At 38.4% G+C, this 144179-nt stretch overlaps 1 protein-coding gene and 1 long non-coding RNA gene across 3 annotated transcripts; one reads left to right on the top strand and one right to left on the bottom strand.

Annotated features, from left to right (window-relative positions):
* Positions 1-30591: 30591 nt before the first annotated feature.
* On the bottom strand, positions 30592-124740 carry IBTK (inhibitor of Bruton tyrosine kinase). Of its 2 annotated transcripts, none has more exons than XM_002714548.6 (29): positions 124577-124740; positions 117241-117925; positions 113211-113307; positions 111086-111210; positions 106338-106448; positions 104896-105066; positions 102717-102834; positions 102450-102630; positions 99701-99824; positions 95651-95828; positions 92764-92941; positions 91333-91932; positions 90044-90130; positions 88101-88183; positions 87982-88019; positions 87075-87171; positions 77191-77292; positions 74631-74748; positions 70767-70827; positions 69868-69989; positions 68544-68656; positions 66217-66365; positions 64052-64215; positions 60644-60736; positions 60055-60198; positions 52990-53139; positions 33059-33130; positions 32534-32666; positions 30592-31744 (listed from the first exon to the last, which is right to left on the bottom strand). In XM_002714548.6, exons 2-29 carry the CDS (start codon positions 117559-117561, stop codon positions 31613-31615), a joined length of 4062 nt encoding a protein of 1353 aa, XP_002714594.1. In that variant the 5' UTR covers positions 117562-117925; positions 124577-124740; the 3' UTR covers positions 30592-31612. The 2 variants fall into 2 exon arrangements, with proteins under 2 accessions (XP_002714594.1, XP_008261369.1); XM_008263147.5 differs by having other exon boundaries at positions 92764-92938.
* A 142-nt stretch (positions 124741-124882) lies between these two features.
* LOC138849643 (uncharacterized) lies at positions 124883-136213 on the top strand. The gene is made up of 2 exons (XR_011388636.2): positions 124883-124985; positions 135958-136213. It is a non-coding gene; the product is annotated as an uncharacterized LOC138849643 (long non-coding RNA).
* Positions 136214-144179: the final 7966 nt, after the last annotated feature.

Raw genomic sequence — 144179 nt, 5'->3', positions numbered from 1 at the left:
AATAACTCCTTGACTCTGGGCTATGTCTGAACCAATTACAAAGCTGACGAAAGGCTTCAAAATCCCAGCGCTAGAGCACAGCATTCTCCTACTGGGAAAAAGAGGGCTGGAGAGAAAAGGCACACGTTCAAGGTTAATGACTAGGACTCTAGTTTTGTTTTGTTTTGTTTTGTTTTTCTTTCTTTCTCATGCCTTTCTCTCCTTTACCTCTGCTTACTAGACAGAGGACATAGGTAAATTGTCCCAAGTAAAAAGTGAAAAATAGGCATATTAATTACTGACTGGCTACTTACCAATGCTAAATGTCACTCTCTTGATTGCAACCTGAAAGCACATTGAACATTTTAGTAATAATTCCCTCAAATAACTCCATCCCAACAAACCAAAACAAAGTATTTCTAGAGAAAGAATTACTTGGTAAGTTTCACTTAAGCAACACCTGTACACTTATTATTGGGAGCTACTGACTCACTGCGTGTAGTAAGAGAACCACTTGCAAAGTCAGCTTCCAAAATCTGAGCTCAGTAATTCAGACTCTATTTCACCTCCAAAAAAAACGAACCTCTGAATTAAAAGTTACATATGGGGGTGGATATGTCGTGTGGCCGAGCATTTAAGCCACTGCTTGGGATGCCTGCGTCCCATTTCAGAGCACATGGTTTTAGACCAGGCTGCTCCACTTCCAACCAGCTTCCTGCTAATGTACATCCTGGGAGGCAGCAGGTTGGCTTGGGCACTTAAATCCCTGCCACACATTTGGATACCTGAATGAAGTGCCTGGTTCCTGACTTCTGCCTGGCACAGCCCAGGCGGTTGCAGGCATCTGGGGAGTGAATCAGCAGATCTCTCTCTCTCTCTTTCTCTATCACTCTCTTTCAAACAGCATGGAAATATAAATAAACAAAAGTTACATATACACTACACATTCATATATGTATGTACATGTATATATATAAGAGTTCTTTAAAAAGTTTATGAAAATGAAATTAAAATATATATTTGTTTTGGTACAAAAATTTTGAAATTCATGTATAGCATTTCTTTTTTTTTATTTTTTATTTGACAGATAGAATTATAGACAGTGAGAGAGAGAGACAAAGAGAAAGGTCTTCCTTCCATTGGTTCACTCCCCAAATGGCCACCACAGCCGGTGCTGTGCCAATCCGAAGCCAGGAGCCAGGTGCTTCTTCCTGGTCTCCCATGGGGTGCAGGGCCCAAGCACTTGGGCCATCCTTCACTGCCCTCCTGGGCCACAGCAGAGAGCTGGTCTGGAAGAGGAGCAACCAGGACTAGAACCCGGAGCCCATGTGGGATGCTGGCACCGCAGGCAGAGGATTAACCAAGTGAGTCACGGCGCTGGCTCCCAGCATTTCTTATTATATGAATTTTTCATGAATTTTTGAAAACCCTATAAATGCGCAATTTTAAATGCAAATAGCTATATATTGATGGCTAGAGGGGTCGTGATTGAAATCTTCTATTAAAGCAAAACAGCTTTCAGGGAGTTTTAAGGGATGCCCTTTCAAAAAACCAGGAACTGGCCCTGTGACTGTGGTTTCATTCTCTTCTGGAGAATATGTTGTAAGCAACATAGTTAATAAACCTTGTATTTTCATCCTTTCCCAAAGCTTCTTTTGTTTTTGGATAATGGGACTGACCTGAATGTGGCTTCGCTTGAATGAAACTAGTCCTTGTTCTCAGCAATCAGGATTTGAAACCAATTTTGCAGGTAGGGATGGACACGCTGGCTTTTCAGAAATGGACAGCTAGAGAGATTGCCTACAAAAGAAATTTATTTCAAGTCCCTTCAATGGCTTTATGCAAATCAAGCTATTTTGCGCTGTATAAAATAAACACAGACCCATTAGAGTGTTCACAAAACAATAAACAACACTCTTTCCTCCTCCAGATAGCCTTGATAACAGTCTAATTAAATTATTTTGTTAGCCAAAACCTATAACTGAGATGTAATGAGAACCACCCATTAACTTATAACTAGAAATCATAGCTAATCATCTTGAGACATTGTGCAGTTTCTCAACTTGAAGCTTATTATAAAACTGTCCAGAGAAATTGAATATGATATTTTTTTCTAAGTTATTATATCTATAGTATCTATAATATATACAATTAATTATATACTAATAACTATTAGTATATGATATATAATATATATTTAGTTATAGCATTGAATAATTGTTATAAATTATTTTTCCAACTGTTAACAAAGTTCTTCTGACTAAATAATTGGAGGAAATTTAAAGAAAGAAGAAAAGGCTGAGGCTGGGTCAATGAAGATCATGGTGTACCTGACTCCCTGCTCCCCCCCGATCACAGAGAAACTCCTGAAACTTGTATCCCTTCACTTCCTAACCTCCTTCACCTCAGCCTTCCCTTGCCAGTCTTTCTTCCTATCCTCAACAAGCTCCCTGTTGCATTTCCAAGGGTTACTTTCTGTTTTCTTGATAGCCAAACCGCTAACAACTTACAACAAGGTAACCACTCCTTCCTTCTAGAAGCATTTTCTTCTGCAGGAGTCCATAACTCCATTTTTTTCCTCATTCTTCTACAAAAGCACTTAAAAAGATTCATGGAGAAATGGAACTAAAAGATAAGTCAATTTTGGTAGAAAAGTATTTTGAAGTCCATTCATAGTTTTTTCATAATATGCATTTTCTACTAACTATTTGAAGATCTTAAAAATTTTGGCACCAAAATAAAACTTTTCTTCTAATTCCATTTTACACAAGCTTTTTGAAGTTCTCTCATATGTACCTGCTTATTTCATGTCTCTGTGCCCCACTTCTTCAGCCTAGTCTCTTGGGTTAGACTGCCTCAGGAATCAGCCTTCCTTCTTGGGTTATCTCATGCTGTCCTGTGATGTAACATGCTATTTATATGCCAATGACTTAAGAAAGATCAATTAGGACTCTCACATTGCAAAATAATTAAAAATAATCTTTGTCAAATAATAAAGGGGTATTGGCTCACATAACTGAAAATTCCAGAAGCAAATTCTTTGAGGGTCAATGATCACCAAGAGATCAGTTTCTGGTGCTGACGCTGTGCTGTGGAACATCAAGCCTCTGCCCACAGTGCTGGCATCCTATATTGACATGGATTCAAGACTCGGCTGCTCCACATCTAATCCAGCTCCCTGCTATTGCACCTGGGAAAGTAGCAGAAGATGGCTCAAGTACTTGGGCCCCTGCACCCATGTGTGAGACCCAGAAGAACCTCTGGCTCTTCATGTAAGCCTGGCATAGCCTCAGCCATTGCGACATTTGGGGCGTGAACCGGCAGATGAAAGATATTCTCTCTCTCTCTCTTTCTTCTCCCCTTCTTTCTCTGTGTCTCTGACTTTCACATAAATAAATAAATCTTCAAATAAGAGAGAGAGAGAGAGAGGTCAGTTTCTTTTCAACCCTCCGTCTTGCCCTTTGTGCTGACAAAGTGACTGAGGCAGTTTCAGACTTCACATCCACCAGCTATGCCATCCAAAATGAGAGCGAAGGTTGATTTATAGTAGCTTTCTCAGTGCTCTCAAAGGTATAGAATCAATATTTCCTTATCATGAAATGGTACCACTATCAACCAATTTGCTAAAGACAGGAATTTAAAGATTACCTTTGAGTTTTTGCTTTTCTTTACCCCATAATCTAATCCATCAGTCAGTTGTATTGGTTCTGTCTCCTAACTGTATGTAAAGGAATTTATTTCTCTGTCTGCCTTCACTGTCATCTCCTCGATTTTTATGTCATATAGACTTTTCTCTCCTTTGTGTCTTTTTTTTTTTTCCTTTGGACAGGTAGAGTTAGACAGTGAGAGAGAGAGAGACAGAGAGAAAGGTCCTTTGTGTCTTAAAAGCAATTTCAGGCTATTTTACAACTATAATCACTATAATCAGAATCTTTTTGCACTTAAACATTAACAAGGCATGAAAATATGATTGCCTACGAGGGGATGAATAAACTTTTCATGTAATTTTTCTCAAAAAACTACACATCAAAAATCATATAGTTATTAAATTCAGCTCCAAGTAAATAAGGAAAAGGCATGCCTAAATTATGTCAAACTCAGGGAGAATGCAAATATGCATAATTACAGGAATGACTAAAGAATAAATGTCAAATTTGGGCTGTTTTGTGGAAAAGTTAATTTTCAAAATCTGCATCAATTATTATTTTATTTTACACTTCACATTTCTTTAAGGAATTATTTGAAATATTTTGGACTCCTAAGAAATGGGGTCATTTTATACTCACGTTACTTAAAACTTCTTGATTGGTAATCTACTTGGTGAAAAGTTAATAGCATGGCCATTTACCATTTTGACTTTCTTCACCCGAAGGAGAGTCTCCTTAAAGAGAGTGCAGACCTAACAGAGTTAAAATTAAGATTAAATAGATACAATTTTTGTAGTGCTTATGAATAGAGCTTTGCAAATTACAGATATTATGAAATAAATGAAGTTTTAACAAAATTTTATCCCAGCTCAGTACACAAAAAGGAATAAGAAAAAAAAAGTAGTTCTGACTCTTCAACTTGTCTGTCTTGAATTCTCCCAAGATAGAGAGTTATCCAAACTTCTTTTTCATGTAATTATCCCCAGATGGAGATGGAATAGGACTTGTGCTCTGAGATTTCCTTTTGGAGAGTGGAAGAGGGATTCACGGGAAGAATTTGGGATGAAGAGAGATGGGGAAGGAGAGAGAAGGGAACTCCTCTAAAACTTATAAATATTAAGACACCACCCCATAAACCTCATGACAACAAATGGGAATAAAAACTATATTCTATTTAATGTCATACAATATCCTCTCATGTCTTCTGTCTCCCCTGTCAAGGAGAGATCATGTATACTTAATACTGTTGACTGGTGACTATGTAGAAGGGTGTGGGGTTAGAAAAGAAGAGGATAGTAAATATCACCATGTGTCCTAAAGCCTCATAGATCCATACTCTGTTGGTAGATTTTTGTTTGTTTTCAAACTAGAAGAAAAAACTAAGACTATGAGATTAAAACACTGATTGGTTTATCCTACTGTTCAGAGTAGACAAGTAGTGGCAGTGGAGATAAGGAGAAGAAATACCTTTGTGATACAATTTAGAAGTAGATCCACATATCTTGTGGTTGGGGTAACAGTAAATAAGAAAAGAACCAATCAACTACCCTGAGAATATTTTTTTCAGTGGCTTAGTTGATGGTGCATGCTGCTGATGGAGAAAGAGAAAAATATCAAGAAACAGATTTCAATAAAGAATGAAAATTAAGGGGTCGGCAATGTGACAAAGTGGATTAAGACACCACCTGAGACACTAGCATCCCATATGTCCACTGGCTCATGGTCCAGCTGCTCCACACATGATCCAGCTCCCTACTAATGGTCTAGGAAATCAGCAAAAGACACCCCAAGTGTTTGGGCCCCTGCTACCCACATGAGAAACCCACATAAAGATCCTGGCTCCTGGCTTCAGCCTGGCTCAGTGTAGACCATTGCAGCCATCTGGGAAACCAGTATATGGAAAAATCTCTCTCTCCCTCTGTCTCTCTCACTTTCTCTGTAACTCTAACTTTCAAAATAAATAAATAAATGTTAAAGGAAAAAAAAGATGAAAAAATTAAGAGTTCTGATTTGTCCATGTTGACTTTATAAGGTCTAGTAGTTTTAGTGAGTGCAGACCTCACCTCATAGGCTCCAGTTCTGCATATAGGCTGCTGTATTCCTAATCTCAGAGGAATGTAACTACCCCCTGCTCTTTTCTCCAGAATGGAAAGCTTGAATGTCATCCAAGACCATGTCTTCCCCCACCTGCCACTCGCCTCTAATCAGTTCAAATTCTCTACATTTTGCCACCCAGTTATTATATCTGAATTCTCATACTCTTCAATGTAATTCCCACTATTAAGTAATCCTTCCAATCATTAGCACCACAAGAGTATGGTTGCCTAACTGCTACTGTGTGGTACTCATAATAGAACAAGACACAACCCGACATATGATGAATATTGTTATCTGGAGTTTAATAGAATTTTGTAATTTCAAGACTTTCTTTTTGCATCCTTTCTATGCATCCTAGTTCCAGTTTATTGCCTGCATGCTCCAATAATTATTAGGTGACATCTACTGCATTGCTCATTGGTTTACTTGACCAGGGAAATGGAGGATGATGGTAGATAGTATTGCTGAGAGCCCAGCAGAAGTCTGATTAACCAGAGCTTCAGTTAAGACATCAAAATTAGTTTCAAAGTTTGAAAAATCTCAGCATTATCCAGCTCAGTACAGTTATTCCAGCCCAGGTTTTCCTAGGCCAGCTCCACCTTCGCCTAGTATTTCCCTTATCATTCTTTATCACTTTCATACTATGAGGTGGTAGAATGAGGAGGGGTAGAGAGGAAGAAAGAGAAGAAATGTTATGTGTATGCCACCTTCTTTCTACTCTCTCAAACATTATTATCATTTTGCCACAGTGTGGTCTCCAGAGCAGTTTCCTGTTCCAAGGACTATCAAAATGGATCTCCCAAGAACACCAATGGTTTGCCTTATATATGTGAGGACTTTAAAAAAAATTCATGGAAAATGGAATTAAAAGATGCATTTATTTTGGTGCAAACATTTTGGAAAGTCATGCATAACTGTTTCATGATAGACATTTTCCATGAACTTTTTGAAGATCCTTTGTCTAATGAATGTCATTTACAGAACAAAAAGAGAAGAGGCGAGCATAAGGGATTAGAAATGGTTCAGATTTCTTTGGAACATGTTCTTGGAAACGAACATTGGATTGACATGCGAAACAGAGACACAGGACAAGGCAGAAAGGAAAATAGAAATTAGAACAGTTCTTGAGATGAAACCAGTCAGATTAGAAGCATGAGAAGGGGTACATTAAGAGATAGGGGCACTAAAATAAAGGCTGGTGTGGGTATTCAATGAAAGTCATTAGAACCCATGAGCAGAAATTTCAATTTCATGCCTAAGATAGTTGGAAAATCCTCAGAACAAATTTCTCCCATTACAACTAACCCTATTGGACCAGCCAGGGTCAGAGATACACTCCCACTCTGTTTTCCAGATTTCATCTCCATCAGAAGTGACTCTGCATTGCACAACCCCAGTGTTCTGGTTTAGACAGAAATATTTCGTTTTTTTAGAAATTAGCAAAAATATTTATAGTTTGACTAAGCTAATTTAAAACACACAGCAAAACATGCCATGCCTTAGGTTCTCTGGACTGCAGCTGTGGGAGTGGCTGCCCATCTCGAAGCCAGGGATGGCTGGGTCTGGAACACTGTTAAAAGCAACGCTCGCCATTCATCAGAACTGCTGCAGCGGCTACAGAGGACCTCTTTTATCCATGAGGTAACTGTCTAGCATGGAAATCCAATTGTTTCCAGCCACGTTTTCTTCAGAACCTAAACTTTCGAGGTATTTGGGACTTGGACAAGGGCCTGAGCTCATCTCACGATGAGGTCTTTTTGTGTCCTGACCCAACAAAATATTTTACGATCCATATCCTAATCCAGGAAAAGCTGAGTCTTACCCTTGTATAAACCTAAAATTTGCCCTGAAAAACAAATGCGATTAAATAAAACAATTGGAAAAAGATTTCCTTTGTTCTGCTGAGAATATTCAACATTCGCCCCAGGGTCACAGGCAGCTTGGCCATCAAGGATCACGGCCAAGGTATGAAAGCCGCGAAGCTTGCCCTGAACGCCCGAAACAGACGGCACACATGCCTACGCGTCTTCTCCTGACCCTTCCACAGAATCAGTGGCTGTTAGTAGCTTCTTTAATATCCTGAGACACCAGAAGATCCTCAAATCCCCACAGAATATGAAGTGTATCACTTACAGGTTAAGGGACAAAGTCTTTTTTTTTTTTTTTCTGATTTAACAGGCAATACTTCTAAAAGAACTATTTCATCATAAATGAGAAATAAAGAATTTTTTTTTTTTGCTCCAAAATGTACATGGAGAAACTGGAGAAATAGAAATGGAAGAAGGGAGGAGAAGGGAGGTTATTAGGAAAGGGGAACGACCACCAGCCATAATGGTTCTGGAAACTTCCTTAAGCAGATGTTGACTTCGCGTTCTGCATTTGATGCACATATGTCCCTTGATAAAAGCAAAGGGAACAAAATTACAAAGTCCAATATTGTCATCACCCTAAAGCAATATGCAAATGAAGGTCTTAAAATAAGTTTCTGACAGGCCTGGGTAGTTTCACCCACACCAAGGCAATTCCTTTGTCATCTTCTTATTGTTTAATTACACTAATCTGCAGTGAAGCAAGCATGGGGCTGCTACAAAGTGCAATGTTGTGATCCATGACATTTAACAGATGAGGAAAGGCCCTCTCCAGAAACGAGCCACTGGGCTGAGGCTGGGCAGAAAATAGCCTGAAATGAGTCACACAACGTAAGACGGCACAAAAGATGATTCACTAGGTCCCAAGGAAAATAAATACGGTGGAATAAATAGGCCTGTGTACCCAGGGAAACTCAGTCCCAGTGGGCAGAGTTTATTGGTCTGCATCACACTGAGCCCCGTCTGAGCTGATGGCATGAGGCGATGGTGCAAGATGCGGCGGATGGGGGCGAGGGAGCGGCTCTCTTTGGGGAGGGAGCAGTGCAGTGGCTGCTTGTTTGCACTTGCAGAGCTTAGCGGCAGAGGCGTACGTCTGTGTGACATGTTCTGAAGGGTCTGTGTGAAATGATTTATCCAGAAGGCTGCACAGCTGGCATCAGATAAACCATGTGGAGTCGTTTGCATTGTATGTTACCTAGAGGCAGCATTCCCTACCCGATGCTAAATTTAAACCATTCTTGTCATTTCAGACTCTCTAATGAAGTCTGTTTCTCATAGGATGTCTCTGTCCTGGAAATAGCATGTGATACCCCTCCCTTCAAAATAGAAGGGGATTTGAAGTAGAAAAACCACCTGTTCTCCCTACACGCGTGCAGGTACACACACACACATAGACACACATGAACACACACACCTCTTTTAAGAAAAAAATTTCCAAACAGACGAAGCAACACATGAAAGTGATAAAGCTGCATTTCCCAGGATAAGGAAAGGGGAGGAGGGGGGACTGGTGCCTGCCAAAAGCTCACAAGCAGCCACGCTGACTGCTGCCTGACTCATGCAAAAACCCCAGAGGGAACGCTTTCCTCAGTCGCCCTTTAGGGGAAGAGGGACAGAAAATGTGATATTATAAATGTTCCCACAGAGCAACAGCTCTCTGCCAGATGCAGGGCAGCCACAGGCTTAGCCCGCCGCTCCCCACGCAGGAGTGTAAATATGCTGATATGCCCCACATAGCTGAAAACCTAGCAGAAAACATTCAAAGCACACACGCACAAGAGTCCAGATCCAGTGGGAAGAGGGACACAGTCAGCTGTATCTATCCTGTTGTATGCTTAACTAGTAAAATAAGCTTTAAACCTTTCAAATGTGGAGAAACTTTTAAGTTAGGGAAAATTGAATTAAAAGACAATTTTATGTTGGTGCAACACAATTTTGAAATTCATGCACAGTTTTTAATAATATGAATTTTCTATTATCTCTCAGAAGATCCCTTGTATGCATGAGTTTTGAAAGTTTTTGTGCCAAAATAAACACATCTCAACTCCATTTTCCATGAACTTTTTGAAGTATCTTGGTATTTCTTGATGCAACTTAAAAGCAAAATAAATATTATGATATTAACATCCTTATCTCAACTATAGATCCCAAAACTATTTCAGGAAATCAAAAACCAAATTTATGCAGAACCCAGAAGGAGTTCCAATTTGAAGTCCAAGCACAGATTATCTTTGCTATTGGTAAATAAGGGCTTGTTCACATTGATTATAACCCATAGTCACAAGAACACCACATCTGTAATTGTTCTCATATGGATTGGTTTAGTATGGTGGCAATGCTACTGCTTACCAGAGTTCTCCACCTCGCCTGGAACTAGTTAGCCAAAGAATTGGATGCTATTTCAAGCATGCCAGGAAAGATGCTTAAGATTCTGCCTAATTAGGAACAGTGCTTATAAATGCCCCCAAGTGCATGAAAGAGTTAGCGAGCCATGTTTTGTCCGGGTGACTCTCCCTCCTCATGGTGTGGCTCAGAAAGAGCAGTTTCCCTGCCCCTCTTTCTAGGTGAGCAGGCAGGCAGGACACCAGCAGCCCTTCTCAATGATGATTCAGTAGAGGTGGAAAAGTCACTGGTTATTAAATGCCCAAAGCAGTGGACTCCTTTGAGAGTGCAAACCATTTGAGATGCTTGGGTTCTTGCATTTCCAGGGTTTTCTACCAAGGTTTTAACCAAACCTGTTGTAACCACCATGCAAGGTGAGATTACAGTGCTCAAATAGTTAATGTGGCTATAAGCTTCCACTTGACATTTTGTGGGAAGTGGTATAAAAACACTGGGGAAGAAACTGGTTGTTCCTAGGAAGTCCTACATCATAAATCACATCAAGTGTCAGAATGGCCTCTTCCTAAGCCACATCATCAATGCTTCTGGCCTTAATTAACGTGGAAAAACACCTGCAGTCCTGACAGCCAAAACTAACAGCCATAGTCTTCCTGAAGTTCTACCATGTTTTTCATCCATATCAAATATGGCTGTAAAACCTAATACCTCACACATTTCTGAATGTAGGATTTGCCACGCTTATGAAAAGCCAGGCAGCTATTGATAACACAGTGTTTGTCAGTATAGACAAGTGGAAGTAAATTACTGTTTCATAGTATTTTTAAATTTCTTATAAAGAATTTGAATTGATAACTGTGGTTAGTCTAGCCCATGTGCTAAAAGCATAGGCTCCTGCTGAAGTATCGCATCATGCTTTCATGCAACATACTTTCCATGGTTTGGATTTATCCTCCAGAAGTTCATGTGTTGGAACCTTGGTCCCCAGTGCAGCTGTGTTGAGAGGTCTGACCTTTGGGAAATGATTGGCAGAGCCCTCATGACTCAACAGATTAAACTATTCAAGAATGAATTGATGGGGGCTGGCACTGTGCTGTAGCGGTTAAAGCCACTGGCTGCAGTGCCAGTTGGAGTCCCAGTTGCTCCTCTTCCAATCCAGCTCCTTGCTGATGCACTTGGGAAAGCAGTGGAGGATGGCCCAAGTCCTTGGGCCTCTGCACCCACTTGGGAGACCCAGAGGAGGCTCCTGGCTCCTGACTTCCGGTCGGCCCAGCTCTGGACATTGCGGCCATTTGGAGAGTTTATCAGTGGATGGAGGACCTCTCTCCCTCTCTCTGTGACTCTTTCAAATAAATAAAATATACCATTTAAAAAAGAGAATTAATTGATATATTAGTGAGTTATTGTGGGAGTTGACTTTGTCATAAAGCTGAACTCTCCCTGGTTTACTTGCTCTGCTTGCCATGTCCTGCCCTTTGCTATGCTTTGATGTAACAAGATATTTTCTTCAGATGTCAGCTCCATGCTCTTGGATTTTCCAGCCCCCAACCCATGAGGGCGTCTTCAAAAATAATAGAAGCTGTATATTATGCAAAAAAATTATGCATGGATTTAAAAACTTTTTATACCAAAATAAATTTATATTTATTTCCATTTTCCATGCATTTTTGAGTACTCTCATGAATCTCTATAAATTACCTGGTCTCAAATATTTTTTGCTATATAACAATAGAAAACAGACTAAGACAACATCTTTTAAATAAGTGGAACTAAATTCAGTATCATCTCCCTGTTAAATTAGTGTTTAAATCTTTTGCAAATGGAAATCCTAGCTCTTATAGTCACATTGTTGAAGTACAGCTATGTGATGTTTGGCACTACAGAATTTCATTCTAATGGAAATACCTATATGAAATAAATGCCAAATTTGAAAGTTGCAAGTTCAATTGAGCAAATGCATTTCTCACTAAAAAGTATTATTTATAATTGCTTTAGGTTTTATTCTTCCAGATGTTCAACTCACTGGTATATTGGACCAATCCAAGATTTCAAAGCATTTTTTTATTCAGTAGCTAATGACACTCATCTGTTCATTTTTCTCATATGTGTGGAAAAATTAACTGTCAAGTTGATTTTTATCTCTAGAATTAAAATTAGTTACTAAAAAACATTTGGCTGATTTGAATATGTTTACATGTTATTCTGATAGATACTTTTGTGTGCAGAACTTTCCAGTAACAGAAATAACACAATTCCATTTTCTGTATGTGTTTTGGAAAAACTTGGTATAGGAGAAGTGGCTGCCAAGGACAGAAGGTAGCATGAGGTCACAGAAAAAGCACGAATCCAAGATTATACAGAGTGTAACTCATGAGGGCCTTACAAACAGAAGCTTGGTCATGGGCAGCCGCAAGGCAACGGCACTCCATGCAAGGCAGAAGGAATGCAGTTTTACAGGCGAAGGTCACTAATGGCTAACTTGAATGCACCTGTGCTTTCCCAGGAGCTATTAACACTCTGCATATTAGTTAAGAGACATTCCAAGCATCAGATGAGAATAGCAGGTTATCTTCATGTGTGTATTTACCCATAGAACTTGGAAGGATCTCCAGTGTCACTTGGTGGGTAAGGTGGTGATTATGAACGAGACAATGACAGTCAAGTTAAGCTGCCTCCTGTGATCTATGAATACATACAGTACATTTACTTTCCAAGCAAGGGTAAGAAACAGCCTGAGAAGTAGAGGATTACATCAGGTGGTGTGGGAGCAGACCAAGTTGTCTCAGCCATCTCATGGCACTGGTGGCTGCAACAGAGCAAGAACACATTCATTCTCCTCCATGTCCTGTTCACATATTCTTTCTGCCCTACTCTCCTCTCCATAGAATATAGTAAGGTGGAGAAGCTTGGAAAGTTTCTGGACACATTCCCTTCTGCGTTTATGCTTACTGACACTTGTCCAGTGCAAAAAATGCATGCCTAGTACTTAACGTTACTATTATTTAGGCAGGAATAGGGGTTTATGTCTCAGCTGTATGGGCATAAAGATCACAGTGTTGGGCAACTGTAGATCCATGGAGATTTTTTAAGAGTTATTTATTTATTTATTTAAATAAATTTATTTGAAAGGCAGAGTGACACAGAGGAAGATATATATAGAAAGATATCTTCCATCCACTGGCTCACTCCCCAAATGTCTTCAATGGCTGGGGCAGAACAAGGTAGAAGCCAGGAGCCTGGAACTCCATCCAAGTCTCTCACATGGGTGGCAAGGGCCCAAATACTTGGGTCATCTTCCACTGCTCTCCCAGGAACATTAGCAGGGAGCTGGGTCAGAGGCCACGCAGCCAGGACACAAACCTGAGCTCCAGTATGGGCAGCCAGCATTGCAAGCAGAGTCCTAATCCAGTGTGCCACAGTGCTGGCCCCATGGAGTTTGTTCTATACAGCATTTCTTCTCAACAAAGGAATGAAACAGAAAAGACTGTGACAATCAACATTTATTCACATGAACATTCACAGTTTAGCATAACCACTCACAATTACTGGAAACACTAATTCAACCTATCTGGTGGTCTACTCCCAGTATCCTGGGATATAGAGCCTGAAAATACAAGTAATTCACCTTTTTATTATTTTTGGAAGTGAACAAAAAAGAGGTTTGAAAAATTTTAAGTCCAAACACTTAAATGTAACAAAATAGTTCACATTGAGATGTGATCCTTTAACATCCTTTAACATGTGCTTCTTTTCTTGTTAGTTTAAAGAAAAAGGGACGGTGACCATAAAGCAACTCTCTTGTAGTAAATCCTCCTCCCCTAAAGAAATAGAATGACCTCATCATCATGTATGTTTGATTCCATCTAAACATGATCTTAACATTTCTTAGTTAAGCAGTATTTGAATTCTGTAAAAAGAAGGATGGTACTTTGCAGTCATTTCTTAATCAAAAATGTGTAAGAGATGCAATGGTAAAGAAAAGGAGGTAAAATAGGTTTCCTTGGGAAAAAGAAAGTGTCTATTTTCTCCCTTTGCATCAACTCTTGCTTGACTTTCATTGTCTGCATTCAAGAGCCCATTACCACATCTTCTGGGAGCCCCAGCCTGTCCCAGTTCCAGAGCTCTTTCTAGAGTCTGTGCATTTTGTATACTTCTGAAGCTCACATTGTAGGACTTGGTAATAAGTCACACAGACCAACACAGTATCTACTAGCTCATATTCCCCCTACTGAGTTAACTTGCTGCCAAAACTCAAGTCTAGATAACCCTTGAGTTTCCTGTTTCTTTATATAATTTGACCTTGTTCTCAAGACTGGGTCTCTTCCTAGATTCCCCTCTAAATTTCACCAGATAAGGGCTCCATCAGTAGATTCTTCACCTTCAAAGACAGGTGCTGATGGAATTAACGGAAATGGGACCCTAATGGTTCTTGCCAACCAATATCTAGAGCTGGCTTGTGTCCCCTACACACACTGAACAAAATAAGGACACATCATCAGAGATTATTCTTGTTTCTCAGCTTCAGATCACAAGTTCTTGGTCTCTGTACCATGACTGACTTACCCTGGAGGACTGAGAAACTTGTCTCCAAGATGGTGGAATAATACTTCCCATCTCATGCAACTTTAGAAAACACTTTTATTTTGTAATAATTATAGACTCACAGGAAGGTGCAAAATAGTTGTCCTAGGTGGCCTTCAACAAACTTCCATCAGTATGTGTGTGTATATGTATGTATGTGGATCTGTATCTCCCAGGAAGTTAGTATCAGTATATTACTGGTAAATAGAACACAAACCTTAACACTTTCAATTTTAATCCATATTTCACCTGTATATATGTGCATATTGGTCTATGAAATTTTATACCAAGTATATTTTCATATAAAAACCACCACAATTAAGATACAGAACTGTCCCATTATCACCAAAGAATTCCATTGTATTTGTATTCCCTTCTCCCTCCACTGGCTAAAATTAATTTACTAAAAATTTTAAAATAAAGCGTGTTGTCAAACTCCATTCATGAGAGTCTATATATTGAAGTTTATAAGAAGTCCTACAAAGAGAAAGCTTTGTTTAACCCAGCATTTCCAAAATTAACCAGAGTTGTTAAGAAAAATAAAACAGAGTAATCCCTAATTAACATTTTGGGGAATAGGGATTCCTGCACTGAACGTATATACATTCTGTGTATTTTAAAATACTTTGGTATTTCTGTAAATTATCTGATTCTGATGTGGTACCAAAGTGTTATAGTTTAAAAAAACACTATAAATAGTTTAATTTATGGCATTATAACACATTATTAATTTCAATAATATTTCCTGTTACAAATTTAGTGGGATGTAAAAGATTTATATATAAATGTAATATTTATATATATGTAATCTTATGGATTATTAAAATAACACTAGAATTGTAGTAGCAAGTTTACAACACAGACTGAAGTCAAATGATCTTAAAGAGTACAAAAATCTCCCTAATTAGCCTGATTTTCATTCTGAATGTGTACTTCTGAAAAGTTTAAAATCACAAGGTCATTTTAAGGCCTCTATGTAAATAATAATGCAAAATGAAAAATAAGCTTGTTTTCTTTCAATCTCAGTCACTGGCTTTAATTCTAGTACTTACTGCCTGTATATCAACGTGGCTTTTAGAGCACTACGTTGTATTATTTCCTGCCTAAATATAACTCCCTACATAGTCCCCACACTTTCTATTCCCTGTCCTTAAATTCTATCCTCCACAGAATGGCCATTTAAACAAATGCTTTATAATGAGTGTGATGATGATGGTGGTGGTTATAGTTACAATGTGCTGCACATACATCCAACATGGAATCATACCAAATGCCTTTTTTTTTCCTAAAAGCTTTCCATTTCTAGTATGATTGTAAAGTGAGTCGAATACACTATTCTATTTTATAGTAACAGCATTAGTAGAAGGAGCAAAGCTGGGCTGGTCACTGCTATGTTACTCTTAAAAGGAAAAGGAAAATTCAGCTTTTCTTTCCAGCTCACTGGTATTTCCATTTTGCTAGGTGGAAATAAAATGGACATGAAAGTTCTAAAACTTGAATGCTTTTCTCCTGGTATTGATAAGTGCAGTTGGTTGATTTGTTTTAAAGATATTTTTAAAACCCTCAAATTATTTAGTTGGAACAAAAAAAACCATTTATAGAAACAGAAATAGCTACAAAATATTCATTTTTCTAAAAATTAACTGAAGACACGTTTTATCCTCTACATGCAATAAAAGCTAAATTGAGTTAAAATCACTAAAACAATACTTTGGTATTTTTAATAGAATTATTTGTAATTTCTACCTATACAACACTTTATGAAGGTCTAAACTAATGTACTTAATAATGTTAAGCATAGATTGTTATAAGTTGAACTTAAGACCCTTTTATTTTCTATTTCATTATTAAATATTTTTTCTACTAATAATCATTACTTTCTCTTTGTCTTAAACTACTTAAATTACATTAATACACTTTTTAAAGTGTTTCTTTTCTTTTTTTTTTTTTAACTTATTTGACAGGTAGAATTAGACAGTGAGAGATAGAGAGACAGAAAGAAAGGTCTTCCTTCCATTGGTTCACCCCCCAAATGGCCGCTACAGCCAGCGCTGTGCCGATCCGAAGCCAGGAGCCAGGTGCTTCTTCTGGTCTCCCATGCAAGTGCAGGGTCAAAGCACTTGGGCCATCTTCCACTGCCTTCCCGGGCCACAGCAGAGAGCTGGACTGGAAGAAGAGCAGCTGGGACTAGAACCCAGCGCCCATATGGGATGCCAGCACTGCAGGCAGAGGATTAGCCAAGAGAGCCATGGTGCAGACCCCTAAAGTGTTTATTTTCATCTACTTGAAATACAGAGCAAAGAGAGAGATGTTTCATTTACTGGTACACTCCCCAAATGCCCAGAACAGCAAAGTCTGGGCCAAGCCAAAATCAGAAGCCTGGAATTCTATTTGGCTCTCCCTCTTGGATGGTGGGAGCATTGGCACTTGAGCCAGCATCTTCTGCCTCTCAAGATGCATTAGCAGGAAGCTGGATTGGATACAGAGTAGCTGGGACTTGAACAGCACTCTGATAGGGGATGTAGGTGTCCCAGGTTACAGCATAACTTGCTACATCACAACACCTGCCCCCATAAAACACACTTCTACAATATTCCAGGACTTACTATTTCCGAGAACTCTAAGATTGGGTCATAAGATTAAGCCACATGCTAGAGTGGAACAAAAATCTACTTCAATTTGAAATTCATGATTTGGCTTAAAGATATAAAAATTCATTTTGACCTGTAATATTTTAAATTTGTAAGGCTTATTTGGATCACAATAGCATTAAAACAAAGAAAAAAATTGAAAAATGTACTTTATATAATTGTTTAAACACGCATCCAGGAAATTGAGACATTTTCATATAGAATACAAACATGTTGTTACCTTTCCAATTCTCAAGCTAACAATTGTAATACAATTCACAAGTTAGAAATCTAAATTCACATGCCTCTGTTGCTATGAGGCTAAGTGAAAGATATTGTCTTATTTGAAAATTCGTATTAAAGCATGCAAATTTGATCTATTGAACACCCAGCAATCTGTAAAAAGAGCTCTGATTTCAAAGATGAGAATACCTTTAGAATTCATATGTTCCAATGACTCCAAAGAGTTTGAGTCTCAAATGAAGCACAAAATTAAAACCAATTTTAAAAATGTTCAAAAGAAATCAACACAAACATTCATAAATCTTACCTGATTTGGATTAACTTTCTTTACTGATTCGTAGATCATATAAGGAGACTCAGCAACTAATGTTTATTAGAAATGGGTTTATTCAAATCTGCTATAACTATATGACATATCTGGGTCATTATTCAGATCATACAATCTGTTTTTACAAATTTCTAATACATGGTACTAGGATTCAAGACCTTACCTTTGCCAGGGCTATGAAATAAGATATATCCAACCTCAATACTTTACATTTTACCACAGATTTTGGGTCAAAATATCTGATAGTTACAAGATACAAGACAGGTGTATTTTCTAAAACTGAGACTTACTTTATGAAGGAAATTTGGCTTAATAAATGCGGCTTTCCTGTTAACCAAATTCAGGTATGTAATAGCCATAAACTCATTTCATATTAAAGATTGTATTGATTTATTTGAAAGGTAGAGTGACTTGTGGGTGGGAGTAGTGGGAATCTTTCATCCCTTAGTTCATTTCCCAAATACCCAATGGCCAGGTCTTCTACCTGGGTGGTAAGGATTCAGATACTTGGGCTACCATCCACTGCCTTCTCAGGCACAATAGTAGGAAGCTAGATTGGAAGTGAAGTAGCGAGGACTCAATCTCAGGCACTCCACTATGGGATATGGGTATCCCAAGTGGAGGCTTAACCCACTGCACCACAGTGCCCACCCCCAGACTCAAATTTTAAGATTAAAACAATAATTTAAATCAATATTTATATTCAGAATTATATAGAGTTCCCTTGTCAATAACGACATCTATTTCTTCATTATTTTATTTCTTCATTTCTTCCTCCAGTAGCCCTTCAAGAAAGGATATATGGTAGGTTTACTAGAGATCTTCTTTATTTGAAAATATCTTTATTTCACCTTTATACCTAAAGAAAAGCTCAGCAAAATGCAAAATTAAAATTGGAGAAATTAGTATTTTTCCTCCAAATCAAGGTGGAAATTCCATAATGCCCAGTACTGTTGTTAAAATGTCCAAATCTGAATCCTCACATTTTTTTTCTAGTGCTTTCACTCACCTCTTGCTCTAAGTTCTAAAAACAAACCTTAAAAAAAAAAAAGAACAAATCTTTTTATTCCTGGTATTCTAAAAATTCGCAGTATTGGTCTTGACGTCAGTCTTTTTTATTATGCGATTCCCCTCAGCAAGCTCTCCCAATCTGAAGAATCACACCCTTCAGTTCTTGAAATATTTTCTGTTTTCCCTGATAATTTATTCTCTGTTGCTTTCTCTGTTCTCTTTCTGAAGAGAGTAGGATGCTATACCTCTTAGGTTGATAATCTAATTTTCTTACAATTTGCTCATATTAATACATCTTGTCTGGTTTTTTTCCTACTGAGAGGATATTAATTTAAATTTTTTAGCTTTTTATTTATTTAAAAAAATCAGTTACCAAAATTTATTCATTCCCCAAGAATTCATTCTTGTTTCAGAAAAATGCAACGTATTAGAACCAGTTGCTAAGGACAGAAGGCACCAAAGAAGGAGACCATAAGAAGGAGGCAATTATTGAGACCAAAGAAGGAGGCATTAAAGTTCAGGAGTCCAGAGTGTAATATATTAGGAACTTATTAACAGAAGTGTGTCTTGGGCAGCGGCAAGACTAAGGGATCCTTCTGTTTATTTCATAGGGTTCGGGATGACTGCCAGAGTCACCTGGAGGTAAGATGGTAATTACCACAAAGAGGGCTACAAGTATGTCAACCAGCAGTACTATATTTCATCTGTCATAACTGGCTCTTATAGTCTCATGTGCCTCCCTTCTTCTGCAATGTGCTCTGAGCCTGTGAGGGTTTCTTCAACATTATCTTGGGTGTACCCTGAGGCCATTTGTCCAACTTATAAGCAAAGTCCACAGCAGTAAGAGAGGCACATGCATGAAAAGAGACAAAAGATGATTATTCCCACAACAGATACAGTCAACATTTCCTATTAGGAGTATCAGGAACCCAATCAACAATTTAGCATATCTTCTAAAGAAGGTATAGAGTGAGAAAGAACATTGATTTAGGTCTTCATGTGTCACATGAGCATTGTAACATTAGTGTTGTCATCAGGTATGTACACACAACTGTCTTAGTACAGGTTCCTCCTTGGGATATGGTTATAATATCAAGGCTATGCGATTTTGTGGCACCACTTTTCTCGTTTGAGTTACCAGATCATTGATCATAAGCACTGCCTATCCACAATCACTGAGAGTGTGCTCTAGAAAAGTAGTTAGGGCCTCAATATATACAATGACATCTTTAAGTTCCAACATGCAATAACCACTTTGTGCATAAAGGCAAGAATATTGAAGGAAAATATTGGCTTTTAAAAGCAGATAACAGCAAAAAGAACAGTGATAACAGCATCTGGTCACAGCTATGGATGAAAAAACAAATGTTTAGTGAGACTTGTGATGACAAATCAGCACAGTACAGCAAAACAATACTATAAGCATCATCTGTGCTTGACAATACAGCGGCAGCAATGTGCAGTGGGGTGTAGTACAAATATGTTGGCCAACAAGATGGATTCATCAGTGATTCCTAAAATTAACACCCAAAGGATATGCCAGACCAAGTGGCTTGAGGTATTTCCTTTAGCCCACTAAGGGGATAAAACATAACCATAGGTACCGAGATCAAGAGAATCAGTGAAGACCAATTTAGGCGGGACAGACACTCTTCACACCCTGGCAAGAAATAACTGATCCACCCTAGGGGAAAAAGCCAGTTGAATCTCACTTTAATTATGCTCTCCCTTGGGCTTAGCATATGTAGTGTTCAAACAGCATTGCTTGAGGCAGGTGTTACGGCACAATGGATTAAGCCAATGTTTGGGACACTCACATCCCATATCAGAGTACCAGTTCTAGTCCCAGCTCCTTCAATTGCAATCCAGCTTCTTTCTCATGCATCCTGGGAAGCAGAAGAAGATGGCTCCTGCCACCATGTGAGAAACCCTATAGTTCTGTGCTTCTGGCTTTGGACTATCCCAGCCTTGGCTGTTGCAGGCATATGGGGAGCAAACCAGCCAATGGATTCTCTCTCTCAGTGCACATATCAAGTAGATGAAAATAAATAAGCATTTAAAAAGCACCAGCAAACAGCAATGTTCTCGGTCCATTTAACAACTTGGACTGCATGGCATCTGGATGTTCAGCTTAGACACATAGTGTTCAAGGCTGGAGCTGGAGCCTCCCAGGGGCTCATAAGGGGTAAGCAGGCCAGCCATGAATATTTAAATTCACTAATCTTCTCCAAGGAATACACTCCTCCAAGCATTTGGGTTTACCTAACAAGTCCTGTGTTGAGGTGGATTCATTCTGAGAGGAGGAGTATGGTGGGGGCAAGAGGTGCGGAATCACCACACAGACCCTGGGAGGCAGGTGAAAGCAGGCCAGAGGCAAGCAGCCCGCAGACTCATTTATTTCAGTTGGTACCGCAGCTTATATAGCCAAGGCAGCCAATCCAGTCAAGGGGTGGTCTATGCCCTAACCAATCACAGCCTGTTGCCAGGCAGGCTCCATTGTCATGTGGTTTCCAAAGCCATCCAATCACAGCCTGTTGCCAGGCAGGCTCCATTGTCAGCGGCCATCTTGGCATGGCCTTCTCATTCCACCACAGTCCTGTATTTGTTGCTTTACCAAGCCTTTATTTCTCTCTACCAACGCTGCTGCTGCCTGGGGGTAATAAAGCAGATGCAAGTGCCATGATATAACATGAGTTTGAGCCCGATCTTAGACAGTAAGTCATGTAAAATGGATGTTTTTGTTACTATTGTACTGCAAGGGTATCTTTACATCACACTTAACATTGGGACATCTAATGATGGCAGTTTAGTTAGCTCTCTTGCCAGGCTAGGCTTGTATAAGGCCAGTAGCTGATTCCACCCAGGTCAAAGTGAACAAAGGCATGTCAAAAAGTTCCTGGGAGCATGGAATTAAATGAAGTTTATTTTGGTGCAAAACAACTCTGAAATCCATGCAGTTTTTAAAAAATATTTTATTTATTTATTTCATAAGTAGAGTTACAGTGAGAGGGAGAGTCAGAGAGAAAGGTCTTCCTTCCATTGGTTCACTCCCCCAGATGGCTGCAACGGCTGGAGCTGCGCTGATCTGAAGCCAGGAGCCAAGTGCTTCTTCCTGGTCTCCCACGCAGGTGCAGGGGCCCAAGGACTTGGGACATCTTCCATTACTTTCCCAGGCCATAGCAGAGGGCTGGATCAGAAGAGGGGCAGCCAGGACTAGAACTGGCGACCATATGGGATGCCAGTGCTGCAAGCAGAGTATTAACCTACTGCACCACAGAGCCAGCCCCAACAGTTTTTTTGGCAATACACATTTTTCATAGAATTTTGAAGTCCCCTGGTATTTGTGTCCCTTACAAAGAAGCAAGGTAATCAATGTTCCAGTCCTGCACAGGTTGGATGGCTTGGTGTATCTGTAACTGCATGTGAGCCAAGCAACAGAGCCAGAGGCAGGAACTTGCTGACACTGGGTCACAGATGGCACCAAGTCACTGTATCTTAGGGGTAATCCTGCCCCCTTCACTCTGCTCTACTCTGCTTTAACACTGCTACATCAATTCTTGTTATGCAACCACAGGAACCATCAGCTGCTTGGGTCAGGATCAGGGCCAGCACTTTAGTCAAGGTGTCTATCTTCATGTTCCCAAGGTCAGAGATTTTTCTCTTGAATAGATAGACGCTTCCCAGGTTTGTGTAGCTGTTCCTGTAAAGGTCTCAATGGAGACCTTTCCATGAATAGACCATTATCCTACTTGTCCCTGTGCTATCCACAATGGGAGGCCTTGATTACAAACAGCGACTATGGCTCATTAGTTACTATCAGTCATACTGCCCACTGGCTATTCTGATCTCCCCGCCCAGCCTCATTTCAAACCAGATAGTATCAGCGAAGGTTGTATGAGCAGTGGGAGTCTCCCTGTTGGACCAACCTGTTTACCAATTTGGAATGTGTGGGCCACTTCTCCTTGAATTTGTGAAAGAATAGGCACTGGGTAGCCAGCCAGGATGGTGAAGTGGTTTCATAAGGAATTGGGCCCAAAAGCAGCCACAGCTTAAGAGTCAATAAGCTGTTGGATAGGACACTTACTGTTGTAAATATTTATGCTACTTATTTAAGGAAGGGGTTTGTACTATAATGGACTAAGGCTGATGAGACAGGCCATCTACCCATGCCTTTTTTTTTTTTTTTAACAGGCAGAGTGGACAGTGAGAGAAAGAGACAGAGAGAAAGGTCTTCCTTTTGCCGTTGGTTCATCCTCCAATGGCCGCCACGGCTGGCGCGCTGTGGCTGGCGCATCGCGCTGATCTGAAGCCAGGACCAGGTGCTTCTCCTGGCCTCCCATGGGGTGCAGGGCCCAAGCACTTGGGCCATTCTCCACTGCACTCCCGGACCACAGCAGAGAGCTGGCCTGGAAGAGGGGCAACCGGGACAGAATCCGGTGCCCCGACCTGGACTAGAACCCGGTGTGCCGGCGACGCAAGGCGGAGGATTAGCCTAGTGAGCCGCGGCGCCGGCCATACCCATGCCTTTATAGGTAGGCCAGTGTGCTCTGTGCCTGTAATATGGCATTGAACACCAGTAGGAACTGTCACTCTAAAGGGAAGATTCAGTTCCCTTCCAGAGCTGAGACCAAGAACTCAGAGGTAACTTTTTCCTTTTTTGCTCTTCACAGAGGGTCCAACTCATCTACCTGTTACACTGGTAATATCTAATGGCATTGGCACATCTGGTAGAGAGGTATCCAAGTGTGTGCCTGTACTATTTTTTCCTTTTGAATATTAGCTGTTGGGAGACATCCCAGTCCCATGTGCTCCCCTTGCTAATGCTGATATAGTGAGGGTGGACATTGTGCTAAAAGAGAATGAATGCCCACCAGTGACCCAAGAGCCCTCCAAATGCCTGTACATCCTTTACTGTATGGGGTATAGGGAAAGTCTGCACTTGAAAATCATTGCAGGTACTGACAATGGGTCTCACCAGACCAGAGCATCCTCCCAAAAAACTGTGAAGTCTGGGTCTTCACACCTTTTGGGGCTTGATAGCCCACCCTCTCACCTGGACATGGGTGTAAAGGCCATCTACTATGACCTGTAAAAAAGCATAATTTTCTCTCTTTTTTTCATATTTATTTGAAAGTCAGCGTTCACACAAAGAGAGAGAGAGAAGGAGAGAATATCTTCCATCTGCTAGTTCACTCCCTAAATGGCCGCAATGGCTGGGGCTGGGCCAGGCGGAAGCCAAGAGTCAGGAGCTTCCTCTAGATCCCCCAGGTGGGGGAAGGGGCCCAAGCACTTGGGTCATCATTTGCTACTATCCCAAGCACATTAGCAGGGAGTTGGATAGGAAATGGAACAGCTGGGTCTCGAATTGGCAGCCATAAGTGATGTCTACATCACAGGTGGCAGCTTTACTCGCTGTGCTGGCCCTGAGCATAATTTTCATTCATTAGCATGATTTCAACAATATAAGGATACCATTCAGTGCTGATAGAAAATCAGACCAGGGCAAGGTCTTGGGCCACCACTTTAGGGCAGCACCTAACATCCACTATCTACCTTCTCATGTGAAGGCCACTAGTCTTGTGCATCTGCTTGTAACATGTTACCAGACATTAGCTAAATCTAAAACAGTGTGAACAGAACCTAGAGAGGAGGTCGGTATTTACCCAGGTACTATGGGCAACTGCAGTATGTATGCGAAGCACAGCCTTGTTAAATTCCTGATAATACAGTCATTCTCCAAGTCCCATCAGACTTTTAAGTGGCCAGACAGGACTATTAAAAGCACTGTGGGTAAGGGAAAAAGCCACTGTGAGGAGCGGGCATTTGGTGCAGCAGTTATGTTGCCACTTAGGATGCCTGCATCCCAAATTGGAATGCCTGGTTAGAGTCCTTGCAAACCTGCTTCAGTACAGCTTCCTCTAATGCACACCGTCACACCCTGCAAGACAGATGATGCTTAAAGTACTTGTCCCTGCCCTGCACACCAAAAACCCCAAGCAAGTTCTGACCTCCTCTCTTTGGCCTGACTGAGCCCTGGGAAGTGAATAAGCAGATGGAAGCTCTCTCTCTCTTTCTCCTTTTCAATTGAAATGAAAACATAAAAAAGCACCATGAAGGGGGGGTCATAGGATTTCAGTCTTCTGGTTCTATGCCAATGACTCTGCTGGATAGTTTGTACTGCCTTGGATCGCACTACCTTTAGGGCAGGGAGACTGACAAGCTCACACTTCGCCTCTTCCCCAGTGCAGCCTTTGTCATCTTACAGTAAGCAGAAATTCCCCCTAGAGATGTTTGCAATGTCTTTCCTGACAATGTATCCATTCTTAGGACTGAAGAAATATGCACTAGCTATGGTACAGGGGCTGCTCTCACCTATTACCTAAATGTAATCAATATTTGCATTACCCTAATATTCTTGCTCACATATGCATCTATGACTATAAATGCACATAAAATGTTCCAGGTTGTCATAGTTCAAAGTACATTCAGTACCCATGTCTACTGAGCGACTATTTTTATGCTATGAGGAACAGGAGATGGTTCTCTATGAGGCCTTTGGTTGCTCCCAGTTGTGCTCAACTTAGGGTGACCTTGACTCCACCTTCATTTCAGGGAGTAGGAGGAATCCATGCCGTATAAACTACAATACCTATCTGTGGAGCCCAATCATCTACCTATCTCCATGGTGGGGAGCAGATGGGAGGGGTCAGAACTATTGTTCAGGCTTTAGGTCTTTCCATAGAGCAAACAAAATGGCATTTGGTTATTGATCTATGTGCTCTCAAGAAATATCAGAGCCATGGATATTGTATCCCATTTGTTATCAGTTACCTGGATTGAACTTATTCCTAATTTTTGCAGAATAATTTGTGCTTCTATGCTCCTCCAAGGGGTTGTCTCCTTTGGCAAATCCCCCTCATCTGGCCATCTCTAATTTCATTCCCATTATTATGCAGCCCAAAAGGGAATGATCTCCTTGTACCGGTAGGTATTAAACAAACAATGCCTAACCAGTGGGTGGTTATTAGTCTTTTTTTTTTTTTTTCCCAGCTTCATTTCCTGCCAAATAAATATAGCCCTCTCTTTTACTCTAGTCACATTATCCAAGTGGTCAGACTCTCACAGGGCAGGTGTTTGGAAGTTTATGTTGTGCGCAGCAATTCTACCAAAGTATATTCTCAGATCATTGAGGTTTCCTGTACAAGGGTGCTCCATCTCCAGCCAGCTGCTGCATTTGCTGGGCCTATGCCTTCTGCTGCAGAAGTGGCAAGATGGGAAAGCATGGCTCATAGACTTAACTCTTTTGCTTCGATGACCTCAGCATCCTCCTCCCCCTCTAGCTCCGCTACCTATGACTCTGCAGCCAGTTGTGCATTGGTAGCCAGCAGAATGACCCACCATCCTTCATTACCACTGTGGGTCATGCCACATTCACAAAACTCAGTGATGTTATCACTATGTTCAGATAGCAGATCACAAGTGTCCAACATATGGGCACCATACTTACATACAGAAGTAGACGGTCAATCTGCAAGTTTGTCCATGGAGACTTCATTCCTCTTGTCCATTTTTTCCAGTCTCTTGGTTAGTTCACCAATTGCTTTGGGGAAAAAAAAAATATGGGGCTGGTGTTGTGGCACAGTGGGGTTAAGCCACTGCCTGAGATGCTGGCATCCCATTTGGGCGCAGGTTCATGTACTGGCTGCTCCACTTCAGATACAGTTCTCTGCTAATGCGCCCAAGAAAGATGGAAGATGGCCCAAGTGCCTGGGCTCCTGCCACCCACACAGGATGTGGAAAAGTTCTTGGCTCCTGGCTTCAGCTCTGGCCAATGCAGCCATTTGGGGAGTGAACCAGCAGATGGAAGATCTCTCTTTGTCTCTCCCTCTACCTCTCTGTAATTCTTTTAAATAAATAAATAAATCTTTAAAAAAGATAGTACATGAGAACAAGCTGCCAAGGATAGAAAGCATCAAGATACTGAAGATAGCAGTAGACAAATACAGGATTTCAGAGTGTACATTATTAAGGACTTATGAATAGAAGCATGTTTGGGGCAACAACAAGATTATAGGAACTCCCATACTCTGAGACAGGTGAAAAAGGCTTTATATGCTAAGCTAGCAAAAGGTGGTCTGTGGCCAACCAGAATGAACCTAAATTTTTTCAAAACAGATTAATATTTATAAGTGATATTCCAGTTGTTAGAAAGAAAAGAGATTATTTTAACTGTTTACCCCATAGGATTTGGGGTGAGTGACAGGATCCTAACAGCAAAATGACTATACTCACATCAAGTTTGAGCTTTACAAGTCTGGTTCCATATGGTTCATTTTGTATAACCTCATTTTTTTCACTGTACAGATGTAATTTCTAATACTTAAAGATATTACCTTTTTTTAAGAGTTTTCTTCTTAGAGTTGATCTTTGTCAAGTGAGTTCACTTTTTCTTTTTGAAGACGGGACTCTTTCACATTGATGCTTTCCCTAAACATTTAGTAATCCATTTAACAGACTCCAAAAAGCTGAAGTTCTAGATGGGGCCAGGAGCACCTCTCATTAGTGTAGTTCAGTATGAAGTGAAACTACTAGGTTTTCATTAAGGGTTTGAAAATGTCAGAATCTCTTTGTCTGAAGTATTCAGTTTCATTATAGAAGGGTATTGCAATGTCATATCAGAACTGGCCATGGGGCCGGCACCCTGGCCTGAAGTGTCACCATCCCATATGGCCGCCAGTTCTAGTCTCGGCTGCTCCTCTTCTGATCCGGCTCTCTGCTATGGCCTGGGAAAGCAGTGGAAGACGGCCCAACTCCTTGGGCCCCTGCACCTGCATGGGGGACCTGGAGGAGGCTCCTGGCTCCTGGCTTCAGGTCAGCTCAGCTCTGGCTATTGCGGTCATTTGGGGGAGTGAACCAGGGGGATGGAAGACTTTCTCTCTAGCTCTACTTCTCTCTGTAACTCCTCTGTCTTTCAAAATAAATAAAATAATTCTTTAAAATAAAAAAATTTTTTTAAAAAGTGGCCACTTTCAGAAGCTGCATGGGGTAGGGAGGCTGTGGTTGCATAGGTTAGTTATTCAACAACAATTGCTTACGTCTCTGGTGAACTAGTCTCTGAAATTCAGTTTCATCAGAGACTAAACCTCTTATCTCTGTTGCCAGTAGGAAAAAATATAATAACCTAGACCTGCAACAACTACATATGTAAACTATCAAGTACAGGTCTGCCTTTATCCACTGCCTTGTCTGACACCTGCTAGCTCTGATTCGTGAATCTGTAGAAGTTTCTGTGAAACAAGATCTGCTCACTCAGTACCTTCCTCAAGTTCTGCAGGTGATTGATTTGATCCTCCTTTACCAAAAATTTCCTTTCAGCCAGACACATTCTGTCTTCTTAACACTGTGGTTTAGCCATACAGACATCTATGGTGGCCAATGATAATTCTTGTTTTTCTAATGGTTTGGGGATAAGTTTCAAGAAGAGGTTGAACATGTCTTTTCTCTGCAGGGAAGAGATAAGATATTTTGAAAGTATTGGTTTCAAAGTCAGGACTTATAATGGATTGAACCACGGAAGAGAAGGAAATAATAGCAGTTAAGTGACTAATACACTGATTCTCAATGTTTCACGTGTTAGTAAATTCAAAATTGTTTTTGTAATAATGCTATCAGCCTTTTTAATCTCAGCAATAGAAGATGGCCCAAGTCCTCGAGCCCCTGCACCCACGTGGGAGGCCCGGAAGAGGCTCCTGGCTCCTGGCTTTGGATGGGCAGAGCTCCAGCTGTTGTGGCCAATTGGGGAGTGAACCAGTGGACGGAAGACCTCTGTCTGCCTCTCCTCTCTGTGTGTAACTCTGACTTTCAAATAAATAAATAAATCTTAAAAAAAAAAAAAAGACACAAGGAAACTACAAAAGATGAAAAAGCTTGGGGTGGCAAGAATGAGTTTCATCATAGATGATAAAGCTGACTAGGTGATGAAACAGAAATATCTAAGAAAATGAAATACCTGTATATAAAAGCTGACATACAGTTTTATTGTCATTTGTATATAAATGGCCAAGTTGTTTTGGTATCTTATATAACTTGAGCATTACCTCAAACAAAAAATGGATACATAGGCATTACCCATGGAAATCTTTGATTACTTGTCCCTAATTCCTTGGTTGAAGGTTGTTGACTTTTTTTCTAAAAGCATCTCTTCTATTGCCAACTCTGGAAGTTTCTGGATAACATTTATTTTTACTAAGTGGTTTTTATATCATATTTAAATATATATTTATATACTATTAATATAAATATATTAATATATTTATATTTTATATTTCAATAGTTTGGGCTAACTTGCTGTAGACAATTAGTAATGTCAAAGAGGCAGTCTGGTGTAGCTGTTGGGCAACCATAATAAAGACAGGAGACTTCATTCTCATTAGTCATTTCTCTAGAGTTCACTTTCTTCAATTTATAAATTGAAAAGACTATGCATAAAGTTAACAGATAAGACTTCTTCAGATCTAAAATTTTATGGAATCCATATCAACCACTTAACATGAACAAATATACATATTTGTCTCCAAAACAGTTACAACCAATTAAGATATTAAATAGCAATACCTTTTCAACTGACTGCATCTGCACCTAGTATTTGCCAACAAATTTGATATCATCTGATTGCTAATCTTCTTGATTTTGTAAATTTTAGGAATAACTGTTTATGATATTCCCTCATCCAATGTTCCACCAATCATCAACTTTAAAAAAAAAGATTTATTTATTTGAAAGGCAGAGTTACAGAGAGACAGGAAGAACAGAGAGATCTTCCATCTGCTGGTTCACTCCCTAAATGGCTGCAACGGTCTGAGCTGGGCTGGTCTGAAGCCAGGAACTTCTTCCTGGTCTCCCACATGGATACAGGACCCAAGCACTTGGGCTATCCTCTGCTGCCTCCCAGGCACATTAGCAGGGAGCTGAACTGGAAGTGGAACAGTCGGGACTTGAACTGACATCCACGTGGGATGCTGGTGCTACAGATGGCGCCTTCACCCACTACATCACAGCATCGGCCTCCTATCATTAACTTTCTAGTCTCCCAAGCTCTACAGTTGTTTTAGTCAACCCTAAAGACCTCTTCCATCTCCCTGATCAGTTAAACTGGCCATTTCTAGATTTTCTTCAATCCTATTAGGTCTTCCTAGAGGTTATGGGATTAGCTATGAATGAATTCCTACAGAGAGAGTAATGGTAGTATTGTAGGGTAAAACCCATCTCTTTCCTGGGCTTTTTGTTGGCAATGTATCATGTCATTATCTTCATGGAATCATTTAGGAATAAATAGTTTACAGTAGAGCTGATCTTTTACTTTACTAGCAAAAAAAAATTCCTTTTATCCAAATGAAATTTTATATAATGGAACATTACATAAAACAGATCATAAAATTCAATTGCTCTGGTTATAATTCATAAAGGACTAATGCCTCACAGACTGAATCAGCCCTTGCCTTTCCTTCACATCCCCATCCAACAAAGACCCCTGAGGGTGCTTCCCAAGCAGCACGGAGTACACAAGAAAATCACCATTTCATAGCATCTTTAAATATTAAAGATGCCAGTATGCATAGAAGAATCAAAACTCCAAATGAAATAATTCAATTATTTCGAAGGCCTCTTTACTCCAACATCAATAAACATTATAAAATCCATTTTTTTCTTAATTTACTCAATATAAAATATAAAACTTTAAATAGTTCCTATTTGTAAAACTGCCCTTTTTAAAACAATGTAGGAATGTACACAGCATCAATTTACACACAATTAGTAATTTTTCCCATAAGATGTTGATATAGTATAAGATATCAAACACACATTGGTGAAATGAATCAAGATTATTTTTTATTGCACATTTGCTTACATGCCTGCTGCATTTTCAGTAGGGCTAGAGCTGGAAATTCTGAGTTAGTTTCAGCCATTTTTCCATCAAATGAATTATTGCAGTGAATTACTGTATGTTGCCTTGGGTTTATCTTCCAGAAACTAGAACATTAAGCTTTCCAATTTATGTTGGTACTGGAACACAGATTTAACATTTGTTTTTAAAAAGTTAAACACTCAAAAACAAACCAAACAGTAGACCGTGAAGAAAGAAAAGTAAATTTTATGTCTCTAAATATTATCCAGGCTCAGAGAACTTCTGATTATACACTAAGGTAACATAATTATATACTAACTCTTTTCCAAACTGTTCAACTCCCATATGAATTTAATTAGGAATTTATTTTAGAAAATTTTAATATTTGGAGAAATTATTTCACAATTAAGTTTTATAAAGTCCTCCCTCCCCACAAAGAAATCAATCCATACAATGACTCCAAATCTTATAAAGAAACTATTGTTCTAAAATATCCTGAACAGCTCAGAGTTCCTTTTTCCTTCCCACTGTAATCCTTTGCTTAATGCAAAATGGAGAAGAAATGAGTCCCAAGTGAAATATAACTGGTGCTCCTACTTTAAGTTCATCAATGCCATTTTTTAAAAAGCACAGTGACAACAGGTATTTGGCAAAATCTTCTAAATTATTGATCTCAAATTCTCAGAAGTTATTTTTAACATACAACTGTTAAAATTTTACACTCCACTCATATTTTCCTTTGTAAGATCATTAAGAAACAATTCTATTTAATCTTAACCTAATAAGTTTTCCTTTCACACATTTTTACCTAAAAAGTTACTAAAATCACAATTCTGATTAATTTCAATCATACAAACATCATATGCTTCTTATTCTATTTAGAATGATCTGTTACCAAATCTGTAAGAACTTTTTCCACAGATTTTCTTTATACTATTATAACAATCACAATTATGAAAACTGCATCTCAACCCCACAGTGAACTAGCATCCATGCTTATTCCACATAGGTACTGCCAGTGGTCCCTGCGGTGTCCTTTCAACAATGACAAACTCATCAGGGTTGCCAAATGCCTCATAGAAAACCAACAAATCTTGTATTGCACGCTCTTCAATCTGAAAGGAGGGAGGGAGAAAAAAAGAAGTCTTGTTTTATTCTTTTAAGTACTAACTAAGCATTATATGTTTTCCACTTTCCTTTTGAGGAACTACCACTTTCCATGAGTACAAAAACAATGGAATTACATCAGGTACCCTGCTACTCCCTGGACCAGGAGAAGCTTGCAGCTTGAGCTACAATATATCAGATACCCACCCTTCCTTGAATTTGAATTCTGAGCAAAAGGAAAAAGAAAGTGAAACTATTTATTGGGATGCATGCATTCCTGTAGCTGGATGCTGTGAGACACTTTCTCTTATTGTACAAGTCTTCTAAATCTTGCATGTGAGCTCTCCAGCACAACTATGGGTCCCAAATATTTCTGTACCTGGCTCTGTGACCCATTAGCTAAGTTGGTGGAATCCTACCACTCCTCAAATAAATTCCCTTTTTCTTAAGTTAGCCTGAGTTGGTGTTTGTTGCTTACAACCTAAAAATTCTTAATTAAACAGAAGTATACCACTAAATACTGCTAATTCTTTTATCGGTTACTTTTAAAACCTCAAACAGTCCAAGAGATTACCAAAGCTAGTTCTAAATTAATCATCCTGAGCACCTTCAGTGTATACTTAAATCGCTGAATGTCTCGGTCTAGTTTTACATGGCATCTAAATTTAAACTTGGTAAATATATGAGTTTGTACCTGTCCAAAGCAAACAAACATAATTTTCTTAAGATCTTAGTATGAAATGTAAGTGGTGGTGTGGTTATTTCCTAAGTGAAACCCTAATAGGTATGTGACTTACCTGAATAAGAGCCAAGGGTTTTTCTCGACTTCTGATAAGAGCTGCTTCTTGTTGTAGCTCTTCTTCTACAATAGATGCGAAAGTGACTGGAGCTACTACTGAAGGAGCAGTCAATGAAGAAGATAGCCAGGGACTGAAAAAACAATAACAATGAGGTTCACTCATCTTCCCTACAAAATACTTGTTGGCAATACTATCTTTTTTTTGTTTGTTTGTTTTCCCAGTGACCTATGACATATGAGGACCTAGAAGCTTCTGCAAAGATTACAAAATGATGAGGTGAGCAATACAAAAAAGGAACACAAATGTTTTATTTGAATGAGGGTTACAGAGAAAATCTTGAAAAAAATGTCACAAAGTGGAGATGGAGCAGAAGCGATATAAATAAGCAGCCTATGCAAAAGAGAGCATTCAAATAACACATTAAACTCAGCAAAACACTATTTCTAGTTTTGTAGCATTCTTTTTTTAATGCTAAGCAGCAGCTTAGCTTTGGAGATCCCACAACTAATAAATTAATCTTACTTGGGACTGTCTAGAAGAGGTAAATCTGAAATATGGTTGCATTCTGGTCCTGGAGTACCATGGGGAGAGCCTCTGCAAAACAAATCCCAAAAATGTAAATTAAAATTTCTAGTAATGTCAGTAAAACAGCTTATTAATAGATACAGATTAGGAACGTCAAGTTCCTGACAAAAAAGACAAATTAACATGTTCCATCAAGCTTACCTTTAAAATTACAATAAAATAAACTATAGATATTTGTTTACAAAACATATAGAAAAACAGTACAAGAAATGAACAATTTTCCAACAATACAATAGAGGAAAAACAGAACTCTGAAGAATGTTTTCATATTAATATTGCTTTTAAATAAAAAAAAATCAGAGGACCACATTCCAAAACACAAAGAAACCAGAACATTAACCATTTTGGTGGATAAATAATATAGTGAGATAAGCTAGTTATTATAGACAGAACAGGAATATAAGATATCCTCTCTATCTTCTAAATAGGAGTGAGGAACCATTTTTGTGCCAAGGGCTATTCGGTATTTATAATATCATACATGGGCCATATGAAATTATCAACTTAAAATTAGCCTGCTAAAGATTTACTAAATTTTGAGTGCTGTCTGCAGTTGCCTTGGCAGGGCCAGGCCAAATGATTTGTGGGCCTTATATGACCAACAGGCCAGAAGTTCTCACTCATGTTTTGAGAGTTCACAAGTTGATGGGGAAATAGTATATAAAATGGCACATAACACGAGAAAGAATTTTAGACAGAATATAAATGCTATTGACTATACATAAGGACTATAAAAATCAAAATGCCTTAGTCATGTGAGAGAGACTCATGGAGAAAAAATAAATAGAGAAGACAGTTATAAAGGGGTGTGCGATGAGGGGGCAGAAAGCATTCCAAGAAGAGGAAAAATTAAAAATGGAACTGCAGATGATGGCCTAATTGTGGAAGCTTAGAGCTACAAATGTCCCTAGAGATTATCTTGACTGCCCCTCTTTCAGCAATGGGGGAAATGAGGCTTAGACAGGCAAAGAGTAAACAAACAGAGCTGAAAATATTAACTTCCTAGCTATTTTCACATATTTACAGGTCAGATCTTAGGACTGTGGTAGGTGCTGAAAATCGAGGCTGATTAAAACTCAATCCTGGAAGATCCAATATGGCTGAATAGGGTACAGGCACACTAACTTAAGCTGTTATGGGATATGAAAAGAATGAAGGAAGGACAATGTTTCCAGAGGTCTGACTGACAAAAATTTTCAGCGCAGAAGCAAAAATAACAAAGACTCCATGGGACAAAAGAGAAGACAGAGCCACCACCACAGCCAGCCCATGGAGCAGAGCTGCTGGCTGTGAGCATGCTCTTACATCAGGTAGGAAGAAACTGCTGTGTGCCCTGCCACGTGCAGTTGTAACTGAGAGGGAATTCCAAGTCAACAACTGACTTTATTTTTTTTTTCTAAGATTTTATTTATTTACTTGAGAAGTAGAGTTGCAGAGAGAGAGAGAGAGCGAGAGACAGAGAGAAAGGTCTTCCATCCACTGGTTCACTCTCCAAATGGCTACAATGGCTGCAGCTGAGCTGATCTGAAGCCAGGAGCTTCTTCCAGGTCTCCCACATGAGTGCAGGGGCCCAAGCACTCAAGCCATCTCCTACTGCTTTCCCAGGCTATAGCAGAGAGCTGGACTGGAAGAGGAGCAGCTCGGACACAAACCAGAGACAACCACTGACTTACTTAAGCTTGGAGAGCTGACTGGAGTCTGAGCAACTGCCAGCCTTGCAGCAGGGAAGCTGCGATGCTCTCCTTTCCTCCTCTCCCTTACTCACACAGCACACCATACTCAAGCAGCAAAAAGCCATCGGCACATCTCTGTTCTGTTCCTATCAGCATCACAGTCAGCCAGGCAATGTGTGAGGCAAAGGACAGATCCCCTCCCTGCATTAGCCCAGAGCTACGCTCAAGCATCTACATGAGCCAGGGGGATTTGCCTAAGTTGCTGGGGGCTAACACAAAAAGCAGCCCATAAAAAAGCCCTGCTCCCACCCTGGGAGATCTGGGAAATGACCCTGTAACACCAGGACTATAAATTCATTCTAAATTTCTCAGTGCCACAGGAATCTACCCAGTAGGCATAGGGAAGAACCTACCTGCATTCCACCTCTCTGGAGTCATATCCTTCACTGTAAAATCTCCTGATACCTTAGAGTCACCTTGTAGGACTGGAACAGGGTTCACTTCACATCCTTGAGTCCTAGGACTAGGACTGTTGGTATTATAAGCCACAGCACCAGTTGAACTCTCCTAGCAGGATCTCAGAAAGGGTACATCTGTATCACACAGTCCTATGGCCAGAGAAGTTGAACTCACAAGCCCTGGTTGAGGATTCATTCAGGATTGCCACTAGGATGAGGGGGCAGTCACTCTTGTCTCCCTCAGCACCCAGAACAAGGCCCTAGCTATCACATTCGCCAAGGAGACAGATAACAAATTCTCTGTGGGTCAAAGATACACACCCAAGGAAACCCTTATTTATCTGAAAGCCATACCCACCCTACAAACTGTAGCAGACTAGATCACTGTGTCATTTCCAGATGCATCTGACACTGATTAAGACAAAGACAACAGAAATCACTGCGACTACATCACTGGGCTCACTTAGAACCAAAGCCAAAGCAACCAGCCAGTGACACCTTGCATTCCAGCTAAACCATAAACTCTTTTCCACTAACACCTACACCATAAAGAAGGAATGGGCAGACATCGATGTAGACACACAGGAGACATGAAGAAGCAAAGTAACATGACGCCTCCAAAAGAACACAGTGACCCTCCAGAATTAGATCCTGAACTGAAAGATATCTATGAAATGACAGAATTAGCCTTCAACATAATGATTGTAAGGAAACTCAATGAGGTGCAAGATAATACAGATACACAGGCTAAAGAAATGAGGAAATCAATGAGTGACATGAATGAAAATATTACTAAGGATATAGAATTCAATAAGAAGAACCAAATAGAAATTTTGGAGGTTAAATCTTCAACCAATGAAATAAAAAATACAATTGAGAGCTTTAAAGCGGAATAGACCGAGTGGAAGAAAAAAATTTTTGACCTCAAGGACAAAACTTTTGAAATATTTCAAACAAAAATAAAGAGAAAAGAATTTAAAAGAATGAAGAAAGTTGACATGAAATAGGGGATACCATTAAGTGACCAAACACTGGTATTATAGGTATTCCTAAAGGAGAAAAGAAATGGTCATTGAGAATCTGCTAAATGAAATAACAGTTGAAAATTACCCAGATCTTGAAAGACATGAACATCTAAAAATAAGCTCAAAGAACCCCAAGCAGACAACCAAAAAAGGTCTTCTCCAAGGCACATTGTTGTCAAACTGTGGAAAGCTAAAGAAAAGGAAAGAATCCTAATGACAGTAAGAGAAAATCTTCAAGTTACATATAAAGGAAAACCGTTAGATTAACATCAGACATCTCAGGGAGAACCCTACAGGCCAGAAGACAGTAGGATGATATAATCAAGGTCTTAAAAAGAAAAAAAAAAAAAAAGAAAGAAAGAAAGAAAAAAAAAAACAAACCTTCCAACCAAGAATAGTATATTCTATTATCTAGAATAGTATATTCTAGAGAAGCTATCCTTTAAAAGTGAAAAAGTGAAGGAGAAATAAAGTATTTCCCAGATAAAAAAAACTAAGAGAATTCACCATAACCAGACCAGCTTTTACACGAAATTCTGAACCGTGTCCTGTATTAAGTAAACATGAAACACATAACACCACAAAATTCATTAATAGAGCAGGTAGAATCATTAATCAATCAACAAAATGACAGGTCTTAGTACTTATCTATCAATACTAACCCAGAATGTAAATGAATTAAATTCACCAACCAAAGACTGAAGTGGGTTGCATGGATAAAAAACTATAACCCCACTATATGCTGCCTATAAGAGACTCACTTCACAAAGATACACGCAGACTGAAACTGAAAGGTTGGAAAAGATATACCAGGCAAATGAAAACCATAAGCGAGCAGGCATAGATATCCTGTTACCTGATAAAACAGACTTTAAATCAAAAAGCGTAAAAAGAAATAAAGGAAGGCACTATATTTTGACAAAAGGTTCTATTTGGCAAGAAGACAACAAACATAAACATATATGTTTACCAACAAAAGACCACCCAGATATATACTATTACTACATACTAAAAGAGCTAACGGGAGAGAGTGACTCCAATACAATAATACTAGCTGACTTCAACACTCCACTCGCATCAGTCAACAGGTCTTCCAGAGAGAAAATCAATAAAGATGCATTGGAATTGAAAATACTGTCAAGCAAATGGACCTAACAGACACTTATAGGACATTTTATCCAACAGCAACAGAACATGCATTCTTCTCATCTGATGGAACAAAGACATAAGCCTCAGCCATTCTTGCTCACTGCCCAAAAGATGGATAAACACTGGAATTTATTCCTTGCCCTTGAATTTCTTTTCTTTTTTTTTTTTTAACTTTTATTTAATAAATATAAAGTTCAAAAGTACAGCTTTTGGATTACTGTGGCTTTTTTCCACCCTATAACTTTCCTCCCACCCGCAACGCTCCCATCTCCTGCTCCCTCTCCCATCCCATTCACATCAAGATTTATTTTCAATTATCTTTATATACAGAAGATCAATTTAGTACATATTAAGTAAAGATTTCAACAGTTGCACTCACACAGAAACATAAAGTGTAAAGTACTGTTTGAGTACTAGTTATAGCATCAATTCACATTGTACAACACATTAAGGACAAAGATCCTACATGGGGACTAAGTGCACAATGACTCCTGTTGTTGATTTAACAACTGACACTCTTATTTATGGCGTCAGTAATCACCCTAGCTCTTGTCATGAGTTGCCAAGACTATGGAAGCCTTTTGAGTTTGCCAACTCCAATCTTATTTAGACAAGGTCATAGTCAAAGTGGAAGTTCTCTCCTCCCTTCAGAGAAAGGTATCTCCTTCTTTGACGGCCTGTTCTTTACACTGGGATCTCACTCGCAGAGATCTTTCATTTAGTTTAGTTTAGTCTGTTGTTGTTTTGTGGTGTGTTTTGTTTTGTTTTGTTTTTTTTTTTTTTTTGCCACAGTGTCTTGGCTTTCCATACCTGAACTACTCTCATGGGCTTTTTAGCCAGATCCAAATGACTTAAGGGCTGATTCTGAGGCCAGAGTGCTATTTAGGACATCTGCCATTCTATGGGTCTGCTGTGTATCCCACTTCCCATGTTGGATTGTTCTCTCCTTTTTAATTCTAACAGTTAGTATTAGCAGACTAGTCTTGTTTATGTGATCCCTTTGACTCTTAATCCTACCATTATGATAAATTATGAACTGAAATTGATCACTTGGACTAGTGAGATGACATTGGTACATGCCACCTTGATGGGATTGATTGGGAGTCCCCAGGCAAGTATCTAACTCTACCATTTGGGGCAAGTCTGATTGAGCATGTCCCAAATTGTACATCGCCTCTCTCTCTTATTCCCACTCTTATTTTTAACAGGGATCACTTTTCAGGTAAATTTAAACACCTAAGAATAATTGTGTGTTAATTACAGAGTTCAACCAATAGTATTAAGTAGAACAAAAAAAATACTAAACAGGATAAAGTATTAAGTTGTTCATCAACAGTCAGGACAAGGGCTTCATAGTGTCCATTTCACTTCATCAGGTTTCCTTTTTGGTGCTCGGTTAGTTGTCACCAATCAGGGAGAATATATGATATTTGTCCCTTTGGGACTGGCTTATTTCACTCAGCACGATGTTTTCAAGATTCCTCCATTTTGTTGCAAATGACCGGATTTCACTGTTTTTTACTGCTGTATAGTATTCTATAGAGTACATGTCCCATAATTTCTTTATCCAGTCTACTGTTGATGGGCATTTAGGTTGATTCCTTATTAATTAGCTATTGTTATTATTAATAGCTATTATTAGCTATTATTATCTTAGCTATTGTGAATTGAGCTGCAATAAACATTAAGATGCAGACAGCTCTTTTATTTGCCAATTTAATTTCCTTTGGGTAAATTCCAAGGAGTGGGATGGCTGGGTTGTATGGTAGGGTTATATTCAGGTTTCTGAGGAATCTCCAAACTGACTTCCATAGTCTCACCCTTGAATTTCAAGTGGGTCTCACATCCTATTGGCTTTATATGACACCCAATATGGCCATCTGAAAGATCAGTTCTAGGAATTCACCTCCATCTGCTGGCCCTTACCCCCAACCCCATCCCTAGCCTTCCAAAAATATAAAAAGATCTGGCCCCTGAAGGTCAGAGCCTTCTGCCATGCATTCCATCATATGCACGCTAGTAGCTGGTCACCTACCTCTGCAAATTTATTTTCTCTGAATAAATTCGATCTGGTTGTAAATTCATTCAATGCCTCCTCTCTATTCTGCACCTCTTTTCCTAACGTTTACGGTGCCCTGTGAGGAGGCACCAATCTGCAACTCTTTTTCCTAACAGCATCAGCACATGGAACATTTTCTAGGATAAACCACATATTAGGCCACAAATCAAGTCTCAGCAAATGAAAAAAGGTTGAAATCATACCAGGTATTTTCTCAGACTATAAAGGAATAAAACTTGAAATCAACAACAAGAACAATAGAATACACATAAATACTTGGAAATTAAATAATATGCTTCTGAATGATTAACAGGTCATTGAAGAAATTAAAAAGGAAATCAGAAAGTTTCTTGAAGTAAATGAAAATGAAAACAACATATCAAAACCTGTGGGTTCCAGCAAAAGCAATATTAAGAGGGAAATTTATAGTATTAGGTGCTTACATTAATAAAGAGAAATGTCTCAAATTAAGGATCTAATGATACATCCTGAAGACAGAAAAACAGGAACAAACCAAGCCCAATATCAGAAGGAGGCAAGAAATAATAAGGATCAGAGAAGAAATAAATAAAACTAAAAAAATAAATAAATAAAAGATCAACAAAACAAAATGTTGGTTTTTCAAGAAGATAAACAAAATATATAAACTACTAGCTGGACTAACAAAGAAAAAAAAGAGGAAATGATTAAATAACTAAAATAACATATTATTGAAATAACAAAGGATCATAAGAAACTACTACAAAGAATTATATGCTAATAAAGTGGAAAACCTTGAAGAAATGGATAAATTCCTGGATTCATATAATCTAACAAGATTAACTCAAGAAGATATGGACAATCCATACAGACCCTTCACAAGCAATGAGATTGAAGCTGTAATCAAAAGTCTTCCATCAGGAAAAAGTCCACGACCTAATGACTTTACTACTGAATTCTATACAACATTTAAAGAGGAAGTAACACCAATATTCTTCAAACTATTCAAAAATATTGAACAGGATGGAACTATGCCAAACTCTTTTCTTGATGCCAACATTACTTTCATACCAAAATCTAGCAAAGGCACAACACAAAAACTATAGACCTATATCTTTAATGAACATAGATAAAAAGATTCTCAACAAAATACTAGCAAATTGAAACTGAAACCACATCAAAAAGATCATCCATCACAATCAAATGCGATTTAACCCAGAAATGCAAGGCTGGTTCAACATTTGCAAATCAATGTCATAAATCATATCAATAGAATGAAAAATAAAAACCATGATCATCTCAACAGATTCAGAGAAAGCATCTAATAAAATTCAACACAATTTCATGATAAAAACTCTACAAATTAGGTATAGAAGGAAGTTTCCTCAAAATTATTAAGGTTTTATATGACAAACCAACAGCCAATACCCTCCTGAATGGGGGAAAGCTGAAAACATTTCCCCTCAGAACTGGAACAAGACAAGCATGTTCACTTCACCACTCTTATTCAATAAAGTACTGGAAGTTTTAGCAAGATCAATTAAGCAAGAGAAAAAGAAAGGGCATCAAAATTGAAAAAGAGGAAGTCAAACTACCCATGTTTGCAGATGACATGACGTTGCACATGGAAAACCTTAAACATTCCACCAAAACGCTATTAGAATTGATAAACCAATTCAGTAAAGTTGTAGGTTACAAAATAAACATACAAAAAGCAGTAACATTTTGTATGCCAATGGTGAACTCATACAAAGAGAAAGCAAGAAAGAAATCCCAGTCAAAACAGAAACAAAAAAAATCAAATATTTAGGAATAAGTTTAGCCAAAGTGAAAGATCTCTGCAGTGATGGTTATCAAACATTGATGAAAGAAACCTTCAAAGACACCAAAAATGGAAACATATTCCTTGCTCATGGATCAGAAGAATCAATATCATTAAAATGTCTATCCTACTTAAACCAATCTATAGATTCAATGAAATCCCTATCAAAATATCAATCACATTCTTTAGAAAACTAGAAAAAGCAACGCTATGATTCTTATGGCATCATAAAAGATCCAGAATAGCCAAAGTGATACTGAACAAGAAAAATCAATCTAGAGGCATCAAAATACCTGATTTCAAAGCATACTACAAAGCTTATAGTAATTAAAATAGCATGGTTGGGGCTGGCACTGTGGCCATTGTAGTGGGTGAAGCTCTCTGCTGTGGCCTGAGAAAGCAGTAGAAGATGGTCAACGTGTTTAGACCCCTGCACCCAAGTGGGAGAACCAGAAGAAGCTCTTGGCTCCTGGTTCCAGATCAGCCGAGCTCAGACCATAGCAGCCATTTGGGGAGTGAAGCAGCAGATGGAAGATTTCTCTCTCGCTCTCTGCCTCTGCCTCTCTGTAATTCTGCCTTTCAAATAAATAAATCTTAAAAAGAAAAAAAAAAAACAGCATGGCAGTGCCTAAAAACTGATACACAGAACCATGGAACAGAAAACAGAGCCCAGAAATTAATCCACATACATACAGCCAACTGATTTTTGATAAACAGACCATACAGTGGAGTAAGGACAATCTCTTTAACAAACAATTCTCGCAAAACTGGATTTATATATGCAGAAGAATGAAATTAGATCCATACCTCTCTATATATACAAAAATCAACTCAAGATGGAACAAAGACCAAAATGTTAAGGCCTGAGACTATGAAGCTGCTGGAAGAAAAAGTAGGGGAAATACTCCAAGACATTGGTGTAGGGAACAACTTCTTGGAAAAGACACCCAAAGCACAGGCAACAAAAGAATAACTAAGCAAATGGGACCATATCAAACTCAAAAGCTTTTGTACAACAAAGGAAATGATCAAAAGAGTGAAGAGACATTCAACAGAATGAGAAAAAAAAATTGCAAACCACCTATCTGGCAAAGGATTGTTATACAGAATATATCAGTAACTTAGAAAACTCTACAACAAAAAAATAACCAATCCAGTTGAGAAATGGACAAAGGACTTCAATAGACAGCTCTCAAAAGAAGAAATACAAATGGCCAACAAATATATGAAAGAATGCTCAACATCACTAGCCATCAGGGAAATGTAAATCAAAACCACAATGAGATATCACCTCACTCCTTGTCAGAATGTCTCAAATCCAAAATACAAAGAGTAACAAATGCTGGGGAGAATGTGGACAAAGGAGAACACTTATACACTGTTGGTGGGAATGTAAAGTAGTGCAGCCACTGTGGAACACACTGTGGAGATCTGTTAAAAAACTAGGCATAGACTTGCCCGTATGATCCAGCAATCCCACTACTGGGTATATACCCAAAAGACTTGATCACAGTGAATCAAGGAGATACCAAACCACCATGCTCATAGCAGTACTGCTCACGGTAGCCAAAACTCAGAATCAACCACATGTTCATCATCAGATGAATGGATAAAAAGATGTGGCATATATACATAACAGAGTATTATTCAGCTATAAAAAACATGACATTCTACAATTTGCAGTACAATGGATGCAACTGAAGAGCACTGTGGTAAGTGAAATTAGCCTGACCCACAAAGACAAATACCATATTTCTGCCTTAAATGTGGGAGGTAAAATTTAAAAAAAAAAAAAAAGAAAAGAAAGAAAAAAGAAAGAAATGTCTGTGTATATCAGTATTGCTTCAAATACAGCTTTGTAAAACTTTGTTTTATATCTTTGTAAAATCAATAGTTAAGAATGTCATGCGGCCGGCGCCGTGGCTCACTAGGCTAATCTAATCCTCCGCCTTGCGGCGCCGGCACACTGGGTTCTAGTCCCGGTCGGGGAGCCGGATTCTGTCCCGGTTGCCCCTCTTCCAGGCCAGCTCTCTGCTGTGACCAGGGAGTGCAGTGGAGGATGGCCCAAGTGTTCGGGCCCTGCACCCTATGGGAGACCAGGAGAAGCACCTGGCTCCTGCCATCGAATCAGCGCGGTGCGCCAGCCGCAGCGGCCATTGGAGGGTGAACCAATGGCAAGGGAAGACCTTTCTCTCTGTCTCTCTCTCTCACTGTCCACTCTGCCTGTCAAAAAAATTAAAAAAAAAAAAAAAGAATGTCATGCTACTATAGTTTTAATGATCTATGATTACTTTAAGTGTTACTGTACATGGGTGAAATGGTCATTTTTCTATTCAATTATTGTTTATAGCCATTATCTATATTCTCACTAACCTAGGGTCTTTTAGCTTTTTATGTGTTAAACTTCTTATTCAGCAAAATATTAAGCCTTTTTACTGTAATGTAAATTTAAAATATGCTATCCTAAAACTAAAAACAAGACAGAAAAAGAGGATCAAGGAAGGTGGGGGAGAGGAAGGGAGGGAGAGAAGGGAATATCATTACATTCTCTGAACTGTGTCTACAAAACACACTGTATCTGTTAAAAACTAATTCAAAATTTTAAAAAACTAGAACCATATATTTAAAAAAAAAACCTTGATCCCCTCCTTCAAAAAATTCTGATTGAGGAAATTTTTTAATTTTTAAAACAACACTATGCTTGTACAATGATAAAGCAGTGTAACTGATACCAACACTAACATGTACAAAGTACTATGGATTCATGGACAAGTAAACATAACTGTATACACTGATGGTTTCAATGAGGAAATGACATTGAGTCTAAGGAAAGTAGCAATAAAATAGTATTTCGATTGCATAAATACAGAGAACTGTAAATGGTTTTGGTTGCTTACTTATGTGCCATTCTCTTCAATAAATAAAAAATGATTAGATTGAGGTTAAGGAGGATATTTAAAGAGAAATAAAATAAAAAAGAAAAGAAACAGTAGGGCCAGAGTATAAAAATGAATTCAGTAAAAGATAAAATGTTTAGACCTGATGTGTGCGCAAACAAATTTACTGAGTCTAAGTACTTCCATGTAGATTATTTCATTTAATCCTTGCAGTTCTCTATACTGCATTACACATATCAGGAAACTAGGACTCAGAATATTATACAATTTGTCTGGTTCACAGATTGGATAAATTGCAGAGAGAGAATTCAAATCCAGGTCTTTTTTACTTGAAATATGTTTCCCATTATGACACAGATGTCTTTATTTCTTTATTCCTCTTCATCTGGAATGCATTCCATTTCAAATGTCTCCTTGTTCCTTAAATATTGGCTCAAATATCACCCTCTCTTTCCTCCTACAAAACTTCAGTCACTATTAAAAAGCTTCACATACTGTTATTATTGTTTACACATCTGTCTTAGCTACTAGACAGTCTCTCAGGATATAGAACTGTGTTTCATTCTGTGTTTCATTCATTTTTGTATCTCAATGTCCAGCAGAATATCTGGCACATAGTTGTTTGTAAAAAAGTTATTACAGAATAAAAGATTGAAACACAAAGTTAAGAAGTTTTTTTTTCTATATACAGGGTAAAATAGAAACAGAGTTTGTTGTGGTTTTTGTTGCTATTGTTATTTTAAAGCTCCAATTCCTTTAAATTACTGATAACTTTTTCTTCCATATATAGATACTTAAATAAAAATGAAGTGAGAATGGGTCTAGTTATAATTCTTAGTTTTAATGCTGTTCTGTGACTTAAAACCTGCTAGATCTTAACTGACCTGTGACACCCAAATAACAGAAATCCCAGGGCAAAGCAGATGAGAACACTGGACAAGGAGAAAAATGAAGTACAGAAGAAATGAGCTAGAAAGCTATTGGGACAAATTTGTTATGAGATGATAAGACTATAGACTAGGATGACTATAAAATAAACAGGAAAAATTCTACATTCAGATAGAACTATGTTAGAGACTAAATACAAATTGTCTTGATCGGTAAGTCCCTTGGAATGTCTTAAAATCATTCTAAGGCTAGAAATTAAAGGCTAAGACATTAAAGCATAACATAGAACAAAACACAGATAACGATTTAAGTGCTCAGAAATCACCCTGGTGTTCTAAGGATCAAATAAAATGTTTTGAAACTGTCCAAGAAACGTGAAAACATTATAGAATCAATTATTATTTAACTCCTAAGTAACAAGCAGCAGATAGACTGTCCTTGAAAATGATAAACCAAAGAGAAGCAACCAGAATTTAAGCATAAATATTTATGCAATGTTTTATGACTGTTAAAGTACTTTCACTGTTAAAAGCCTCAGTGTAAATCTGTGCAATTGGTATTATTATTATTATTCTCATTTCATTTATGATGAAACTGAAGCTCAGAAAGGTTCAAAAAGGACAACAGTGTTAGAGTGAATCTCAAGTATGCTTCTTAAGACTACAGCCCCAGAACTCTTTCCAGTAATGATTTTTTCAGTGGATAATCACATTAACTTGGAGCTTATCAAAAGTTCATCTTAAAATAAAGCAAAGTTGTGGGGCCAGAGCTGTGGTTTAGTAGACTAAGCCTCGGCCTGTGGCACCAGCATCCCATATGGGTGCTAGTCTGTGTTTCAGCTGCTCCTCTTCCAATCCAGCTCTCTGCTACAGTGCCCGGGCCCCTGTACCCATGTGGGAGCACCAGAGGAGGCTCCTGGCTTCAGATTGGCCCAGAACTGGCCAATGCAGCCATTTGGGGAATGAACCAGTGGATAGAAGATCTTTCTGTCTAAAACTCTACCTCTCAAATAAATAAATAAAATCTTTAAAAAAAAAAAAATTGAACTATGATTGAACACACATCTAAAACATCCTAAATTTTCAAACAAAAAACATAGCATTAGATTTTATATATTAGTAACAAAGACAAACACTAAAATAGAAAATGTGTATAAAATTTAGCCTTCTGGTAAAGTTTTACTAAAATTTTTGTAATATTTTTGTTCAAACTGAAGAATGTTAATATTGATAAATTTATAAATTCAGAAAACAGTTAACTTATTTTTTGCTCATACAGTTGGCATTTTTTAAAAATAGAATTTTGTACTAGCTAATGTAATACTTTATCCATTTTAGTATTTTTTTTTTTGTTCTAGTACTATTGGTTGAACTCTGTAATTAACACACAATTCTTCTTAGGTGTTTAAATTTTAACTGAAAAGTGATCCCTGTTAAATATAAGAGTGGGAATAAGAGAGAGAGGCGATGTACAATTTGGGACATGCTCAATCGGACTTGCCCCAAATGGTGGAGTTAGAAATGTGCCAGGGGATTCCAATTCAATCCCATCAAGGTGGCATGTACAGTACCATCTCACTAGTCCAAGTGATCAACTTCAGTTCACAGTTGATCACACTGATAGGTCTAAGAGTCAAAGGGATCATACAAACAAGACTAGTGTCTGCTAATACTAACTGATAGAATCAAAAAGGGAAAGAATGATCCAACATGGGAAGCGGGATATACAGCAGACTCATAGAATGGCAGATGTCCTAAATAGCACTCTAGCCTCAGAATCAGCCCTTAAGTCATTTGGATCTGGCTGAAGAGCCCATGAGAGTATTTTAGGCATGGAAAGCCAAGATACTCTGGGGAAAAAAAAAAAAAAAAAAAAAAGGACCTAAATGAAAGATCTCTGTGAGTGAGATCCCAGTGGAAAGAACGGGGACATCAAAGAAGGAGGTACCTTTCTCTGAAGGGAGGAGAGAACTTCCACTTTGACTATGACCCTGTCGGAATAAGATCGAAGTCGGCAAACCCAAAAGGCTTCCATAGCCTTGGCAACTCATGACTAGAGCCTAGGGAGATTACTGACGCCATAAACAAGAGTGTCAGTTTGTGAAGTCAACAACAGCAGTCACTGTGTACTTACTTCTCATGTGGGATCTGTCCTTAATATGTTGTCCAATGTGAAGTAATGCTATAACTAGTACTGAAACAGTATTTTTACACTTTGTGTTTCTGTGTGGGTGCAAACTGATGAAATCTTTACTTAATATATACTGAATCGATCTTCTGTATAAAAAGAGAATTGAAAATGAATCTTGATGTGAATGGAATGGAAGAGGGAGCGGGAGATGGGAGGGGTGCGAGTGGGAGGGAAATTATGGGGGGGGGAGGGAACCAATGTAATCCATAAACTGTACTTTGGAAATTTATATTTACTAAATAAAAAAAGAAAAAAAAGAATTTTGTACTAGCTTAATTACAAAGATTTTATATAAGACTAGAGTTGCTAGTGATTACTTTTGTTTGTCTCACAAAGAGTTTTCTTACTACTAAGTTCATTGTCTGTCCAGAATTACATAACAGGGTATTTAAGTGAAATGAAATAAGAAACACATGAAATGAAGACATAAATAAAAGTTGCCCAAATCCCTCTCTTCTACATTTTAATACTCCCAAATGACATTCCCATTCCTGCCTGAGCCTGAAAAAAAATCACATTTTCTACAATTAAAACAGGAATGTATAATCTGTGGAATTTCCCAAGATGAGCCCCTTCCCCTGCCACCCTCACTCCCAAAGGATCTACAAGCATTCCTGTCTTCTGGCTTTAACTCCCACTACTTCCTATGTTTATATTGCCTGTCTTTCAAAAACCCCATCCTATGTTCAAAAGCTTGAGACAATGAAAGGGATCAGTAATGAATTGATCTAGGTTTCCTATTCTTAGCCACATGATCTTAAATACAATGAACAGATATTTGGAGTTGAATACAAAGTGTTTATGAACTGAAACAGCTCTAACCCTTCTTCCTCAATGAAGTCTTTCCAAGTAACTCTAGCCCATGGTCATTTTTTCTTTACTCATTTGGCACTTAATTATATTTTTCTTTGTGATCTCTTTAGTACTATTATATTGTAACTGTAATTGCATTCTTGCTCTGTCATGTAACAACCATATGTGTTTATAAGCATTCAGATTTACCAACCAGATTTCAAACACACTAAAGCTGGGCCTGTGTATTATTATACTCCTATATGAGGGAAATTTATGGAAAGTGGAGTTAAAAGACGAGTTAATTTTGGAACAAAAATAATTTAAATCCATACTTTTTTTTTTTTTTTTTTGACAGGCAGAGTGGACAGTGAGAGAGAGAGACAGAGAGAAAGGTCTTCCTTCTATTGGTTCACCCCCAAAATGGCCACTACGGCCGGTGCGCCACGCTGATCCGAAGCCAGGAGCCAGGTGCTTCCTCCTGGTCTCCCATATGGGTGCAGGGCCCAAGCACTTGGGCCATCCTCCACTGCCCTCCCGGGCCACAGCACAGAGCTGGACTGGAAGAGGGGCAACCGGGACAGAATCCGGCGCCCCAACCGGGACTACAACCCAGGGTGCTGGCGCCGCAGGCAGAGGATTGACCTAGTGAGCCGCAGCGTCGGCTCATACATATTTTTTCATAAAATGCCTTTCCATTACCTTTCTGAAAGCCCCTTGTGTGTATCCAACAGAGATCAGTAGAATATTATGTATATTTCAGGTGTTTCATTAAATATTTTACAATGTAATATTTGATATTTCCTTTTAAAACAAGCTCAGTTGTCATTTATATTTTTTCCATGATAAAGTAAGTGAAACCCAAGCTGTGCATTTTCTTTCTGAGGCTCATTATAGTGATAGCCACAGCTATTTAAAACATTAACTCTCATATCAACAACTACGCTATGAACATTTGATACTGTCATACACCCATTCAATTCAAACTTCAAAGCAGGGCAAGGCATGCCTTCCGAATTAAAAACACTGATGTTACAGCACCATCTAGTGACCAACTATGAAAATACAGGTCCTTAATGTATTAAGAATTATGACAACTCTTTATCTGAAAACTGAAAAATTTTCAAAATATATTAATATGTAAAATACAAAAGCATTGCATAAATGAATTTAATTTTCATATGTATCAAAGGAATACAACATAACTCATTATACTAGAAACAAACCTTACTTGAAACAGAACTACAATTTAAATTCATTTAGTCGGCTGGTGCCGTGGCTCAACAGGCTAATCCTCCGCCTAGCGGCGCCGGCACACCGGGTTCTAGTCCCGGTCGGGGCGCCGGATTCTGTCCCGGTTGCCCCTCTTCCAGGCCAGCTCTCTGCTATGGCGTGGGAGTGCAGTGGAGGATGACCCAAGTGCTTGGGCCCTGCACCCCATGGGAGACCAGGAGAAGCACCTGGCTCCTGCCTTTGGATCAGCGCGGTGCGCCAGCCACGGCAGCCATTGGAGGGTGAACCAACGGCAAAGGAAGACCTTTCTCTCTGTCTCTCTCTCTCACTGTCCACTCTACCTGTCAAAAAAGAAAAAGAAGGGAAGTTTTAAATTCATTTAGTCATTCACAAAATAATCATTGACTGCCTACCACAAGGCTCAACATACTGAAGGAAAATAAAAGAAGCAGGAAATGGCAAGACCAGTGTAGAAAAATATAAAATATGAAAAGAAATGAGATGATCTATAATTGAACTTATCAAGTATTATAAGTCACATAAAAAGTTCATGTTGTGCCAGCGCCGCGGCTCACTAGGCTAATCCCCCGCCTTGCAGCGCCGGCACACAGGGTTCTAGTCCCGGTCGGGGCGCCGGATTCTGTCCCAGTTGCCCCTCTTCCAGGCCAGCTCTCTGCTATGGCCAGGGAGTGCATTGGAGGATGGCCCAAGTGCTTGGGCCCTGCACCCCATGGGAGACCAGGAGAAGTACCTGGCTCCTGCCATTGGATCAGCGTGGTGCGCCGGCCACAGTGCGCCAGCTGTGGCGGCCATTGGAGAGTGAACCAACGGCAAAAGGAAGACCTTTCTCTCTGTCTCTCTCTCTCACTGTCCACTCTGCCTGTCAAAAAAGAAAAAAAAAAGTTCATGTTGTTGGCAATATGAAGGTCATTGCTGAACTTAGCTTAAAGTGTTTTGAGTTCAGTAATATGGCTAAAAGGCAAAATGAATCAAAGAGTGGGAATTGACAGCTTCCTTGAGAAATGTGGCTGTGAAGGGGGGGAGTACAATTATTCAAATCAAGTATGGAGGGATTGATTTTCCCATCCAGACCACATAAGACAGACCCAAAACCAGATGGGAAGAAACTAGTAAAAGAAAAGATTGAATCTATTCAAGAACAGAATGGGATAATTAATAGCTTAAGTCCTCTGAAGTGGGAAAGCGTAAGATAAAAGCAGACGTATAGGTACGGCTATACATGGCAGGGATAATTTTTCTATTACAAAACTAGAAAGGAGGATTAAGATGATGAATACAAACAGAGGCAGATTTGTGTGACTCTCATTAGGAAAATAAAGAAGCTATATGTCTTGCTATTTAAAAATATGGTCTACATGGGGCTGGTGTTGTAGAACAGTGAATTAAACCATGGGCTGCAAAGCCAGCATCTCACATTAGAGTGACAATTTGAGACCTCGCTGCTCTGCTTCTGATCCACCTTTCTGCTAACGGGCCTAGGAAGGCCAGCAGAAGATGGCTCACAAGACACTCTGGCAAAAGATCTCTGCGAGTGAGATCCCAGTGGAAAGAACAGGTCATCAAAGAAGGAGGTACCTTTCTCTGAAGGGAGGAGAGAACCTCCACTTTGACTATGACCTTGTCTAAACAAGATAAGAGTCGGAGAACTCAGAGGGCTTCCATAGCCTTGGAAACTCATGACTGGAGCATAGGGAGATTACTGATGCCATAGACAGGAGTGTCAATTGGTAAAGTCAACAACAGGAGTCACTGTGCACTTACTCCTCATGTAGGATCTCTATCCTTAATGTGCTGTACATTGAGATTTAATGCTATAACGAGTACTCAAACAATATATTTCACTTTGTGTTTCTATGGGGGTGCAAACTGTTGAAATCCTTACTTAATGCATACTAAACTGATCCTCTGTAAAAAAAAAAAAAAAAAAAAAAAAAAAAAGAAATTATCAATTCCCAACTTGACTCTCACTGGGATTAAACATGACAATAGGTCTGCTCTGATTTCATCATCATTTAAAAAAATCATCTATTATTTTTCACTTTATGTTTCTGTGTGGGAGCAAACTGTTGAAATCCATACTTAATGTATACTAAGCTGATCTTCTGTATATTAAGATAATCGAAAATGAATCTTGATGTGAATGGAAGGGAGAGGGAGTGGGAAAGGGGAGGGTTGTGGGTGGGAGGGACGGTATGGGGGGGAAGCCATTTGTAATCCATAAGTCGTACTTTGGAAATTTATATGCATTAAATAAAAGTTTAAAAAAAAAAAAAAAAAAGAAGATGGCTCAAATGCTTGGACTCCTGCCACCCTGCAGGAGACCAGGATGGAGTTCCTGGCTTTTGTCTCATCCTGACCCAAACCTGGCTGTTGTAGCCAATTGGGAAGTAAACCCCTGGATGAAAAATCTGTCGCTTCCTCTCTGTTGCTCTACCTTTCAAATAAATAAATAAATCTAAAATAAGGAGGCTAACAGTGATATTAAAAATTAAAAAAAAGTCTAAACATTTCATCTAAACCACCAGTTTCCAAGCAATGTTGTTAGAAGACTTTGACAGTTCCTCAGGAGCTGGGGACAGAATGGGTAAGGTGAGGTTCAACTGGTATGGTTCCTAGTCCCTCTTCTTGTCTGAGTCATAAGTTCACCTTATCTGCATAGTATACTGGAATTGGACATGGATTTCATTTTATAAAGGGGGCTTAAGATGAAAAATTGTGTGACATAGAAATAAGAGATTTACCATTACATAAAACAAAACATTAATCTGGTAACTAACATTTTAAATTACATTTCGTTTTGTCTAAAACATTTTAGTGATTAATATCTTTGGGAGATGTCATATTAGCGGAAACCAGGAAGAAAAGATCATTATTTAGTCAAGTGATTTAAAATATCTTCTTCCAACACTGGACTACCTAAAGTCTCAAGAACATTCCCTTAGGAACAATGACTAAGAAGAAACTTTATATGTCATGTTGGAGAAGCTATTTTTATTAAAATAATGCTTTTAAATTATGGATAGACTTTTATGTTTCATGTAACTATTTAAAATATGAAACATCTTTTTAGAATATATTGGACAGTTAAAATCACTTACAAAAATGGCTAGAGAAAATACTGAAAATAACCAAAGGTCCATCAGTAGACACAGAATAGAGATGATGGTATATCCATACAATGAAAACTACCAATTAAATGCAATCAGCTATTGATACATTTAACAACATGCATAAACCTCAAAAAATTATACTGAGTAAAGGAACACATTTTTCAAAAGAGTACCACTGAATGATTCCACTGAAATAAAACTCTTAAGAGATAGAAGCTATTTTATATTGTCAGATGCATTTTAGTAGTTGTTTGCAGATTACAGGCAGGAGGAAACATCTGATGATGATGATGTTCACTATCTTGAATGCTGTGATGATCTCCCAAGCGTTATATATACATACTCCAAACTTCCTATTCCATACCTTAAATATATGTAGTTTGTTGTAAGACAAATTCCTCAATAAAATTGCTTCCATAAAAAAAGTGGTAATATACATGCTTATTTTAATTTTGAATGTAAAAGAATATACTAAAAAAAACTGCCTCATAAATTTTTTATGATTATTTCAGAAAATAAAACCACCACAGAATATCTTAAGACAGAAAATATACTGGGTTTAAGTTCATTACCTTACAATTTTTGATGCCTGAGAATATTCAACTCCTTTAATAGAAACTTTCTTGACATAATCTCCTAAACTATGTCCAGTAACAGATTTCTTTTCTTCTGGTAAGAAATCCCGGAATGATTTGGATGAAACTGTATGCAGAGAAGTAGTCCTGCAAAAGAAAGTGATATCATATTTAAAAAAAATCTAAGAGAACCACCTTCCAAGGGCATGACCTCAGTGAGCTAAAGACCTCCCATTTAGCCCAGTTGCCAATTTAGACAAATGATTCAGGCTTCCACCCTTAATCCAGCAACCATTAATTGATTAATTACCATTATTCAATTAATCATGAACAGAAGAATCTAGTAAAACAAACCAGCCCCATAAATTTTAACACTAGATGGTCAAAATCATAAACAATAATAACATCAACAATTTTCTGGTCTAATTTTGATTTTTCTCCATGTTTAATTACATAGAAAACAAAATGGCCATGTTCGGAAACAAACACAAATGTTAATCAATTAATCAAATAATATTGAAAAGAGTTAAATTTATATTTTGAAGCCATAAAGTCATATCAGATTAAGTTCATAAACTATTTTAGATCCCCTATAAAAAAGAAAGGCCTTCTAAAATCTTACATTTTATTTGAATAGCTAATTCATATCTGTTTCTGACCAAACCATCAACTATACGTACAAAACACTTTCACACACATTATCTAATTTATCTTCATAACTGTAATCCAGAAAGATAAATATTTCCATCACATCTAGTATGAAGAATAAAGCCAAAGTTCAGGCTCTTAATGACCATAGGATCATCAGAGATATGGCACAACTGGTATCTATACTAATTTTTATGACTTCAGATCTCATCATAAAAAAAAAAAAAAAGACTTCTTTTATTTACTTGAAAGACAGAGTGACAGAGAAGACACACAGAGAGAAATAAATCTTCCATCTTCTAGTTCACTCCCCAAATGGCCACAATGGCCAGGGCTAAGCCAGGCTGAAGCCAGGAGCCTGAAACTGCATTTGAGGTCTCCCACATGGATGGTAGGAGCCTAAGTATTTGGGCCATCATCCATTGCTTTCCCAGGAGCATTAGCAGGCATCTTGATCTGAAGCTGAGCAGCCAGGAATCAAATTGGCACTATAACAGAAATACTGGTGTTGTAGGTTGAGGCTTAACCTGCTGCACCAGCACCAGAACTCATCCTTTGCCATCCATCTACCATTACCTTCAATAAGAAGTCAAGGCAACAACATACTTCTTATAAAGAGCCAAATATAAAATAGATAAGAGGAAATGATGACTAACACTTTATTTCATTAGCATATGAACTAAGCATTTAGTCTTAAAAAATATAAAAGAGGTAAGAAGAAAATGATGACTAATACTTTATTTCATTAGTATATGAACTAAGTATCTATTCATAAAAACATTAGTTGAAAATCTTGACCACCTTTTCATTTACTCAGTAAATACTAAACAACATAAACTGCCTTACAGATTTTTCTAAACGAAAACAAAAATCACTAAAAAGATATAATAAGGAGTTAATTATGTGAACATATCATAAATTGAGTTATAATTTATTCAAGTAAATAATGGTTAACATTTATTTATTTGATTACACAGTATAGAAAGTGCTGTGCTAAAAATGTTCCATGTACTAACTTGGCTTAATCTTTACAGTCCTGGTGAGTAGTGGTATTAAACTCATTTTATGGGCAAGGATACTGAGACAGAGAAAGATTAAATAGTTGATTTAGATATTTAGATTCACACTGCTGTCAAGCAACAGAATCAAAATTTAGACTCAGGCAAAGCTCACTCCAGAACCCGGATTTAATCACTACATTACTTCATCCACATTCAAAAGTCATTTACCCTAGTCAATCTTATTTAATATGACTGAAATGGTCTTAATTTTTATTTATTGTCTTCATTTTATTTGAAAGGTAGAGACAGAGAAGGGGAGAGAGAGAGAGAGAATCAGAAAGAGATCTTCCACCTGCTGGTTCACTCCCCAAATGTCCACAACAACTGGGGCTGCAACAGGCCAAAGCCAAGAACCCAGAGAGCTCAATCTGAGTCTTCTACATGGGAGGCAGGGACTCAATACCTGAACCATTACCTACTACCTCCCAGGATGCACATTAGCAGGAAGCTGGATTAGAAGCAGCAGCAAGATTCAAACTCAACCACTTTGATATGGGAATGTAGGCATCCCATGTGCTATGTCAAACACTTGTCCCCAAGATTAGTCTTCTTTATAGATTTTTTTCAAAAACATGATTTACTAAGCTATTCATGCTAAAAACATTTCTTTAAAAGGAACAAATTTGATGAACTTTTGTCACAAAAAAATCCCCAAAACCAATACATACACAGAACATAAAAATCAAATATACATACAATAAACCCCTCCCCATTTCCTTCCCAACTCCCATCCTCAAAAGCACACTTAGCTGAAAGTTTCTACTAAAAAAACAAAGTAGTCAGGGTATAACTACAGACTACCTTTAATCAACTGAGAACACTCCAGGTAAATATTTTTGTCAGAAAACTCCCTGAACATTCCCCATAAAACTAATTTCTTTAAATACAGAAGCATCATAACCATTGTTAGTAAAAGCATAAGCTGTCAGATCAATTCTAGTGGTTAATTTAGGGATTTCCTGATTTAAAAAGATTTATAGTCCAAAATGGTATCTTTTAAAGTTACTGAGGACAAAATCTCCTCAATTCCCAACTTGACTCTCACTGGGATTAAACGTGACAATAGGTCTGATCTGATTTCATCATCATGTAAAAAATCATCTATTATTTTTCACTTTATGTTTCTGTGTGGGAGCAAACTGTTGAAATCTTTACTTAATGTATGCTAAACTGATCTTCTGTATATAAAGAGAATCGAAAATGAATCCTCATGTGAATGGAAGAGGAGAGGGAGTGGGAAAGGGGAGGGTTGCGGGTGGGAGGGACGTTATGGGGGGGAAGCCATTGTAATCCATAAGCCGTACTTTGGAAATTTATATTCATTAAATGAAAGTTAAAAAAAAAAAGAATAAACATAGGGTAAGTATACAAATCACGTCTTCATTCTTTGAACTAAAATAACAGAGAAAAGCCACTTATGAAGGGAATTTGCTTTGGCTCACAGTTTGGAGGTTCAGGCCAAAATTGAGTGGCCCCTCAGCCTGGCATCTGGTAGAGACTGGCAATGGTAAAGCATGTGCAGAGGATCACATGGTGAGCCAGGACACAGAGCAGGCATGGCTATACTCTGCTTATATAACCAACTCTCTCAAGAAAACCACCTTCCAAGGGCATGGCCTCAGTTACCTAAAAACCTCCTACTAGGCCTCCCTCCCAGTCACCACAAGTGAATCAAGCCTCTATCCTTCAGCCAGCCACTGTTAATATTAATCTCTTAATGATTAACATAAGACTTCAAGATTTCAACGTCTGCATGAGTGGGGAGTCAGATCTTGTCCAAATCAGAGCACTAAGATATTTACAAAATATCTTAAACTCATATATATTCGCTAACCCATAGCTATAAAATGTCTTATATAAAAGTCTTTAAATAGGTTCTATTATTCTTTCCTCTGATTATGCCATAATTTGATACTGTGTTTGAATGTCCACAATTTTACTTTCCCAACTGAGAAGTTCTGGCTATTTTCTATCTTAGCAACCATAGGACTTTACAAAGTATTCTGTAGACATTTGTGTCCACACAAAACTTAACCAGGATTTTGTTCCTCATCTAAAGCAGTTCTGAAACTTTTGCTTTCAAGAGTAAAATCAGTTTACAATATATGTTAGCTCTAGATGGAAACTGGAAGAATTTACATTCATATATGAAGCCAGGTCACAAAGAATGTGCATTCTTCCACTCAAGATGATTGGTAAGAAATATTGTATTGTTTCTCCAAGTAAAATATTTGATAACGCAAAGTAGCCAAATCCCATATATCCTTGGTGTTTCCACATTAGACCTAAAATTCTACTAGTTAGAACTTCAATGCAAATAAAACAGGTATCTTAAATACTTTTCCATTGCCATACCTAATAGCAAGCACAAGGAATATAATTATATACTGGGAATTGTATAAACAGGTGAATAAATGGTAACCAGATTAGGGAAAAATCCTACCACAACCATAAGCAGACTTAAGGACTAATTTGTAATTTGCAGACATTAAATTTATATATAAATTTATATATAAATTTGCAGATATTAAAATAAATATAGTATAACAACATCTTCTAAAAGAATAAAAGGGCATCAGATAATTCTTTAGGTGAAGAATATATATCTTCATGAAATATTTAAAAGTCTATAGGTAAATCACTATAGTCATGAATCATTCTATAAATAAAATCTGTAAATTGGACTAAAATGCTTTTCCTACTTCTATTTTTCTCAGGAAGCCACTACTATCAGGAAAAGTCCCTGGCAAAGTGTTCGACCTTAATGGGAGAGAGTCTTACTATATTCCACGAAGTTGCTTTAAGAAACCTGTCGGCTGCCTGGGCAACACAGCACAAACCACTGGCCAGGCTCGAGAGCACAGTTCTGTGGATTCCCTAGCTTCAGTGGTCATAGACAACTGACTGACCCTAGAACACCTACTTGATGAGGCTACATATGCACAATGACTAATGAAATCTGTCATCCGTACATTATTTATGGAGACAGATATCAAAAGGATTTAAAATTAAGTAATTGGTTTTATGATTTTGGTATGGGAAGCCTGTTAGCTTCTGCCATCTGGGGAGCAATAAAAAATGATCTCCCTTCTTTGACATGGTTCCTTCCCTTATTCCTTCTATGCCCATTTGTATTCTTCCAATAAAATCTGTCTCTTCCCGAATTCAATAGTTCCATACCAAAACAATTGTCATGTAGGGAATCCAACCATTGCCAACGGCTGGTGGCAGATCTCGAGCTCCTCAAACAACATCTCTAGATCAGCCAGCCAGGGATCTGCTCTCCCTGGGTAGGCCGATATGACAGCCCGACACAGCATAAAGAAGTGACAGATGCGGGGCTGGCACTGTGGTGCAGTAGGTTAATCCTCCACCTGCAGTGCCAGCATCCCATAGGGACGCAGGGGTCTAGTCCCGGCTGCTCCACTTCTGATCCAGCTCTCTCCTGTGGCTTGGGAAAGCAATACAAGATGTCCCAAGCACTTGGGCCCCTTTGCCCACGTGGGAGACCCAGAGGAAGCTCCTGATCAGCTCAGCTCCGGCTGTTGCAGCCAACTGGGGAGTGAACCAGCAGATGGAAGGCATTTCTCTCTCTCTCCTTCTCACTATTTGTTAACTCTACCTCTCAAATAAATAAATAAATATAAGTGACAGATGGACCTTCCTCCCTTGACCTCCCATTAAGATTAAAGTAAAAAAATCTCCAAAGGGGGAAATGATGTGGGCAGGTAAGTCAGCTAACGGGACTTGAGGCTTGACAGCTGCAATTAGCCACACAAAAATGCAGCCTGCATTGGCCGGCGCCGCGGCTCACTAGGCTAATCCTCCACCTTGCGGCGCCGGCACACTGGGTTCTAGTTCCAGTCGGGGCACCGGATTCTGTCCCGGTTGCCTTTCTTCAAGGCCAGCTCTCTGCTGTGGCCAGAGAGTGCAGTGGAGGATGGCCCAAGTGCTTGGGCCCTGCACCCCATGGGAGACCAGGAGTAGCACCTGGCTCCTGCCATCGGATCAGCGCGGTGCGCCGGCTGCAGTGGCTATTGGAGGGTGAACCAACGGCAAAGGAAGACCTTTCTCTCCGTCTCTCTCTCTCACTATCCACTCTGCCTGTCAAAAAAAAAAAAAATGCAGCCTGCAGTACTGACAGCAATGTAGCTGACCTGCCTTGTGAAAGCCCCAGCCAACCTGTGTGGCAACAAGGCCCATAGCATGACAACAGCTACTGCTGGCATACTGCATGACAGCTCCAGCATGGCTCATGCAGAAGCCCTTGCCAGTAGACCCAACAGCCATGGTTGGCCCCTGCCTGACAGCCCAGCCCAGCCTGAGTGACAGTTGGTCTGCACTATCTAAACATCCTTTCTGTCACCATCCAAATCTCCCTTTCTGCATACCTCCCAATACATGCAACAGCATCCCACCACCTTCCATGTAGCAGAACTCACAAGTTCTGTAATGTTGCAAACTTAGAACCCACAATACACTCCCATTATGCACCTGATACCATGGTACATCTGAGATTTCCAAGAAGGCATGGAAATGGGTGGTACTCAAATCCACGTCTAAACTCAACCCCTTTTATATATTCAATTAAGCTACACCCAGATACCACCCCCATGTATAGGGGACAGGGAAATCTAACCAGTACTTAACCACTAGAACAAATGCCCACCTGCTTATGGTATATATCTATTAAGAAAATAAGAAACTAAAATTATTTTAAATAACAGATAAACTAATTGAATATCAAGAAAACATTATTCCATATATGAAAAAAATAGACATTATGATTTTCAAATGTGGATGTGAAAACATCCAAAATTAAAACAAAAACAAAGGAAAAAATGAAGTCTTTGCTTCCCAAATTCCAATTTTTTTGTTTTGTTTTGTTTTGTTTTGACAGGCAGAGTGGACAGTGAGAGACAGAGAGACAGAAAGAAAGGTCTTCCTTTTTCCATTGGTTCAACCCCCAGTGGCCACTGCAGCCGGCGCACTGCGCTGATCCGAAGCCAGGAGCCGGGTGCTTCCTCCTGGTCTCCCATGTGGGTGCAGGGCCCAAGCACTTGGGCCATCCTCCACTGCACTCCCGGGCCACAGCAGAGAGCTGGACAGGAAGAGGAGCAACCGGGACAGAATCTGGCGCACCAACCAGGACTAGAACCCGGTGTGCCGGTGCCTCAGGCGGAGGATTAGCCTATTGAGCCATGGCGCCGGCCTCAAATTCCAATTTTTAACTTAAAAGCAAAAGAGGGAATACAATATTTGAAAAGATTTTAGAAACATGGTGGGATACAGAGTAAGGTTCAAAAGTGAAGAAATATCTTATAAGCTATCTTTAATAACAAAAAGAACATACCATGCATTCACTGGTTTGGGGGCTTTTGAAGGAGGAGTTAAAACTGTCTCCATGCTGTTCACTCCTGCATTGTTTTCTTTGGTAGTCAGTGCAATCATTTTTCGCTGCTTCTGAGAAAGCTTAACTCCATGAGAAATCACTTTGCTAGAAATTAAATCAATTAGCATTAATTTCTGCTTAATGAAGGCTATAAATAATAATGTTTATTTATTTGAGATAATTGAATTGAATTAAAATAGTCACAAGTTTCAACAGTGACAATATCAGTGTACACTATCAATGCTCAAGTAATAGCTAGGTATGAATTCTCTTACATATCCTACTTTCAAGAGGAACTTGCACAAGGCTTCCATCTTCAGCTATTCTCTTTTAGAGGTTAAGTACTACATTCCACAAGAGCTGGTCTATCACCTTGACTTAATCATTAGCAAATACTTCAGAAATAAAGGCTAAATTATCCAGAAAAAGACTCATAGTTAACTATAACATAAAGCACAGAAAAATAGTAGCAGAGATACAGGTAGGTCTGTACATTTCTTTGGAGCAAAAAATACAACACAATCTTCTTTTGAATGAGTTTATAACCTACCCCAAATTTGATTTTGGTGTAGCTCCACATTTTTGTCTACTTTCTTCTATTTCCATGATGGTTCTGAGATCCACGACAGGAGGGCTGACAGGACTAAAAGACATAAGAAAGTTACTTTATAAAGTATTCATTTACCTAGAAAGCTCAACTCCCAAACTACATTGAAACTAAATTTAAAGATTTATTTATTTATTTGAAAGGCAGAGTTACAAAGAGGCAAAGAGAGAGAGAAACAGAGAGGTCTTCCATCTGCTGGATCACTCCCCAAATGGCTGCAGTGGCCAGAGCTGAGCTGATCTGAACCAAGGAGCCAGGAGCTTCTTCTAGGTCTCCCTGGACCCAAGGGGTCCAGGAGCCCAAGGACTTGGGCCATCTTCTACTGCTTTCCCAGGCCATACCAGAGAGCGGGAAGTGGAGTAGCCAGGACTTGAACCAGGACTTTACCTACTACACCACAGTGCTAGCCCCCCAAAAAGTTCTTATTACTGCTAATATTAAAAAACAAACACTTAACAGAAAATCTGGTGGAGGCTCAATAATATTAGAGATTCTTATAAGGAGCTGTACCTTAATCACCCACCCAAAAATTGTATCATTTTTAGAAATAAATGATAATAAATCATTTTTAGATTATAAATTTATGATATAAATAAAGCCTATGACATGGTTAAAAATAAGTCTTATTATTACATCATAAAGAGTAAACTGATTCTTTTATTCTCTTATGAAAAAAGAAATTATACTTATTATTCCTGCTAGACAACACTTTAGAGAGAATGTAGAAGTACTTCTATATGTATTAATATTGTAAATGCTTAGGACACAGTGCTAATTGTCAGTAGGCATTCTGCTGCAGGAAAAGGAAACCTACACTGCTGACTTTATACCAAGTTCTTATTAAAACATATTTTAAAAGTATTCCCATGGAAAGCACTTGGAACAGCAGTTTTTTGTTGTTGTTGTTGTTGTATGTATGTATGTACAAATGCCTTGCTTTCTTTGTTTTTTTGTTTCTTTTTCAAATTTTTTTTTTTTTTTTTTTTTTTTTTTTTTTACAGGCAGACAGGCAGAGTGGACAGTGAGAGAGAGAGACAGAGAGAAAGGTCTTCCTTTGCCGTTGGTTCACCCTCCAATGGCCGCCGCGGCCGGCGCACTGCGGCCGGCGCACCGCGCTGATCTGATGGCAGGAGCCAGGAGCCAGGTGCTTTTCCTGGTCTCCCATTGGGTGCAGAGCCCAAGCACCTGGGCCATCCTCCACTGCACTCCCTGGCCACAGCAGAGAGCTGGCCTGGAAGAGGGGCAACCGGGACAGAATCCGGCGCCCCAACCGGGACTAGAACCCGGTGTGCCGGCACCGCTAGGCGGAGGATTAGCCTAGTGAGCAGCGGCGCCGGCCTCTTTTTCAAATTTTTTAAAATTTTATTTAAGGTACACAAACTTCAGGCATTTCACATATATAAATTTAGGAACATAGTGATTCTTCCCACCCTAACTTCCTTCCCACCCGCACTCCCCCTCTTCTTCCTCTTGACTCTCCTATTCCCATTCTTATTTTACACAAAGATCTATTTTCAGTTAATTTTATACTCATAATATTAGCCCACACTGTGGCATGTTAAAGCAAGGCCAACAACTGTGATGCTGGCATTCCATGTGGGTGCCGGTTCGTGTCCTGCCTACTCCACTTCCAATCCAGCTCCCTGCTGGTGGCCTCGGAAAAGCAGCAGAAGATGATCCAAATACTTGAGACCTTGCCACCCATGTGGGAGACCTTGATGAAGCTCTTGGCTTTGGCCAACGCTGGACATTGTAGCCATTTGGGGAGTGAACCAGCAGATGGAGTATCTCTCTCTCTCTCTCTCTCTCTCTCCATAACTCTTTCAATAAATATTTTTAAAAATATATTTATTTATTTACTTGAAAGGCAGAGTCAGTGAGGGGCAGAGGCAGAGACAGAGAGAGAAGCCTTCCATCTGCTGGTTTATTCCACAAATGTCAGCAATGGCAGGAGATGAGATGAGCCGATATGATGCCGGGAGTCAGGAGTTTCTTCTGGGTTTCCCACACAGATGCAGGGGCCCAAGGTCTTGGGCCATCTTCCACTGCTTTCCCAGGCCATAGCAGAGAGCTGAATTGGAGGTGGAATAGCTGGGACCTGAACCAGCACCCATATGGGATGTCAGCACTGCAGGCAGTGGCTTTACCCACTACACCATGGTGCCAACCCCAATAAATAAATCTTAAAAAAAAAAAAAAAAAAAAAAAAGATGTCATTTGGGATGCCTGCATCCCATATCCAGGTCCCTGAGTTTATCTGTGATCTACTTCTAATCCAGTTTTCTACTAATGGATGCCCAGGCTGAAGTACTCAGGTCCCTATCACACATGCTGGAGACCTGGACTAGGTTCTAGGCTCCTGGTTTTGGCCTCGCCCAACCTACAGGCATTTGAGGAGTGAACCAGCAGATGGAAAATCCCTCTGTGTTTATGTGTATATGTGTGCATGTGTGCCTTTCAATTAATTAAATACAGAAAAAAATTTTTAAAAAATATCTCCAATATTAGTAATTCAAAGGTGCCAGATTTGCCCACAAATTATGTTCCAATTTGTTCACTCAGGCAAAAATTTGAGATTTATTTATGAATACCTATCCAATGAAGCAATACAAACTGGAGTATAATATCATAAGCTTTGTTTCAACTGAGTAAAATACAGTATATTTCATGAGGATCATACAAAGTGCTCTGATAACAGTATCAGAAGTCCAATAACAGTCTTCATCCTGTTACAAGCCACAGCTGGCACACAAAGATGAAGCACAAGCTCATGAGGCACTACGAAAGAACACACACCGCATCCTAACTACTTGTCTTCCTTCATCTGGATTTTCCAAATGAGAGAAAAAATGTGTAAAATACAGGCAAGTGAAAAAGGGCAGTACAACATTAACTAAATAGCCTATGAAAATTAACAGAATAACAATACCATCTGTGAGATTTTAAAAATCCCTGAAAGTACTACAAAAGATACATTAATTCTACAAATGAGAAAATGCTCTTCTTGAGTAGAGGTTTCAAATATATTACCTAAAAAATGACTAATGTAAACATACATATGTATATATCATTTGTTTATATTCCCACATATTTTTATACATATATTAGTTATATATATAAATACAGCATTTGCTACTATTCACTGATGATAATACAAAGGCAACTAAATTTTTTCCAGAGGGAAAAAAGCCTACTATAGGTGGTAAGCAATTCATATGCATCTAGGGAATTTTTTTGTGTATCAGAAATCTATGAGTACATTAATATTTTTCCGATGTTCATCATTGTTTCATTTAACTAAAAATAAATATTTTTCAGACTAACAGACACAGAACAAAATGAAAACCATACCTGAAAGAGCCAGTAACCCAACTGGAAGAGCTTGCATTATCAATTCTGTAACTGGGAATGGGCTGTGGGGCAGATATTTTAAGTCCTGGTGATTTTTCCCCTGGTTTAAAATTTTCCCTAAAATGAGTAGCAGGTGTACCATTAACATATGGTTTAACTTTCCCCTGGAGGAAGGAAAAAAAAAAATTGAAAGAAGTTAATAACAGCAGGCACCTAGTTTACTAGCTAACATATAGTTGGTACATAAAAATTACTAGTTGTATTATAGTAAGGAATAAAATCTTCTCACTTTAAATCATCTAGTATTCTCAATTCATGTTCTTCTATAGCTTAATGCCTTAATTCTCAAACCACACCATTTACTGTAACCTGATCATTGTGAGCTTTGAGAATAATTTTTAGGGAAACAAGTTTACATGTTAGGTTGCTGTTTACACAAATAATAAATAGAAATGTTAATAAATACAAGTTGTCCAAATAAGATATTAAGCAGTAATTTAAAACTGGTTTCCAATACTTCAGTATAAAACAAAATGAAAGTCTGGTATAAAAGTCATTTACATCACTCTGAATACAATTAAAGTATTCTTTTTTTTTTTTTTTTAATTTGACAGATAGAGTTAGACAGTGAGAGAGACAGAGAAAAAGGTCTTCCTTCCATTGGTTCACCCCCAAAATGGTCGCCACAGCCGGAGCTATGCCTATCCGAAGCCAGGAGCCAGGTGCTTCTTCCTGGTCTCCCATGCGGATGCAGAGGCCCAAGCACTTAGGCCATCCTCCACTGCTTTCCCAGGCCACAGCAGAGAGCTGGACTGGAAGAGAAGCCACTGGGACTAGAACCCGGTGCCCATATGGGATGCCGGCGCCACAGGAGGAGGATTAACCAAGTAAGCCATGGCGCTGGCCCCCAAAATTAAAGTATTCTGAACAAAATTAAATAATATTGACACTTCAAAAGGAACCTTAAAACTACTGCTTTTCTAACAGGTCAAGGAAACTATTAAAATGGTATTTCCAACTTCATAACAGATTACTTTATTTATGGAAAGCATTCACAATAAGCCTTCAATCTTCCTTTAAATCTCAATTGTCTTTTAGATCAACCTTATTTGAGTAATTATTCCTAAAATTCTACTCTACATTAAACAAAATTTAAACAAAATATCCTGAGACTTAAAAGGTAAATCCCCATTGTTTCTAATGGTTCCAATATGTTCTGTACATGTGCAAACAAGAGAAAAATATTTTTCTCTAATAAGTTGGATTTTTTTAGCCTTACAGATGAACAACTATGGAACAAAAAGTTAAGAAAAGTCAAAAAAACACCTTCCTCAGAGCTGACCACATTAGGAATCCTGCAGGTTAATGTCAATTGTGCCTAACTAGAAGAACTCAATCATTCTAGCTTGTTTTACTCCAGTTAAAAAACACCATGGAGAAAGACAGTACATAGAATTTTGTTTTCAAAATCATTTTTCTTTACTAACTTTTATCTAGTGTTTGCTGACATTTCAGAAACCATATATCAATAATTTATCTATAAATATATTTTAATATGTTTACGCAGTGTTACTATATTTTACATCGATATTATACTTAGAGAAAGAAGATTAGAAATATAAAAGCTAAAAACTACTATTAAAATTTCCAAAACCAGGGGCCAGCGCTGTGGCACAGCGGGTTAAAGCCCTGGCCTGAAGTGCCAGCATCCCATCTGAGCACCGGTTCAAGTCCCGGCTGCTCCACTTCCCATCCGGCTCTCTGCTGTGGCCTGGAAAAGCAGTGGAAGATGGCCCAAGTCCTTGAGTCCCTGCACCCACATGGGAGACCCAGAAGAAGCTCCTGGCTCATGGATTCGGATCGGTGCAGCTCCGGGCATTGCGGCCAATTGGGGAGTGAATCAGTGGATGGGAGACCTCTCCCTCTCTCCGCCTCTCCTCTCTCTGTGTAACTTTGACTTTCAAATAAATAAATAAAAAATCTTTAAAAAAAATTTCAAAACCAGAAAGGTTATGTGAATTTTAGAAAACTAACACAACAAATATTACATAATTAGTTATATTTCCTCCTAAACCAACCAGGAGAGTGTTTTAAAGTTAGACCAAAGTTAATAAAAAACAAGATGAACTGTCAGCATGTCTGGAAACTGCTTTTAAGAAACAAACCTCAATTTTATCCAAATGAAATCCGGTTGTAAAATCAGGGGACTGTAAATCTCTAGGACTACCCAGTCCTACATAGCTTCCTTCAGAGTCTGACGTCAATAGTTCTGGAAGGGAGTCCACAGAACTGGTCTTACCAGCCTTTAACAATCCTAAAACATGGAATTAAAAAACAAAAAAATTAAATAGATATATATGAAATATATATGCATTATATTCAATTAAACAGAAAGCTAAAGCTTCCATTTATCCAGATTTAGTAATACTTTAATTATTTTTATTGCATCAAAATCTTAATAATGTAAGCTAGCTGAAAAAATCAGTTTAAGTGAAAAAATAAAATGAAGGAGATTATAAAACAATAGCTTTATTCATTATAATTACATGCTAATTATTCCATAAACCTGAGGAAGATAGTTCTTTGAGAATACTTTTTTTCTCATAAAAGATAATGACAAAGAAATTAATAAACTTCAGACACAGCTCTCTTTTCTCTTTCTCCTTTCATAGGGTGGCTGGCCATATTCTGTGTGGGAGGAAGCATACTGCCGATTTTTCACTTAGCCTGCAGACTAGCACAGTAGCAGAGGTTTCTACAGAAGCCAATTTTGGCTTCTTTCAGGTTTTATTTTTTTCTATAAAATAACCTCTGCAAATTGAGAGCTATTTTAAATTAGCTTATCACATGAAACAACAGAGTTGTTATGAAATTGATAAATGCATGCCTCCGTGTCCCAAGTGGATCAATTTTTTTTAAAGATTTATTTGTTTATTTATTTGAAAGTCGAAGTTACACAGAGAGGAGAGGCAGAGAGAGAGAGAGATCTTCCATCTGATGGTTCACTCCCCAATTGGCCGCAAACGGCCGGAGCTGCGCTGATTCAAATCCAGGAGCTAGGAGCTTCTTCAGGGTCTCCCATGTGGGTGCAGGGGCCCAAGGACTTGGGCCATCTTCTGCTGCTTTTCCAGGCCATAGCTGAGAGCTGGATCAGAAGAGGAGCAGCCGGGACTAGAACCAGCGCCCATATGGGATGCCGGCACTGCAGGCCAGGGTGTTAGCCTGCTGCGCCACAGCACTGGCCCCAAGTGGATCAATTGTTTAAAAATTGTGTGTGTGTATGCAAATGTGTGCAGAATGTTTAGGGTCAGGGAGACAGCAAGAAACACACTGTCAACAAGAAAAAGCAATGTAGTTAAGAGATTAACAATCAATGTAAATAAAGAGCATATAAGGGGCCAGACTGTGGCACAGCAGGTTAAATCCCCGGCCTGCAGTGTTGGCATACCATATAGGTTTCAGTTTGAGTCCTGGCTGCTGCACTTCCAATCCAGTTCTCTGCTGTACCCTAAGAAAGCAGAAGATGGCCCAAGTCCTTGGGCCCCTAGACCTATGTGGGAGACCTGGAAGAAGCTCCTAGCTCTTAGCTTTGGTCATTTGAGGAGTGAACCAGTGGATGGAAGACCTTTCTCTCTCTCTCTCTGTAACTCTTTCTTTCAAATAAATCTTAAAAAAAAAAAAAAAAAAGATTAGCTATGTGCTAGCTCAGAGTATTATTTCAAAAAATAAATAAATAAAAAAGACTCACATATGGTCTAGATATAAAATATGTTATATTCTACTATTAGATTATAACCTTCTTACAGACACAAATAGTACCTTGCTTAGAGCACTGACATATTTGAATTGAATCTACATAATGGGATTTTTCTCATGACTTGACCACCTCCAATCTTCTATGCTCTATCCCACTGTACAGAGTGGTCTCTATAAAACATAAATCTAATCCAGTTGTACCTTGTTTCAAAATCTCATCAAGAGCCACCCATAGCCTGTCAAATAAAATCCAAATTCTTTATTTGGAAAATAAAATCCTCTAAAATGTGACCCAATCTATTTCTTACCTGCATACATCCATGTGGCTTAGCCTTGCTGAACTATATGCACACAAAATATGCAGCTCATTCTATTGTCTCCATGCTTGGGAACATATTGCCCCCTTTGCATAGTATATCCATCTGCTACTTTGTTAATTTAACTTCATACTTCAAGATCCAGTTTAGACATCACTTTCCCCTAGGAGGCCTTCCCTGACCTCAGCCTAGTTGGGAGGGCTCTTTTGTGCTCCCAGGGCAAGAAAGTCTTCTAATTGGAATATTCACATTAATACACCATCATTTCCTGAAGCCTCTATACAGACTATATCTATTTCAGTGGTCCCTGCTTATGGCACATCAAAATATTTAATACACATTAAATGAATTAGATAATGAATAGCGATATCAAGGAAGGATTAGAACTGGAAATATTTGCTAAAATACTTTCCACTAACCTGTAGCAGGTGGACTCTGAATAATATCTGAAAGGTTATAACCTCCAGAACTATCTGAACGCTTACGTGGCTTCTTTTTAGCTTTTGTTTTTGCCTTCTTGAACATAGTTTCCCTAGGAAAAAAACAAACATAAAGTGACTTATTTGGAAAATGAATTAAGTTAGAAATGAAATGGTAGAACTTTGGAAATCGACAGAACATAGCATTTTGGTCAAATAGAAACCAAATAAGGATATGTACACTCTAGTCACACTTATGTATGTGGCCCTAAAACAAATTAAATTCACTGGACCTCAGTTAGACATTATTACTTATTCTAACAAAAGTCATGAACAAGAAGGTACAGAGGAAAATATATCAAAAAGTAAAGTCTAATCTTGCTGGAACAAAGAAGGAGCAATCACTTGGTTGAATGGAGTTGTGGACAAGATCAAGAGCTAATGCTCAGGGCCTGCGCTGTGGCACAGCAGGTTAAAGCCCCAGCCTGTGACGTTAGCATCCCATATGGACACTGGTTCAAATCCCGGCTGCTCCACTTCTGATTCAGCTCTCTGCTATGCCTGGGAAAGCAGGAGAGGATGGCCCAACTCCTTGGGCCCCGGCACCTGTGTCAGACACCTGAAAGAAGCTCCTGGCTCCTGGCTTCAGATGAGCTCAGCTCTGGCTGTTGCAGTCATTTGGGGAATGAACCAGCAGAATGGAAGACCTCTCCCTCTCCCTCTCTCTCTGTAACTCTGTCTTTCAAATAAATAAAATAATAAATAATATTAAAAAAAACCCTAATTTTCCATTGTGAAAAAAAAAAAAGCTAATGCTCCTTCAATCCAAGCACTGACCCTAGCCTTAATAAACCCAATATCCCTAATTCTCAAGCAGTTCCGGAACTGTTTTATCTTTGCTCTTCTAAGTCAATAGCACTGGGCAATCACTTTCCCAATGTCCAAAGCTGTTATCATTTCTTGACTGCTGTTTGCGCCTTTCTTGTTCTCTCTGCTCTAATGTAATATGCCTCCCTAAATTTCTTTAAAATAATCTCTACAAATCTGGGGGAGGCAACAATGCAAATACACTTATTTAACCCAACATGTTTAACCTGAAGACTACATTCTTTTTATATTTACATTTTAAATTTGATAGATTGCAAAATATTAACTATATACTTAATATGTATTATACCAAACTTAATGAATAGAACACTTCTGTCAAAATTTCATTTTTTCTTTCACTATCAAAACAAAGGCGTCAAGTATCCAAATTAAAGTGAGGCAAAGAGAAAGAAGGAATGAAAGCAGGAAAACAAAAAACAAACAAAACAGAGCTTACGAATAATTTTGTTCCACATTTATTTCTTCTTTCAAAAAAATATCTCCATCTTCTACTTCCAAACAGCTAATATCTGGGCCATCTTGATATGGTGTAATGATTCTTCTATCCATTGCTGGAATCTATAGAATTAAAGATGTCATTTTTAAAGAATAAAATTTGTAAACATTTTTAAATAGATAAAATATACCATTTGTTTTAGTATGTGGTTATATGAAGTAGAAAAAGTCTAGAATGCATAATGAATTCAATCAAATGTTTAAATCATTACGTTTTTTTCTACAAAACAGTAAAAAAAAAACTTAAAATTGTCACTTTGTTTTTATACTGTCCTAATGTAGTAAATAATGAAAGACTTTCTCAGTAAATGTCAGTAAACAAATTTAAATAGATATTAATTTTATCATTAAATACCTTCAACATGTATTATCATGTTTATGAGACCTAAACGAAATCCTAAGTCCTCACATAGCAGGTTAAGCCATCACCTGCAGTGCTGGCATCCCATATGGGCACTCATTAGAATCCCAGCTGCTCCACTTCCAACCCAGTTCCCTGCTAATGCGCCTGGGAAAGCAGCAGAAAATGGTCCAAGTCCTTGGGTCCCTGCACTGATGTGGGAGAGCAGGAAGAAGCTCTTGGCTCCTGGCTTCAGTTCTGGCCATTGCAACCATTTGGGAAGTGAACCAGTGGACAGAAGATCTCTCTCCTCTCTCCTCTCTCTCTCTCTCTGCCCCTGCCTCTTTGTAACTATGCCTTTCAAATAAAGAAATAATTTTTTAAAAAAATTCTATATATATATTTAGAATTTATTAGGAAACTATTCCATTCAGAAGTCATATCTAAATATGTTGCTTTAGATGGTAATATTATGTCCACTGTAAAAACCAAAAACGTACCATTTTTCGGTAGAACGCAGAAAGATCCTTTAAGACATCCTCACTTAAAACATCAAGAGACCTAAAAAAATAAGATATAACATTCTCTTTTTATGTTTCAAGTAAATAGCAAACATATCAGAAAAATATCTTGAATAAAACTCGGCAACTCATAAATAAGAGTACAAAGGATCTTTTCCATCATAATGAAATAAAAGGTACAAATTTTCCAACCTTCATTTTCCAGAAATTACCATCTTTAACTACAGAAGCAGTACTATACTCACAGAACAATGGCACAAATATCCAGATACTTGATTCTACATAAAATTATCATTGCTACAAATTACATGTATATCACTGAACACATTACTTCTCTAGGCCTTAGCAGCTTAATGTGTACAATAAGACTTAAGACTAGAGCAGCTGAACTCAGGATAGACTTTAAGGATCTCTCAAGTTTCCAAAGAGATACTTCAAGATTTCAGTGAAAACTCAAATCGAAGTATACATCCTAATACATATATCTTAAACTATTTCTACAATTAATTCAAAACAACTTACACATTCAAATGTGTACCATACCAGTTTTAAACACTGGGAGACAATTAATACATTAACTTGTGATGCTAAGTAAATTTTAGTGCAGGCATCTTTTCCTAACATCTCTACACATGTTATTTATACCTCTAGCAAACACATAACTGATTAAAAGTGGTTAAGTTTGTGAAACATTTGCTTTAATTCAAGTTATACATATCTATTCATGCAAAACGGTACAAGTAAAAACACTACAATGGCAGCTGCTACCCTTAAATGACTCAATTGACAAACTAACCAAAATATAATGACTAGCTAAACAACAGTATTGTGATGCATCATTTTCCAATATCTTATTGTAGAGTTGATGTGTTTTTTAATATTTGATTGATTCTTATCTGAATAAGTGAATGAGTTTAACTTGGCAATGCAGAGTAATAAAACTGGTATGAACAGAACTACTAAAGCAATCTCAACAATGAAATTTAGTTTAGCAGATTCTGACACTAAGATATCTCAGGCACTTTAAAATGACATTGTATAATTCTCATAGTACTGATTTACATTTAAAAGCATTTTTTCATAAAATAATGAAGTCTTAAACTGCAAAAGCATTTTCTCTAAATGAACCCTGACAACCATTAAGTTGTTAGTAATTTATCTCCAAAATACAATAAGACTATTTTATGTGCTTTGAAATTAGTTTAATTCAAGATCAACCTAAATTTGAAAGTGAGCCATTGAAAAACTATTACTATATAGATGAAGATTTTCTTAGTTCTTTGACAAACAAAAAGAAGTTTTCTATCTACAAGAAATTAGTAGAATCTACTTTACAAAGTTTTAATAAAGGGTATTAGTAGAATCTACTTTACAAAGTTTTCATAAAAATAAACTGCATTAATCTTTATACCATTTTTAGAACATTAACACATAGTAAACCACAAAGCACTATTATTACTACTATTAAAACACAGTACAGAAATAAACTGGATAATCAAAACTTAAATTACAAATTCACACCAAGAACTCTAATCCCAAATTCCTTTGTTCACCAAACTAGTCTCATTTTTCTCACCATTATTTTATAATGATTGAAGTAATATCTTGACCTTATATTAAAAAATAAATGTATACTTCTACATGTGGAGATCCAGTTTTTCCAGCATCATTTGTTAAAGAGACTGCCTCTGCTCCACAGATTGATTTTAGCTCCTTTATCAAATATAAGTTGGCTGTAGATGCATGGGTTGATTTCTGGAGTTTCTATTCTATTCCATTGGTCTATAAGTCTGTTTTTGTGCCAGTACCAGGCTGTTTTGATTGTTAACTGCCCTGTAGTATGTCTTGAAATCAGGTATTGTGATGCCTCCAGCTTTATTTTTGTTATATAAGATTGCTTTAGCTATTTAGGGTCTCTTGTGTTTCCATATGAATTTTGGCATTGTTTTCTCTAGATGTGCAAAGAATGTCATTAGATACTGACCTTACATCCTACACAAAAATCCACTCAAAATGGATCAAGAACCTAAATCTAAACCCAATGCTATCAAATTATTAGAGAACATGGAGGAAACTCAACAAGGCATTGGCATAGGCAGTGACTTCTTGGCAAAGACCCCTAGACACAGGCAATGCCAAAATTGACAAATGGGGGATTACATCAAGCTGAGAAGCTTCTGCACCACAAAAGAAACACTCAGCAAAATGAAGAGGCAGCTGTCAGAATGGGATAATATATTTGCAAACTGTGCAACTGATAAAGGGTTAACATTCAGAATATATAAAGAGCTCAAGAAATTCAACAACAACAAAATAAACAACCCAATAAAAAAAAATGGGCAAAAGACTTAAACAGGCATTTCTCAAGAGAGGAAATTCAATTGGCCAACAGACACTTGCAAAAAATGCTCAGGTTCACAGCCTTCAAGGAAATGCAAATCAAAACCACAAGGAGGTTCCACCTCACTCCAGTTAGAATGGCTAGCATACTGAAATCAACAAACAACAAATGAGAGGATGTGGGGAAAAAGGTACTCTTCTCCACTGCTGGTAGGAATGTGAACTGGTACAACTACCGTGGAAGACAGTATGGAGATAACTCAGAAAACTGAATATAGATCTACCATACGATCTAGTCATCCAACTCCTGGGAACTTACCCAAACCAAAAAAGAACAGTACATGAAAGAGACATCTGGGGGCTGGAGCTGCGGCACAGCGGGTTAACACCCTGGCCTGAAGCACTGGCATCCCATGTGGGTGCTGGTTCAAGACCCGGCTGCTCCACTTCCAACCCAGCTCTCTGCTTATGGCCTGGGAAAGCAATAGAGGATGGCCCAAGTCCTTGGGGTCCCTGCACCTTCTTGAGAGACCTGGAAGAAGCTCTTGGCTCATGGCTTCAGATCGGCTCAGCTCTGGCCACTGCAGTCAATTGGGGAGTGAACCAGTGGATGGAAAACCTCTCTCTCTGCCTCTCCTCTCTCTGTGTAACTCTGACTTTCAAATAAATAAATAAATCGTAAAAAAAAAAAAAAGAGAGACAGAAAGAGATACCTGTACTCCCATGTTCACTGCAGCACAATTCACAATAACTAAGATATGGAATCAACCAGATGTTCATCAACTACTGACTGGATAAAAAATTATGGTATATATACTATGAAGTACTACTAAGCTGTAAAAAAAAAAAAAATCCCGTCTTTTGCAAGAAGATTGTCGCAACTGGAAGCCATTATACTTAGTGAAATAAGCTAGTCCCAAAAAGACAAATATCATATTTTCCCGGATCTGACAGAACTAATAGCATACCTGAAATGTAATGTATTTGAGTGAAATAGTCAGTTGGAGAATCAATGATTGTTTATAGCCCCTGTGTCTTCCACTGAGGAATAAACTTTAGTTTTATTTTGTTTTGTTTTCTTTCTCTTTATACTATTTGCTTAACCCCTCCACTTAGAGTAGGGCTAACTATAAGATCACTAAGTAAACTGATAATAGATCATTGTAAAAATTAAGAATGGAAATCCAAAAGGGGTGGGATTGGAATGTGGACAGAAGGGAGGGGAAGCCCACTTTGTTCCTAAATCTGTATATATGAAATAGATGAAACTTATATACCTTAAATAAAAAAGAAAATAATTAAATGTATACTTTTTTCGTTAAAAAAAGCACTGCTACATTGAAAAGTGTCTAGGATCCCTCAAATCCTAAACATCTATAACTCATAAATCTTATTATCAAATTCTTTCCATCTAGGTAAACCTTATAATTCACTTTTAAATTACTAACATATCTGCTACTAAACATTTTTGCAAAAGTCATGTAATACAGGCATACTACCTACCTTGCTTCAAGTAAAGCTGCCATATTCAATCCTATAAACTGTAAACAAGATAGCTTCAATTGTTCAGCATTATACATTGCTGCAAATTCCAGTAGCATAGCAGCATTTTTAAGGGTAACTATAAAGGAAAAAAAAAGATTTGCAAAATTAGATGAAGACACAGTAGTAGAGTAAATGAATATAGTTATTTCTAAAATTGCAAGATTAAACATTTGGAACAAGAAAAATTAAGTATTTTCTTGACAAAACTAATTTACTGGGATATAGAATTCATTTTCCATCCCAACTCAACAAATTAAGTTCAAAAGAGTGTTTAAACAAAGTAAGCTTACATATACAGAAATTTTAGGCACAACAAAAAGTGTATTAATATCACCTAAAATCACACATATAAAACTGATAATCTTCTACCAAACAATTTTTGAATATTTTTACTTCAATTCATGAATAACTTGCCTTTTCACTTATATAGCACATAGCAAAACTAAAAACAATGTTTCTTAAAACTAAAAGAAACTGGTAAAACTGGTTAAATAACCTATCAGAATTTATTTGGACACACACATGCACAAATAAATACACTTGGAAAATTAAGTACATTTAACTCATAGCATATAATTCATGATAATACAGAAACTGATATACTGTGCAAGAGTCTGAATTTAGTTGCAATCCCAGTAACTTTATATATGAAACGTTCTGCTCAGAATATCTTGTACACAGAGCATGTAACTATAGTTTCCCAAACCCCTTTACTTTTGTTCTTACTTTCTACTGTGAGTTCCAGCCAATAGAGGAACATGAATCTTTTCTACTCTTGGCTTATTCCATTTCTTTTTTCTTTCTCTCCTGTAACTTTGTCAAAAGCTGCAACTATAGTCAATAATGGTCTGTCTCACTTCTAACATAAAATTTCACATAATGATGAAGGCATCTCACATTTTGCAGAAATAAAATTGGATCATACAAAATCTTCCATTGGGCAAGGATCTACACACTGTCCAATAATTAAAGAATAGATTTTTGTGGAATCATTTAATTGCTAGCTTCTAGAAAGATTTAGGAGTTCATAAATACAGAAAATTGTGCAGCAAAGATCCAAAATACCCAAAGTACGTCAGCAATGCCAATTGAACAAGTGAAAAATATCACCATGCATTGTATATTAGATGCTGTGTCCTTTAATATATTTTTGAATATTTTTTCTTTCCTTACCTAAAAGGAAATCAGGGCTATTATTTCTCTTTGGCTAACTAAGAAGAAGATATCCTTAATGCTCAAGAGTGTGTAAGTAAGATGCCAGAGCTAAAAAAAAATCCTAGCAAATACAAATTAGAAAATTTTGATAGGCACTCCCTTGACACTTCCTGAGTTAGCAATGAAGTAGAACAAATATAAAATTAGAAAATGAAAAAACTCTTGTCAGATTAAGGAAAATGAAAAAAACTCATGTCAGCTTAAGGAAATTTAACCTTTATTCTAGAGTAGGCAATTAAAAAATATCTAAACTAGAAAAAGGCATAACTACTTCCTATAGAAAGTAGAAACATCATTTAAAAATTACTGTGATACCACACAGACAGAATGGCAAACAGTGGTCAGAACTAATACAGTCAAAATGAGAATCCAAAGGTAAGGGAAATTTGACCAACAAAGTTAAAATGAATCAGTTTCAACACCCAAAAAATATTGGGTATAAGCAGCATGTAACAAAAAATAACTTTGGATTTCAAAGTTAAATGTTCAGGAAAAGAGTCATGCAATTAAGTGAAATAATGAACAGAGAAAAGTCTGAGAAAAAAATGTGGTTTGCTGAGATATTAATGAAAGAATTACATAAAAACTGAAGCAAACCATAAGAAATGGATAGCTGGAAAGTTACATGAAAGATCATGGCAAAGGTAAAAAAAACTCACAAATTCTTGCACTTAAAAATACCATAAATTTGACACCATTCAAATAATTCAAGATTTCATGACATTTCAGTATAAATTAACATTATATGTCAAGTCTAAGATACACGCATTTTCACATATTTACAAGATAAAGTATATCCTTACAAACGATGGCATGTCACAATTTAAAAGTTTTGACACTTTATGTGATACAAAAAAATAATGGTGTAGTTTACCATAATGACATCATAAAGTCCATAAAGCACATTAATCCTGAATCAACCTGAAAAAACACTAACACTCTAATTTAAAAATACTCATGGGGCCAGCATTCTGGCATAGTGGGTAAAGCTGCCACCTACAGTGCCAGCATCCCATATGGGTGCTGGTTCGAGTCCCGGCTGCTCCACTTCCAATCCAGCTCTCTGCTATGGCCTGGGAAAGCAGTGATAGATGGTTCAAATACTTGGGCCCTTGCACCTGCGTGGGAGACCCAGAAGAAGCTCCTGGCTCCTGGCTTTGGATCTGCGCAGTTCTGGACGTTTCAGCCAATTACAGTGAACCAGCAGATGGAAGACCTCTCTCTCTTTCTCTCTCTCTCTCTCTCTGCCTCTCCTCTGTATAACTCTTTCAAATTAATTAATTAATTAATTTAAAAAACTCACGTTTCTCAGTTAATGCCACTTCACAAATTTCTTTCAATCGAGTTATGAGAAGCTGATCAGCTACCACAAGAACACGACAAATAAAATCCACATTTTGAGATTCTAAAAAAAAAGATAAAAAAATAATAGCATCAAGGCATTACTTTGTAAAATTATACCCAGGAAGAAAGTTTAAAGTAATAAACACATTAGAAACACAGAATTATGATGACTTTTTAAATGTTGGAATAGTAACTATGATAAACAGTAAATATGTCAAAATATTTCTCTTTTACATAAAAATCTGAAAAAAAAAAAAATGCTTTGGCTCACACTGAAACCACCAAATGCCCAACATAAGGTGACCATTTCAGTCTTGAAGGCTTCTTTCTAGAATGCCTGATTTGTTTATAATCTATTTTGAAATGTTTCTCAAATAAGGAAAGGGGAAGTCAAATTTCAGTATCTACACAAATATACATATTTCTGAAACTAGTAATTACAGGGAACAGTCAAATCTCAGTATCTATACACACACACACACACACACAGACACACAATACGTAGATTCACAGGTAAGCTCTCAGGCTTTCTTATTTAAAACAAAATACATTATTTATAAATACTTTAAAAAAATTTTTTAGAAGTTCCTGAAGTTAAAATTCAACTTCCTGGCTCTCAGAGTTACTAATGGTCTCAAAGGAAGCCCCTTAGCTGCTGCTAAAATAACAACAAAAATAGAAATGAAAACAAACCAAAAACAAAATGACAACATGGAAGACAGGTAGGGAAGAGTTTAAGAAAAAAGAAAACAAAAAGAGATTCCAAGATGGATGAATATGCTAGGGATAAATAATAAAAGTAAAAAGGAAGTACATATATAGGAATACATTCTCAGGGGAGAATAAACAGAAAACCACAGTGGAAATTCTACGGAAGGAGGAGGAACGCCACGGACCTGTGTGGAAGGTGCAGACATGTAACATGAACACAGACCACCATACAACTCCAGCAGCCGAGAGCCGGAGAAAGCACCAGCTTTGGAGACTGAGTTGAGATCATACTGCAGCACCCGTGCCACTGGTGATATAGCTGAAGGGAGAGTGCGGTATGAGTCTGACCGAAAGTCCCAAGGCAAAGGAAAAGAGGGTACCTGTGGACCCAGTTAAAAAAGGGGGGGCACGTTTCTCTCACTCCATCCTCCCCAAAACAGCCCACAGCAACTGACTGAGAGGACAGGTGCCATTTTGCATATACGCAGCAGCCACGGAAGCCCTTATGCATGTGCACAGCAACTGGCTGAGACAAGATGCCATCTTCTCCGTACTGACAGCAGCAGCTCTGCTGCAAGTGGTGAGGAGAAGGCAACATTTGGCCAACGGATCTTGTATGCGTGTGATCCAGAGACTAGCAGAGAGAAATCTGTGTTCCTCATTGACTTTGGGTCTGGCTGTAAGGACTGACAGGAGGCTGGGCACCCTCGTAAGATTGTGAGGGAACTCAAGGCTCCCAACATACCACAGGCTCACAAGCCACCTAGGCAGAGCACCCACAGGCAGCTAGCTCTGAGACAGTCTGTCTCTCTGTGGACTGGACAGGCTGGCAGGGCAGAGCAGATCCTCTGCTCCCTGTGACTGTGGAAGCCTTCTGTGCTGAGACTGTGGTGACTCTGTGGCTTCATGAGAGGGCACAGGGTGGAGCTGGGTCTCTGGACAATCTCTGTGAGAGGCTCCAAATGCTTGGAGCTCCCTGGTTGCCTACAGTGGGTCACTGCAGTAGGATCATGCTCACAGTGCAGACTCTGCAGATCCTTTGTGTGGTACATATAGCAGCATGTATGAGTACTGCACTCACTGGGGGCTATCACGTGGGATCTGATCACATTGGAGGAGAGAAGGCGAGGGTGTGATCACAACAACAGAGTTCACCATACCCCCACCCCTTCTGTTAACAAGAGGAGAGCTCCCACGTCCAACTTGGGTGTCAACAAGGATGCTCGCCCCACTCTACAGAGCACTGACCACAGCTCCTTGGCCAAACGCACCATATACCTCTGACTATTCCCTGAAAGCGCACACATTCCACTAAGCCACAGAGGCATAGTTCAAAGATAAAAGCCATCAGAGGAAAAAACAAACAAGTATCTCTACAAATGCCTAAAAATAAATGCAGAAATTCAAGAAACAAGAATAAGGAAAATAACATGACCACGCAAAAGAAACACAACAATATTCCAATATTAGAACATGAAGATGAAGACATTGATAAAATGCCTAAAAAGAATTCAAAAGACTAATCATAGGATTATTTAGAAACAATGAGAAGCAAATCCACGAATTAAAGAAATAAATACATGACATGAATAAAATTCTTCCTATGATTAAGATTTTAAAGAGAAATCAAAATGAAATATTAGAAATGAAGACTGAAATAGATCAAATAAATAATACAGTGGAAAACCTTAACAACAGCCTTGATGAGGCAGAAGAAAGAATATCTGAGTTAGAAGACAAATTGAAAATTTTACAGTCAGACTAAAAAAAAAAGTATTAGAAAAGTTAGAAAAATTAAAAACAGTGTTGAAGATTTCTGGGATACTATTAAATGACCCAAAATACAGGTCTTAGGAGTTCCTGAAGGTGTGGAAAGACAAAAGGAACTAGAAGGCCTTTGTGGTAAAATAATTAAAGAAAAATTCCCTAATTTGGAGAAAGAATGGGACATTCAAGTATAAGTAGCACAAAGAACCCCTAATAGACATGAGCAGAAAGATCTACAATATGACACACTGCAGTCAAACTTTCCAAGTAGAACATAAAGAAAAGATTCTAAAATGAGCACAAGAGTAACGCCAGATTACTTTTAGAGGATCTCCATTTAGATTCATAGCTGACTTTTTAGCAGAAACTCTACAGGCTAGGAGAAAATAGCAAGACATGGCTCAAGTCTTAAGAGAAAAAAAACTGTCAACCCCAAAATACCATACCCTGAAAAGCTCTCATTTATGAAAGAAGGTGAAAAAAATATCTTCCATAACAAACATAAATTGAAAGAATTTGTTACCACTCATCCAGCCTTACAAAAGATACTTAGGGATTTGCTACACATGAAAACACAGAAAGATAGTCATCATCATGAAAGAATATGAAGGCAGAAAATATCCCAGTAAAAGTACAAAGGAAACCCATACTAGTCAATAGGAATATTTATGGAAAAATGGCAGGGCCAAGTTGTTACTTATCAATAGTAAATCTGAATGTCAATGGCCTAAACTCTCCACTTGAAAGATACAGATTGGCTGAAAGGATTAAAAAACAAGACCCATCTATTCACTATATATGAAACACAACTCACCAACAAAGATACCAGCAGACTGAAAGTGAAAGGACGGAAAAAGATATTCCATGCTAACAGAAAGCAAAAGAGGACAGGTTTAGCCATCCTAAAATCAGCCAAATAGACTTTAACACAAAAACTGTTAAAAGAGATAAAGAATGGCACTATGTAATGATTAAGAGATCAATTCAGATCTCTTCAGGTGTCTGGCTGGTGAGGACTCTGCTGTGGAACTCCCAAGGCCCGGGCTGAGTCTTTGCCAGGAGGTACTGCTTAAGTGATCTGTGCCAACGTCATCCGAGCGAAGCTCCTGGAGTACCTGCCCCAGGAGGTGCCCTACAATGTGCAGCAGGTGCAGGCAGAGGGAAGGGATCTGTGGGCCTCTGTGCCAGGCATACACCCAGAGCAGTACAGCTTGGTACCAGAGAGGCAAGGGGATGGGCTGATTGTCATGATGTCTCCCTGTGCAGAAGACAGTGGTGTGGGAGGAAGGACCAAGTGGGGAACTGGTGATTCTACAGAAACTTCTGGTGCCTAAAGAGTCTCATGTGGCAGCCGGCGCCGTGGCTCAATAGGCTAATCCTCCACCTTGCGGCGCCGGCACACCGGGTTCTAGTCCCGGTTGGGGCGCCGGATTCTGTCCCGGTTGCCCCTCTTCCAGGCCAGCTCTCTGCTATGGCCAGGGAGTGCAGTGGAGGATGGCCCAGGTGCTTGGGCCCTGCACCCCATGGGAGACCAGGAAAAGCACCTGGCTCCTGGCTCCTGCCAGGATCAGCGCGGTGCGCCGGCTGCAGCGGCGGCCATTGGAGGGTGAACCAACGGCAAAGGAAGACCTTTCTCTCTCTGTCTCTCTCTCTCACTGTCCACTCTGCCTGTCAAAAAAAAAAAAAAAAAAAGAGTCTCATGTGGTAAGTGCAGCCAGGCTTAGGGGAAGGACCAAGACTGTGTTAGGGAGGGGGTTCCTCCCCACCCTCAACATGGAACCCTGCCAACATGACTGTGTCCCTCTCTTTGACCTGCCTGCAGAGGATCCTGATTGGTCAGAAGGGCCAGGTAATCTCCCAGATTGCACAGGAGGTGGGCCGTGACCTCATGAACATCTTCCTCTGTGACGTTCAGATATGCCTGTCTGTGAAGCTCCTCACATGAGGAGCTCCCTGCTGCCTCTCCCAGGGCATCCCAGCTCAAGCTGCTAACAGAGGTCATTGACCAGCACTGTCCCTGCCTCAGGGCCCACAAAAACTGATGAGGGGTATGGGCACTGCACAGCCCCTGCCCAGCCATGTCTCCTGGAGGAAGGAACCTGCCTTAGCTCACATCCCAAGTCGCTCCTCTGCCTGGGGCCACAGCTACTTTGGTCTGAGAAGTTGGCCCCTTCATGGGAGCGTGCCACCCTGCCCATAGTTTCTCCCAGATCGCTCTTCCCCACTCCGTATTTCCACCAGGAAGCCATGGAAGGTGAAACAGCACCTCCCACCTGCTCCCCAAGTCCCTCCTACCCCTTCCACTCCCCAGTCTCAGATGCTAATTAAAATAAAATAAGAAAAAAAAAAAAAGAGATCAATTCAACAAGATGTGACTGTGAAAAATGTTTATGCGGCCGGCGCCATGGCTCAACAGGCTAATCCTCAGCCTTGTGGTACCGGCACACCGGGTTCTAATCCCAATCAGGGCGCCGGATTCTGTCCCAGTTGCCCCTCTTCCAGGCCAGCTCTCTGCTATGGATGGCCCAAGTGCTTGGGCCCTGCACCCACATGGGAGACCAGGAGAAGCACCTGGCTCCTGCCATCGGATCAGCGCGGGGTGCCAGCCGCAGCGCACCGGCCGCGGCGGCCATTGGAGGGTGAACCAACGGCAAAGGAAGACCTTTCTCTCTGTCTCTCTCTCTCACACTATCCACTCTGCCTGTCAAAAAAAAAAAAAAAAGTTTATGCACCCAATTACAGGGCACCTGGCTATTTAAAAGAAATGTTAATGGACCTAAAGGGAGACACAGACTCCAATACAATAGTAATGGGGGACTTCAACATCTAACTTCATCAGTGGACAGATCAACTAGATAGAAAATCAACAAAGAAACAACAGAGTTAATTGACACCATGGACCAAATGGACCTAACTGATATATACAGAACTTTTCGTCCCACACCTGAAGAACACACATTCCTCTCATCAGTGCATGGAACTTTCTCTAGGATAAACCACATGTTGGCTACAAATCAAGTCTCAGACATTCAAAAAAATTAGAGATCATACCATGTATCTCCTCCGATCACAATGAAATAAAGCTGGAAATCAACAATTCAAAAATCTCTAGATCATAGGCAAACACATAAGACTGAATAACATGCTTCTAAATGAACAATGGGTCATACAAGAAATCAAAAGAGAAATCAAAGATTTCTAGAAGCAAATGAGGATGACAATGCATCAAATCAAAACTTAGAGGATACACAAAAGCAGTGTTAAGAGGAAAGTTTATAGCTATCAGTGTCTACATGATGAAATTGTAAAGTACAAAATAAATGAGCTATCAATACATCTCAAGGCCCTAGAAAAACAACAAACCAAACCCAAAATTAGTAGGAGGAAGGAAATAACTAAAATTAGAGAATAAATAAACAAAATTAAAGCAAAAATAATTAGTGAAATGAAGAGCTGGTTTTTTGAAAAATAAATAAACAAAATTGATAAAGAACCAATTCAATAAAATCAGAGATGAAAAAGAAAAGAAATGTAACAGATATCACAGAAATAAGAGGAATCATGAGGAATTACTACAAAGAGCTGAATGCCCACAAACTGGAAAACCTAGAAGAAATAGAGAGATTCCTGGACACATACAATCTACCAAAATTAAGCCATGAAGACACTTAAACTCTAAACAGAACAATAAACAAGATGTAGACTGAATCAGTAATAAAGACCCTCCCAACAAAGAAAAGCCCAGGACCTGATGGTTTCACTGCTTAATTCTATCAGACATTTAAAGAAGAACTAATTCCAATTCTTCTCAAGCTATCCAAAACAACTGAAAAGAAAAAAATCCTCTCAAACTACTTCTATAAAGTCAGAACCACCTTAATTCCTAAACCAGAAAAAGATACAACAGAGAAAGAGAACTACAACCAATATCTCTGAGGAATATGGATGCAAAATCCTCAACAAAATACTAGCTAATCGAATCTAACCGAACATCAGAAAGATCATTTACCTGAACCAAGTAGAATTTATCCCTGTATGCAAGGATGGTTCAACATTTGCAAATCAATCAATGTGGTACATTACATTAACAAATTGAAGAACAAAAATCATATTATTATCTCAACTGAAGCAGAGAAAGCATCTGATAAAATACAACATCCTTGCATGATGAAAACCTTAAGTAAATAGAGTGTAGAAGGAACATACCTCAAGACAATCAAAGCTATTTATGACAAACCCACAGCCTGCAACTTATTGAATGCAAAAAAGCTGGAAGCATTCCCATTAAGAACTGGAACCAGTCAAGGATGCCCACTCTCACCACTGCTATTCAATATAGTCCTGGAAGTTCTAGCCAGAGCCATTAGGCAAGAAAAAGAAATCAAAGGTATACAAATTGGAAAGGAGGAAATCAAACTATCCTTATTTACAGATGGCACGATTCAATATATAGGGGATCCAAAAGACTCCACTGAGAGGCTATTGAAACTCATAAAAAAGTCTGGTAAACTGGCAGGATATAAAATTAACATAAAAAATCAAGAGCCTTTGTATACACAGGCAATGCCATGTTTGAGAAATAACGTCTAAGATCAATCCCATGCACTATAGCTACGAAAAAAATTAAATACCTTGGAATAAACTTAACCAAGGATGTCAAAGGTCTCTACAATGAAAATTATAAAATATTGAAGAAACATAAGACACAAAAAAATGGAAAAATCTTTCATGTTCATGGATTTGAAGAATCAATATCACCAAAATGTCCATACTATTCAAAGCAGTTTACACATTCAATGTGATATAATTAAAATACCAACAACATTCTTCTAAGATCTAGAAAAAATGATGCTAAAATTCATATTGTATTACAGAGAGCTCAAATAGCTAAAGCAATCTTATACAACAAAAACAAAGCCAGAGGTATCACAATACTACAGTGCAATTATAATCAAAAAAGCCTGGTAATGACACAAAAACAGACATGTAGACCAATGGAACAGAATAGAAACTTCACAAATAAATCCACACATCTACAAACAATTTATCTTTGACAAAGGAGCTGAAATCAATCCCTGGAGTAAGGACAGTCTCTTCAACAAATAGCACTGGGAAAACTGGATCTCCACATGCGAAGTAGGAAATAAAACTCCTATCTTACAAAGTATACAAAGATCAATTCAAAATGGATCAAAGACTTAAATCTTTGACCCAATAGCATCAAATTTCTATAGAACTTTGAGGAAACTCTGCAGGAATTGGCATAGACAAAGACTTCTTGAAAGAGACCCCAGAAGCAGTGCCAGCACTATGGCACAGCAGGTTAAGCCATCATCCGCAATGGTGGCATCCCACATGGGCACCAGTTTGAGTCCAGCTGCTCCACTTCTGACCCAGCTCCCGGCTATTGTGCCTGAGAAAGCAGTGGAAGATGGCCTAAGGCTTTGGATGCCTACATTCAAGTGGGAGTCCTAGAGGAAGCTCCTGGCTCCTGGCTTTGGATCAGCCCAGCTTCAGCAATTGCATCAATTTGAGGAGCGAACCAGGGGATGAAAGATCTCTCACCATCCCTCTTTCTCTCTCTCTCTCTCTCTCTCTCACTCTCTGTAATTCTGCCTTTCAAATAAATAAATAAATCTTAAAAAATTAAAAACAGCAATTATTTGCAAACTCTTCAAAAAATAGAAGATGAAGCTGGCGCCGCGGCTCAATAGGCTAATCTTCCACCTAGCGGCGCCGGCACACAGGTTCCAGTCCCGGTCGGGGTGCCGGATTCTTTCCCGGTTGCCCCTCTTCCAGGCCAGCTATCTGCTGTGGCCAGGGAAGGCAGTGGAGGATGGCCCAAGTGCTTGGGTCCTGCACCCCATGGTAGACCAGAAGTACCTGGCTCTTGCCTTCAGATCAGCGTGGTGCGCTGGCCGCAGCGCGCCAGCCATGGTGGCCATTGGAGAGTGAACCAACGGCAAAAAGGAAGACCTTTCTCTCTGTCTCTCTCTCTCACTATCCACTCTGCCTGTCAAAAAAAAAAAAAGAAGAAGATGAGTAACACTTTCCTACTCATTCAATAAAGCCAGTATTATCCTGCTAATAAACCAGACAAAGACATAAAGGAAAGCTAAGACAATATCCCTTATATTTAGAGATGCAAAAATCCTCAACAATATGCTAACAAAGTGAGTTCAGTCACATGAAAAGGAATTACATATAACCAAGTGAAATAGTCCTGGAATTAAAGGATGAGTCAACATAGGAAAATCAGCAAATGTAATATACAAAAATAGAATGAGACAAAAAAAGTCATGATCATCACAAAATATACAGAAAAGTATTTAACAATATCCCATCCTTCTTCATGATAAAAACATTCAAAATTAGGAATAAAAAGGCTCTTCTTCAACCTGATACACAATAGTGTATGTATCTATCTTTTACAGGATTATGCTGATTTATGCTTGTTTACTTATGTTTGTTTTCTCCACTAGATTGTAGGTTTCCTGAAAATAAAGTCTTCATTTTTTTGTCCCCAACATACAGCAGAGGTTTAAAAAACCAAAGGTTAAACGAATATCACAGAACAGGCCGGCGCCACGGCTCACTAGGCTAATCCTCTGCCTGCGGCGCCGGCACTCCAGGTTCTAGTCCCAGTTGGGGTGCCAGTTCGGTCCCAGTTGCTGCTCTTCCAGTCCAGCTCTTTGCTGTGGCCTGGGGAGGCAGTGGAGGATGGCCCAAGTGCTTGGGCCCTACACCCACATGGGAGACCAGGAGGAAGCACCTGGCTCCTGGCTTCGGATCGGCGCAGCGCCGGCCCGTAGCAGCCATTTGGGGGTGAACCAACGGAAGGAAGATCTTTCTCTCTGTCTCTCTCTCTCACTGTCTAACTCCGCATGTAAAAGAAAAAATGAATACCACAGAACAGCCAATAGCACACACCAATGACTAAAGAAAGACACCTACTAACTGAAACATGGTATCTTGCTTGACAAAGTTTACAAATGCACTCTTTATAAATTTTGGTTCAATTCTTAGTCTATCTCTTTTGCTTCTGATAGGTTATCACAAGGCAGGGAAATAAAGGTAAGAAAGAACTTGTGAAGAATATTTTCTAAAACTTCTTTTTTGATCATTCATGTCAACTGAAAAAGTAGTAGGAAATGGAACTGCTGAATCAGCTATTAAATATAATTCTTAAAGGGTTTGTTTTCATGAGTGATGAAAATTTCTTTCTCTGCTCCCTCACTGTCAGCAATCATTTATTCTAACTTAAGCCTCTGTTGACAGCTTACGCAGAGTAGAAACTAAGATTCATATTAATTTTATCCTTCTCTCATTATACATGATACAGCTAAAATGTCCTGTTATTAATACCTTTAACCACCACTGCTTCATCAGTATAGAGGTAGTCCAAAATAACTTTCAGTATGTCAGAATGTATTGGCATTTCCAGAGCTGCACAACTGGAGGCCTAAGTAAGATAAAAAAAGTAAATAATTAAATAAAATATTATCATATTCTAATTTAGGTTATTGGTATGAAAAATATCAAATAAGAAATCACATTAAATATAGAAGAACTTAAAATTTGTTTTAAAAAGCTAAAATGAAATATATATACATATATATATATATACACACTTTCAAAACACAACATGAAAGACAAAGAAAAATTCAGAAAGCAAGAAACACACTGGAATTCCCAGAACATTTCTAAATAATGAGAAAATTTTGCAGCTTTTTAGCAACAATTTTAAATTCTAAATAATGCTATTTCCAGCAGCCTTTACCATAAAGTTCAATACAAATGAAAAAGTAAACTAAAATATTAAGTTCTAATTTCAAAAGTACAAAGTGTAGTCACCAGTCTAAGTGTTTTCTATTAACATCTTACCTCCTACACCCTGACACCATCCTAGGCTCTAGCCCTCACCGCCATTGCTAGAAGCCAGGCGGCCAAGGGGCCCAGCCACTGGTGTAAAGCTCCGCCCCCAACCTAATGGGATTCGCTGCTCCTACTTCCCTGCCTGCCCTCTGGCAAAGTTTTAAAAGGACCTATTCCTGAACACGTGGCTCTCTGTCACTCCTCTTCTCTCTCTCAGCTGTCTGCTCCTCTCCTCTCTCTCACTTCTCTCTCCCTCCGTCTCCTAGATCTCTCGGTCTATCTCTCTCTGTCTCTCTCTTACGCTCTCCTTCTGCCTCTTTTTCCTTCCTCGCCCCTTCCCTCCGGCCTGCTGGGTTTTCTCCAATAAACCCTTTCCCTTAACAAAAAAAAATCTTACCTCAATCCATGAGCTACTCAGCATGCTATGAAAATATTCTGAAAGAAAAAGATGAAGTATAGTAAGAATAGTAAAACAATAATAAAGCAAATAAATCAACTAACAAATTGGGTACCTACCAAGTCTAGCACAAAGAACACACTTATGACAAGGAAATTCCTTTCCATCCACTGATTTCATGGTCACATCACACAGAAATGAACTGCAAGAAAAAATTTTAACTGAAGCAAGAGCAATTTCTTCAGATATTTAGCAAATAAGTACATTTGTTATAGTATCTGGCTTAACTAGATTTTCTTAGTTTCTCTATTTTCTTAAAGTTGTACCTACAAAAAGAGTATTTTATCCACTTCCACCTCAGGGAAGATAATAACCGTCTTACAACCAAAATAGTATCTGAAAAGTCAACTGAATAAAGAAAAATACTCAAAAAAGTCCCATCTTCTAATTATCCTTTTTTATCCCAGGTAAGATGCTACTAATATAACAGTAAGTAGCATCATACTTGAAGCACTTTAGTTCACTTATTTATACAATTATTCTGTGTCAAGCATAGTATAGGTGCTTCCACAATTTCTCTCTCCCCGTAACTATTACCTAAAAAGTACAAATGCCTATACACGAAACTATTAATAACAAAGATATTTAAAACAGCGTGTTTATTATTAAAGATTTACACTTGTTCTGTGGCATAGCGGGTAAAGCCACTGCCTGCAGTGCCGACATCCCATATGGGCACCAGTTCAAGTCCCGGCTGCTCCACTTCCCATCCAGCTTTCTGCTATGGCCTGGGAAAGCAGCAGCAGATGGCCCAAGTCCTTGGGACTTCCTCCACATAGGAGACCTGGAGGAAGCTCCTGGCTCCTGGATTCAGATCAGTGCAGCTCTGGCCATTGAGGCCAATTGGGGAATGAACCAGAGGATGGAAGACCTCTCTCTCTGCCTCTGCTTCTCCATAACTCTGCCTTTCAAATAAATAAATAAATCTTTAAAGAAAGAAAAAGATTTACACTAAAGGGAATAATTGGGGCTGGAACTGTGGTTGAGGGGGTTAAAGCCCTGGCCTGCAGCGCCGGCATGCCATATGGGCGCCAGTTCTAGTCCCGGCTGCTCCACTTCCAATCCAGCTTTCTGCTATGGCCTGGGAAAGCAGCAGCAGATGCAAGTCCTTGGGACTTCCTCCACATAGGAGACCTGGAGGAAGCTCCTGGCTCCTGGATTCAGATCAGTGCAGCTCTGGCCATTGAGGCCAATTGGGGAATGAACCAGAGGATGGAAGACCTCTCTCTCTGCCTCTGCTTCTCCATAACTCTGCCTTTCAAATAAATAAATAAATCTTTAAAGAAAGAAAAAGATTTACACTAAAGGGAATAATTGGGGCTGGAACTGTGGTTGAGGGGGTTAAAGCCCTGGCCTGCAGCGCCGGCATGCCATATGGGCGCCAGTTCTAGTCCCGGCTGCTCCACTTCCAATCCAGCTCCCTGCTATTGTGCCTGGGAAAACAGTACAAGATGGTCCAAGTTCTTGAACCCCAGCACCCATGTGGGAGACCTGGATGAAGCTCCTGGCTCCTGGCTCCTGGCTTCGGCCTGGCCTAGACCTGGCTGTTGTAGCAGTTTGGGGAATGAACCAGCAGATGGAGGATCTCTCTGTCTGTCTCTTGGTCTCCCTCTGTAATTCTGACTCTCAAATAAATAAATCAATGAATATTCAAAAATTTTAAAAAAATTTAAAGGAAATAATCATCATAATGATGACAATGGTTTGGGGGCTAAAATTTCCCACTAAGAACATGACACAAAATTCAAGCAAGAAAAAATAAAAATCAAAAATTTCTTTCTTCACTAGAAATTAATTAGAAAGAATGAATACCATTTAACGTTTCATCAGTTAACATTTTACCCATTAATTCAACAGCTTAGCTCCCCAGAAATGAAAACTAGAAAAGACAACAGGATAGCAACCTACACATTTTGCTTCACATGGGAAAAAAGAACTCCATTTCTGCACTTACAAGATCAAAATCTAGACATGAAAAATGTATCTTCATTTCCTAACTTACCATTTTTTCTGACTTAACTTCAGTTTGTTACCAGTTTTCTTGGCAATCACATTAATTTTCTCATTTTCAAATCTGACTCCCTCTAACCTATCAAAGAATAGATAAAAATTAACAAAATAAACAAATATAACATTCAACAATAAGCATATATATGAGCATAATTATAATTATATTATCTCTTAGAAAAGTATATCAACTAACCCCCACTCCAGGATAAAAAAATCATATTTTTTTCGTCAATTTTAATTATAATTCAAAATAAATATTCTTGACTCCTCCAAAAAACTAATCAAAGTCATAGCACTAAGTTCTTTCATATTTTATATAGAAACACAATATACACTACTTCCCTGCTCCTACCCCACAACAAAGGTTATACTGCCACAAGCAACATACATGCCTTTAAAAATGAGAGAGAATTCTAGGAGCCAGCATTGTGATCAGCAGATTAAGCTGCTACTTGCACCACCAGCATCTCATATCAGAGTGCTTGTTCAAGTCCTGGCTTCTCCACTTTTGACCCAGTTTCCTGCTAAAGTGCTTGGAAAGGCAGCAGCAGATGGCCCAATTACTTGGGCCCCAGTTACCCAAGTGGGAGACCAGGATGGAGTTCCTGGCTCCTGGCCTATGCCTGGCTCAGACCTAGCTGTAGCAGCCATTTGGGGAATGAATCAGCAGATGGAAGATCTCTCTCTCTCTCTCCCTATCTCTGTTGACCTGTCTTTCAAATAAATAAATATATCTTTTAAAAAGAGAGAGAGAGAGAACTCCAAAGAACCAGACTTACAATGTGACAAACACTGCTGGGCACTTTACACACGCTATATGACAAAGCTTTACCAACAATACAAAGTGAATATTATCTCTACCATTTTATAAAATAAGAAATTGAAGGTCAAGCAAAACTTTCCCCCAGCCAGTAACAGAATTAAGAGACAAATACTGCATAAATCTTCTAACTCCAAAGAACTTCCCAGCATACTACATTCCTTGCCACTCCAAATCCCTGTTACACACTCACACCCTAAAAAGTTGAAACCCACTTGTGTCCTAATTCAAGGAGTCCAACAGAGAGATAAATCTACCAGAAAATAGAGGAGGAATGAATTTGTGTACCTCTGCCCCCCAAAAAGGAGGAGGAGAGGTGGGAGAGTGAGAAATAGTGGGAGGGGGTAGAAAGGAAGAGGAGGAACTGATATGGAAGGAAAAGAAAGACAAGCAAACAGGGAAGAATATTTAAAAGGAGGATTAAATGAGGTAGGTACAATAAGATAGCAAAGAATTCATACCTACTACTCAAATTACTGAAGCCAAACTTCTTTGCAACATTTTGCAACATTCTTACAGGATCATCTTCCCCAGCACCTTTTCCTTTCCTAGAAGATTTTTGTTTGCTTTTCTGTCTTTCACCAACTGTATGAGCTTGATTTTCAAACATTTCTAATGTTGAGTTCTGATTATCATCTTCATGACAATTCATTTTATTCATATGAGAATTCAGAGTACTCTGATACTCTTCTGGTTTTCTGTTTAAGTGTATTCTTGGTTTGAAGCCATGAGTTAAAAAGTCACAAGTATCTGTGTATACAAACTGTAAAAGGTATTCAAACAAATCAGGATGAACCTTCTCTACCACAAAAAGATGGCATCCTGCTGAATCTTCATCTTTTCGGTAAATATCTGTAAATTCTAATGTAGTACCATCTGAAAGAAACAATTTCTGGAAAAAGTCAGAACGGACTGCCAGAATATATTTATGTGCAGGGAAGATTCTATTGCCAACTTGAAATGTCACATCATGGATATTGTCCATTTCATCTGTTTCCCTCAACAGTTTGCCAAACTCTTCAAAAAAGGATGATGAGGACACAGCTGGAATTTCATAAAGGCTAGAAATGAAATAAAAATAAGTTTTACTTTAAAGGAAATAGGTAAAAATATCCCTAGCCAATTCTCCTTTTCAAATGTAGCAATTATTAAAATTAGAAAATCTAAAATATGACAGTTCTGGGACCGGTGCTGTGGCATAGTGGACTAAGTCTCTCCCTGTGGCACCAGCATCCCATATGGGCACCAGTTCTGTAATCCTGGTTCTTTCAGTACTTACCAGAGAAACACAATAGGTAGAGGGGTCACCTCTCCTGATCTGCCTTGGCCTGAGAAGTCTCCCAGGAGATGAGACTTTTAGTGTTACAACTAGGGCATATATGGACAAACCAAAATGGGTGATCACTCTACTTCCAAGACTTCCTCCCCCTTAACCTCTAATCTCTCTAGTGATGTGACAGGACATTTGCACTAAGATTCTGCCAGCCAAGTGGCTCTATACTACCTCTTCTTTTGTCAATTCTCACCATATTCAAGGGTCAGAAAATTTTACAAACTGCCCAAGGAATATTTATAATACATTTCTCAAAATCAGAATCTAAGGTACACCATGAAGTACTAGAGACAAATAAGTTTTCCATGTGCATGTACACATACCTTCAATATTTTCAATAAACATAAGGTTGCTATAAACTAAAGAGAATGCTAATCATATCCAGTATAACAAATTCCACCTTTGAGTTATCCTGGTAACATAGTTATTTTTCTAAGATCTCTACAAGACTTGGCAAAAGCTCTTCAATTAAATTTGCACTAGGAGCTACTGAAAACACAGACAAAAAACCCCAAATGATTATTCTACCCAAAAATGAAATTTAACATATACAATATACCTTGTTTTAGGATCTGACTGCAGGATTGCAAAATTACATCCACTTGGATCTGTGCTGACACTAACAGCTCTATGGGCAAAAGTGAGTTTCTCAAGTCGAATTCTTTCATACACACTATTTATATCAGAGACACAAGACACATCTGATGAGGAATTATGAAGGTTTGATAAAATCTCTGCTAAAAAGAAAAAACAAACTATCATTAATTAAATCCTTACTACAACTATAAAAAGGATTTAGGAGTAAATGGAACAAGAAAACAACTGGGAGAGCATGGAAATATCTTTCGTGTACAGGAAGCACTTCAGAAAAACTACATCCTCTCTCTCTTCATCACATTTTACAACCTATATATACTAGTTCTTTTTTTTTTTTTTTTTTTGGACAGGCAGAGTTTAGACAGTGAGAGAGAGAGAGACAGAGAGAAAGGTATTCCTTTCCGTTGGTTCACCCCCAAAATGGCCACTACGGCCGATGTGCTGCGCCGATCCAAAGCCAGGAGCCAGGTGCTTTCTCCTGGTCTTCCATGCGGGTGCAGGGCACAAGCACTTGGGCCAACCTCCACTGCCTTCCCGGGCCACAGCAGAGAGCTGGCATGGAAGAGGGGGCAACCGGGACAGAATCCGGTGCCCCAACTGGGACTAGAACCCGGGGTGTCGGCACCGCAGGCGGAGGATCAGCCAAGTGAGCCGCGGCGCCGGCCTATACTGGTTCTTATATGGAGAATTTTTGGTGGGTCAATCTCAATTATGCATGATTTTGTCTTTTAACAACCACATCTTCAATACTGCTACCAAACTTACCTTTCTAAAAAACAAATTTATTGTATTTTAAATTCCTCAACTTGCATTAAAAACATGTAAGCTTAATGTCTTCAAAATCTATGTATTTGCTCCCTCATTTTCTCTTCTCCCTTTCTTGCATGTATTCAGCAAATATCTGAGGGACCATACTATGCTACTATGATGGAGTTTTGGTGAAATAGTGACCATCAGTAGTGAACAAGATAGTCATGTCCCTACACTCATAGAGCACACAGTCTAGGCAAGGACAACAGACATTTAAGAAATGATTATAACATGACAAGTCAAATCAAGCCTATGACAACAAAGTATATGGTGCTTCCACACAGACATGAAATTTGTATGTAAAGAAATGATTCTTTTACAATGTGAATAGTTTGTAAAGAAAGGGTAGATATAAAGAAGTCATTTAGTATATCATTTTAAGTCCAAAAAAAGGATAGAAAAAGATACAGATTAAGACTGTCATAATCAATCTGGAGAAAAGTACAAGGATTTCAGAAACATTTAAGACAGAAGTAACAAAAGTTGGTGATTGACTGGATGGGTATGGGAAGGAATATGGGTACCAAAGATAACAATTTGCCAGTAAAACACTGAGAAGCAGATGCCAGAGCATGAGATCATGAATTCCATTTCAGATAACAAGATGTGACTAAGACACAATTCTAAGGACAACATAGCAAACCTAGGTTCTGGTGACTCATACATTCACTCTATATAAGTCTTAGCAGGCTTTAGTACTCCGCTCTCCACACTCAGTTATTCCAATTTCTATACTCTCAAGAAACTTATTGTGTACATATTAATACCTACATCTGTGAACTACAATTATATGCATGTCTATTGCCCTTATGTGCTTATAAGTACCTGAATACAGAAGCCCAACTTATATTTTTGTATCATTAAACCTCACCCTAGGGGCGCTGCGGTGCAGTGGGTTGATGCCCTGGCCCAAAGTGCCGGCATCCCATATGGGCGCCAGCTCGAAACTACTTCCAATCCAGTTCTCTGCTGTGGCCTGGGAGAGCAGTGGAAGATGGCCCAAGTCCTTGGGCCCCTGCACCCATGTGGGAGACCCAGAAGAAGCTCCAGCTCCCGGCTTCGGATCGGCGCAGCTCCGGCCACTGCAGCCAATTGGGGAGTGAATCATCGGATGGAGGACCTCTCTCTCTCTCTCTCTCTCTCTCTCTCTCTCTGCCTCTCCTCTCTCTGTGTAACTCTGACTTTCGAATAAATACATAAATCTTAAAAAAATAAAAAACCCTCACCCTGGGGCCTGCACTGCGGCATAGTGGGTAAAAGCCACCACCTGCAGTGCCGGCCTCCCATATGGGCCGGCAAGTCCCAGCTGTTATACTTCCAATCCCGCTCTCTGCTATGGCCTGGGAAAGCAGTAGAAAATGGCCCAAGTCCTTGGGCCCCTGCACCTGCATGGGAGACCTGGAAGAAGCCCCTGGCTCCTGGCTTTGGATCTGCACAGCTCCAGCCATTGCAGCCAACTGAGGAGTGAACCAGCAGATGCAAGACCTTTCTCGCTCCCTCCCTCCCTCCCTCTGCTTCTCTCTCTCTCTTTCCCTCTCTGTGTAACTTTGACTTTCAAGTAAATAAGTAAATCTTTAAAAAAAAAAAAAAAGACCTCACCCTGTCAAGTATATTGAAAAACTATTCTAAATGTTTACAAACTTGAATAATTTATGAAGAAATAAAAGAAATACAACTAATCAGTAAATTAATAAAAACTCATTTCTTTGTGGCTTTATGATGTTCAAGAAAATGTCTAATTTTGAGTAATTAGAAACACTTTTAATATCCAATAAATAATTTATTCAATCAATAGATGACTTAATGAGGGATGACAATGTGCCAGCAAATATGCCAAAACTAAGGATACAGAATATGCATGGTCTTTGTCATCATTGAACTTACAGCCCAATAGGATCTAGGCATTAAACTAATCACAAAATAAACACATGAATGCATAAGGATAAAAATTTAATTATACTTGTAAACCCGAATAATACTTGTGAAATTAAAGGTTAACTGAAAGGCATTTTATGTGCTGTCTACATATATGAACTGACCTTTCTTTTCAGCACTCTTTCTTTTTTCTTCAAACCATTTCCCTTTAAATCCTTCCCCTTCCTGTGTGACAAACAGAATTTCATTTCTATTTAAAGCAATATCAGAAATGAAGACTTGGCGTGGATAGGCCCATCGACACTGCTTCAGAGAACTGCTAACTGATCTCCAGCAGAACACCTATAATAAAATCAAATTACATTGGAATATAAAGCAATATAGCAACCAAATCACACCAGAACATAAAACAACCTGAAAAACCAAAATCTGAAACTGTGATAATACTGTCAAAATAAAAGCTCTAATTAATATGCTTCAATAAACATTCTTCCACACAAAAAGACAGATAGTATGAAAGGATGACTTTAACGAACTGTGTCTTTCAGAAAAGTATGTAAAGCAAATATGAAGCATTAAAAATTATTCCTACACTAATCTTGAGGCCAGCACTGTACCAGAATCTGCAACATCAGCATCCTGTATCAGAGTAAGAGTTTGAGACCCAGCTGTTCCACACTTCCATCCAGCTTCCTGGGAAGGCCCGGAAGGTAGCCCCAGACCCATGTGGAAGACTAGGTAGGATGGAATTGCTAGCTCCTGACTCTGGTTTAGCCCACCCTTGGCTGTTGTGGCCAGCTGGGGAGTGAACCAGTGGATGGAAAATCTTTTTGTCCTTTGTCTCTCCCTCTCTGTTCTCTTTCAAATAAATAAATCTTAATAATAATAATAAGGAAAGAAAAAAACTTCTTTCAGGGAGAAGTAATTTTCAGTATTAAAGCTAAAACTCAGATTTGTTATAGCCATTTATTTCCAGGAAAACTGAAAAACCACACTAAATATCTAAACTTCACTCTCTCAAGAAAAAAAGACACATGCTTACATAACTCAATTATACAAGATAACTAAAAATCTTAAAGAAAAACCATCAGAGTTCAAAGGTTCTAAATGGTTCTGAAAACCTTAGCAGTCCTACAAAGTGGATCAGGAATTACTGATAAGAGAGGGAGAGGGTAATAAAGCTAAGAGTATTAGGCTTCCCAATTCAGCTTAAATAGAGCAGCAACTCATTTTACATTTCATATATTGGCAACCCAAGTATACTTTCACTTGAAAAACTAATCAACTAATCTTTTTCTGCAAAAAGATTTATTCATTAATTTTATTTATGTATAATTAATAATGTATGATTTATAATACAATAATAATTATTCATTAATTTGAAAGGTAGAGTGACAAAGATAGAGAGAGAAAAATCTTCCATTTAGTGGTTCACTTCCCAGGTAGCTGCAACAGCCAGGTCTGGGCAAAGCAGAAGTCAAGATCCAAGAATTCTACCCTGGTCTCCAGGTGGGTGTCAGGAGCCCAAGCACTCAGACCATCATCTGCTGCCTTTCCAAGGAACTGGACGGGAAGTGGAGTAGTCAGGACTCAAACCAGCACTCTGCTATACCATAACTCCTAAAACTGCTGATGTTTTAAAAGTATAATTTCCTAGGGCCATGGCGCAGAGGGTTAACGCCCTGGACTGAAGCGCCAGCATCCCACGCAGGTGCCGTTAAAGACCCGGCTGCTCCACTTCCAATCCAGCTCTCTGTTATGGCCCGAGAAAGCAGTAGAAGTTGCAGCCAATTGGGGAGTGAATCATCGAATGGAAGACCTCTCTCTCTTTCTCTCTCTCTCTCTCTCTCTCGCTTTCTCTCTGCCTCTCCTCTCTCTGTGTAACTCTGACTTTCAAATAAATAAATAATATAAGAGTGGGAATAAGAGAGGGAAGAGATGTGCAATTCGGGACATGCTCAAGCTGACTTGCCTCAACCGGTAGAGTTAGAAACATACCAGGGGATTCCAATTCAATCCCATCGAGGTGGCATGTACCAATGCCATCTCACTAGTCCCAGTGATCAATTTCTGTTCACAATTGATCATAATGATAGGACTAAGAACCAAAGGAATCACATAAACAAGAATAGTGTCTGCAAATACTAGCTGATAGAATCAAAAAGGGAGAGAATGATCCAACATGGGAAGTGAGATACACAGCAGACCCAAAGAATGGCAGATGTCCTAAACAGCACTCTGGCCTCAGAATCAGCCCTTAAGGCATGCGGATCCAGCTGAAAAGCACATGAGAGTATTTCAGGCATGGAAAGCCAAGACACTCTGGGGGAAAAAAAAAAAAAAAACTAAATGAAAGATCTCCGCGAGTGAGATCCCAGTGGAAAGAATGGGTCATCAAAGAAGGAGGTACCTTTCTCTGAAGGGAGGAGAGAACTTCCACTTTGACCATGGCCTTGTCTAAATATGATCAGAGTCAGTGAACTCAAAAGGCTTCCATAGCCTTGGCAGCTCATGACAAGAGCCTAGGGTGATTACTGAGGCCATAAACAAGAGTGTCAATTTGTTAAGTCAACAACAGGAGTCACTGTGCACTTACTCCTCATGTAGGATCTTTGTCCTTAGTGTGCTGTACATTGAGATTTAATGCTATAACTAGTACTCAAACAGTATTTTTCACTTTATGTTTCTGTGTGGGAGCAAACTGTTGAAATCTTTACTTAATGTATGCTAAGCTGATCTTCTGTATATAAAGAGAATCAAAAATGAATCTTGATGTGAATGGAAAGGGAGAGGGAGTGGATAGGGGAGGGTTGCGGGTTGGAGGGACGTTATGGGGGGGAAGCCATTGTAATCCATATTCTGTACTTCAGAAATTTATATTTATTAAATAAAAGTTAAAAAAATAAACAAAAGCAAAATAAATAAATAAATCTTTAAAAAAATTAAAAAATAGAAAGTATAATTCTCTCATAATTAAGTTAGGAAAATTAATACACAGGATATTATCTACCAAGGTCACTCAAAGGGTATTTACAAAAAAGACTATATTCATTGAGGTTGATTCCTTCACAGCTTGTTTTCATAGTGAGACTCCATTTTGAAGGAAGTAAATATTCAGAAATACAAGCTATATCTACATTAATATATATGAAAATATATTCCAAAGTTAAATATAAGTTTATTTCAACTCTTTTATGTAATCTTTCTTTCCATTAGTAAAAATGTTCTAATTATTAAATGTAGTTCCATCTGTTAAAATTATCAGTGATACAAATTTAAGCCTATAATGAATCTGTAGCTGCAGCTTTATAATTGCATTCAATTTCTAAAATGTCAAATTTTACAGTACTTTTTAAGCCTCAGAAAACATTCTTAATATATTTTTATTTTATAAGCAGATGATAGAAATCCATTTTTACTTTTCTAGTCATAGTGTGTAATTTTCCAGTGTTACTAATGTATAACATGTGTTTTAAATACATTTAAATTTTATAAATTATTTGTTTTAAGTTATTTTGTATGTAAAATACAATTATTTATATATTAAGTGGTATTTAAATATATATAATTTTAAAACATTTTAAATTTTTAGTAGAGAAATTTATTGATTTGTTTGCGCAAGTAACTACAACTTGAATTCTATTTATTTAAAAGATAAAAGATTCTTCATGTACTATATTTTATATATAATATTAATAATTATAATCTCTACTTGTATACAAGGAAGCTTCAAAAAGTTCATGGAAAATAACATTTTCTTTTCATATATTCTTTCAGGAACTTTCTGAAGCATCCTGATACATACACTATATGTATATTTATATGAAACTGAATCTGGTGAGAAAATTTCCAATTATGCACTAAATCCATAATATTGCCTGCTTAGTCTTTACTCTTTTTAAAGTAGTTATATATCTCATATCTACATAATTCAACATCATTTGTCAGTATTCAGTTTATCTACCAAATAACTCATCAAAATCCCTTATTTATTTTAAGCAAAATAAATGAAATTTTAAGTTACAATTTAACAAAGCAATAGTGCACAACACTGAACATCATAATTTCTCTAAAATAAGAGTTCCTCACTACTTAATGTTGGATCTCAAAATAAGTATGGAAACAAACAGAAATCATCACTCACACAGTCAGGTCTCTAAGAACCATCAACTGAACCTAGACTACTACACTTTTTACACAAATCTATTACTTACCCTTCCAGCTCCATCCATTGCAAGAATGCAAATTTTCTGACCCCCATTTTCTTTCAAATGTTCAGGATCAACCTTGTATTCCATACGACCCCCGGATACAAGAATCTTTTTCAAGTTCAGTTGTCTGGGTGAAAAAAATAAAAAAGATTCTAGATGAATATTTTTTCTAGAATACCTGTGCTAAATTTTAGAGAAATTACCAAACAATAACTATAGGCAATTACAGGGAAAAGTGAAGTAAAATGATTTGGTTATTGGTATTCCTCATCTTTCTTTTCTAAAAGTATTCCCTACAAGGTGGCCATTACTTTCTGAAGGAAATCCTTCCCACTCAAATGCCTCTATCCACATAACCATTAAATACCTAAACCCACTTGTTACTCCACATATTCACCAAGGGCTTTAAATAACTAGTAAGGCTATAACCTCTTACAAATAACTGCATTTCAACAGAAAAGAAAATGTTAACAGATAAGAAAATTTTCAAACCTCAAAATGAAACAGAAACACTAAATTTGAAATGTGGCCAATCCTAAATAGATATCCTACCACGAAAGTCATCACAATTGCTAATTAGTAACTCATCCATTAGCCACACATTATATCTGTTTATCTGATACGCAGAGCATTGTGTGAAACCTGCCTGATGCTATTCCAATCACACTCCTAACTTTCAGACAGTTTGCCAACATCACAGAAATTAAAATTACCATGTCATAACTTATTTTGTAACAAAGGAATTTTCTTTTAAAAACTTGAATATAACTTACATTTATAGAATGCACTGTTTCAAGAGCAAGTCTTACAAATGTTAAGCAAAAATACAACCTACTATACCACAAATCACCCCATGCTCAAGAAAAAAAAATTTTTTTAATCAGTTCTAAGAAAACATGTATTTTCACAATTTCATGTTTCTATACAGAAATATGAATTATAATTATGTTAAAAGTAACATTCTGGCCGGCTCCATGGCTCACTTGGCTAATCCTCTGCCTGCGGCATCGGCACCCAGGTTCTAGTCCCAGTTGGGGCACCAGATTCTGTCCCGGTTGCCCCTCTTCCAGTCCAGCTCTTTGCTGTGGCCCTGGAAGGTAGTGGAGGATGGCCCAAGTGCTTGGGCCCTGCACCCGCATGGGAGACAGGGAGGAAATACCCAGCTCCTGGCTTTGGATCAGTGTAGCGCTGGCCGTAGTGGCCATTAGGGGAGTGAACCAACGGAAGGAAGACCTTTCTCTCTGTCTCTCTGTCTCTCTCTCACTGCCTATAACTCTCTCTCTGTCTCTCTCACTGTCTAACTCTCTAATTGATGGACACAGAAGATAGCTTGTGACAAACTGATGTCTGACATTTTCTGAACAGGAGCTAACTTCATAGAGGGTACCTGTTTAAGAAGCTACCAACTCTTAATTAGCAAAAGCACATTTTGTTGCATTTAAATTTAAATTCCTAATTGCTTTCAAAGTTAGACAGTTATTCTCTAGAATTCATGTTCATAGGGCCAGTGCTGTGGCATAGCAAGTAAAGCCATCACCTACAGTGCCAGCATCCCATATGGGTGCTGGTTCAAGTCCCTGCTGCTCCACTTCCAATCCAGCTCCCACGCTAATGCATCTGGGAAAACAGCAGAAGATGGCCCAGATACTCGGGCCCCTGCACCCACATGGGTGACCAAGAAAAAGCTTCTGGCTCCTGGCTTTGGATCCTCCCAGTTCTGCCCAGCTCTAGCCGTTGCAGCCATTTGGGAGTGAACCACCTATGGAAGATCTCTCTCTTTCTCTGTCTCTCTCTCTGTTACTTCAGGTAAATAAATAAATAAATGTCTTTAAAAAAAAACAGAATTCACGTTTATGACTATTTCCACTAATAAGAGTCATATCTTCTAGGAATCAGTTGTATTTATGCAACAGACCTATTTCTATGCGTTCATTTTTTGCTATAATTACATAATGAAATATTATCTAAACTAATGAAATAGTAGTATAAAAAGAACAAAAGCATTTTCTATAAAACTGCTATAAAAATAGATATGGATTCACCAACTATAAAAGATTGAAATATATTAAAAACAAAGGATTTTGCACCTAGATTTCTTCACAACAGTTTTTAAGCACTTTCTCCTTAAACTAATCAAAATGAAATCACAGGTGATACATTATAAGTACTGTTTATACACAAAGAACAAGGCATTCCAACTGGTAAATCCATTCATATTAAAAATGTTATGATTCTCTGATCTTTTTGCTTAGTCAACTAACCTCTAGCTTATTGCAATTAAAAAGAGACTACACAAATATAAAGATTATTTTTAAAAATGCCAGATAAATACTGAACCTGTATATAGAGTTCCAAGTGTACAATTATTTTTTAAAAATATGTGTATAATATCAAAAAGGCTACATATGAGCTGATGATGATATTGTCACAACCAAGAATTATGAACAATAACAAAAAGAAAAATCACATAGATCATATTTAACCACATGTTAAACACAATTCAGAAATACTGCTTTACAATTTACAAAGAGAAATTTCATATTTACTGGATCCTTGCTAAAAGATTAAGATGAAAGGAAAAGACTTCTGACTCTCCCCAACACATTTCAACCTTTCCCATCGGACATTTACAAAACATAGCATTAAGCTGATACTCAAGATAATTGCTAGAAGAAGAGAACTATTATTAAATAACTATTATTAAATAACCCATATTATTAAAGTTATGCTTCTTTCACAGAAATATACATACTTAGATGCCATTTTCTTGCACTGGTAGTCTGCAAGTAAATAAATATCTCCCCTGGTGGTTACACAGACAGTGGCCCCATCACTTGCAGCAACCAAAGACACACTAATGTCCTTATGATGAAGAGCAGAGACTTGACGAGGAACAGTTACACATTTTTCTCCATTGGGATCTAGCAAATAGCCTAAAAAAAATCATACAAATAAACAAATCATAAAATATCTGTCCAAGAGCCCATTTTTTTTTAAAAAGTCAATAACGATTTCTTACCTAGTTGTCCACCGTTGAGTCCCATAGTGTAAACAGCTTCTCGTGTCCAGAGCACTGTGTGAAACCTGCCCGCTGCTACCCCAATGATTGTCCTTCCTTTCAGATATTTTGCCTGCATCTATTCAAAAAGACAAATAAGACTGCAGATTACCTAATCTAGTACAATGTTTCAAAGATCCAATAAACCAGGATGGTAAATACTTATACAGCATATTTGCTGCTAGCGTCCCTCCAGTGTTAATGGCAATCATTGCTAACAGAGCTTAGCACTCATACTGAGACACAGCCTCTTCTCAAAACACAATGTTCCCATGCACTTTCAGTCGGCAGTTTTAACATATGGAAAACTGACATGGCACAAAAACCAAATTAGTAAACTTTTAGTTACTTATGTTTTTCTACCAAGTAATATACAAAACAGGCATTCTCATTCTTTATTAGAAAATGTGATACTTTCAAATTTGACATACCCAGGTTGTTAAAACAGTGGCACTATTAAAACTTGGGCCAAACAAGTCTTTGTTGTAAGGGATTATGTTGTGTGCCATATGTTTAGTACTATCGCTTAACTCTACTGACCACCTGTTAGTAGCACCACCAACTCCCTCTAGTTGTTAAGAATACAAATTTCTCCAGGCATTGTCAAATGGCTACCAGGGGTCAAAGTTGATCCCAAATCAGAATACCAGGTATTCTTTTATCAACAAGAGCTCCAAGACTGCCACACAATAAGAATATTTTTGCCATTCTTAGTTCTATAAAATGCTTAATGACTAAAAAGAAATTGTAGGGGCTACAGCTGGGGCATGGCAGTTAAAGTTGCCTCCTGTAGCACAGGCATCCTTTGTGGGCTCCAGCTGGAGTGCCAGCTGCTCCATTTCCAATCCAGCTCTCTGCTATGGCCTGGGAAAGCAGTGGAAGATGGCCCAAGTGCTTATGCCCCTGCACCCACGTGGAAGACCCTGAAAAAGCTACTTGCTCCTAATCAGCCAAGCTCCAGCCGGTGTGGCCATTTGGGGAGTGAACCAGTGAATAAAGACCTTTCTCTCTGTTTTTTCTCTCTCTATAATTCTACTTCTCAAATAAATAAATAAAATTTTTAAAAAGAAATTACATTTCTTCTAAAAAGTATCAGGCTGAACACCTCCAATTGTTTTGAACAATTTCTATTGATCCATTAATCAAAACAAATAGAAAGGTTCTGAATTTAAATGTTCATTTAAAAAAGTATATCTAGAAATACTTTTAAATCAGAACATTAAACTTGCAAACAACTGGATAAAGAAAATGTGGTATGTATACACTACAGAATATCACTCAGCAGTAAAAAAAAAAAAAAAGGAAATCCTGTCTTTTGCAACAAATAGATGCAACTGGAAACCATTATGCTTAGTGAAATAAGCCAGTCCCTAAAAGACAAATATCCCATGTTTTCCCTGATTTCTGGTAATAATACACACAGCACAAAAAATGCAAACTACATGAACATTTTAAGATTTGATTATTGTTTACAGCCTTTGTCTATACTCTCATGTAAGTGTTTCTACTAAAAAAAAAAAAAGAAATTTAACCTCTGAAACGCAAAAAGTTTAAGGTGAAAACACATTATCAGTGATGACTCTTCGTATTAATTTAGAGCACCAATCTCAGTTCTATGTATTATAGGGCCCTGAATGTTGTAAAGGGCACTTTCTGGTGATGGTTGTGCAGTTCAAAGTCAGAAAGAACTGAGAATGTGGCTTTTAGACCCATGTCCCCTCTCATCAACTACCAAATATGACATTCACACACAGGCAGACTTGCTGAAGCAAAATAGAAGTTGAGTTTCTAGATGCTTCACTTGCACTGGCCCATTTTGTACTGATAAATGAAATTTTTCTTAAAGAGGATTTAAAAACTCTAAGCTTCAAATCCTCCACATCTCTATTATGAATACTTCAACACTGAATCTAGGGTAGTTTGGAGGCTAATCTATGGAGTACTTCATTTCCTAAGTGCTTTCTTTGTTATTCCAAAAAAATGCTAATTTATACTAAGCTTAGTTTCACCTGTGAAAACTTAAATACACACACACACAATGAAGATGAAGTTAAATAAGTAAAATAAGTTGTTCTGTCAACATCTTTCATATAGGTTTTATACAAAATAGTCACCTTATTGTATAAATAGAGAAGTTTACCTGTCTGGGGACATTACAACTGGCAGGTGGAGGAACAATTCCCAATTGATGAAAAATATTTAGACCAAATGTATAAACACATCCATCTTCAGTTAATACAACAGTATGATCCTTAGCAGCTGCCACTTGGGAACAATTATGACCACTCAGTCCTTCCACAAGTCTGGGGACCTATAAAATTAATTTTGATGTAATATATTAACTACTTATATAAAAATGCAAGTAGAATATAATACTACATCCAGAATGACATTACTGATGTATACCTATATCTATCACAGATAAACTTTATATTTCAGCAAAGAGCAGATATGTTTAAAATGATATGTTCAATGGTTTATAAGAGAAATAAGTGAACCCAGAAAGACATTTTGATAAAATAATTCAATAAATGCTTTTTAAGTCCTTACGATATTCCAAGTACAAATTTGTTTAGTATGAGTAGGGCTCTTCAAAGTATTCACTGGTATTTTTTAAGAAGTAAATAAAGGAATCCAGGCTTTCCTTCAGTAAGTAATCAAACATAACAATATATCATATTCTTTTGGAGTCATCTGTCCGAGTTTAAATCTTATTCATTATATTCATAATACTTTTCCCTTGGGTGAAACCTCTGATGTGTTATGTGACTTCCCACTTATAAGCTATTTAATCTCAATCAAATTCCCTAACCTCTCAGTATCACATTTTTCTCTTCTGAAGAAAGCAGCAACCAATAAATGATCACTTTATTAGTATTATCAGATATAAAAAGCAAATAATAATCTCTGTAACTCACAAGGTTGTTGTGAGACTTAAGTTATATTAATGATAGTTCATGAAAAACAAAAATAATACCTGGAACACCGCAAACCTTCAAAAAAAACATTAAAGCTATTGTCACAACAGCTTTCTCTCCTTTTGAAAGCCAACCTTGAATAGTTCATAAATATGCCAATAATTACCTCAACAAAAAAAATCTTAAAAATACACTGGCGAGCCAATTTTCTGGTATGTAATAAACTAGATTTCTTCCAATACACTGTTGAAAGCTTAAAAATCAATTCAGCAATTATACAATGAACATATTGGTTCAATTTTTAGATCAAAGACACTTTAATGAGAAATTCAAAATAAAAAACCTGGACTGCCTCAGGAAAAGGGTTTTACAGTTAGTCTGCCTTTTTTTTTTATTTTAACTCTGGAAATATTGTGAAGTTTACTTATATACTCTCCTGACTCAGTATTTGCTGCAAAAAATTATTTCTCCTTGATATCTCTGTTTAAGTCCTTAATTTGAACATTATATATTAGGAAAATAACTAAGTTATCATAATTTATCACCAGTTGGTATATTATTTTCTCCTAACACTTGATAAAAAAATTTTTTTAGCTAACTAAAGCTTCCAGTTTACCAATGTTTTACTGAAGTTACCTAAACAGTGTAATAACATTTCAGTTACCAAGCATGTCTGTTCATCTCCATGTCCTAAACGTCCTCCAGGGCCATGACCACAGGTATAAACTTGCCCTTTCTGGGACAGAAAGACTGAGTGAAATTTACAAAGCACCACCTAAGGGAAAATAAGAAAATATCATGAAACTCTGTAATTAAATATTTTATTTTATAAAAAAAATTCAAATACCTAATTGTTTCAACAAGCTGATATGTACATGTAGATTCATTATACTATTATCTCCACTTTGCACTACATGTTTAAAATTTTTTATAATAATCATATAAATATGTATGGTTTATTTTAAAATTATGTCTAAAACACTAACATGCAAAAAGAACAAAAAAGGTAATTAAACATGTTACTTAGAGAAGAGATTAAACAAGAAAAACGTGTTTAACCACAAGAGGTAGAAGCTAGCTGTTTCCAAATTAATGAAATACCAAACAGTAAAAATTGAGCAGAGTAGCATAAAGATTGCTAAGAGTGATAAAATGGTGGCAAGGCCTTACATAATTTATTTATACACAGGGATGAGAAAGCAGAATGCCCTTTTTCCACCTCTAGTTTTATCCAATACATCTTTAATACATTATATGACATCAACTTTATATTTATTGATTTATATTTATTTTATAGTTTTTCTCCTTCCTACTTCCTTTTTTATCTGCCCCATTTGCACCATCCTCTCTGTACCAAAATACACACCTATAATACCTACATCTTCCAGACAATAAGAATAAGGAAATGGTCAAACTGCATGAGCAGTAACAGGAACCAAAAGCAGCTTTAAATCTACATACACCTAACCCACCAGGTCACATTTTGCTGTTTTCAGTGCATTTAATATTCATTAAACTCATTTTATCTTACTACCATTTAAACATTTTTATTGTCTTAAAAAATCACTTGTATTTATATTTCTATCTATAAATATTTCTAAATTAGGATACAAAAAGATGACTGAGAAATAAAGAAATCCTAGAGAAATTTTTCAGAAAGTGAAGATCCTTTGGAAAATAAGAAAATATAAAATGAACTATAAGCTCCAGATATTTACATGTATCCTTAGACCCCCTCAGAGAACTCTCTAAACACAACGTGCCACTCAAAAAAAAAAAAAAAAAAAAAAAAAAAAAAAAAAAAAAGAGTTATTGGACAGGTCTTGTACCACAAATAACTTAAAAGGAAGTCTAAAATTAAAAACCAAGTTTACACTTTAAAGTTAGAACTTATAAGGGAAAAATCATTTTATGAATCAAAAATTACACATTTTATTCATTATTAGAATGCTATTCTACAATCTATAATTTCTACTATTAACCAATCAGTGATACCAGAGAGCTTAAGTCACCCAACTTGAAAGTCTCTGAATTTTTTTTTAAAAGATTCATTTTATTTATTTGAAAGACAGAGTTACAGAGAGAGGTAGTGACAGAGAGAATGAGGTCTTCCACCCACTGGTTCACTCCCCAGATGGCTACAACAGCCAGAGCTGCGCCGATCCAAAGCCAGGAGCCAAGAGCTTCTTCCGGGTCTCCCACGTGGGTGCAGGGCCCCACGGACTTAGGCCATCTTCTACTGCTATCCCAGGCCATAGCAGAGAGCTGGATGGGAAGTGGAGCAGCCGGGACTAGAACTGGCGCCCATATGGGATGCCGGCGCTTCAGGCCAGGGCATTAACCCACTGTGCCACAGCGCTGTTCCTGAAAATCTCTGAATTTTTAAACAAGGCAATTCAATGTGTCTTTTGAATTACTGGTCATATGTAATGATAATATTAATACTCTATGGTCTGTGGTAGTTAAGTTGGTACTGTGCTACTGAATCAGCCCCTTTTCAATAACTAATAGCGCTTTCTGTATCATTGGTCTTCAGTAAATATTATCATACTTGCTTCTTCTTTCCTGATTGAAATTCACACTGTTTTCCTTCTTCTTCTTTTTTTTTTTTTTTTTTTTTGGACAGGCAGAGTGGACAGTGAGAGAGACAGAGAAAGGTCTTCCTTTGCCGTTGGTTCACCCTCCAATGGCCGCCGCTGCAGCCGGCACACCGCGCTGATCGGATGGCAGGAGCCAGGTGCTTTTCCTGGTCTCCCATGGGGTGCAGGGCCCAAGCACCTGGGCCATCCTCCACTGCACTCCCTGGCCATAGCAGAGAGCTGGCCTGGAAGAGGGGCAACCGGGACAGAATCCGGCGCCCTGACCGGGACTAGAACCCGGTGTGCCGGCGCCGCAAGGTGGAGGATTAGCCTATTGAGCCACGGCGCCGGCCTACTGTTTTCCTTCTTCTAAAACCTATGCATAGTATACTCCCTAATATTCATTTTGTGGTAGATGAAATCTCCATGATCCTTAAATACTCACAAAATAATCTTATATCCTTGCCTTAGCTGAAATGTGGCTTCCTTTCTGAGTACACTGTTTTACCTATAATGCTGTCAAGTGGAATATCTCAATTCTTCTATAGCACACATATTTTAGAATCAGAAGGTACCATCAGTCTATTTTCCTAATGTCACCATTATTGTTTCACTCTTATGTAAAAGCCTCTGCTCCCGAAGGGTTCATGAAATTGGGCTGCACTATGTACTAACTCTGGAAAAGAAAAACAGGCATCTTTCTTATGCCTCAACTCTAATTAATCATCACTGGTTGCTAAGGTGTGAATCACCATTTTAAGGATTCTCAGTACCTGCTCAAGCTCGGTGTATATTTACTTAAGCTCTGGACTGCATTCGGGCAGAACCTATTAGCTGTAAATGCTCACTACACTGCTCATCTCCCTCACAGTCACTAGACTCAGATACCAGGCTTATGATTCCTGCCCATCTCCAGAACTTTCGTAATCGTTAATTCCTTCCAGGTATAGGTGGATGGCCTGCCAGAATCCTAGCTTTTAGGACACTGCTCTTTCTCTAACATCTAGCTACTTTTCATTCCTATATGGGCTCTTGTTCCTGATCTCTCAAAACTTAATATTCCCTAATATTAACTGTTCTGTTTCATAATTGATGGTTGTAAGCCATTAGATCACGACTTTAAGTTTAAAAAAAATGCAAAACTCTAGTGTCCTACAGAACTCTAAATATGATAGCCATAAGTGATCATCTAAATATTTTTCAGAATGCAATGAATGATATCAACAGTCACACTAGGAAAAGAATCATAAACCAGAACTGTTCTAGGCAAATCAGGCATATGTTGTCTAGGTAGCTCTAAAAACTTTCTGAGAATTCAATCTTAAAACTTGAGCTAAGAGTTTATAGGTATGTGATATATGAACATTTGTTGAAAGCTAAGAAAAAGCAGTAGGTTATTAACAAAAAAGCTCCAAGCTCATATTCTGCACAAAAACAGCTTTTTTAACTTCAAAATGCAGAAAAAAATAATAATAAGTTATGAAAAATATGAGCAGAAATGTTAGTTTAGGAAGACTGAAAAAGGCCTTACATTTCAAGTCAGAGTTTGGATTTAATCCAAAGGTGAAGTAGCAGGAAAAGACATAATTAGCTTTGTTTTCTAAAGACAATCAAGTCTAGAGAAGAATATTAATAGAATATTAATCGTTGGAAATGAATGCAGCCAAGGAGTCAAGTTAGGACACTGGGGGCCAGTATTGTGGAGTAGTAAGTTAAGCCTCCACCTGCGGTGCTGGCAGCCCATATGGCACCATTTCATGTCCCAGCTGCTCCTCTTCTGATCCAATTCTCTGCTTATGGCCTGGGAAAGCAGTGGAAGATGCTCAAATGCTTGGACATCGGCACCCACATGGAAGATCCAGAAGTTCCTAGCTCCTGGCTTCGGATCGGCTCAGCTCCAGCCAGTTTGGCCATTTGGGGAGTGAACTAGCAGATGGAGGACCTTGTCTCTCTGTCCATCCCTGTCTGTCTGTGACTCTGTCTCTCAAATAAATAAATAAATCTTAAGAGAGAAAAAAAAAAAAAAGGATGTTGTTACTGTTCCAAAAAAGAGCCTGAAAAAGCCTTGGGACCTAGGCTCCCGAGACAGAGTGAAACACAATAATTATGTGCTGAGGTACAATCTTTAAGATTTAGAAACAGATTTGTAGCATTAAGAATTAAGTTGAGGAAGTTAAGAAGGAAAAATCACGCTTCAGCCAAGGTAAATTCAAATATCTAGTAAGACAGTCGAGAGAACAAAGGAAATGAAGCTCATGAGAAAGGTGGAGGTTAGAGACACAACACTCAGCCACACACCAAGTATTACATATTACAGAGAAAGACTGTCAGCAGGAGCAGAATCTAAGGAAGCAGAAGACATGCAGCATGAAGATGTAAGATCAAAAAGCAAACCTTTACAGTTGTATCACTTAAAGCTTTACAATTACTTACATTTAAGAACTCAGGTTTGCTAACCAAAAGTAACACTGAACTTCAACAAATTCACTTGAGAAACAACTTAAGAATTCCAATTTTTTTTAAAATAGAAACAAAAAAAGCTAGAAAATTAACAGAAGCTTTATCTTCTGAAAATTAAACTAGTATCTGTACAGTCTCTTCTAATTTCTAACACCGTTTACACAAACATCTCATTTTGGGAAAGCTATACAATCTAACTAGGAGTAAAGATAATGAAAACTAAAACAAAATTAGTAAAGTTCTACTGACACAGTTCTTCATTAAAATGTTATTGTACCTCCAACAAAGTGAACATAATTCAAATGGAATGCAGAACTATCAAACACAAAAGTTCTTTTTAATCTCTAAAAGCACAGACTATACTTCAAAATACCTGCTTGATGTAAACACCACTCCTGGAGAAGAGATCCACCAGCTCAGGATGATGCTTGCTATTCTGGCTTCCATGACCCAGAGTAAAATTTGTATTGTCACCCCAAGTATAGACATCTGTGGGATCTACAATGAAAACCAGTTTTAGAGTCATATATTTTAAAACAAATATCAGTTTAGTTCAACTACAGACATACACTACTAATAAGTTCACCTAAAACATGACTCTTTACAAGAACTAATGTAACTACCATATTTAGACAGACGCCAACATATTTTTCAACTGTGAATACATAAATACATAATTCTAGGAAGAGAAATAAGAAAATCCAAATCAAAGAACAAGTCTGTCTCAGCATAAGCAAACAGCTGTTCTTTATTCAAATATATAAGTGTGTGTGTGTGTGTGTGTGTGTATATATTCAATTATTTGAAATGCAGAGCAAAAGAGAGAGAAAGAGAAAGCATCCATCCAGTGGTTCATTCCCTGAATGACCCAAGGAGCCAAAACTGGGCCAGGCTGAAGACAGGAGCCAGGAATTCCATCCTAGTCTCCTATATGGGTGGCAGGAGCCCAAGTACTTGGGCCATCTTTTACTGCCCTCCCAAACACATTAGCAGGAAGTTGGATAAGAAGCTTAGTAGCTGGGACTCGAATCAGCACTGTGATATGAGATGCCAGCCTCACAAGAGGCAACTTAACACTGTACCACAACAGCAGCCCCTGTTCTATGTTTATAAGTGGCTAAAGTTAACTGCTAAATGAACAAACCACCATCAGCCATAACAAATAAATTTCCATGAAAATAATATATAGTTATTTTAAATGTAAGACACTAAGATGCTATGATATAAAAGCTCTAAGTAAATTTGATGTTATTGTTTCTATAGAAACATTCACTTTCAGTAGTTTGTTCTCTAGACACAAAATCACAACAATAATTAGGGTAATATTCTAATAAACTGGAATAATACTAAATAATACTAATGCTAATGTACTATACATTTCTCTATTTAAAAAAATGTTAGAAGATAGGATTTTGCATTTTTCACGATATGGAAACATTTGCATTTTTCACCATAAGGATATGTTAAATGTCTGAGGTGATATATATATATTAACTCTACACTGCATAATGTATACATATACCAAAACATCATATGGTAATCCATAAATATGTATAATTCTTAAATGTCTGTTTAAAAACTTCTAAAATTTTTTTTTAAGATTTATTTATTTTTTTGAAAGAGTTACAGAGAGAGAGAGAGATACAGAGAGAAAGAGACATTCCATCCACTGGCTCACTCCCTGGATGGCCACAACATACAGAGCTGGGACCGGCCAAAGCCAGGAACTTCATCTGGGTCTCCCATATGGGTGGCAGGGGCCCAAGCACTTGGGCCATCTTCCACTGCTTTTCCCAGGCCATTAACAGGGAGCTGGAAGGAAGTGGAGCAGCTGAGACACGAACCAGTGCCCACACTGGGTGCCAGCATCACAAGCAGTGGCTTATTAAGAGGCTACACCACAATGATAGCCTCAAAATTTCTAAACTCTTAATCAGAAAACTTAACCATAATTAAGAGTATGCTATAAATCTACATTTTTTATTTTGGGAGGCTGATAAAGTCTGAGAGTGGTATAGTGTCCAAAGTAAAAATAAAAACGAATTACTGAACCTAAATGCAAACTATGCAGTACCCATTGAAGTCTATTCTCCTTTTCTGACAATTCCCCATTTAAGCTTAAAAGGCAAACAAACCAGAGGGAAATGTAATTAGGGTATGTGGGTAAAACAATCACTTTCATTTCTTTTTCCTTCTACCTAAATTCTGATGATACTTTCTAGATGCATATTAATTACTTTTAAAGTAACTACAACTCTGCCTTCCCGTTGTAGGTTTTATTTTCACTCTTAAAGAAATAAATATGGATTGAAACTGGAAAATGCAAAATAAAACAAAGGGTTCTAACAAAACCAAAACAGCAACCAACATATTTCAAAGTAAAAGTTCTTTGCAGATATCCACACAAAAACAAATCTCAATTATTTTACTAAAAATAAAATTTCACTAAAATCTTCTGAGCTATACCTTAATGTAATATATCTGTGGAATTTTCTTACCAGTATTCTTGAATACTACATGAGTTGGTCTATCCTTCATTACAAGATCCAAAGCTGACAAGCCTTCTTTATCTTGAATATACAGACTAACACCATGCTAAAAAAAAAAAAAGGAAAGAAAAAAATGCATACATTTTTGTGTTTTACCAATTTAGCAAATCAATAATTTCCTATTTTGATATAGCAGGAAATCAGGTGATAAAACCCGTAAAAACATTATAAGAAAAATAAACATTTATTAACCATTTTCTCTCACAATCACACACTTATTTCTCTCACACAGAAGAGAATTTATTTCTATGAGAGAATTCTTCAAAAAGTACGTGAACAGTGAGTGGTATAAGTAAGTTTTTCTTGGAACAAAAAATTTTGAAATCTATGCAGTGTTTTTATTACACCTATTTTTCATGAATTTTCTAAAGACCTCTTGTACGCATAGATTACAAATTTTTGGTACCAAAATAAATTTATATTTTAATTCTATTTTCCATTAACTTTTTGAAATGCCCTCATATTTGTGTTGTCTCAAATCACATATAGTCAGATTGTATTTTTCAAAAAATAGGTGAATATTTGTGTGTGCTTAAGAAGAAATTCAAAGTGATCTGTAATTTTTTCATGTCCACAATTCAAACATCCAGAAGAATATTTTCTTCTTTATTATACAAGACAGCATAGTCCAATCCTATTAGCACACTTTGTTTTTGTCTCTGTAAAAATAATTGAGGTTCAGGGGAAAGGACAGAGAATATTAATTTCAGATTATTATTATCTCATTACACTTTTTAAAAATATAAAATGTATGCCTTTCCAAGAATAATTTTAAATGTTTGCTGACAGTTTAAGACTTTCAACAATAATTTAGACTTACCTGTGTTAACTGGTGTGAGTTATCACTGCCTATCCAAATACAGTACACCAACACAGCTACAGGTTGAAATGAGCCACAAAGTTTTTAAACTCTGAATGGTAACATGGTAGAATATTCTGTTTAACTACTAATAGAAGAATTTCCTCTTACCTCATAACAAACTAATAATCTTATAAAACTAAAACCAATTCTACCTTTGCTGTATTCCACAGGGTTCAAATACCTGATTTCACAAAGGCTAAAATTAGAAGTGTTCTTCTAAAATGTTAATAAGTTTAAGACTGTATGTTGTCCACTACTTTGAAAAAAGATATAGTAACCTCTTGTGGGAGAAACTGAGCTTGGCTTTTATAAACAAAAGGGTAGATTCTGAAGCATAATGTTCCAAGTTAAGAATATGTCAAATTAGAACTTCATTACTTAGATACCTGGAGGGTTTATGTCGGCAGTTTTGTAAATTGTCCCTGAAATGTTATACATACCAACTAAACTCTCCTAAGACCTTAACCCTGACATATGAATGGCAACCCCTTGGGATAGCAGAAAACCCAGGGATACTCTCAAGACTGACAGAACAACTTGTAGTCATACAATATTCTAGCAGACACTTGAGAAAAAAGGCAAGGATATACAGGTGGGGAAGGATAAGAATGGAGCTGATAGATGCTGTAACTCTTACTAACCCAGCTTTCCCTGTAACAGATATTAGTAAGGGAATTAATCAATACCCAAAGGTTTTAGAAATAAATTTACTACACTTTTAACAAACTCAAGAAAAGCGTATTTTCATTGCAAATGTACCTGAGGGGGTGGGGGACAGAGGAGGAATAAAGAAGGGTTTTATCATTGTTATTCTCTTTCTATAAATAAAACTGAGATTCAATATTAGGTAACTTCCCCAGGATTACTAAGTAATAAACCTAGACAGTTTACCTTAAGAAAGTGTATTTTACTATTAATATATATTGAAAATTACTTTGATTAGTAAATATTACTACAGCCACTATGTAAACAATCTTTTAAAATCAAAAATAGATGAAGAAACTGAGTCCTAATTTGACTTCAAGTTCTTCAAGGACAGGAATTGTTCTTTTGTGGTGCCTCCACAAATGTGACAAAATATCTATACAAAATTAGAATTGTTTTAAAACTAATGGCTTCTGATAGTGAGGTTTTAATTTGCTTTAATTAATGAAATGACACTAGGTATATCTCAAAAATGCTTAATTATTTGGCTGTTACTATGACAAATGATGTCTTAATCTACTGGCTGAGAAATTTCATATAAATGAAACTGATTTGAATTACCAATGCTTTTTGCAACAACACTTAATCCTAGCTAACAAATAAACTGAAAGTAGATCATTATAAAAATGAAGAGGAGGTATAAGAGAGGAAGGAGGAGGAAGGGTGGGAGTGCAGGCTGGGAAGTATCACTTATGTGAAATACATGAAATTTGTATACCTTAAATAAAATTTTTTAAAAAACACTAGAAATAAACTATACTCAGAAACATAGAAACTGGTGATTTTTAAAAACTGATGCCCTTTTAGCTAATTACACAGTTAATTTAAGAGTAAACCATATTTTTTAAAGTACTATAAGATTTTTTTTATAAGATTTTTAATTGGGATGACATTAAACTGGGCCAGTTCTAGCATTTTAAGTTCCTATTTAAGTAAACAGAAGCCCAACCTAAACAGTAAAATCAAAGTAGAAACTTTACCTATCAGAAACCAATTAACCTCTAACCAGGCCCTTCCCACTGTAACCGTTCAAACATATTTTGTCTGATTTTGGTGTCAGCTGACACGAGCTCACTGGCATGCTGCTGCATTGAAGCTCTCTGAACGTCCCGTGGCTCTGAATGCTGCCCAACTCATGAATTATTCTTCATTCAGATAAATGCTGCTAAACTCATTTTGCCTGAAGTTTTTTTTTTTTTTTTAATAATAGATAGTACTAATTAAAAGTGCCTAGAACTTAGTACAAAATAATATGGGGGGCTGCGCTGTGGCACAGTGAATTAAAGTCCTGGTCTGCAGTGCCAGCATCCCACATGGAACCAGTTAGAGTCCTGGCTGCTCCACTTTCAATCCAGCTCTCTGCTATGGCCTGGGAAAGCAGTGGAAGACGGTCCAAGGCCTTGGGCCCCTGCACCCGCATGGAAGACCTGGAGGAGGCTCCTGGCTTCAGATAGGCACAGCTCTGGCTGTTGCAGCCAAATGGGGAGTGAACCAGCAGATGGAAGACCTCTCTCTCTCTCTCTCTGCCTCTGCCTCTCTGCCTTTCAAATAAATAAATAAATCTTAAAAAAAATAATAATATGGGATGTCATATAAGACAAAATTGGCTGATAGTTCACTATATTTTATAAATGTTAATGTATGTTTAAACTTTTTTTTTCTTTTTTTGACAGGCAGAGTGGACAGTGAGAGAGAGAGACAGAGAGAAAGGTCTTCCTTTGCCGTTGGTTCACCCTCCAATGGCCGCCGCAGCCAGCGCGCTGCGGCCGGCGCACCGCGCTGATCCGATGGCAGGAGCCAGGAGCCAGGTGCTTTTCCTGGTCTCCCATGGGGTGCAGGGCCCAAGCACCTGGGCCATCCTCCACTGCACTCCCTGGCCACAGCAGAGGGCTGGCCTGGAAGTTTAAACTTTTACAACATAAAAAGTTTAAGTAAACTGCGTGGTAGTTCAGTGAGTCCAGCCCCTGCCTGTAACACCAGCATCCCATATCAGAGTTTCAGTTTGAATCCTGGTGCTCTGCTTCTGATCCAGCTTTCTACTAGTGCACCTGGGAAGGCACTAGGCTTGTGCTCCTGCCATGTATGTGGGAGACCCTGATGGAGTTCCTGGCCCCTGGCTTCAGCCTGGTGCAGACCTGGCTGTAGTGGCCATCTGGGGAGTAAACCAGTAGGTGGAAGATTTCTCTCTCTCTCTCTTATTGTGCTTCTAAAATAAATAAATATATTTAAAAAAAAAAAAAACACAACATGTGAGATTTTAATCTCAAGAAAAAGTTAAAATAGTAAAGAAATAGCAAACTAGTGATAAGAACAAATGCATACCCTTTTTAAAAACTAAATGATATATGAAAAAGATTAAGGAAAACATATACCTTACAAAACATAAGCTTTCAGTAAACAGATGACACTTACCTTTAATAGAGACCAAACACAATCAATATGTCCATAAAAAATGCTTCTGTGCAATGCTGTCCAGCCCGACTCCTTGTCTTTCACTAATGGATCCACTCCTTTCTCCATCAGCCAGTCTAACACTCCTTTCTTGCCACAAGAGGAAACCAGGTGGAGGGCATTCCTTCCAAAGGCATCTCTGATAGTTGCAGCATTGTAACAATGACTAGAGAGAAAAGCTTTAATCTGGTTTTCACTCCCCTTTGTTACCACAGAAATGACATCCAAAGCATGTTTCAATGACTGACACTTTGATGTGCAGTCAGGGATGGAAGAATTCATCCTAATTGCTTTTATACTGCTGACTTCTTCAGAATAGTCAGTTAAGACTAATTTTAAAAAATGAAGAAGCCAGGACACAAAGTGCTAGTTAGGAAGAATCACAGAGAATAAATGGCCCTTTTTGGATTATAATGTAAATCCTCACAGCATTAATACAAAACTATATATCTTTGTACAATTTTTTGGCACTTAAATCAAAAAATTATAAATAGCTCTGTAAAGTTCATATCAAATATAAGTTCTTCATTTAAAAATTCCACAGTCTATAAATTATTCCTGGAGTCGAGCACCAAGGGGGAGTGAGGAGGGGACTCCCCCTCCACACTGTCTGATCTGTTTAAAAATCCATAATTGCAAGGATGACCTGTAAGAGAAGGAGAAAGAGAAAGTAAAAATATAAAATATCTCACTAGTACTTCAATATTTATATGCTTTTAATTCCCATTTGAAAAAAAAAAAAAGCCCATCAACTTTTCATACCTTGCTTTCTATATCTGCATTAGTCATTCTTAACTCTTTTTTTTCCATTCTGTGTCTATACTGTGGAGTCAACATCCTTCCTTCTAGAATAGTCACCTTTTTATTTATTTGCTTATTTTTTTGAGGGGCAGAGAAAGAAACCTCTTATTCACTAGTCACTCTCCAAATGCCTGCAACAGTTACAGCTGGGCCAGGCCAAAGCCAGGGGCCAGGAACTCAGTCCAAGTCTCCCACACGGTTAGCAGAGAGGCAACTACTTGAGCTACCACCTGCGATCTCCCGAGTGCCCATTATCAGGAAGCTGGAATTGGAGCAGAGCCAGTACTCAAACCCTGGCACGCTGACACCAGATGCAGGTATCCCAAAGAGCAACTGCTATACCAAACAACCTCCTCACCATGCCTTCCCTCCTTTACTCCACAAACTATGTCCTCCCAAACTATAAACACACTTAGATCTACATTCTTTGGGGGAATTCTGTCCTAAAACTTTACCTCCCAAAACTACATCATCATCCTCAACACAGCAAGCAACGCTCTCACCAGTTACTCAGTTTTTACTAAGAGCACGTATCACGCTAATTCTCTGCCTGGAAGGTCCTTCACCACAGAAGGAGATGGTATTTAAACAAACAGTATTAAAACACAGGATAGCTAAATGAAAAAAGTAGCTTGAGATATTTACTTTATATCTTATAACAATATAAGCTCTAGGCTGTTCAAGGACCTAATAAAAGATGAAACTTACAAAAATACTAAATGAAAACACAAAAGACTCTTCATAATTACAAAGTACAAAAAGCCTTTCTATGTATGACATTAAATACAAAGTCATAACAGATGAATAAATTCAGTATAGTTTAAAAACTACACCTACATCCCATATTGGAGTGCCATTTGGGTCCCTGCTACTCTGCTTCCGGCTTTCTGCTAATGCATCATGGGAAGCAGTGATTATTGGCTCCAGTGCTTGGGCCCCTTACAGCTTTGTGAGAGACCTGAATGGCGTTCTGGGTTCCTGGGTTCAGTCTGGTCAGTCCAGGCTGTCATGACCATTAGGGGAGTGAACCAGCAGAGGAAGATCTCTCTCACTATGTCTCTCTCCCCATTGCTCTGCCTTTCAAGTAGATGAAAATAAATAAAAAACAAACATTAGAAATTAATAAAAATAAAAACAACAGAAAAATCTTCAAAGATAAAAAGGAGAAAAACTTTCTAATAAGACTATTTAGAGGGATTTATTTCAGTTTACTATGTAGGAGAAACATTCCAAATCTGTGTTTTCTACTCCTACTTCAAATTATACTAAGTGTCAGAAGTCTGAGCCGTATTCAGTTTCCTAAACTATTCTGATTCCTCATCTGCAAATGAAAACACGGAACTAGATAATTCCTAAGCCTTCCTAGTTCCAAGTCAGTTTCTACTAACTTATATGTTTTGTAATTTGATATTATCCTTATCAAAATCATTCTCCTTTGAAATGTTAATTTGAACCAGAACTGAACAAGTGTTTGGCAACTAACTGCCACAAAAAAAAGGTACCAAAGACTCAAGTAGTTTAAAATGTCAGAACTGGAAAACATCACATATGACAAAATAGTCACATATAGTTCATTTTATTCTTTTGAGGCTCTAAAATACTACTGTCTTTGTATTTTCAGTGTATGCATAATATCCAAAAGGAACTATTTACTGGTGAATCACTCATACTTTCCATGAAAAGAATTAAGACACAACAAAAGAGAATCCCCTAATTGTTACTACAGATTCTTATATACATTTAAAAGGGGGATAAAGGTACTAAATATGTCATACCATACCATCATAGAGAAAAATACACACAGTATACTATGAATATAAATATAGAAGTGATTAAGAGCTAAGGTTTCTTAGAGTTCTACATATTTGAATTCAAATATAGCAATGACGGCTGTTACTAGTTATATAATTCAAAATTATATAATCTCTCCAAGAACTCATTTCTTCTTCTGAACGTGGAGATAATGCCAGAAAGCTCACAGGGTTATTGTAACAACAAATGAAAATGCCTACCATGGTGCCTGGCACTAAATATGCACTCAACAAATAGTAGCTTTTACTATTATTTCTTCAGTAATAAAGATAGTAAATTTTAATCTTAAAATTCATATTTGAACTTCAATATTACTGTTACCTGCATACTTCTCTAAAGACATCATACGGGTGAGAGGGACCCTACTATCTGAGGTACCAGCTGCTGCCTACCAGGGTACACATTAGCAACAAGCTGGATTCAGAAACAGAGCCCAGACTTAAACCCAAGCACCCTGATATAGGACACAGGAGTCTCAAGTGTTATCTTAACCTCTGCATCAAACACTGTCCCCTTTAAGTCTTTTTCTCTTCAGGAGTCTTGAAAGGGTTCCTAAAATGACAAAGTCCTTGAGGCAGAGTGACACTTCTCTTCCTACCTCTTCCTAGGGCACTATCCCTTCCCCTGACCTTCAAATGCTGTACTTCTCTAAGCTTCTCTACTTCATTTTCTCCTTGGATGATTTCAATTCCTTTCATGCTTTTAATTCTATCCTACATGCTCATATTTCTCAATCTGTCTTCTGTCCACACACCTCTCCTCAATTCCCAGCCTGTATTTCCAATGCTTATTGCATGTCTTATTTATGTGTTCAAAAAAATGCTTACTGAAGAGAAAAAAAAAATCAAAGGAAATATTTATTAATTACCTATATACCATAAATTTTACATCACATATGGGTTAAGTAAAAAAACCTAATTCATTCTATCAGTAAAACAGGGAGTTAGAATTCAAACACAGATCTGCTTAATGGTAGAGCCCATGCTGTTTCTGTTATATTACACTGCCTTTTCCAGTGCATCCACAGGTTACACAGCATTGGGAATACAAAAACAAACAGGAAATAAATATCTTAAATAAAATACAGATTTATGAATACTTAGGTGAATATATAGCAAGTTTAACAACTACATTGAACAAAAAATATTATGTTACACAGTCCCTATTGTTAAAAGGGTCACAGTTTGGTAGAGAAAACTGATTTACTTAAGCAAGTAATAAAACTATATTATGATTTTAAACCTATGGTCCAGATAAAATGAGTGACACACAGGTGTATAAACTAAGACTTGAAAGATGAGCATGTGCTTCTCTGATAAAACAGGGACAAAGTAGATATAAAAGCACTGTTACCATGGTTCATTCAGAAAATTTCAAATAATTCAAAAAACAAAAAGCAGTGAGTACTAATATACACACAGGTTGAATTAAATTTTGGACAGACTTAAGTGCCCAGGGATTAAGAAAGTATTTAACCCAAAGACATATTTAGAATCCTGAATTAACAGCATGGGGCAATAATGCATATGTTTCTAGGTTGAATGACAGGCTAACAAGGAAGGGGTAAATACTCTGAAAATAAGAAAAACAAGGGTCTCTCAAGTAAATAAATAAATTTTTAAAAATGGATATTGGTTCATTTTGGTATTGGGTATATTGGGGAATAGCATGATCAAGTTTGTGATTTAGGAAGATAACTATATTCTTAACTGAGGGTAAGTAGAAGGATTGTGAGCTGTTTTTCAGCGCCCAACTTGGATTGGCTAAAACTTTGATAGTGGACTAGTCTTCAGCGCTGAACAATTGCTTCACTTCACCAATTCAGTTTCCTTTCAGTACTTCATACTGATCACATATAATACAGAAAATTTCACACGTAATTTTTAGTTGTTCATTTTTCTTTTTCTTTTCTTTTTTTTTAAGATTTATTTGAAAGTCAGAGTTAGAGAGAGAGAGGGAGAGACAGGGAGAGACAGAAGGAGAGACGGGGGGGAGGGAGAGTAAGAGGGAGAGAGAGATTTTCTATCCCCTGGCTCACTTCCCAAATGGCCATAATGGCAGGCCAGAGATGGGCCAATCCAAAGCCAGAAGCTTCTTTCGGGTCTCTCATGTGGATGCAAGGACCCAAGGACCTGGGCCATCCTCTCCTGCTTTCATAGGCACATCAGCAGGGAGCTGGATCAAAAGAGGAGCAGCAAGGACTCGAACCAGGGCCCACATGGGAAGCTGGTGCCACAGACAGCAGCTTAACCCGCTATGCCACACCACAGGCCCTGATTATCCATTTCTTTCATGTTAATAGCCTGTGACCCCAGGAAGATGATTTCAGTTGGGCATGGGGAATCACACAGCACATGAAGTTCAAGACACCAAATTGAGAACACAGAGCCAGTAACCCAGGTACATCACTTACTAGTTAAGTGATCTTGGCACATCACTTAATTTTACTCCAAGCTTCAATTCTTTCATTTGTAAAAAAGGGGAGAACTATTATCTCCTGACTCGTTTTGAAAAATGAAATGAGACAATGCATTCGTATGATAAGCACTTAACAAATGTGAAAGAAAAAAAGGGGAAAAGGGACATTGATAAACAGATGAGAAAATCTCTGAACTATATTCAGCTTGGAGTGTTTTTCACTGAAATTTTTATATGGTTGCCACTTCCTCATGGCTTTCAAACACACCTACTATCATTTGAACTTTCACATGGACATGCATAGAGTTTTACATAAATTAACTAATGTACTCCTCATTATCATCCTTGTAAATATGATTACCTTCATCGGAAAGTTTAAAGTAACCTGAAACTTAAAGTGATCTAAAAATCACAGCAACAGAAAAGAATCCTCTAGATTTTGTATATTCTACCCTAACAAACTGCTCTCTCAAAACACCGTTAAGTCTTCAATGAGAAACGGTATAGTGTAAGTAGAAAAATTACCTTTATGTGTAGTCATATGAATTGCGGTCCTATCATCTCAAACCTTGGACGAGTAACTTAACCCAACCAATTCTCAATTTCTTATGAAATGTTAACAATAATAACCTGCCTCACCTACACATTAAGATTTTAAGCTTTTTTGGGGGGGAAAGGAGAGAATGCTATATTTCCCCATGTTTCTCACAAAACAGTACATATTAAATAAATAGGCTTATTGTTTTTAAAATGCTCTTTTGAAACTAAAATATCTTCCTTCTACTTCTATTTTAAAATAACAGGTATAAGCTACAAATTATAGTGACTCAATCAAAAAACTTCAGAAAAAATTTTATAACTTCAAAAATAGTTCATATAATTTTAAAATACAAGTACTTAAAACTTTAAGAAATAAATATTTTAGCTTTATTAATATCATAACTTTTTTCAAATATTCATAGGGAGAAAAATACATGGAGACATCAGTTCAATAGTCTATCAATGCTATGTCTGATTTTACAACAGAGAAAATCCCTAAATTTTAGGGGCGAGCACAACTCTAGATGTGACAAAGAATTGCTGCACTATTTAGGATAGTAAAATTAATTATTTTGTATCATTTATAACAATAACCATATAATATGGAGCTCCTTTCATTAGCAGTATATTCTCTTTTGGTCTATAGTTTGATGGTCCAGAAGCACTTTGAGGGTTAAAAATATGTTCTTTACATAGAATTTAGCATACTAAAAGACCCTAATACAAGTTAGCTGTTTTAAATATAAAACATAGCCATTCTTTAAACTCCTTGAAGTGAACAGTGGTGATGAAAGTTTCTGCAAATGCCTGTATTAATTCTTTTTCGAAAACATTTTATTGCTGTCCTCGGCTACATTGCTTCAGTTTCTAAAACAAATAAAAATCAAGGAATTCAAAAGAAAAAAAGGAGGGAAATGATCAAAAAGGGGCTATTCAAGTGTGTGAACTTGCATCACATTATGGGTACAGATATTCTACTACTCTTTTCAATAGTTCTGATAAACTTCGAATTTCAAATGCTCTACTTGGAAGAGTAAGAAAACATGCTACATCAACCTCTGCTTCCTGAAAAATATCCCACCTGGCTAACACCCTTTAAGTTTTATGAACTACACTGGACAACAGGAGTCATGGATGGCCTGGGTACCTGTTCAGCAACTTAACTAAAAGTCTTTTCGAACCTGACAGCTCAGCTAGATACCAGAACAAAAGGCCTCCAGCCTCTGTTTCCCCCCACCTCCCCAAAGCTGGGGCCTTTTTAGGTAGGTCCGTTCCCACTCAGCAGAGCGACACTGCGTCAGTGTTCCCAGAATGAACTCAAACTCTGATTCCACCAAGGGGTCAAGGGTCATGGGTGAGCCCAGGAGTGGCTTCAAAGCCAAGATTCAAAGGGAAGTGATGCCACACGACTAGAACCAGGAATACAACATCGCTGGAGGGCGTGTCCCGCAGCACAGCAACGTAGCACGTCGTCCCGACAGGCCATTCATTAGCCGAGGGGGGCGGTGGAGAGGCGGCCGCCGGGACCCGGGCCGCTCGGCCGGCCCCGCGTCGCCTCGCGCAACGCCGCCGTGGAGTCCCCTCCCCGCGGCCCACCTAGGCCACCGGTGTCCGCGACCATCCGCACCCTCCGGAGAGCGAGCACTCTCCCACGGTCCCCGGGGTGATGGGACACGGTCGCCTCAGCCCGCTCGGCGCGGTCGGGCCGCCCCGATCCCTCCCTCACCAGTCGCTAGATGAAACTGCGCCGGTGGTCTCCGCGGGGTCGACACACAGCAGCGCAGGGACTCATTCTCAGTGAAGGAAACAGAAGAAACCCAAGAGCGCCAGAGGGGAGCCGTCCACAGACGCAGATCAGCTCTGAAGGCAGCAGCAGCTACAGCCGCGTCTACAGGCACCGGGAAGGGGGTGGGGAGAAAAGGCCGGCGCGGGCGGTACTCAGGAATAAGACGGGTGCTGATTGGCTGGAGCTCGTGTATGCCTCGTGACGATTGGCTGCTGCCTGCCCAGAAGGCTTCGCGTGGCACTGTCTCTGGCGCCCTAAAGGAACTTGACCCTTCTCGGTCTTTGGGGCCGCCTGCGCAGACCAGGGGTGGTGGAAGGCAATCGCCGAGGACTCTAAGCCAACGGCGGCGGTGAGGGCATCCCTTTGGTGGTCCTTGTGCTTCGCCCAGGTAGACACGTCTCTCTCAGGGCAGAAGAGAGGATTAAACCTGGGTTGGAGAGACCCGACTGACACCTGGCGAGGTGTTGGGGGCGCCCAGTCACCAATGGAGCAGAAGCCAAGGGCATAGCGTCATGTACCAAAACGAGTTTCCTCCCATGGCTTTACTTGTGGGGTCGCTGGAAAATCAAAGGCCTCGTCTCCCGAAAACAAAGCCTCGCCCCTCTCTGGCTCGCCCCGTTCGCCCGGATTATCGGGGAGTGACTCCTTTTGGTGAGAGGCGTCACTGCCTTCTGGGATCGCCATGGGACCAGCTGCTGACTGGGATCACGCCACTTGGTGCCTGACACCGGGCTTGCACTAGACTCCCTCCCCACCCCCTCCACCCCGCGCGCCTGTAACTCTGAATCTAAGGACATTTTAAGAAATGATGGAGTGAAAAATATTAGGGAAGAAAGAAAGCCAAAATCAATACCTAATGGGAAACATACTGCTGCTGAATGCTAATAGAGTAGACTCTCAAGTAAATATTTGTTCAAGGAGGGGTAGCATGACTCAGAGTTGGCTTACAGCTGTGCCACGTTGTGGATTATACAAGCTGTTTAGTCTGTCAGCTATAAAACAAGGAAATCGGACTAGATGTCTTAGATGTCTTAGGTCCTGTTCAGTTTTGCTCCCTTTTTTTTTTTTTCTGGTGACCTTTATGGAAGGTTAAGTTCCTAGCTCAAAGGCACACAGTTTTGCCGGTTGCAATAACGTCCTGTTTTCTTTGCCCCTTATTCTAAGTTCTCTTCTTTGACATAACTAAATCCGGTTTGCAATGTAGGAATGGAGTGATTTTGCAAACAAGCCACACATAATGACTTTCATGAATAAAAGATCCAGTAATGGCAGATAAAACTGAAAGTGTAAATGAAGTAAAAATGTAAATGACCTGAGTTCAAATCTTTTATCTCTTACTTGTATCTGGGAAAATTTATTACTGTTTTGAAACCTCAATTTTCTCATTTATGAAATTGGAGCAATGCATTTTGGACTGGAAGAAATGTAATGATAGATATGCATAGGGTAGGTAGCACGCAGTAACACTTGATACATGGTGCTACTTCTTTAATAAATAAAGTATTTCCTTGCAGGTGAATTATTCCAGTCATTCTTTTATTTAAAAAATTGCCAGCCCTCAGGCACTTGTGTTGAGTACTAGGGTTCCAACAGTGAGCAACAATTCCTATAATCTGGATAATGTCAAACATAATAAACTGCAACTTTTACAAGCATAGCAAAGAATACTTTTGATAAATTTAATCTGACTTCTCAAAGACGTTGATTCTTGAAATAAGATCTGAAGAATGAATAGGAAACAACTAGGTAAAGTAAAAAAGAAAGAACATTCTAGGCCAAGGAATGAGAAATTACTTCCTTTTGCCCTAAAAATTTAGTTTTTTTTCAAAGGCACTAGTTATTTTCCAGACAGAACATGAAATCATTGGAAAATAATGAAAATGAAATACAATTCAATCAAAAAAAATACATTGTAGATGTGATTAGAGGATGGAGAACTCAAAATTAGTCATTTTGGTTTTTTAAGTTTATGTTTACAAAGAAAGGAAATAGATCAAAATATATCAATCACATTATTTCTATATGGTAAGGTTTTAGGTGATTCTTCTATCATTTTTCTTTTTGTAATTTTTCACTGCAATAAATAAGTGCTATTTGTGTGATTAAAAAATCTGAAAATTGTTAGTTATAATGTCCAAGGCTGACTTAAAGTAAAAAATAAAACTGGGGAAGACTTTGGATGATTTCAGTAATATGGTAAGTGGGGAGTAGGACAGTAGTTAGGCATCAGAAATGGAGCAGCCACACACTATCTGTACAACAAACTCCCTAAATTCCATTTTTTCAAAATAAAATGATGCTGTGCTTCATAGTCAAAAAGATTAATTCATTATTATGTGTATTTTGCTATCTTTCAAGTTATATAGCAGTAAGGAATGGCAGTGCCACCTCTAGTTCAGCGGGTGGCAGAGGAGAGATTATCAGAATCTGCATCGATACCAAAACCTAGTTAGGTTCTACAGTTACAGGAGGGTCAGCAGTGAAACTGGCCTAGAGATAACTGGAGTCTTATTGTTTGGCCTTATTTTCCTCTGTACCACACTATCTCCCAAAGAAGAACCCTTGACTGGCCAAACCATTGTGATGCACACCTTAACTTTTCCAGTAGGAGAGAGAGAGCACTGAGCCCTCTACCTTAAATCCAGCAGTTCCTGAACTCCTGGTGACTTGGATTATGTGAGGAGTCAGGGATAGCATGACTGACAACCTCTGTTAAAGAGATCTTAGTATAGTTAAAGTAGAGTGAGGAATAGTTCCCTGGAAGAAGGCAGTGTGTGAGGAAATGGGATGTTTCTGTACTCTTGGATCCAAGAGATAGGGTCCCAACTGCATTCTTCCTTCATAATGATTATTCTTCAAATCTTCCAAGGGGACACACAGTTCTATGAAGCCTTCCCTAATGATTTTTCCTAACAGTGTTCTCTCGGTTAACTTACTATGTCAGACTGTTTTGTTTTCAGAGTTACTGTAGGCTCAGTGAAAGCAGAGACTCTAAGAGACAAACTACCTATTACTCTTATTACTGGTGAGAGATCAGATGTGTTATATAACCCCTCTAGGTCGAGTATCCTCATCTCTAAAATGACATTAATAATATTTCTTTCAGAAAGTTCTTATGAGGTTTATTTATTTTTATTTATAAAAAGGGAACAAATTTTACATATTTCATATATATACTTTTAAGAGCATAATGATACTTCCTGCCTTAGCTGTCTCACTCACTTCTTCCTTTTCTTCCTTTTCTTTTCTTTCTTTTTTCTTTTTTTTTTTTTTTTTTTTTTTTTTGACAGGCAGAGTGGACAGTGAGAGAAAGAGACAGAGAGAAAGGTCTTCCTTTGCCGTTGGTTCACCCTCCAATGGCCACTGCGGCCGGCGCGCTGCGGCCAGCGCACCACACTGATCCGATGGCAGGAGCCAGGAGCCAGGTGCTTTTCCTGGTCTCCCATGGGGTGCAGGGCCCAAGCACCTGGGCCATCCTCCACTGCACTCCCTGGCCACAGCAGAGAGCTGGCCTGGAAGAGGGGCAACCGGGACAGAATCCGGCGCCCCGACCGGGACTAGAACCCAGTGTGCCGGCGCCGCTATGTGGAGGATTAGCCTAGTGAGCAGCGGCGCCGGCCCCTTTTCTTTTCTTTTAAAAAAATTATTTTATTCAAAAGGCGGAATTACAGAGAGAAAGAGGAAAAGATAGAGATTTTCCATTCACTGATTCATTCCTCAGATAGTTGCAATGGCCAGAGCTGGGCCAGGCTAAAGCCAGAAGCCAATTAATCTGGGTCTCTCAAATGGGTGCAGGGGTCCAAGGACTTTGGCCATATCCCTGTACTTTCCCGGGTGCATTAGGAGAAAGGTGGATTTTAAGTGAAGCAGCCGGGACTCAAACCAGTGCCCATATGGGATGCTGGTGTTGCAGGCGGTGCCTGTCTCTGTTACACCACAATACCAGTCCACCTTATTTTTCTTTTAATTTTTACTGACACACTTTCAATTTTCTTTAAGTTTAACCCTCCACAAAGAATTGAATAAGTAGTAAGGAGAAAACCACCATTGCTCAAGAGGACTATAAACTATTCAAATTTCAAAACGTCAGTTTCACTCATGTACATTACATTTTTTGTACTCTACATTAGTTACCACAGATCAGGGAAAATATATGATATTTGTCTTTTTGGGACTAGCTTATTTCACTTAGCATAATGGTCTGCAGTTGCATCCATTTTGTTGTGAAAGAAAAGATTTCATTTTTTTTTTACTGCTGAGTAGTATTTCATCATGTGTGTATATCATAATTTCTTTACCCAGTTATCAATTGATAGACATCTGCATTGATTCTATATCTTAGCTATTATTTCATTTTTCTAAAAGGAGATGGTATATGTAAAGCTTTCAGTACAGTATGGCTCTTAGCATTTAGTTTGCATAGCCTGAACTCTTCTAGATTGCTCTGTTTTTGCTTGAAGAGGGGGTGGGACAATATAAGGAAAGATGGCAGTTTTTGAATAGGACTTCAGAACTGTATAAGCTTGAAATCATGGTCCATCAACAAACATTAGAAAATCAAGGCAGATACTAAAAAAAAAAAAAAAAAAAAAAAAAAGATAAATTCAAACCCTACATGAAACAAGCAAGATATCAACCCTATATCAAACCTATAAATTTTGTATCAGATATCAAACCTATAAATTTGGTAGGCTTAACATTCTGTATATTCAGAACATTCTGAACTCCCCAAACCTCACCTCTTTACTAAGAATGTGAACAGTTCCTTTCTTGGTCCATCTTATTTATTTATCTTATTTGATAGGGTGGGAAAGGGAGAGAGAGAGAAAGGGAGGAAGAAAAAAGGAAAAAGAAGAAAAGAACGAACAAAAGAGAAAAAGAATTCTCCCATTTCTCTCATCTGCTGATTCACTCCCCAAATTCCCATAGCAGCTCTAGGTCAATCTGAGGCCAGAGGAGCTAGATATCCAATCCAGGTTTCCCACATGGATAGCTAGAACCCAATAATTGCCATCATTGCTCCCTCTCAGGGTTGCATTAGCAGGAAGCTGGAGTCAGAAACCAGAGCCAAGAATCAAACCCAGGCACTCTGATATGTCATCTAAACCTCTAGGCCAAACACTCCTCCCCCTCCACACACACACTTCCTGTCATATTTAGAATTGCTTGTATCTCTTCTCTACCTAGCTAATTAATTTAATCTAGCTGTTCTGAACATTGTGAAGGAAGGAAAAGAGGTGGGAGGAAGGAAATGTAAAAAAGAAAGGGGGAAAGAGAGGGAGGAAGGAGCTGGTACTGTGGTGCAGTGGGTTAAAGCAGTGGCCTGTGTCATTGGCATCCCATATGGGTGCCAGTTCAAGTCCTGGGGTGTGGGTTCAGTGCTCCACTTTTTTTCCCCCCAGTGATGCTATATATTTTTTAGAAAGTTTTTATTTAATAAATATAAATTTCATAGGTACAGCTTTTGGAATATAGCAGTTCTTCCCCCCATACCCGCCCTCCCACCCCTACTCCTGTCCCACCTCCTACTCCCTCTCCAGTCCCATTCTTCGTTAAGATTCATTTTTAATTATCTTTATATACAGAAGATCAACTCTATACTAAGTAAAGATTTCAAGAGTTGGCACCCACACAGACACACTCTAATCTAGCTCTCTGCTGTGGCCTAGGAAAGCAGTAGAAAATATCCCAAGTCCTTGGGCCCCTGTACCTGCTTGAGAGACCTGGAGAAAGTTCCTGCCTGGCTCCTGGCTTTGGATCTGCTCGGCTTTGGCCATTGTGATCATTTGGGGAGTGAACCAGTGGATGGAAGACCTCTCCCTCTGGCTCTACCTCTTTCTGTAACTCTTTCAAAATAAATATTAAAAAAAAGAGGAAGGGAAAGACATGCTTCAAAACATTAAACTCAAAAATGCAGTAGAAAACAAGAAGTTGAGTCCAGAACCTGTAAGAATTCCTCAAAAAATTAAGGCTAGATGAGAGAAAAGAAATAACTACCCTAACAACAAGACAGGCTTGTTACAAAAACAAACAAAAATCAACTGCAGCATGATGAGAGTTCTACATGTAGAGGTGGAAAGAAGTCTAGACTAAACCACAAAGCAATTAATTGGGGTTATACAGCAATAAGAGGTAACCCAGTAACAGGTAACCTACCTGAAGCTTCCTTATCTCCCACCCCATAATAACAACAAAGGTATTTGTTTCTATTTAGAGTATAGGACCTTGAGTTTAATAGGACAGGTGCCTATCTGTGGCTGGTGAAAGCTGGAATAATCAGGAAAGACCACACCCAGAACACTGAGTAGTAGCTCTTCCTGTTCACCAACATAGCCCTAACTCTTCCCTATAACCTTGAAGAAAGACAAGTATGACAGAAGTAGTGTCAGGTCTTATTACTCCCTCCACTCTTCCCACTCCCAGGAAGGGCATGCAACATACACAGCCTCCTCAATAAACATCTTTTTTAAAAATCTCAAATGCACAGATGAGCACAAAATAAAAAGGCACAAAGTATTTGGAGAAAGTGGACATACTGAGAGACATAAATGCGCGGATCCAGGAAGCTCAGCAAACCCCAGGCAGGATGAAAGATGAAAGATGACAGTGCCTAAAATAATCATAGATTGCTAAAACCCAACTGAAGGAAACTGGAAAGCATTCAGAGAAAAATGGTGTAGTATATAAAAGAAATAATGATTGGGGCTGGTGCTGCGGCTCACTAGGCTAATCCTCCACCTGCGGTGCCGGCACCCCGGGTTCTAGTCCCGGTTGGGGCACCGGATCATGTCCCAGCTGCTCCTCTTCCAGTCCAGCTCTCTGCTGTGGCCAGGGAGTGCAGTGGAGGATGGCCCAAGTGCTTGTGCCCTGCACCCGCCTGGGAGACCAGGAGGAAGCACCTGGCTCCTGGCTTCTAATCAGTACAGTGCGCCAGCCATAGCGGCCATTTGGGGGGTGAAACGGAAGGAAGACCTTTCTCTCTGTCTCTCTCACTGTCTAACTCTGCCTGTCAAAAAAAAAAATAATAAAAATAAAAGGAATAATGATTGGAATCACCAAAAATTTCATATCATAAACCATGAAAACAACGTAATAAGTCAGTATCTTTTAAGAGCTGAAAAAGAAACTGTCAGCCCTGAAAATGTTCCTCAGTCATGAAGGTAAAATGAAGATATTTTCAGAGAATGAAAAATGAAGAGAATGAGTGGCTATCAAAATTCCCCAATAAGAAATGGTCAAAAAAGACCGTTAGCCTAAGGGGAACGAATGCTTCATGATCTAAACTTGACATTTCACAATAGGATAAATGACATGAGAAATGGAAATACAGTCAGTCCTCTTTATCCATAGGTTACAAATTTATGAATTCACTCAATACAAAAATTTATTCATAACCCACTAATTGATATAGTACTATCACTGCCATTTAGATACATGAGCAGGACAGGAAAAAAACTAGAATTTTCCAATGCTTACACTGAAGCAGAGACTGAACAAGGCAACTGCCTTCTTGTTTCAGCTTTCATAAACACATGTCTTCATGGTATATTTTGTGCCATACTTTTTTGCAATTCCATGTTTTTTCTTGGTGATTTCATTGTTTAAAATAGCCCTCAATCGTAATGATCAAGTGCTACCCAATTTTCTCAAGGCTAAGTACTGAACAGCCATTTTTCTTAAAGGACCCAATTATATGTTGTCTAAAAAAGGACTTGCTTTAAATATAAAGAGGCAGATAGATTGAAAACAAATGGATAGGGAAGGCTATTCTATAAGCATAATGAAGTTAGATTGGCTATTATAATAGCAGAAAAATATACTTTGAAACCAAAAGTATCAACAGAGATGAAAAAGGATTTTAAATCATGATAAAATGGTCAATTCTTCAGAAAGAAATAATGTAGATATGCCTGATCATGCATATGTATGTGCCTGATGACAGAACTTCAGAATACATGAAATAAAAATCAATTGGACTAAAAGTAGAAACAGAGAGTCTCTTAATCATAGCAAGAGATTTGTTTGTTTTTCTTAAATTTATTTATTTATTTGAGAGGTAGAGTTTCAAAGAGCAGGAGAGACAGAGAGAGAGATCTTCCATCCACTGGTTCATTCCCCAAATGACCGCAACAGCCAGAGCTGGGCCAATCCAAAGCCAGGATCCAGGAGCTTCTTCCAGATCTCCCATGCAAGTGCAGGGGCCCAAGCACTAGGGCCATTTTCTACTGCTTCCCAGGCCATAGCAGGAACTCAATGGGAAGAGGAGCATGAACCAGTACCCATATGGGATGCCAGTGCAGCAGGCAGAGTATGCCACAGTGCTGGCCCCAGCAGGAGATTTCTGACACCCCTCTCTCATCAACAGAAAGAACAATTAAACAAAAAAGTCAGGAAACTAATAGCTGGTTTGTACACTCTTATCAACCACCTTGACCTCTATACTTTATGTGTCTATGTGACTGAGCCACAGGCTGTCCAGACATTTGGTCAAACATTATTCTGAGGGTGTCAGTGAGGGTATTTTTGGGTTAGATTAACATTTGAATTGGTCGACTGAGTAAAACTAATTGCTGTGCCTAATACAGGTAGGTCCCTTCCAGTCAGCTGAATGCCTAGATTGAACAACAAGATAAGGAGGAGGGATCTCCTCCTGGGTCGCTGCATTAGTCAGGATATTGATTTTCTTCCTAACCTTTTGTCAAACATCAACTCTTACTGAATTTTAGAACTGCTGGCTTTCAGACTGACACTGTACCATTAGATCGCCTGATTCTCTGGTCTTAGGAACTACACCATCAGCTCTCCTGGGTCTCCAGTTTGCCACCTGCAGGTCTTGAAACTTGTCAGTGTTCATAATCACATCAAATAATTCCTCAAATAAACCTCTGTCTATAAATATACACATTCTATTCATTCCATGCCTCTGATGAATGCTTGCAAATGACAACCTCATTGATGCTTTATAGATCAGCACTTCCAACAACTGCAGGATATACATTCCTTTCAAGTTCACATGTAACTAAACAAAATTTTTAAAACCATCCATTTGTCAAAGAAATTACAGAGAAGGTTAGATGATATTTCATAATCAATGAAAATAAAAAGACAAAAATATCAAATTTTGTTTGATGCATCTAAAGTAGTATTTATTCCAAAATTTTCAGCTTTAATGTTTATGCTAAAAAAGAAGAAATATCTCTAAAAATGATGAACTAGGGTCAGGCATTGTGGTGCAGCAGGGTAAGCTACCATTTGGGATGCCTGCATCCCATATCATGTGCCTGGCTTGAGTCCTGGCTACTCCACACTTTCTGATACAGCTTCCTGCTAATGTACCGGAGAGGTAGCATATGATTGCACAAGTACCTGGGTTGCTGCTACACACATGGGAGACCGGGGTGGAGTTTCAGGCTTCTGGCTTTGGTCTGGCCCAGCCCTTGCAGTTGGGAAGTGAACCAGTGGATAGCAGATCTCTTTCTCTCTCTGCCTCTCTCTCTCTCTCTCTGTTACTCTGCCTTCTGAATAAATAAATAAATCTTTGAAGAGATTTTTAAATAAAAATTTATTGACAAATTTCCATAAAAATATACATAAAACAAAAGTGATGACCTAAGGTTCTTCCTTAAGAAGCTGGGAAAAGAAGAGTAAGGTAAAGCTGCAGTGGGTAAAAGGAAGGAAACAATAAATATGACCAGAAATCAACACATAGAATATAGAAAAAATAATATAGAAAGTTGTTCTTTGAAAAGTTCAATGAAATTGAACACTCCTTGCTATAGAATTAATTATTAGGGAAAAACTATTGAGAACTGTGAAGAATTTCAATAGTCTGAGCTTGTCTCCTACTTGCAAGGCTAACAAGTTAGCCTGCCAGTTTCATGGATGCTGGCAAACCAAGTGAGATTCCTGGGTCGAAACAAGGACTTGATTGTTCATGATACGGTCAGCAGCATGAGTGTCCCATTTGCATCAGTTCATTTGTGGCACTCAGTCCATGAGAATGACAGAGTGTCCCAGGTAAGTGTTACAAACACACTGGGTTAACATCTCATCCAGGGAAACCCAAGCTTGGGGAAACTTAGCCTCTTACAATAGACTGCAAACAAGTCTGTCTGACCTTTACCCCTGAGGTAGAAACTATCTTTATTACACTAGAAAGTGAAAAAAAAAAAAGTGCCCTCTACTCTAAAGGGAGCCACTGTCACTATTTATGAAGGCTGTTTGCTATATAAGTACCTTGAAAAGGTGGTCCAGAACCATGGCAGTCAGGACCTCTACTGACACAATGTGCATCAGCAATTCTATGCCAACAAGAGGACCAGTGACCAGTATCAAGGATGAAAGAGCAGGGATAGGCATTTGTTCTAATGGTTAAAACCTCACTTAGGACACTTGCATCCCAAATTGGAGTACCTGGGTTTATTTCCTGGCTCCGGCCCTTAACTCCAGGTTCCTATGAATACAAACTCTGGCAGCCAGTGACGATAGCTCAGGAAAATGGGCTCCTGCTACCTGTGTGGGAGTTCTGGACTACGTTGCCTGGCTTGGCCCTGGGGTTGTGAGCATCTGGGGAGTACGTCAGTGGATGAAAGCTTGTCCTCTTGCTCTGTGCATGTGTGTTTGTGTTTGTACATGTGCCTGTCTTTCTTTCTCCCAGTTTCTTTGCCTCTCAAATAAATTTAACAACAACAACAACAAAAGAATGAAAGAGTACTTATCACTGCAGACCCTACAGATATTGGAGAGAAAAAAAAGAATTTTGTGAACAACTTTAATTTTAAGAACTTTAGTTTAAGAAAATCAGAATAGTAATTACTTTTGAGGAGTTGGAAATAAGGAAGATTGACTGGAAAAACTATGAGGTAACTTTCTGAAGTGGTAGAAACTCTATATCTTGACAGGGGTGTAGAGTATAGATGCATTTGTCAAAACTCAACAAATGTATACTTAAAATGTGTATATTTCATAATATAAATTTTACTTCAAAAGAAACAATGGTGAACAGTATGAAGAATCTAGGGGTATATGTGTTGAGGGGTAGATTGATACCTAGGAAATTTACCCTGAAATGCATTAATGCATCTGAGATGAATGAAGAGATGATAGATGACTGAACAGGTGATGAATATATCAAAATGCTAACAGAATAATCTTGGTGTGTATTTACTCCCTCACAACAAAATTCTTCCAAATTTATTATATGTTAAAAATAAAAATATGGAAGGGGCCGGCGCTGTGGCTCAGTGGGTTAACTGAGCCTGAAGCGCTTGCATCCCATATGGGCGCTGGTTCTAGTCCTCACTGCTCCTCTTCTGATCCAGCTCTCTGCTATGGCCTGGGAAAGCAGTAGAAGATGGCCCAAGTCCTTGGGCCCCTGCACCCGCATGGGAGACCAGGAAGAAGCTCCTGGCTCCTGGCTTCGGATTGGCGCAGTTCCGGCCATTGCAGCCAGTTGGGGAGTGAACCATCAGATGGAAGACCTCTCTCTCTCTGCTTCTCCTTTCTTTGTGTAACTCTTTCAAATAAATAAATAAATCTTTAAAAAAATAAAAATATGGAAGAAAAGAGACAAAAAAACATGTCAAATCAGTCACAATTTGTGGACCTATTGAAGGGTTAAAAAGTTAAAAGCCGCTCCCCATCCCCTCCTCTAGTGAACTTTCCCGACCTCACTAGACTTGCTCTGTATAGCCATTCTCTTTGAAGTTAGTTAGTCAGTAAATTACCCAATGTAGATGTAACCTTAGTTTCACCTAAATAAGATAGAAGGAGTCACTGTTTAGAAATTAACAAACTTTCACTGAAAAATCTCTTTGTTCCTGGAACTCCGACCCCACCATATGTCCCTTATCACCATTAGGCTGCATTCCTAGGTATCATCGAGGCAGTCTCCGTAACCTTGTTGTGTGATCCTCCCTTTTGGCAATAGGAGGCTTTTTTGATCCTCCCTGTATAGGCCATATGGTTCTCTGATATCTAATCAAGCCCTTACTCGATATCCTGTACTCCCTGTATTCATAAATCAACTGATTGTAAAATCACTTAACTTGTATCAATTGTTTACTCTGTACCGACTGTTTGGACTGTTTGATCTATACAATGATTGATTTTCTTTGTCTAAATGTGTATAAAAACCCTGACCCTCAACTCCTCGGGGCTTCTCTGTTCAGGGAGCCCCAGCATGCTGGTTCAATAAACCCCTTGCCAAATTGCATGAGAGAGTAAGTCTCTTGGAGCCATTCCTGGGGCGGTGGACGTTTCTCGACTCTAACACTATTTGGACATATAAACTATTTTTATAAAAAATGGAGAAACTTTATGAACTCCCAGGAGAAATTTGAACACTACTTGGTTACTTGTGAGTTGTGTTTAGTCCCGTATAGGAGATGCTGCAGGTCCCCAGGCCCATGGACCAGCATCCTTATCACTTCAGTACATGGTATCTAGCATTCAGCTGCTAGCATCTGCATTTCTTTGCTGGAGGCCTCTTTCTGCCTGCTCATGTTGCTTTCTGTATGTGCCGAGAAGTACATGCTTGCCGAGAGAAGCCCTCTGCCAATGTCTAGCCAGGACCTACAGCAACAACATCCTACATGGGCTGCTCCATTTCTCATCCAGCTCTCTGCTAATGCACCTGGGAAAGCAGTAGAGGATAGCCCAAGTGCTTGGGCCCCTGCCCCCACATTGGTGGGAACAGTGGGTGGACGTATGGATGAGAAAAGCCGCAAATGATGACCATTGTTGAAGCTCCATGATAGATGTGGGTGTTCATTATATGCGTTTTTTTTTTTTTTTACCTTGTGTATGTCAGAAGTTGCATTGAAAATGGGCTATAAAATAGCTAATCATGATGAAAAAAGATCAATTAGGAGGATCAGGTATAAACTATTTCCTGGGTTCTTAGAAGCAAATTCACTTAAAGAAGACATTGGTTTAAAACTGACCAGAGGATCTGCACAGGAATATTCCTAGACACTTTATTTATATGGCACAAATTGGAAACAATCAAAATATCTTTCAATGGGTGAATGGTTAAGCAAGTTATAGCATATTTGTACCATGGAAGCTTACTCGGTAATAACACAAAAGCCTAAATGAAACTCAAAGAATAATAAGCTGAGCAAAAACGATCCAATCTCAAAAAGTATAGAATGGAGATATATTAATGGTTGTGAGGTGTTAAAGAAGGGAGGAGAGAGGTATGACTGTAAAGGTGTAGCATGAAGAAAACTATCGTGGTGACTGACCAGCATGGTATGTTGATTATAGTAGTGATTATATGAGTCTGTGAAATTACACAGAACGCTACACACAAATACACACTGATGGAACAAAGACATAAGCTTCAATCATTCTCGCTCATTGCCCAAAAGAAAGACAATGGAATTTACCCCTTGCTCTTGAATTTCATTCGGTCTCACACGCTACTGTCTTTACACCTGATCCCCGCATTCTCCCCCAGATTTAGGTTCGGAGTCCCGGAGTCCCGGTGGCCACAAGAAACACCAGTTCCTAGGAATTCAACTCCTCCTGCTGTTCTTTAACCTCACCCCACCCCCACCCCCTAGCCCTCCTAAGGTATAAAAAGGCCTGGCCTCTGGGGTGTGGCCCTCCTGTTGTGTTTTCCTTTAATGTTTACAGGGCAGTTGCACATCCACCTCTAAGAATTTATTTTCTCTGAATAAATTCATTCTGGCTGTAGATTCATATTCGGCCTCCTCTCTGTTCTGCGCCCCTTTTTCTAACATTTTGGTGCCCCATGTGAGGTGACACTTATCTGTTCTATTTTTCTAACACACACATATACAATGAATACTTTTTTCTAATAAAATTTATTTAGTTATTTGAAAGTCAGAGTTACAGAGAGAGAGAAGGAGAGGCAGAGAGAGAGAGAGGTCTTCCATCCACTGGTTCACTCCTCAATTGACCGCAATGGCTGGAGTTGTGCTGATCCAAAATCAGTAGCCAGGAGATTCTTTCAGGTCTCCCACATGGGTGCAGGGGCCCAAGGACTTGGGCCATCTTCTACTGCTTTCCCAGGCCATAGCAGAGAGCTGGATTGGAAGTGGAGTAGCCGGGACTTGAACCAGCACCCATATGGGATGCCAACATTGCATGGGGCAGTTTTACTCACTACGCCACAGTGCCACCCTAGTGAATAATTTTTTTTAGAGATTTATTTATTTGAAAGTCAGAGCTACACAGATAGAGGAGAGGCAGAGGGAGAGAAAGAGAGAGAGAGAGAGGATCGGAAGTGGAGCAGCTGGGTCCTGAACCGGCGTCCATATGGGATATGATGCTTCAGGCCAGGGCATCAACCCGCTGCGCCACAGCACCACCTCCCCCCATGAATACTTTTAAAAGTAGTGAAATCTGAATAAGGTGTATGTATTGTGTCAATGTCAGCTTTCTTGTTTTGAATTTGTACTGTCTCTATGTAATATGCAACCACTGAAGGAAACTGGGTGAAGGCTTAACTCTCTGAACTACTTTTGAAATCTCCTAAGGATCTATGGAACAATGAAATTAGAAGATAAGTTTACTTTTGGACAAAGACTTTTTAAATTCATGCATAGTTTTTTCACGATATGCATAGACTTTTGAAAAATGTCTCATAATTATTTCAAAATAGGAAGTTTTTTCAAAAAGTTAAGAACTGGGGAGAAGGCACATATTTCACACAGCAGTGAAGATACCACTTGTGTTAGAGTCCGAAAAAGCCCACCGCCCGAGGAACGACTCCAAGAGACTTTTCTCTCATGCAACCAGCAAGGGGAAGCTTTATTGATTATCCAGCATGCCGGGGCTGTCTGATCATACAAGAGCAGAGCAGCCCCGAATAACCAAAGGTTAGGGTTTATAAAGGCAAAAATCGCAAAACCGGGAAGGGGGGGAATACATGGTTGCTATGCACAGTTGCTATACACAGTTGCTAAGATCAAAAGAGAGTACATAAAATCAAAAGAGAGTATATGGTTACTGGGGTCAACATAACCTAAAACCTAAGTGAAATTAATATTCATCATAATCTTGACAATACCAGTTACAATCTTACAATTAGCAATTAGGACTTGACATTAATGTAAGACACAGACAAATCACATCTTCATTATTAGCCCAGGTAACCCAGGTGCAACCTTTCTACTTTTAAGCTTGAGCAATCATGCTAGGGGGTTTTTGTGCTCTGCCAAGGGTGATGTAGTGCACTGCTATTGTCCGACTATTTGAGATCATAGTTTCAGACCAGAGTCTCACAGTGGGGGGTGTGCTTTCTCAGAATGGAGTCTCAAGTGCTCCAAAATGGAGTCCCTACCGTCAAGGTGCTACTTCACTCTGTCTTATTTTCACAGCTGTACCAGGAAGGTTTAAACCTGTAAGCTTAAGCTTAACTTTTTACACCCGCACATATACAATTTTAACTCTTCACTTGGGACATTTGCCCTCATCCCATATGAGAGTACCTAGGTTGGAGTCCTGACTCCACCTTTTTTTAAAGATTTATTTTATTTATTTGAAAGGCACAGTTACAGAGAGAGGGGGAGAGAGACAGAGAGAGAGAGAGAGATCTTCCCTATACTTGGTTCACTCCCCAAATGACTGCAGGGCTGGTCCGACGAAATCCAGGAGCCAGAAGCTTCTGGGTCTCCCATGTGGGTACAGGGACTCAAACACTTCAGCCATCTTCTGCTGCTTAGCAGCATTAGCAGGGAGCTAGATTAGAAGTGGAGCAGCCTCTGCCATGGCCTGGGAAATCAGCGGAAGATGGCCCAGGTCGTTGGGCCCCTGCACCTGCATGGGAGATCCGGTAGAAGCTCCTAGCTCCTGGCTTTTGATCCGGTGCAGCTCTGGCCGTTGCGGTCAACTGGGGAGTGAACCATTGGATGGAAGACCTCTCTCTCTCTCTTCCTCTCCTCTCTCTCTGTAACTTTGCCTTTCAAAATAAATAAGTCTTAAAAAAAAAAAAAAGTGGAGCAGCTGGGTCTGGAACTGGCACCCATATGGGATGTCCATGTTGCAGGTGGCTGCTTAACCTGCTATTCCACAGCACCTGCCCCAATAATAAAAGAAATTAATTTACAGAGTTTACAAAAACAGAACCACATGAAAAGAATTTTACTTTGGTCCACAACAGAAATGGCCAGTTTTATTATACATCTTTCTCTTGATCTCAGTTTTATTTGAATAAAATATAGCTGAATGAGTATTTTTAAAATTTGTATAACTACCAAGTGGTCTTTCCCAAATTGAATATGGTAGAGGGAATTGTCAGAGGTACACTTGTGATGATTTGCATAGCAGTTTCTCCTTCATAGTTTTGTCTTGTTTCTTCTCTGTCTTGTAAAATTTCAACCTTTAGAAATGTATATTTTTTAAGGAATTTATTAATATATTAGAGTCTCAGGATGCCAATAAATGCATGATAATTACTACAACACATTCCTCACCAATTCTCGTTTTCATATAATATTAACACAAAGAGAACAGATTCCATGTAGTTCATATACAGAATTCTAAAACTATGATACTTTCTTTCCTTCCTCTCTCCCTCCCTCCTTCCTCTTCCTTCCTCCCTTTCCTCCTTCCTTCCTTCCTTTCTCTTTTTTCCTTTTAAATTTTTGAGATAACATTTTAAATTTACATTATAGTGACAGGCTTAATGCTCCACTAAATGAAGATTTCAAGGAATAAAAAGTAAAAAGAACAAGGGGCCGGTGCCTTGGTGCAGTAGTTAATCCTTCGCCTGCGGCGCTGGCATCTCATATGGGCGCCAGTTCTAGTCCTGGCTGCTCCTCTTCCAATCCAGCTCTCTGCTATGACCTAGGAAAGCAGTAGAAGGCCCAAGTTCTTGGGCCCCTGCACCTGCATTGAGAGACGGGGAAGAAGCACCTGGCTCCTGGCTTCGGATCAGTGCAGCCATTTGGGGTGTGAACCAATGGAGGGAGACTTTTCTCTCTGTCTCTCCCTCTCACTGTCTGTAACTCTACCTCTCAAATAAATAAATAAAATCTTTAAAAAAAAGAACATAGTCAGTGGGAATATAGGCAAGGGTTACAAATAATTACCAAATGAAAAGATGACTATTTCACCATATATAGTAAATTTAAAAATAAGTGTAGTTCATTAAAACTATAGTAGTATAGTTTTGTCTTTTTGTGTCTGGCTTATTTCACTTAACATTAGGTCCTCCAGTTGCATCCATTTTTATGCAAATGGTAGAATGCCATTTTTTATAGCTGAATAATAGTCCATTGTGTATAATTATATATGATTTTTTTCTTTATCCATTTATCTGATGATGGATACCTTGATTGATTCCATATTCTAGCTATTGTGAACAGTGCTGTTATAAATGCCATGGTGTAGATATCTGTTTGATGCAATGTGTTCATGTCTTTTGCTTGTTCCCCTTGCTGTGCATAAGTTTCTGAATTTGACATAATCCCATTTTTCTAGTTTTGCTTTTGTTGCCTGTGTTTTGAAAGTCTTATCCAAGAAGTTATCACCTACCTCAGTGTCTTGAAGTATTTCCCCTACATTTTCTTCAGCAACTTCATAGTTGCTGGTCTTAAATTTAGACCTTTGAGAAATTTATATTTTTCAGAGTCCAGAGTGCTTAACATTACACCATGGGGCCATGAAAAATTTAAATTTTTAACAAATAAAGCAAAACAAAAAAATCCAGGAAGTTAGGGTAGCTCTGGGTCTGCCAAGAACTACCATTATCATTCTCTGATTTCCTTTAGTGCTTTCCAGGTTGGAAGCTATTTTAATCCTTCATTTCTCAGTATAATTTTGATTCTCTACAGTAGTCCTGAGAAAGTAGGGCTATTGTAGAGATAAGGGTCTTATATCTTTATCAAAAATTTTAAAACAAAAGGATGAAGTTCAAAAAGGTTAAATGATGTGCTCAAGGTCACCGAGCTAGTAACAGATTCCCCTCTCACATCAGAAACAGAGTGAGCCTGCTGCCCTCTCTACTATTAGCACATTAACAGAGAAAAGAGAGCCCTGGGGAGTTTCTTCTAATCACCCCACATGTGCTGAACAACAGAGATTGCCTTCTACTTCTCAAATCCCATTGCACTTACCATCTGTAAAATGCACTTGAGCTTTTCCTCATATTTTGCCTTGCCTTGTTTTTAACCGTTTAATAAGGGAATGGTGAGTGGTGTATGTAACTCCCTAATGATATAGAACTAATATTAGAAAAAGGAATCTAGACTAGTATTCTCCATATTCTCACAAAATTCAGTACAGTATCACATATATAAATCAATTAATTTTATTTGTGTTTAATTCCATTAGATGATAGCTTGGAAAGTATAGACATTATCTTTAGAAGATAAGATAGAAGAAAATTATAATTTTAATGAAAGTAGGCAGAGTACTTTCTTACCTATTGAAATCATTACCTTCATTCTAACGAATCTTCCAACACACTTAATCCTCTTTTCCTTCCTATTATACCTGCTCACCTCAGCCATCACCCTGGATCAACCTAAAATCAATCTTCCTCATGCCTTGCCTTGGTTAGGCTACAAATAGGGTTTCAAGCAATAGGCAGATTAACTTACACCTGCTTAAATAATAACATGTTTTTAGACTGATAAGTCCAAAGGTAAGACTAGTTTCAAATTAGGCTTGATCTTGCAGCTCAAATGATATGAACCACAACAAGTTTCTTTGTCTTTCCATTCTGCCTTCCTCAAGCTTGGCTCCATTTTCAGGCCACACTCTAATGGTCCCAACATGCATTCATGTACATCAGAGAAAAGGAAAAATGTGTCTCCATGATTACTGTAAACTTCCTAGGTCATGTGTCCACCACTGAACCAATTCTTCTGACCACATAAATAGGGTATTGATAAGCTTAAACTCAGTCCCATGTTCCATATTGGAAATGGAACTGGAATCAATTTCTTTAGAATAACAGAGATCCCCAAATGGAAATTGATGGCTACTAGAGAAAGGAAAATAGGTACATGGAAATAACTAGCACTTGTCTTCTACTTTGCTTAATCTTGGCTGAGAGATGTCAGTTGAAGAAAACAAACAACCACTTGAACTTCACCAATAAAAATTCATGATTTCTATTCTCTGTTATTATATTCTTATTACATTAGCTATTCTTATTACATTAGTTATTCTCCTCACTTTTCTCTCTATACTAGATGCACTCTGTCAGTTTACTAACTTATTCAAGCATCTTGCTTCATAAAAATGAAGGAAAAATCTCACTCAAACCAATACCATTTAATTACTGTCCCATTTCTCTCCCCTCACAACCAAGCACTTGAAGTCTACATACAATGTAAACCATGATAAGCTAAGACAAAAACAGTCACTGTGCAACTCATAAATCATTAAACATCTACCTGTCCCAGTTAAAATAGCTGACTACTACTATTTTACCAATTTTACCTCTTATCTGTCTTTCCCATGAATGAGATTTATTGAGACACCTGAATATAGATTTGTCCTTATTTTTTGGGTCATAATTAAACCCCCATTTCCTTAGACTCTCCTCGAAATTACCCAATCA

The sequence above is a fragment of the Oryctolagus cuniculus genome, chromosome 5, assembly GCF_051225735.1.
Source record: "Oryctolagus cuniculus isolate XC-2025 breed Fujian yellow rabbit chromosome 5, ASM5122573v1, whole genome shotgun sequence".
NCBI lineage: Eukaryota > Metazoa > Chordata > Mammalia > Lagomorpha > Leporidae > Oryctolagus > Oryctolagus cuniculus.
This window is presented reverse-complemented; position numbering and strand designations above follow the sequence as displayed.

Bases quoted from the DNA above. Each gene is read 5' to 3' on its own strand.
- IBTK (XM_002714548.6), bottom strand. From the start codon at position 117,561: ATGAATTCTTCCATCCCTGACTGCACATCAAAGTGTCAGTCATTGAAA. The intron at 91,933-92,763 runs GTATATTGTATA...TTTCATTTCTAG, and splicing joins CAGTCAGATCCTAAAACAAG to CCTTTATGAAATTCCAGCTG. The intron at 60,737-64,051 runs GTATGGTTTTCA...TATGTCTTTTAG, and splicing joins TGGGTTACTGGCTCTTTCAG to TCCTGTCAGCCCTCCTGTCG.